The sequence below is a fragment of the Aythya ferina genome (assembly GCF_964211825.1).
Source record: "Aythya ferina genome assembly, chromosome: 2".
NCBI classification, from domain to species: domain Eukaryota; kingdom Metazoa; phylum Chordata; class Aves; order Anseriformes; family Anatidae; genus Aythya; species Aythya ferina.
The window spans coordinates 39,085,667-39,216,818 of record NC_140297.1 but is presented as its reverse complement, the minus strand read 5'-3'; the positions used below and the strand labels follow the sequence as shown (position 1 = coordinate 39,216,818).

At 37.6% G+C, this 131,152-nt stretch overlaps 6 protein-coding genes across 14 annotated transcripts; 3 read left to right on the top strand and 3 right to left on the bottom strand.

Annotated features, from left to right (window-relative positions):
- Positions 1–29,324: 29,324 nt before the first annotated feature.
- SGO1 (shugoshin 1) lies at positions 29,325–34,021 on the top strand. 2 transcript variants are annotated; one of them, XM_084509526.1, is made up of 9 exons: positions 29,325–29,429; positions 29,822–29,960; positions 30,052–30,248; positions 30,526–30,633; positions 30,864–30,928; positions 31,074–31,225; positions 31,758–32,597; positions 33,043–33,214; positions 33,445–34,021. In XM_084509526.1, exons 2-9 carry the CDS (start codon positions 29,825–29,827, stop codon positions 33,581–33,583), a joined length of 1,809 nt encoding a protein of 602 aa, XP_084365652.1. In that variant the 5' UTR covers positions 29,325–29,429; positions 29,822–29,824; the 3' UTR covers positions 33,584–34,021. The 2 variants fall into 2 exon arrangements, with proteins under 2 accessions (XP_084365652.1, XP_084365653.1); XM_084509527.1 differs by having other exon boundaries at positions 29,353–29,425; positions 29,818–29,960.
- On the bottom strand, positions 33,457–80,282 carry KAT2B (lysine acetyltransferase 2B). 5 transcript variants are annotated; one of them, XM_084509522.1, is made up of 19 exons: positions 79,959–80,282; positions 71,761–71,887; positions 66,957–67,102; positions 66,304–66,393; positions 64,405–64,586; positions 61,943–62,134; positions 59,133–59,239; positions 57,231–57,356; positions 54,489–54,625; positions 52,859–53,067; positions 49,742–49,868; positions 46,520–46,630; positions 44,621–44,764; positions 41,610–41,724; positions 40,808–40,844; positions 40,475–40,538; positions 40,297–40,381; positions 37,697–37,730; positions 33,457–36,292 (listed from the first exon to the last, which is right to left on the bottom strand). In XM_084509522.1, the coding sequence occupies exons 1-19, from the start codon at positions 80,208–80,210 to the stop codon at positions 36,289–36,291; spliced, it is 2,289 nt and encodes a 762-aa protein (XP_084365648.1). In that variant the 5' UTR covers positions 80,211–80,282; the 3' UTR covers positions 33,457–36,288. The 5 variants fall into 5 exon arrangements, with proteins under 5 accessions (XP_084365648.1, XP_084365646.1, XP_084365647.1 ...); XM_084509520.1 differs by having other exon boundaries at positions 33,457–37,730; XM_084509521.1 differs by lacking the exon at positions 37,697–37,730.
- A 327-nt stretch (positions 80,283–80,609) lies between these two features.
- Positions 80,610–85,595, bottom strand: LOC311431695 (uncharacterized protein). 2 transcript variants are annotated; one of them, XM_084509519.1, is made up of 4 exons: positions 85,470–85,595; positions 84,614–84,805; positions 81,611–81,774; positions 80,610–80,977 (listed from the first exon to the last, which is right to left on the bottom strand). In XM_084509519.1, exons 2-4 carry the CDS (start codon positions 84,698–84,700, stop codon positions 80,821–80,823), a joined length of 408 nt encoding a protein of 135 aa, XP_084365645.1. In that variant the 5' UTR covers positions 84,701–84,805; positions 85,470–85,595; the 3' UTR covers positions 80,610–80,820. The 2 variants fall into 2 exon arrangements, 1 of the variants encoding a protein (XP_084365645.1); XR_014689581.1 differs by having other exon boundaries at positions 80,610–81,774; positions 84,516–84,805.
- Positions 85,596–85,777: 182 nt separating this feature from the next.
- On the top strand, positions 85,778–94,300 carry PP2D1 (protein phosphatase 2C like domain containing 1). The gene is given in 3 exon segments (XM_084509517.1): positions 85,778–88,885; positions 88,887–89,796; positions 91,923–94,300. Coding segments are annotated over 3 exon segments (2,247 nt in total). The 5' UTR covers positions 85,778–88,786; the 3' UTR covers positions 93,161–94,300.
- Positions 93,345–108,357, bottom strand: RAB5A (RAB5A, member RAS oncogene family). Its single transcript, XM_084509518.1, has 6 exons — positions 108,077–108,357; positions 102,937–103,186; positions 99,595–99,746; positions 98,613–98,735; positions 96,306–96,399; positions 93,345–94,819 (listed from the first exon to the last, which is right to left on the bottom strand). Exons 2-6 carry the CDS (start codon positions 103,097–103,099, stop codon positions 94,704–94,706), a joined length of 648 nt encoding a protein of 215 aa, XP_084365644.1. The 5' UTR covers positions 103,100–103,186; positions 108,077–108,357; the 3' UTR covers positions 93,345–94,703.
- Positions 108,358–112,363: 4,006 nt separating this feature from the next.
- On the top strand, positions 112,364–129,001 carry EFHB (EF-hand domain family member B; the record flags this gene model as incomplete). Of its 3 annotated transcripts, none has more annotated exons than XM_084509516.1 (14): positions 112,364–112,517; positions 113,086–113,148; positions 114,056–114,199; positions 115,257–115,437; positions 115,921–116,031; positions 118,052–118,181; positions 118,613–118,696; positions 120,186–120,253; positions 121,612–121,766; positions 122,124–122,331; positions 122,724–122,927; positions 124,471–124,652; positions 126,798–126,893; positions 127,133–129,001. In XM_084509516.1, the coding sequence occupies 11 exons, from the start codon at positions 115,380–115,382 to the stop codon at positions 127,256–127,258; spliced, it is 1,422 nt and encodes a 473-aa protein (XP_084365642.1). In that variant the 3' UTR covers positions 127,259–129,001. The 3 variants fall into 3 exon arrangements, with proteins under 3 accessions (XP_084365642.1, XP_084365640.1, XP_084365641.1); XM_084509514.1 differs by lacking the exon at positions 112,364–112,517 and adding an exon at positions 112,742–112,807; XM_084509515.1 differs by lacking the exons at positions 112,364–112,517; positions 127,133–129,001 and adding an exon at positions 112,742–112,807 and having other exon boundaries at positions 126,798–127,060.
- Positions 129,002–131,152: the final 2,151 nt, after the last annotated feature.

The window sequence follows — 131,152 nt, the reverse complement described above, 5'->3', positions numbered from 1 at the left end:
ACGCTATGTTTTGACATAGGTAGCAATGTGAGATACAATTTAGTCAAGAATCACAGCTTCTGCTTTTTTGTCTGTCTCCACGATCACGTATGATTCATTAACAAGAGCTCAGGTAACTGAAAGAAATGAAAGTAAATCAGATCAATTCCTAGCTGCATTCTTCTAGCCTGCCAGTCATATAGCTAGACATAAATGCAAACTTGTTAAAATGACTTAAACTGAGATTAAAAAAAAATGTCAGAGATGACACTAGAATATTTTGAGCAAAACCTCAGGCTTGCATTTGTTCTGTTTTCTCATTTTCCTGCACTGAAAATTTATGTTTTGCTTCATGTATGGGAAATGTAATAAAAGCAGTTAACAACATGATGTTAAGCTTCATTTGAACTGTTCGAGAAAAATCAGGATCTGTCCAGCCCATTAGTAAAATGAAAATTGTACAGGCAGAATTCCAGCACTTTTGAATAATTGAATCTAGATTTGTTCATTACAGTAACCTTCAGGGAATTATAATGCAGATCCTTGACACTGGCAGCTTTAATAGGGACAAGAATATGAATTTGACAGATATTCTCAGATTTTTTCAACACTAAATTGCATTTTGCTTACAGACACTAAGTATATGCTCTTTATATCTCTTTACACAGAAAGTTATTATCTTTTTGTCATGCTGGAGACTGACAAATGTATATATTTATATATATATATATATATATACACATATATATATACATACATACATACATATCTATATATTAGCAGGCTGGGGTGGAAGACTTTTCTGTGCCCATCTCCAGGTTCTGAAGAGGTGACTGTGACAACAGAAAAAATAATTCAGATGCTGACCTATACCTACAAGTCACACTTTGCTACTGCAGGACAAATTTCTTCTCTTCTTGAGGCTACCTGCACCTCATGCCCAGTCCTATAGTTTTCTGTACTAATGATGTTTGTGTCAAGAAAAAATGAGTATCTGTTTACTACACTTGTATGCTTGCAACAGACTTTTAACATCTTGAAGAGTTGGAACTTGACAACATTTAAGCTGTTTCTAAAAATTCGGCATGAAATTGGATGGAAAAGGAGTTTCTACATGTAGAAATATTTGGATCTCATGTTGAATTATGCCTGAACCGAAGGACTGCTTATCTTAATCCCTCTCTATCTTGACTCCTTTCATACTTTCCTTCCAGTATAGAAAGAGACTTCTTTGAAATGGATAGTGCCATTTCCTTTGATGTGGGAGGAGGGTGGCAGGGGAAGAACACCACTGATATCACATCTCTTGCATCCTCTCTTGCTTTTCCTGTCCATTATTAGTATAGAATGACATTTGAGAAATGGCTGTGCCTATGCATTCTGTGGAAAAACTGCAAAAACTGCAGAATACCATCCTACGTTTGTGAAGCAAGTGACTTCACAGTTATGGATAAATTCTGTCTATTGATAGACTATACAATATTCCCCAATCAGAATAAAGCCTGAGTTCCAGCACTTTGAAACTATTATATAATAGAAATGACAGAGCAATCAAAACGCAAACAGTTTTTACTGGTTACAGTTTTTCATTATTTATAGCTTCATCTCCCTTTTGGGAAATGCCATCCCCAAATTAAACTTAATTTTAGTCTCCAAAATTAGGCAAGTCCTATGACTCAGTAGAGGAGAGAATGTTACACATGCAAACTTCTAAATGGGGCGGGCAGTTTAGTCTATTAGAATTCATTAGAGTCTGAGTCATGGTTGTGAAACTGAATTTACTTAGGACAATAACCTTCAAGTAAAAATAAGTATGACAGTGAGCCAGTTCTCATCTCAGCACAAAGTCAGGCAGCCTCCAAGGTTTAATAACTGGTAATTCCTTAAAGTTTCTGCCTGGCAGGATTTAGGCTGCCTCTTCTACTTTCATATATAAGAACTTTACCACACGTGATACCTGCAGAAATGTAACGTGAAATTGGTATTTGGCTGCCTGGCATGTTTAGTTTGTGTGATATCAGTACCAAGATGCGAAGAATTAATTCCCAATCTAGTTAAGGAGTAAATTTAGAAAGAGACCACATGCAAAAATATCATGAATAAGTAGAAACAGCTGAAGTAATTCCCTTTGCACACAGCAAATAAAGTCTAATAATAATTTATTAAAACAAAATGTTAAATGTCAGTTGAAGATCCAAGGCTAAAGTACATTGTGCTTAATCACAGGATTATTGACTGTTGCTGAAATAAAAAATAATCCTGAAGGAATTAAAGTGGTCTCTGTCAACAGCTTCTCAGTTTGGCAGGAGATAGCTATGCCCCACTATGAGAGGGCGTGATTTGAGTACTTGCTTCTCCTGGGCTGAGCACGACAGAGGTTGATTTTCTCAGTTCTGACTTTGGAAAGTACTGCGAGAAAAGAATAACTTTAATGGTAGAGGATTTACTTCAATTTGTATTCTGTTATGGGGTCATAGAAGTAATAATGCTGGAGACAGTTTAGTGCAGTTTCAGACTTTGATACTGATTGGAGAAATGCAAGTTCTTGGTTTTATTCTTTCCTGGTTGAGTGGTGTGCAGTATTCGTGTACACTCAGGTGGTTCCAAATTTAATTTTGTCCCTAATGTACATAATTAACAATTAATACTGATGCTTCACAATTCATTTAAGCATACAGCAGTCCTCTGTTTTCCACTGTGGCAGTTGTGTTCCAACTCAATTGGGACCCCCCTAAATCTATCCTTTAATAGCTTGGTTAATTTTATTTTTGTATTCCACAGTCCTTGATAACAGCAAACTAATTTCTATAACTCTGTTTGATGAAAATGTGCTGATGGAACTCATATTTCACTTCATTGACTGTAATGAGCTATTTCATCAAACTGTCCATGTGACACTATTATAGAGAAAATGATAAATTTACTAATTTATTCACTAGAAATTCCATTGGAAATTTAAAAAGGAAAAGAAAAGAGCCATGAAGTGAGTTACATTAGACTTCTACCAAATGATATGTCAGGGTCTACACGAAACAAAAGCACTGACTACTGCTACACTTAATGGAGTGTAAACATTAAGTATGTGTTGATTAATTACTAGGCTTGCTGAAAGTTGACAGAACAAAAATATGCTCCGTGATTCAGGTTTTCCCTTGTAAATATTTTCCCCACTCATCACATGTGGCACTGGTACCATAAGAAATCAGTTTCATTCATATATTTCCTCCCTGCCTGTGAGACCTCTTATCCACATTAAGGCACATGGATTTGGATAAAATCAGCAGCTGGCAAACAAGCTTTCTGAGGGTATTGAGTCTTCCTAATCAAGCTTTGCAGCATGCTAAGTGGCAAGGCAATGATTCCTCCAGAGATCATTTTTTTTCCAAAGATTATTTGTATTTACCTCTTTTAAAAAGGAGTTATCTGCAACTACGCTGTTGTGTAGGATGGCACAGTATTTTTGGAGGACAGTAGGGAGCATGTAATTAGACTATTCATCTAGTGTTAATAGTAGGCCTGAAAATAGAGACTATCACATGGCCTGCCTGGCTTATTTTAATTAGATGTCCTCCACCTGCTATTACAGTTATGATCCATATATTTGATTGTTCTGCCAGAGACTATACTGAAACCCAGACATCAGTTTAGAGAGTATACCAAGTGGAAAACCACAAAACCAAGCAGGGACAATGGCTTACATTCTTCTTTGTTTCCCATTTCATGCCTACTCAAACCTATAAGTACACACCCCCTACAAACTTCCTGCACTTGTTTACTGTGGAAAGAGATTTTGCAAGAGGTTTACAAAACAAACAAAAACAAACAAACAAACACCAATTTTAATTGCCTTCAAATAAGTCTAAAAGCAACAAAGATAGAAATAACATAATATTTTGTGTCATAGAAGATAAATTTGAACTTTCTGTTCTGCAAGTTTTAGAGGAAGCCATATTACATAGGGAGCTTTTGTTTTGTTTTAAGTCTACTTAGCTAAGATTATTGCTTTTAAAAGCTACTTTATTTGCTCTTCCAGTCTCCTTGAAGGAGAAGATGATCTGGAAGACTAAAATCCCAAACAAGACAATTGTACGAAGAGCCCAAACAACAATTTGTGTGGAATATCTTGTATTCTGTTCACATGTAAATTGAAGACTGATAACAAGTAGACAACAAAAGGACTTGTCTTTTTCTTCAGAACCTGAACAAATTGAGATACCCCACGGCAACAGCCTGCTGAAGGCAGTGAGTAAGGAACACCTTTCTCCCAGCTGCACAGTAGATGTCTTCTTAAGGTGAAACTGATCAATTTTCATGGTTTTAATCAAACCAGGAAGAAAGCAGTCCATTGATTTATTAATGGCTTAACATCTAACTAACATCTAAATAACAACTAAACATTCAAGATCAGCAATACAGCACATAAACCACAATATTAGACACTTCCAGAATATTAATACCAACAAGTTTCTAACCGTGTATCTATTAGTAATCTCAGATTTCCACCCCCCAACAACACCCTCACACACACACACTCACAGCTGCATACACCATCCTCTTACAGGGTTTGAGGGTTACAAGCCCTCACCACTCTCCTCTGGGAGTACAGATTCTCCTCCTTGCACACACATCTTGCTGGAAATGCAGGTGCTCCAACTTTTTGTGAACCCATGCTGCCATCTACAAATGCGCTTGTGGTTGAGAAACAATCCCATGAGTTCACATTCACGTCTTTACTTTTGTACCCTGTCCCGTGAGTCTGATGCACAGACCACAGGCTGTTCATGGCCTCTGACAGGGAGGATGCTCTGTTAGGCCTGGACAATGGTCATGATGCCAGTCAATGACTTGTGGCAGTATCAAACTAGGTTTTGTCTGCTGCTCTGCTCTCAGTACTCTCTTCTCACCCCTCTCATACTTTATTTTTCATGCTTCTTTTATACATCTTTCCAAGCTGATTCCTCCATTTATTTCAAGTTTCCTGGTTAGAGATGGGTCTGTGTGGATACCCTCACAAGGGTATACCAATTGGTCCGGGTGGAGAAGGATGATGAAGGCAGTGATGAAGCTCTTCTTTTGAGAAAGGATTTGACATGTTTCTACCTCATGCATTTAAACAGCATCTAGTCAGAGAGAGCTCAAACTCGATCTGTTCAAAGTATGCAGCAAGCTCAACACTGACAGTACCTGACTGAGGAGATGGTGGCTTGTATTGCTACCAAACTGTGCCTAATGGATTCCATTCTCCCTGCTTGGACTGGGCGTCTGGGAAAGTGCCATTTATCCTTCTGCTCTGGCTCTTGCTTTAATTACTCCTCAAACTGCCTCAATATTTAGACATACAAATTACAAGGATCTTGTTGTGCTAAGGCAGCTAGCCCTTAGGAATATAACCTCCATATATCCTCTAGAAGTACAAACTTTACTTTAGAAGTAGGTAAACACTGAGGAATGGAAGCTGCTCTCTTTTTGTGAGAGCAAGTATGCCACTCTCTAATTAAGATATAATTATATAAGTCCTGAGCACATCAAGTGCCATCAGAGGCCTCCTAAGAGATTTCTGTGTAATAGGCCAATTAGTAGTCCCTAGATCCTTATCCTAGAATTTGAAAAAAAGTGAGAGGATCCAAGAAAGATCGATTCTGACACTATTAGTAAAACAGACCACATACTCATCTTCATGCATGATCATCAGTAACCACTATGCTGATGATACTTGTACAATATCTGTCTGAGAAGTTCAATTTCAGCAGTCTTTTCATAAAGCATAATTAGATGAATTAAACTGTTCCTGGTAAGTCTGCAGGCTTCAGAATGCCACTGTATGGTTAATTTAAATGTCTTAGTTCTAGTTCCATTTTCATCATTTTTCTATTTTCTAATTCAATCTGTGTAATTGTCTATAAACATGAATATAGTCCTGGCATAATTGGGGGGGAAAAAAGCATCAAAAAAGAAAAAAGTTTCTGCTGTCACATCAAGGAACACCTTCATCTCAGGATGGTGTCTGACAGCAATTTGTCTGCAGAGGATGGAAGCAGCTAGGAGAACCAAGCAGCCTCTAAATGTTGCTTTTGTACTCCATACTATGGCCAGGGAGCAGAAGATGCAAATTAACACTTCAATCCTCTTCACCAAAGATTTAAATCTGGATACTTTTACTATAAAGTGCTACTGCAAGTTTTTTGTTTGTCTGGTTGTCCACCTACCCATCAGAGCCATGGTCCTCATAACAGTGAAACAGAGTGGGAACACAGCAAAGATCAAAAGCCTCACAGGTCAGTATAATTAATACTAAATATTTCATCAAGTCAATTAAAATGGACATTGTTGCAAATCATCAGGCATAAGAAGAGGAAAGTTCATTTAACAGAAGAGAATTGTAAAATAATTTTCAGAATCTGATTTTGTAAGCAGAGTAACCAAGCATCAGAGACTAGCCAACCCTTTGCTCCCCCCCCCACCCCCCCGTTCTCTTTAGGTATGTTTCTACTCACATTCAAGATTAGTACAAACCCACCCATACCAATATGAAATCACCTATTTGTCACCTTCTTGGACAACATTCTGCCCACAAACCCCACAAGCATTAACACACTACTTCTAATTTAAGTCCTGTTTCTTACAATAGCAAGTAGTGTGATCCAAGAATCACTTTGTGAAGTTACAGACTACTAATACTGGTAAAAACTAATTGAAGAAAAGCTTGCATTAAAAAATAAACTACCTAGCTAGACAATCAGCTATCTAAAACAAGTATTTACCATAACTAAAAGAACATAAGACTCTTGAAATTGAAGGACTATAAGTAGAAGCATAGAGAAGTGCAGAATTACTAACAAATCTCATGGAAAAAAAACTACATGCAGATTCTGAAATGCCCAGCTGTTGTCAGTGGAGCTGAAAGAGCCATTCCCTAATAAAAATAAATAAATAAATAAATAAATAATATACAGGGTATTTAAGAAAGAAGTGACCAGACAGAACAGAATGATGTTTAGGAATCACCTGAGTACATCTCAACCTCACAAAAATTATCAGCATTTAATTCTGTATCGAAATATCTTGTTTACACCAATTAAAACACAATTTACACAGTGCAGAAATTATTTTAAGTTACAAGTCATCATAAAACTCTTCCTTTCTGTGAGGTGATGAATTCTACAAACACTAAAATCTGCCTAGTTCTTCAAGCATGTGATTCAGCTGGAATTTCAAACTTAAGCTCCAGTTTCAAATATGTTGCCAAAAACTCCTGGCCAGCAACCTTGAAAATAAAACATGCTATGCACTGATTCAATTGCACTCTTACTGTGAGTTGGAACAAACCACTTGTTGGTAGTTCAGGCAGAGTTTGTGAGCCTAACCCAACAGGCTATTTCATCGGCTCAGAAGAAAGTGTTGTTAACATAGCAGTCCATGTGGCAGCATAACTTGTTTTGATCCTGTTTGCATAGACAAGATCAAAACACTCAGCTTGCTGTGGTGTTTGGAAGCCAACCAAAACTTGCATGTCTGATTACTGTGTGCAAAACATGAACAAATCATGTTTAAAAATGTTTCTGAAAATGCCAGATTTTCTTTCGGACCAGAGAGGGAAATACATAAACAATGTTGTGGACATCTAATCTGAGTAATATTAACCAGATAAGCAATTTATAGGGCTCAGAAGAATAAAAATTAATAGCATTTAATAAAAGCACGATTTCTATCTTACCAATATAATCTTAACATGTGGGTTTCTAACTACATTCAGGTGACACTTACTGAAAGAGAAGGCACTTTCTTGCACTCTGTCATTATTTAGTGATGGACACTTAACAACCTAGCTAATCTGATGTGCATTAATGAGACACTAAAATGTTTTAAGGAATAAAGTAGATTTTAAGATTTCTTTGATACATTGTATTAATTTAAAGATAATTCATTTAAAGTTTGCTGGTCCTCTTGATAGGCATATAAAAAGGTTTGCTATACAGAGATTTTACTCATTATTCATCTTCAGAGTTCATTTACCTTTGATTCATTTATTAACTCAAGCAGGCTTCGCTGTTCTCAGAAAAGGAAAAAAGGGTGTTTCATACAGCTTTGCACATTTATGGTGGATTAGCAAAGAAAAAGACAGGATATAGAAGAACAATTCATAACCCCAGAAGAACAATGTACTTTATCTATATTGCTCATTTTTCAGTTTCCTCTAATTTTTCTATCCCATAACAATGATGTATCTAAGGGCTGAATCCAGAATTCTTCAGAAAAGAGAGTTTCCACTCTATTCAGTGTCCAAGGTGATTTCTTAGAACTGGCCATATCTTTTCCAGTGATAACTTTGTTTCAGTGAATGGTGAACAGTTTTCAATGAATCAGTTCATTAACTGAAATTCAGCGAGATTTTTCTTTAGCACAAAATAACAAGAGGGTTGCTTTATTTCCTAAACAAACAAGCAGAAGTTATGAAACTGAATTAACTGCTCTTAAAGAAGATAAGAAAGAATTAAGTAAAACTCTGAACACTTATCAGCTAGAGAAAGAAAGAAGCATTAAGAGTTGGCAAGCAACAACAGCAAAAAAGTCTGAGTTGCAACTGCTTGCCTTACCTATATTTAGAGAAATATTACAAATGGAGGTACAAAGTTAGGGAGGTTTTCTGGAAGGGATCCTTAAAGTCTAGATGCTTAGGCTCATAGATAGTATCATACAGTTTCTTTTTTAACCTTGAGAGTTCCACTTCAAGGCCCCTATAGAGTTGTGCTTGCCTCACTGTCATAGGCATTTATAAGCTTCATCCCTCCTTTTCTTTCTGGGCAGATTTTATTCATGTGCCTTTATATTAATGTTAGCACTTATCACTCTTTTTCCTTTATTTTTTATTTTATTTTTCTATGATGTATCTAAACTCACAAATTTTATCTCCAGTCATTTTTTATTCTAGTGAACTACAATACAAGGTTTACTGAGATGCAGAAATCACTATCTTGGCAACAGCTGACCACAAACAATATAACTGCATCAAGATTGTATTGCTGCTGAGGCAATTAGCCCTGCTGAGAAACACTGCTCATTAGCCCAGGAATTCAGCTAACATACCCGTGCTGCCTCAAGACAAACTCTGATCCTTGGCAAAGTAGGCAGATATTGAGAGTTACAGAACAGGTGTAATACTATGCTTACTTTTTTATGTCAGGCATCTGGAAAACCAAGCTAATAACTTTTTCTGAGGGAAATATTGGAACATGTGGACTATTGGTTGGGCTAGTAAGTTAGATGAGTCTGGCTCTTCCTCTATTTTCCCCTCCTCTGGCCAGCCTTTCTGTAGTGACAGCAACTTAGCCATTTCATCTTAGCCTTCAGATGACAGAATTAAATTTAGCCCACAATGATGAGAACCCTTGAGCTAGCACTAACACTGCCTTTAAGATCAGTACTGTTCTGTCTGCACACCACTGTGACGGACTGTTGCATTCTGCTATTTCTGGGATCTGCTGACATATCCCTAGTTTCTTTTTGTATAACAAACTTTCCACAGAACATGCCAAAATCTGACTTGGCTAACTTATCCAACAGGAAAACCATCACACCTCTGTCAAACTATATAAAGGACAGAACAAGAGCAGACATTAAACATAGATAGGCCAAGAATATTCCTTTCTTTAAATATGAGTTATTGATGTATTGGGTTGTGTACTGTTTCAGGGTAGAATTGCATGACTGAATTCTGTCCAGAAATGAATCTCCTAATGTTTTACTTGCTTGACTTTTATTGGTTGCAATTTTCTATTTGTAGCTTACTACACTGGAACAAAAAGCAGAAGAGGGCATGGGCAGTGGTTACTTTTTCATCATTGTTACCTTTATTTGGTAGGGATTGTCAGAGGCTTTTTTTTCAAATAATAATTGTTGCTTTGAGAAGATAGTCAAATAATAATCCCCTGGTCATGTCATAAATCTTTTTTGTTAGGCTAAGTTCTACCATTAGCATTTGGCCTTCCTATGCAATTACAGTTTATCAGGCATTAAAAAAAAAAAAAAAAAAAAAAAAAAAAAAAAAAAAAAAAAACAAGCATTTGTTAGTCTATTAATTCTCTACTGGAATTCTCCATTATTGCTCACTTGAGTGTGGAGTGTGAGCTTCGTTGGGATCCAGCTGGTAGTGACCACTGACAGTAAAGAGAAATTCCAACCTTTGGTCAACCCTCCCCTTCTTCGGTGCCTCCTAACTTTCTCAGAAAAATCTATCAAGCCAAAAATGTCTGTGATTGTTTTCAGCCCAGTGCTGAATTATTTTGGAAAGCATGAGTAATACCAATGCAGTCACTTGAGTTAAACTAGCATGAAAAATAAACTGCACTTTCACCATATGTCCTGATTGAAATTTTCAAGCATGGAAATCTTAAAAATGGCTAATTCTCCACACATCGGTCCAGGTTGTTTTATAAATCCTCTTAGAGGAAGGAAAAATTATTCATGGCTAATGAAAAATGGTTCAGTAATTGTAAACTTATGAGCATTTAAAGTCACACATTTGTCTAAATTTTTCCTGAAATAAGGAGAGAGTTAAAAGTGTTTGAGTTTAGAACTAATCAATTACCAGTAATGCTTCCTTGGTGAAGTCTGTTTCAGCATACAATTAAAGTGTGGTTGCATCATATTTTTTAAATATTTTTCTTTAAAAAAATACAATAAATAACACTGACACAACGTTAATGAAGCAAGGTTTCCCCCAAAATATGGTTCTTGTTCCAGTATGAGCTCTGTTATTCAAAACATACAGTACTTACACTCATTTTCCTGCACTGTGTGAATCTCAAAGTACTACTTTTTTTTCCTGTTGTTTAAATTGTCAGCTTGCATACAATATACAGAAATAATACAGTGGCCAAAACAGAAAAATGACTTTACTTACGACATATCAGGGATGGTTATAGGCCCCATTTTCACAGGGAGAGAGGAAGAAGGTCTAAACATTCACACAAAAGGACCGACTTACCTACCAGTCAGGGTACACCAAGCTCAGGAGTCACTGATTAGGGAGGAAGGAGGAGAAAGCAGCTTTCGACCCCCCTCCCTTTCACAGTAAGTTGACATTTGCTTATACAATGCAGGAGCCAAAGTTTCCCTAGGACTCCATAGAAACAAATGGAAGAAAAGTCTTGCTTTGAGACCTTTTATCTTTGAAGATAACTGCAAGCAAGGGAAAAGGACTTATTGCATAAGTGGATTGTTCAGTGTGTGACAGTGCCCATCCTGTCCTCCTGGATGTGCTTTGTTTAAAGGCTGGAGGTAAAGTCAAGAGTTATGGCTGGTATTGTGTTAAAGCAGCCAAAGTATAAAAATAAAAGTATGTTAAAAAATAATTAGATGAAGCACATGAAAATACGTATAGTGGAGTATATAATAGGAGGTTAGAAAATCAACACTCTTTCAAGGAAATACCACTACATAAAATACAAATCAGTGGAGAGTATAGAGCTAAAGGTCATTTTTCTCTCCCAGTTTCCTAACCAATCTCTCTGATGAAAGCTTGATCCATCTAGGATCAAGGAGCACATGGAGCAAGAATTTTATAAAAATGAAGCATATATCTCTGGATTTGGCCTCTAGCATTTTCATCTGACCTATTTTTCACATTATCACTAGCAAGCTACAGCTTTAGGTTAGAAAGGTAAAGCATCTGGGTAGTAGTAGTCAATACTGTTCTCATTAAGTCTAATTAACGTTCTTAGAATTGCTTGAAACACTTTATTTGCCATACCAGCAAGGTCAAAGACTTGCAGAAGTAAATTAATTGTAGCAGTGTTTGTCCTACTTGAAAACACCTGCAGCTACTCTTGAGACCAGGTGGTCAATGCCACTAACCTAATCCAGAAAGCAAAGATATGAAAGTTAATGATCTTGATAGAGAAATGATCTTGTTGCTTTTAAAGTTGAAGATTAAAATGTGAAAATAAGACTCACAACCTCTACAATAATTTTTTAGCTTAAGTAGTAACACAGAAAAGTCTCTGTAGAATGAACATCATGGGATCTGTATGTCCAATGGTGCATTATCACCTACATTTATTCTTTTATGTTTCCTTTGTTTATTTGAGTTGCATGTGCTCAACTGCATTAAATATTCAAGTGTTCAACAGCTCTATATTCACATTACAAGCAGTGTTAGCTGAGCTTTCCATATAGGTCTGCTCACAGATCTATTGAACCTGACCACAGCATAGGTTGTTTCCGCATAACAGCATCCAAATGCTTTTGTAACCATTCATGTTATAGTTGAACTTGGTCATGATCTCAGTCTGTATGATATAGAGCTAATTGTTAGTCAATCATGAAACGTTTCTCAATGTGTATATATATGTGCTGCCTCAGACTATGTTTCAGACAATTTAAAATCAGGTACAATATTAGTTTTTTTATGACATTATATACATTCTTACTTTTTTTCCCTGAATGTTCTTATAGCCAATAAAAATAAATGATATATTTTTAACAGTTTTTATATTTTTGCCTAATTTAATGTCATCCTGACAAGTAACTACTTCCTGTGAAAGTCAACACATACACACACACAAAATCATCTTGTTAATAGTGTGAACAGATACTAACAGTAGTGAATGCTTCTATCTTTAGCAGAGCAAACATTGCTGAGCAGATCAGTCTGTCACATGAGAAACTTGGGGTAGGAAACTTGGCATATATCTTCCCTGTGTGACTTGCTTTAGCAGGGATTCACTGAGAGGTCTTACTGCACAGGATGTTGCATCAACACATAGCAGCTGCCTCTTTTCAGTTTAAGTGGTTTTATTATGGCCCTATTTTTCTTTCAGGGAGGAGGAGAGTGGGATGCAGTTTTCTTTTACCTTAGGGGATTAAGACTCGCATTGCCAGGAAATGTAGTCACTTGCCTACAGGTTACTCAAGGGGAAAGGAGATATTCTGCACTCTTGGTGTGGTTGCACCACTGTGCAGCAGAGAACAAAGATTCCTTGTGGCAATGTTTCAGCAAAACTCTTGCTAAGGGTTAAAGTTTCTCACTTAGGGATTACTTTGTCTATTTAATTAGCTGGATTGCCAGTTCTCCTACTGAGAATAGATTCACTTTTTTTAACTCACCTCATACTTTCCCAGTATGACCTTTACAGGATGGCAACCAAACAGCTTCTAGAACAGGTTGCACTCTGCTGCTGTGGTCCATCACCCAGCAGCATATGGCTACCAACAGTACTTTCTTAAAGACATATTCATCATATGTCCAAGTAGCACCCATGCCTGATAACCCTATGTATCAAATTTCCTGGAATGTGACATGACTGGTTTAGCTGAAATGCAATTAGTGAATCTAAATCTGGCTTTTAATTTGTGGAGCTATAAATATTGTTTAAATATCTAGATCCTCTGTATTGGGGACTTGAGAGTCTCACTCAACACAAGGATTCAAAATATCCTTGCTGTGGTGTCTTTTCAGAACTCTAAAGATGAAAACAGAAGAACACACGGGGATCTTTCAATTAATTGCACATATTTACTTAAATGTAAACATTCATTCTGTCATCCTTTCTGTTAATTCAACCCTTCAGCTCCAACACTGCAACTCAGTATCAGATCTAGAAATTATAAAGCACTGCTGCCATCTTACAAATACATTTGTATATCCTGAGAACAGACTATGCGCTGTTTATATCAGATACCTTATATTTAATAAATAACTTGTATTTAACATTAAACCTACTTGTGCTTCTGATGTAGTTGCCTAGTAGCAAATTCAATGTCAGGTATTTTTATCTTGTGCAAGCTATGCTTCCATGAGCAATTATAATCTAATTAAAGTCATTAATGTTTATGCCCTAGGGAAACATTCAGTTATTTGTAGGCATCTGAGTTTTTCCTGTCTTCCAATCCTTGTTGTAATTTATGCTCTGTTGAGCACTTCTAAATATCCACAAGTTATTTCACTGCCACCCCAAAGCAATGCCACCCTGTAGCCTATGGCATTGTTTTCAGTGCTCCTATTTAGGGTTAAATTGAATAAACATGAGTAATATAACTATTAAATTTTCAGGACTGGAGCTACGGCTTTGGAAGGCAGATTTTATAAAGTTTTCCTGTACACCAAAGGATGCTCAAGCTTTTCAGATCATAAATCATGCCTTAATCAGTGTTAAGAACTCTCTCTTTCAAATGCAAGCAGATATACAGGAGTGCCCAAAAGAATACACTGGTGATTTCAAAACCTAAAGCAAATACATGAGATGCTACAAGGCAATATAGGCATTATTTTGGAGCTAGGAGGAGCACCTAGCAAAGTATCAGTAAGGTAAAGATTTTAAGATAGTATTGGAATTTTTCCTGTAATTTCCCAATTATATGCCCAATCTTTTCATCACCAAATGAATAATGTTTTATAAAGCAATAAGGTTTTCTTTCCAGAGTTCTACAAGGACTTGGTCTATAGACATTAAAGACAATATAAAAAATCCCACTGATAGAAGTAATATGTGGAGCAAATTTCTGCGTCTCTTAAAGCCAGTACACTCAGATTATGAGACAGAAGAAGAAAAGGTGGCATCATTACCAAAGGGTAATGATAGCTTCCCAGGTTTGAACCTTTCCTTCTTGGAACTGAGAATGTTTGGGTGCTAGGTGAAACAGCTGGCGAAACAGCACATGATTTCATTTCAAGCAATCTAATTCAATTACTACCAAGGGTGAGGGAAGTGGTCTGTGCATATCATTGCTGTCAGCCAGAGGAAGGATCATTGCTGATGGCCTGTGACAAGCAGAACATTTTCTCAACTGTGTCTGTACTAGTCTACCATCAAAATGTTCCCTATCACTGCAGAGAACAATCTATTTCAACTACAGCAATGAAAAAGTATTTTTGCATCCAGTGTAATTCTAGTTTTCAAACATTTTTCACTCCTTGGTGGTGTGGAGTACCCTGAAAGTTTTCACAAAGAGAAAGCATGCTTTCCCTGGCATTCCCTGATCAGGTTCAGCACGTTCTACAACCTGGTCTAAACAAGGGATGTAAGACTAGGCCTTTTTCTAGTGTATCCATGTTAGGGTGGATTTTATTCTCCAACATTAAAGCTGTTACACATGTATGCTAGCTACAAACACTCAAACATTTCACTCCAGGTAGGACTTGATACCAGTAGAGTTTATGAATTATAATTGTTCTGGTTTGGGACTAGAACTATTTGTCCATCTTTATGGTTCTTCTGTGTGGGGCCAACATAACTGTCCCAAACTAAGCTCAATGTACTTCAGTTTGAAAACTAGTTGTTTTATGACTAAAGTAGTTTTAGTAATTCCCAATCAGTGGCAAAAATGCTTCTTTTGGAACAGTTTCTACACAGAATTCAGCATGTCAAACTGACCTTGTTTGGAATCTGCTAGGAAGAGTTTTAATTAACACAGTATTAGAAAGCCAGAAAACTACCAAATGTTTTCCCTCTTCTGACCAACTTTTGAAACATTTGAAAAAAAAATAAATGGGTAAAATTTGCAATAAAAGTTCTTTTTTTTTTTTTTTTCCTTTCCCTACCTGCTTCCAGAATGACTTAATTTAAAATTACTCATTAAGAAAAACAAACAAACAAACAAACAAACAAACAAAAAACCCCACAGATTTATGTAGTAAGAATTTCAACTATTCTGTGACAGGGTCAGTGGATGAAATACCTCTTCCCCCAAACTATTTACGACTCCCATTGAGTTTACTAGAATAAACTTCTTACATAATTTCAATTAGCTGTGCATAATCCGAAGTCATTCTGGAATCACACACACACTCTGCTTTATTCAAATAGAGGAATATTCAAGTCCCACAGACTTACATGGCCTGTATTCTCCACAGACAATTTTTTTAATCTGAAGTGCTTTTTAGTAGGGGTCTAATGCCCATAGCCCCATGATCAAAGCAGCCCTTAATTGTGTCTTTAACAAGAAATGAGTGGTACTTAAGCACATATTGTTACGTACCAGTTGTTCTAAGTATGGATAAAGACCTCAGTGTTTCTTGGGAGTTACTTTTAATATGAGTAGAATTCAGAAATGCAAACAGATGTTCCATGGGGCTTTAGTCCCAATAATGTATATATCAATTTATCTTCAATGTTTTAAAGCTGATTTGGGAACATGTATAGAAGTTACACTATTTTTGCATGCTGGTCCATTTCCCATCCTGGAGGAAAAAAACAAAAGCTAAAACTTGGTTGTTTTTTTTTTTATTATTTTTGTTTTTGTTTTTATATATATTTTCAAAATAGGAACATATCAAACAATTCTGAACAGCTGAATTGCTTATATTACTCAGTAGAAATGCTTGTCCACACTGAAATATGTAAAGAACACAGATTTTAGGTTCCTTCAGCCTACGTTGTTCAGTGTGCATGTCAGTAAGGACACCATAAGTTTAAGCGCTATGCTGAGAAGATTTAATTATCTGCTTTTTCCATTACATATCTCTAACCCACACTTTATTGTCCAAGCTATTAAATGAAAATTTGGAATACATCTAAAGATGAAAATGGATTTATTTGATTAATGTGTGTATACAAGTGCGGGTTCTCTTGTGAACTATTCAAGTGTTGAATTTAATTGAGCTACAGCTGGTGCTGACTATGTTGTCAGAGAGTAGGGATTTACTGACTGATTGACTGTCTCTCCCTTTTAACATGGAAGATGCATTCAGTAAGAAGTGAAATTTCCTGATGATACAAAACCACAGGGATAATAGTAAAAAAGAGAAGAACAATGCATTGAGCAGAAATAAGGGCACATAAAATCAGGTAGCTTATACAGAAAGAGAGAAACTAGGCATACCAGTTAGAAAGTACATTAAATTGGGGATTTTATCTGTAAATCTCCAACTTGAAAACAAACAAACAAACAACAACAACAACAAAACAACAACAAACAAGCAAGAGCTGCTGTTTTAATTATGACGCAAGTCTCCTTTGCAGAGGCAGAATTAATTAAATTAATAAACTTTTTAAACCCTTCAGCTAAGAACACCTCTCCATTGTTGTCAGAGTTGGATACAGTTGTTCAAATGGCATCACAGAAAAAAAGCTAAGGAAATCAGAATCATAAAAAGGAAGAGAGTAAATATTGGTGTCCCCTGTTCATGCAGGTCAAATGTCATATATGACCTGAGGTAACTAAAGTACTGCTTATCATGAGAAAAAGGGATGTAACCCAATGCAAATTTCCAGAGTGCCAATGAAAGTATAAAATAAAATAAAATAAAATAAAATAAAATAAAATAAAATAAAATAAAATAAAATAATAAAGCCATCTACATATCTACAATAAAAATAAAAAATAAAAAAAGCACTCAAGCAGCCTTCACTGTCTAGAATATAAATAATAGTATAATAAAATAATCCCACACTTAACCCTTATAATCATTTTGGCTGAACAACAGTAGTTCAGGACAATCATCCAGAAATAGGCCAACGCAGGGCCTCTTCCCAGCTATTCAGGGTATACAGAACCTATGCTTTATTTTCATCCTGCCCCTACTGTATTTTCCAACAATATTAAGAGAGTCCATAGTGTCTTTCTTCATGTGTGAAAATCATTTATTTATTTCATGTGGTCTCATCAAGATCTCTTTTTGTTCTTATTTACCAGTAATTCCTTTCATGTCTTTCTATAAACTGTGATCTGTTCTTTACATGCAGGTTTAATATATTCCTTTTTTTTTTTTTTTCCCTCTCTTGCAAGGGAATAATACTGTACTTTTAAATTCTAACTAATATACAAATCTTATTGCTGTACAAAGTAATAAATCAAGATGTTCTACAAATATAATTTGCTTTCATGATTTATGTTTTTATTCAGTTGGAAAGAATGGGTCCTACAGAGAAATAATTGGGGAAATGTAATTGTTTACGATATCTTAGTAGTTTTGAGCAATGTCCTTAATATGCTTTTATATGCAGAATCCCGGATGCACCAGAATTTCCTGTTCTTCCTCACTTTTTCCATATAACAGAAGAGGAACAGTTTCAAGTAGACTCTGTGTCAGGTTTGCCAGTACCTCGAGGGCATGAAAGATGCACTTCTCAATGGACATAAGAGAGTTGTGAATCAAGGCATTTGGAACTAGGATGCTATTATGCCACTGGGCATTTTGTCTTCTAAGCTGTTTTTTCAAGAACAAACCTCTCTACCTGGCAAATCCTAAGCTACACTCCCTTGATTTTCTGTCTCCTCCCTATTCTACAACCCTTATTAATAATCTGTCAACAGCTGTCTGATTGGGCCAACCAGCTTCTTCTGGCGCATGGGGTCACCAACCAGCAAAGAGCTTTCTCCACCGTGTATATACATTATATATAAAAATATATTAAGAATAAAAATATAAGGGTGGAGCCCATCTGACTGAATCCATTACCAATAAATTCTCATTTAGTATTAAGAATATATGCAAAGTATAAGACTTCATTCATGTGCTAATCCTTTCACCTCTTCAAAAATATCTATCCTTACCGCTCTGTCTTGAAGCAATTCAATGAAAAGAAATACTAAGCCACCGGAAAAAAAAAAAAATATATATATATATATATATTCTATTATTTGATCACTGAATATCAAGATGGCAGAAAGAGCCCTAAATTCTTTGATTCCTTTGTTGCAGTGTGCTCAACAATGCAGAATCAGTGGGAGCTTCTGCCACTGACATTTCTCTAAATAGTGTCTCTTATGTCTGGATAGAAAAGAAAAGAAACAAATTGTGAAGAATATTCTCAGCAGAATATAGAGAAGTTGTTTATAGTTTTGTGTCCTCCCCCTTTTTTTTCCTCTTAGGATGTTCTATACACTACACTAGAAATTAAATGTGTGTCCTTCCGGATTTTACATAGAATATTTAAAAGTTAGATACTAAAATGGCATGAATTAAAAATATTGGTAGCAAAAAAAACAAAAATAAAGAAAAAAAATCGTAAACTGTTAACAAGATTAGCATTAACAATCTGAATTTATTTAAATTGTACCAATAAAAGAATGACAGCTATCACCTGATCCTCACACATTTGCACATACATTACCAAATATATCTACTGTGCGTTTCCATTTTATTCCAACAAAAGGAGATACATGTAATCTTTGCTTCAGCCAGCAAGTCCTTTATTTCTCCTGTGCTAGAGTAATTAACAGCAAAGCTGTAAAACTTCTGATTCCTCCAAGGATTTATTGAAATCCTGCAATTTTTGATTATCTTTCTCCAATGCACTATTTATAAATCCTGCCTTTGAGACCTTTTATGCAAGCTATTTGTAAAGCATGTTCAATTTGTAGCGTGATCTGGCTCCACCAAGTGACAACTGCTGTTATTGCTAGTCTACAACTGGACCTAAAATTACACAACTGGGTGCTAAATATTAATCTGGTAATGTCAGGATTTTGTTGGAGAGCTTTCAACACTAGTAAAGTCTGCATTTTAAGCAGATTAGGTTGATGCACTATAGATGATAATTGAAAACACTGAAATAATGGAAAGAATTTATTTGCCCCATTTATACTGGATTATGTTGAAATCTGGTTTTACAAGTGTCCACACTATTAGTAACTGCAACACTAACACTTATGAGAATAATCATAGTAGGGTAGAAACAAGGCAGGAGAGCAAATTATCTCATTGAAATTCATTCATTCCACAGTCTTCTGGATGCTGGACAGGTAGATAAAAGAGAAAGGCTCCTGGAATATGAGGAATGTGTGTAAATGAGTTTACTATACAGACTTTAATATAAAGGTCTGAAAGGAGATGCTTTGGAAGGCTCAAAACAAAGTGCTGAAAATCACAGTTTTAAGGAAGGCTATTTGTGTATACTATTTTGAAATGACAGGATATTCTGAAAGGAAACATTTTTAAAGCACTCCAGAATGAGGAGGCTGAAGGCCAGGAACAAGCCACACACAGACAATGAAACTGAGATTGCTTCAGATGCTGTCTGCATCAGTTCTGCGTGCCCACACAGAGATCCTGGACTTAGCTTTTGCAAGCTCACAGGAACATGAAAAAGTAGAACTGCTTAAACCTGAAACTACCTAAGGTATTTGCTACATTTCAGATTTCCTTTATTATTATTACTACTCGCAGGTTTGTGTGTGTGTGTGATTTTGTTTTGTTTTGTTTTGCTGAGAGAGACTATTGAAAGACTGAACAAGTTTTCTTTTGCCTAGTTCAAAGTTCTACTTCAATCAATTATTGCCAGAAACACCAATAAAGTGAGTCAGCAGCTATTGGAAACTATCATGAACCCATGCACACAGATAGGCACATACCCAGAGAACATAAACTATTTGAAATAAAATTAGTATCTTTGGCATTATAGTTCTCTCTGCCACTGTTTCTCTCTATAGCGGAGTATACAGGATATGGGGTAACACAGATAGTATTTGTTTTACTTGTGTTCGTTTGAGAAGACCAGAGGAGGAGGAAGAACCCAGAAGCACTGTCACAGGCGAGAACATTAGAGAGATCACAGGAAGGAATAGACAGGAGATTCGCAACAAAGAACAAACAGCCTGTGTCCAGAAAGAATGGAAAGAAATTCCTAGATAGGACTACACTGAGATTGTGGCTACACAGCAGCAGAAATCCAGGAACAGCCTACAAAGTCATGGTGGGTGAGAAGGGAACAGTACACAGATCTTATTTCTGCCCTGTCATCTCAAATTGCCTTAAATTTTCTTAAGTAAAAATGCAACTTTTTATTTAAATTAAGCATGGCTTCTTTTTGGTTTAGATTTTTTTTTTTTGGTCTTTTGGGAGAGCTCATTATAAGATTAAAGTCTGAGGCATTTCCACATCAAAGCTGTACTAGACTCTGTATCTTGTCACAGGAGGGAACAGACAAACTTGCAGACCAATAGAAGCTGTTAGTGTCCTCAATCCTAGTATTATTCTGAAGGACAGCAGGCTGTGAATAAAATAACAGGGAAAATCACCTTTGGGTATGAACTGATTCCTTTTGAAGAACAGATTGAAGTACTTTTGTATATATTCTTTGTCATCTTGTGTTAATCTGTCATTGAATATAAATAAAAAGTAAAAAGAAAGAATGAATCTTACTCTCCTTGTTGAAGATCAGGAAATATATATATATATATATATATATATATATATATATATATAATTTGTTTACTTTTTTTCTCCAGAATTCTGTCCTTGGCTTTCTCAGATTTTATTCCTTTGGAGTTACATACTTAAGTACCATTTATATATGTGTATCAATGGCACATAAGAGAACACCAATTCCAGGGTTAAAATCCTGTTTATCCCAAACTATACGATGACTATTGAGCAAAGAGCAGCTTAATCAGGCAGCAGAAAGGAAGACAATAGGCAGGTAGAACACGGTACAAATAAAAAGAAAGTGTAAAGTACACCAGTAAAACCTGTCCTGAAAGTCACACTGAAAGAAAGAAATAGTGAGTTGAAATGTTTGGGGAATAACCAATACCAAAGCAGAGAAAACATCCTTAGCAAAGGACTGAGGCAAATGCAGTCTCTATCTCTACTTGCTCGATAATAAATACTTCCTGCTTATCTACAGAAGACAACTGAGTAAGACCTGAGCCTTTTTACTATCAAATAATGAATAATTTGATACATTAAATAAAAATAACATTAAAAATGGGTTGGCAGATGGGTAAAATATAGTAGTTCAACCTACAGGCAAGCATATAAAACATGATGTGCACATTAAGCTTCTATATTTTTTGTAAAAGTACCATTCTCCTACATCTGGGACTTCTGTATTTCACCTGTTTTGCCCAAAATGGCCCACTTTAGCCATCATTTCTCAGCTAGTGTAAGTTGACAAAAAGTGTGTGCATCTTTCTTTCCATTTCTGATTGGAGGAGCAGCAGCCAGCATATCTGATGCAAGAGAGACAGTATCCATAGGAATGAAACCAGGAAAGCCGGAAAGAAGTAGTTTTACCTAAATGAATATAATAAGAAACTAGACAGACTCTCCTGTGGCAGTTTGCACCTACTGTTTCGAAAACAAAAATGATAGTAGAGAAATGTAGGGAGGTGACAGAACACTGAGTGAACCCAGTCTCTGCATTTTCATTTTCTCTGCACCACAGACGCAGAAAACTGTCATCTTAGAAACTCAGTTTAAATAGTTTTGTGTTTGTTTCTCAGCAAACAATTATTCAATTCTAATTAATTTCACAATATTTCTATAACATTGCTTTGTATTGCAGCATTTTGAAAGTTTTCTAATAGATCTTCCAGCCTGTTTATACCAGAAATTGTTGGCTCACCTGCAGTAAAAAACTGTGAACATTCATTACATCCAAATTTGTGGCAAAATAGGTTAATTAACTTTTGTATTAATATTTAATTATTTGTATTCTTTTTAATTATTTTTAATTAATTATTTTAATTATTTAACTATTCTTTGTATTAATATTTAAATATTTCACAATGATTTTGTAATGTCAAATGCTATGCTCCATTCCAGTTGAATATTAAGATCAAATCAAATTTGGTCAAAATATCTAATTTTTCAAATGTTCCTAAATTTTAAAATACTTCTCAAGTCACACAAAATGAACCAAAAGAACCATGAAACAAACTTTAAAGCACACTCACTTTTTCAGTATGCTGCTTCTATGCTTCCTCTTTCTTAATGTAATCTCTAGTTCCTACTAGCGTATCTGCATATAAATATAAAATAACAATATTGATATTCATAGAATCATAGACGCATAGAATGGCTAAAGTGGGAAGGGACCTTAAAGATCAGCCAGTTCCAAACCCTCTGCCATGGGCAGGGATGACACCCACTAGGTCAGGTTACCCAGGGCCTCACCCAACCTGGCCCTGAACACCTCCAGGGATGGGGCATCCACAGCTTCTCTGGGCAACCTGTGCCAGTGCCTCACCACCAAGTGAATAATTTTCTCCTAACATCTCCTCTCTTTTAGTTGAGTGGAGAGAATATACTGAAAAAATAACAGCAACAGCAACAAAAGACATTGCAGGGAATTAAAAACTGTAATAATACAGTTCTACAGGTCTCTATAATACAGTTATACAGGTCTCTATAATACAGTTGCAAAGTAAGAGAATGATAGAGAAGTAGAGAGGTTAAAATTGGCAGAAGTAGAAAGAAGTGCAAAGATAAGAGAGCTTGGAGAATTCTGCCACTGTTCAGCTTTTCTGTCAGTCAAAAATCATGTCATGTTTGAAGTCCACATCAGCTGCAGTTCAGCTGCCTTTCCACATCTCTTTACCACTGCCATGCCACTTACAGCTTTCTCTGGTGACAGATTTGCTTTAACTTTTAAATAAAGATCAGAGTGTTACTGGCAGGCTAAGCTGCAGAACCAAAACAACCCCAACACTTATAAGCTATTTTAATGCAAAACTTTGTAAAGTCCTTTTGGCCATATAGTTATTACTCATGTTTATCCTCACAACCTCACAAGTGCTAGTCTTTCAAGTCCCTTATTTTTACAAAAAAAAAAAAAAAAAAAAAAAGTCTTAGCATGGGCTGAGATACATTATCAACAGAAGCTCCAAATGAAGGTTAGGGTATATTGCTTGTTTATAGCACTGACCATTAATTTTTCACCTCTACTTTTGGTTTTATATTACCCACAGCATTTCCTAGAAATTTGCTTAAGTAATTTAAACAAATAAATAAATAATAAATAAACAAACAAACCTTCTTATGTTAATATGGGCAGAGTACCTAGAGCAGGCCTGAATTGACTGGGTAACAACATTTGCTTCCTTGTATGTCCTTAGTTATAAACTATGCCTAATCTTTTCCCCATTATTCTCTGTGGTGGAGGGAAGACATTAAAAAGTGCTTGTGTGGGACCTGTTGTGAGAGAACAAAGTGTCAATCTATATCTATGTCTTCTACCTACGAACAATGATTTGCTCTTTGAAAACCGTTCACCCATGACCAAACCTCTGAGAGCTGACTGCAGCAACACAACCCCAGCAGGAAGGAAAATTGCTTTTCCACACTTCATAAAAATCTTCCTTAACTGAGTATTCTGATCTAGAAACAGAGCTGATTGTCCACACATTTTTCCCCGCCTGATGACAGTGTGCTGTAGTCAATGCACATGCAGTGATGTTTTTAATTATTTTTGTCCTTCATTTTGTTTTTCAGTGGCTTTAGGATTGTACAGTACCTATTGCTACAGACCTCAAAAAAATACTTGTATTTGATGTCTACTAGAGTAGTCATGTTTAAAGAGAAAGCTAAAATAGATCAATTTTAATCCGAGGTTTGCCCATATAAATCCAGATCCTTTCCACTGACATCACAGTCCAGGGAGGGGATAGAGGCATACAGCAGCAGGCTGCTGGTGGCACTCTGCTTCACCAGCACCCAGGGGTTCTGCACACATTACTCACCTCTGATTATGACAAGTGTGTTAGCATTAAAAAAGCTACACCAAGGTACTCTATTGTATCCAGGAATGAGTTTCTTTCCATTATGTTAGACAGCATCATCATAATCAAGATGCAAATTGCATATAAGAGCAAATTTTTGCCTTTGTCTTTTTGTGTCACCATTCTACTAGTGTATCTAAGCTATTTAATCATTCATCAGGTAAGGAAAAAAGGGTCATAATTAGTGGAAAGCAACATATTTATACAAACACTATAAGGAAAACCAGTTTTGTCAGTCAATATTCCATTCAACATATACCAAAAAAAAAAAAAAAAAAAAAAAAACACCACCTTTGAAAACATTTTTTAAAAGCTTACTTCCTGAAAAATACCTGGAAACTCAGAACCAGTGCTAAGTCTTGCTTCATTCATGTCAGGCAGATATTGGTACAAGTTTTGGGGGTAGAGAAATTGTGGTGGGAGTGGTTGTTTCTGACTGCATGCTCTGCAACTGCTGCATGCTAGAGAAAGTCAGGGTTCTAGTCAACTGACAGGTGGCAAAATGAAATTAAGACATATATTCAAAGGAAATATTGAGAAAATGTTAAATGTTGATGAACACCTTATCGCCTCGTAATTCCTCCTTTGCTCATTATATAATGTGTTTCAAGATTTCAGGCTGTTACTTACATTGTTGTAACAGGATTAAGACATCCATCTGGGAGTCTGGATTTTCCCTGGCACTGAAAGTAAAGATTTTGTGGCAAATCAGGCCAGTATATACTACAGTTTTTTTATACAAATTATGTCTGTAGTAAAAGGGACAGTTGTATCTGACCCATATAATAATCATTGCATATATTTTCATCTCTGGAATCTCTCTCATAAATGGGTTGAGATCCTTATTAAGCTTTCACATCCTCATTTATATTAAACTGATGAGTAATTGAAAACATTTTAGAATATATATGTACATCAAAAAGACATTGACATAATTAATACAGCTACGATGATTTATAGCTTCTTAATTTTAGCTTAATGAAACACATGTTGTCTCACTCTTCAGTTAACTCATGCTTGTTTTCCTCATCCTGTATGCTGTTTTAAATGTAAGTAGGGCAAAGTATTTTAGAGAAAGAAAAAGATACAAGAATTCTTACTAGGAAATGGTTAGGGATATTTTGGACAGAATCAGCAATATACTACTAACAACATATTCCAAAATAGAATTGGTTTGAATTTTAGCACCGTATGGGCCTAATTTGATAAATCCTTCTAAAATGTGAAAATAATAGAAGACTAGGACACATATTAAAAAAAAAAAAAAAAAAAAAAAAAAGATGACACCTGGATGACATTTAATTCTTTTCATTCTTGTTGAAGGATAAATATCAAATGGCTGGCCATCAAGATCATTTTGGCTCATTATTTCTATGGGATTTCCACCCAAACTTGGTCAAGTTAGTACAACTAACTTCTTAGTATAACAATTTTTGCTCATATATGTCTGTGCCAGCTTCTTCAAAAAATGTTTGCTGCTTATTCTGATTTGGGAAGCAGTGGGTGCGTGTAGCTCTCACGTACTAAATAGACTCCTTACACGACACTTTCAAGCTGATGATATCTACACATGTCCTACTCAAAACTGATTAGACCTGAACAGTGTGAAGGCGTTTCACAAAGAAGTCATCTGACAATCAAGGAAAAAAGCGCTGTGAAGAAGAATGGGTGGAGTGTGCCAGTCACAAGACTTGAGGACACAGCTGAGTCAGGAAGCCAGTGGTGCTAAAATGATCCTCCACAACCCCACCCCACGGGTAATGGAAAGCATGACAGTGCTGTGTGCCTCTGATCGGGTTCACCCTCCATCTGAAGGAGGGAAGTACTAACACTATGTGAGAGCCACTTCAAAGGTTGTCTTAACAGAGAACACTGCAGTGTTAATCAATTTTATGTTACACATAAAAACATACTGTATATATATTTTGTCTTCCCAGTCAGTACTGTGTTGCATACATTGTAGTTTCCATGCCAAAATCTCGCTGTCACTCAACAGAACATGGCTGCTGTTCAGTTCCAGTCATTCCCAACATGACCAATTAGAATGATGTTGAGTCATTTTTGAGTTAAAAATGACTCAAAAAGAGGAGTCTAATCATCTGTCCTTATAGAGGCATACATTTTATCTTGTTACTGAAATCAATAGGAGTTTTGAAGATGTTTTCCAGCAAGGGCTGGATAATCTATACCTCTCATAAGCACCCACTAACAATGTTAAGATTCCTTTTATTTGAAGACTTCGATGTAGGTAGCAATAAAAGCAACTAATTAACATTGTATAAGATATTTCATGTCCAATTGCTTGTTCAGATGGTAAAGACAACTATGTATGAGCCCTTTACATAGATCACTAACAAAAGTCTTGTATGACAGGATATAACACTACACTCAGAGTTGAGCTCTGACAACATGCATCAAGAACACTGCCAGAATCACAGCTCTGATTCCTTTAATTTGCTGTAAATATATGAGATAAGTCTTTCCTTTTAGTGTAAGTCAGTAAAGCTAAGATGAAAGAACATCTTTTAATTTTGCACCAACTTTAGTAACAGTAGCAGCTGTTTTGCCACATAAGTACATCCGCTAGAATTAAACTAATCTAGTGCATCGCTGACATCAATCATAGCATCAGTCTTCATAGAGGAAATTGTTTAGAGCAAGAAGAATCAGTTGAACAAGAAAATAATCTCTACTAGAGTGTCATAAATTCACTACTGATGCTATTAATACTATGAAATAAACATGGAGGGTGCAACCTGCCAATAATCTCATAAAAATAGACATTACTGGAGAATAATATAGAAATAAGTATACGTTGGCAGTAGTTAAAAGCAGATTATCAGGATATGTAATTTGGGCATTAAAATAAATAAATAAATAAAAATAAAAAGAGAGAACCTGGAGAAACATCTCTAAGTGTTTCTGAAATAAATGTAAAAAGCTTAAGTAACATTAAATACAATAGGAAAAAAAAAAAGTGATGAGAGGTTCTTTAATTTTGATACAGGCATACTCAAGGAAAAAAAAAATAAGTAATCAAGAGTAACAAACGTAGATAGCAATGAGGAAAGCATTCTTTTTCAATCAAAGTATGGTTCATTTAATCACAGTCAGTGTATTTGTGCCAAGCAGATGAATGACTAATGGTTAAAAGACCTTACCAGTATTGTTGGAAACCACTTTGCATTGCTGGTTGGGCAAATGCAAAACAGGTTTTAGCTATACATGAAGCAAAGCTTGTAGGAAAAGGAATTACTTTTGGTTAGACTAGTTGGTGCTGATATGAAAAACAAACAAATAACAACAAAAAAAAAAAATGGAAGCTGAGTTCAATTAGATAATTCCATCCAACACTTGGAGAGAGCTGCTTGCAAGGGTCCTGATAAGGCTGTTAGCCACTGTTGAGCAGGTATGCCTAATTATTGCCCATAAAACTGTGAGAGGCCTGTAGGAAATAGATGAGGGATTAATTGCACATTATCAGAAAACCAGTATTTCTATTATGTGATTTTCAATATTTGATACATTTCTCCCCCAAGCCTATGACAGTTTTTGTTTAATTTTGGGAGGTTTGCTTGGGGGCTGGAAGGACAGGTCGATAAGTATTTGGTAGACTAAGCAAGCAGAAAGAAAGGAGAAAAACATTGTAAAGAGAAGCTAAAATTGTATTGTTCTGACCTTGTGTGACCCCATGAACTCAAAAAGAGGGCCTAAGGCATTTAGCCTGCTAATAACTTCTCACGCTAACTCCTAAAGAAATTATGAGTCTTTTGTCTCAAAAGGGGGAACTTCTTTCCTGACAGGAAATGCGAACACAACTCTATTGGTATCTATTGATGAAATAAGAGAGGAAGGTGAGCAAAGTTTATTTACATTAATATAAAAACTACATAGATGAGGTGGGAGAAACAAAAAATATAAAATCTTCCAAGATGTAGGAAAGGCTATGTGTGTGCATCATGGACTATGGTTTGACATAATCTATGAGAATTTTTCCAGTTTGAAATCAGCTTGCCACACTACATCTAAACAGTAATGAATAAAATCAAGTAGGCAAGAATGGCTGTTTTTAAAAAGTGCAGGAGCTATGAAATGCTCATTTCTCAGATACAAGAACACCAATTATTTCACTGTTAATAAGCTGCAGCTTAGCTGATTTATTTTTCTCCTATAATAGAGTGAGTTTAATCAAAGTTCAGCAGTCCATGTTCAATGAGCTTAAGCGTATAATCTGCCAGTGCAGTCTATGCAAAATGACACAGCTGAGGAAAATGCTCCCCTGATCAGGTGGATCAGGAGAAGTGATATATCCCCATACCTGGCTTCAAGCCTGATGCTCCCTAGCGAAGGCTGCTATCCGGGTCAGGCTGCTAGCCTAGGGCAGACTTTGTGCTACGTTTAATGGCCTCTCCCCACATAAATCTCATGTTATGGTGGTTTCCATCTTATCGATGCTCTTTTTGAACAGTTCCTTTCATAAAACAAGTCTTTGAGAAGAGGTTTTCCTCAGCAGCCCGTACAGTACTTTCATTTCGAGCTGTGGTGTCCGGGATGGGGACCATGACCCAGAAAGCCTGGGAAGGGCTCACCTCAACAGCGAGCGCAAAATACGTGCAAGAGACAGTTTCTTTAGGTAAAACGCACAGCTCTAACGCTAGCTTTCCCCCCCAGCTTTGCTGTTTAGTAAACACCTCGCGTTCCGCCCCCGTTGAAGCCCAACCCCACGGCGCAGCGCCGCCGTCCGCCGCCTCAGCGCCGAGCGCCCCCCAGCGGCCACAGCGGGCGCGAGCCCCCACAGCGCCAACGGCCGCAACGGCTGCGCGAGCCGCGGGAGCCGCGGGAGGGAGGGGGCGGAGCTTCGAGCGGCCTCGTCGGCCAATGGGAGAGCGCGGCGCTGCAGTTTGAACGCCGAGGACGCGGCGTTAACGGTCGGGTCGCGCGCGGGGCTGCTCCCGTCACCCAGCGGGCGGGCGGCGGCGGCGGCGGCGGCTGGCGCCGGGCTCAGGCAAGTGGGGCGCGGCCTCCGCTGGGGGGAATGGGGGGAGCGTGTGGGGTCCCTGCCCGGCACCTCTGTGGGGGGAGGCGGCCCCTCGGCCCCCGTCCCGTCCCCCTGGGGCCGGTTCTGAGACGCTGAGGCTCCCCGCAGCTGGCCTCAGAGTGGGCATCGTGCGGCTCCCAGGCCGGAGGGGCGTCGTGGCGGTGGGCACGCAGCCCAAAGCGGGTGGCAAAGGGGCACTTCTGGGTGCCCTTCGCAACTGTGGGGCTCTTATGTGTCCGTGCTGATTAAAAACGCCTCAAGTTTTACTCGTATTTCTCTGTTCCTTTTCTGTTGGCGTTGGGGAGCGCTGCGGAGCACTGGCTTAATGAGCGAGCTCGTTGCCCTTTATGTTTTTAAAGGTAGAAGATGGCTGAACGCTTGAAAAAGCCATTCAAAGACAGCCTGAGCGACATAAAAGAACGAATGAAAGAGAAGAGAAATCAGAAATGGATAAGGTTGGGTAAAACTAGCCAGATCACGACTATAAAGTGCAAAAGACCAAGTAAGATGCTTGAATATCCTAATTCATAGTTTTTCTCTTTTATTTATTTATTTTTTTTAACCAAGTTGAAATACACACTGTTCCCTTGTAGCCAACAGCTCTGTGCAAATGAAGAGCATCCAAGCAAACAACAAAGCTCTGGCTCAGGCTTTGCAAGAGGAAAAGCTCAAACTGAGGGATGCCCAAACTACCATTCTTCATTTAAGGAAAGAGTATCAAGATCTGAAGTTTCAAATGTTTGCCTTGCAAAGAAATCTTTACTTCAAGCAAGCACAAGAACTTGTTGAGGTATTTTTAATAGTATTTTATAATTCTGTGAAACTGACCATTAGAATTTGCACCAGATATTCCAATGATATCTTTATGAACTTAAGTGTTTCATAAAAATTAACTTTTTTTTTTTTTTTTAATCAAAGCTGAAGATACCTAGTAGAAGTGTCTTCTGATACAGTTATCTATAGTTATTCATAATATTGGTGAGAGTATATTACGTTGGTAGTTAATACCTAAATTTAACAGCAACGATGTTGTGGGCTTTTTTGTTGTTGTTGTTGTTGTTCATTAGACTAAGCTGTCAGCCTTGAGTGAGATAATCTCAAAAGTTTCTAAGAACTTACTGGAGTCAGTTGATCTCCTTGGCCCAGCAAAGGACTTCTGTGCCATAGGTGGTGTAGTAAGTACCTCTTGCTCTCTATTTGTATGATTGGGGTAGTTATTACTGTTTTGATGGAGCTGAGCATGTGAGATTTCACCGCGTTTTGTGTTAGCCAGCCACTAAAAAAATAAAAGCAGCAAAGGGTCTCTCTGGCCCTTCTGTGTGTAACTGGTCTATTGTCTAAGATGCGGGTGTGGGTCAAGCTTGTTTCGGCTGTTTAGTTACAGTAAGACTTATTTTCTTGACAGAACCAGAGAGTGCTTTCTTCAGTGCTTGAAAATAATTCCAGTGTCATAAGAAAAATAAGTTCTGTGTAAGTATCTTTTGCAGATATGTATTTATATTTGAAAATCCTGTTACAGTAAACTTATTACAGAAATACAGTATAATAGAAGTAGTTCATATTGTTATAAAGTATATTGCTATTCAGTAAATACCACCTTTGGTATTTTCTTTAGAGAGCTTCCACAGTGTGCTGACGGAGATGATCAAGTACTTCCAAGTAGAATGATGGCTGATAGTGAAACAAACGAGCCGGCTCATTCTGTGACAGATACTCGTCAGTTACCTGACAATGCCATTTCTTCAGTCAAAATAACTCTAGACAAAGGTAATTAGATGAAAGCATCTGACGTTATTTTATTCAGAAAAAGGGGAAAATTGTGTAAACGTAAGTTTAAAGCAGAATTACTGCTTTTGAAGTAATTGTGAAATCATTTTCGTTTGTTGTAAAGCTTAGGTATTAATATTGGCAACTGGCAAATCTTTTGAATGAAGACTCATAACAATAGGGGAGCAATTTGAAAATGTAATGCAATCTAATTTCATTTATCTACCAAATTGTTAATCGGGGTAAATTAATCTTGAGTCATGCGTTATTTAAGAAATTAACAACTGTTAACAGATTAAAACATTTAAAATAAATGACCTGGGGATAACCTCTCCAAACAAAACAGTTTAAAGGAAAATCCTGGTGTAGTGTAGTATAACTGCTTTCTGTCTGGAGGCTGTAGTAAACATCACTTATCAAATCTCTGGAGAAAATTCTAAGATGGTCTTAATTTTTGGCACATTTAGAACTTGGAAAAATTCTACAAATTATTATTACTCGTTATTAATATGGTTTCCCTTTCAATTACAAGGGCAAACATCTGATTTTGATGTGGACAACATAGTGTCAGAGCTGGAAAGTGATTCTTCAAATGGAGATGGATTTAGTACCATGTTAACAAAAAATGTGTCCACCAGGCGTCGCTGTTCAAAGATGAGAAATCAAGATGAACTTCGCATGGGTGTCTTGGGCTGCTTGGAAGCACTTGATTCAACAAGAATGCCTTCTAAACAGGATGAAATTGGACTTGAAAGTCTGTATACATGTACTGTAGAAAACATAAATTCAGATATTTCTCACGTAAATGAGGTAGATTCTGAGCTGGTGTTAAGGCAGTTGGATTCTGAAACTGCAAAAGTCAATTCAGACAACGGTGCTGATCTTAAGCAACATAAATATAAAAGCAGAGAAGCCTCTCAACTAGTAAGAGAGAAGCATCAGAAGGTAAAAGTGGAAGGGAATAAAAATACTTCCAGACCAAGACAAAAGAAAAGACAGGGTAAAGAGAATTCCAAAGTAAAATTGGATTTCTTGGGTGGCTCCAATGATGCTTATGACTTCAATTTTGAAGAGAGTGTCCATGTTACACCTTTTCGACAAAATAAGGTCAATGACACAGATGATGTTGTGGATAACAAAGAAAATTCATCTGAAACTAATACCATCAAGTCAAGTGATAGTGAAGAAGATTTAGATGATAGCCTTTATGTACCTTATAAAAAATCCAAAAAAAGGAAAAGCTCAATGGACAAGACAGATATGTCACCAGTCCCTGTAAGGCCAAGGTCTAAAAGATGTTTGGTACAGCGTGATCAGAAACTCTACAATGAAAAAGAGACTGAAAGCAATAAATCAAGTGACAAGTCTGTTAGTAAGTATGGAAAGTGTTCTGTAATTATTTCATTTATATAAATCATTGTGGTGTCTTTTTTTTTTTTGGTAGGGGGGTAGGCTTTCTTCATTTTTCTTTTTGCAACATTATGCTGTTTCTATGTATTAAAAAATTTGTTTGGTTCATTCTACCTTTTTTTTCCTCACAACTGAAGCAGGAATTAAAGATTTATTTATTTTAAGAAACTGCTCAACAATTAGCCAATACTGTATTTCAGATGTGTTTCAAGATGTATTGAAGCTGGGGGAGGAAGCAAGATCAAAAGTATAATTTGAAAGAAATGAAAAGGATGGAGATAATTATAGCTGAGAGTTGCTTCATATCTAGTACATTCATTGACATTCCCTTTTAGGACATGTTTGTCTGAGTTGTCTTGAGCAACTATTGATATAGTATGCCTCACTTTTTTTTTTTTTTTTTCCAGAGCAATCTTCTGAGCTGTCTCGTGCTCATCTCTGTGATGTTACCAATACTGCTTCATCGCTCCCTAGCACTGGGAGTGCACCTATTATCCCTGAAGGTGAAAGACCACCATCTCCAAAACACAAGCGTAGCTGTACTCTTATTAGGAGCTATAAAGAACCAAGTATTTCAGGGTAGGTGTCTTACTTTCTAGTATGATATCAAGTTTATGATCAAATGAGGGGTTTGAAAGAATTACTTAAATATTGGAAGTAAGTTCTTATTAAAACGTTAAAAGAGAAGTCCTGATTAGTAATAGTGAAATAGTTTGTGTGACATTGAAACATTGAATTTACTACTTAGAAGATAATGTTTTTAATAAAGGAGGGAAGTTATGTGCTTTTTTTTTTTTTTTTTTTTACAGGAAACTTAGAAGAGGAGATCCATTTACAGATGTGTATTTCCTGAATTCTCCAATTTTCAAGCAGAAAAAAGATTCTAGAAGATGCTCTATTAGGAAGAGATCTCTATCAAAATACAATGAGAAATTTGTTGGTTGTTGAGATTTCTTGTCATGCTCACAGAATTATGAACAAAGGAAGTCTTTCATCCAAGAAACTATTATACTATGCAATTATGCCTAGTTATCTAGTGAGAGTATAGAACAAAGTGTTTTTTGGTTTTAATCCAATAACTTTGTTTTTAATGACATACGAGACATGACATTAAATGGAATCACCTCAGTTACCCCACGTAAACTCTTTGGGGAGGAAACATTCCTACATCCTAAATTTATGATTTTATCAGAAACATGACGGAAAAGATGGGTGAGTGAAATTTTATGACTTATAGGCTTCATCTGACTGGCTGGCACAGGTGAACTTCAGGCACTGAAGATCTAACTTTTTTTTTTAATAAGCGCGTTTGTACAGATCTTATTTATGTAATGGTTGTAGTTTCATATTGAAGCTCATAATAAATGCATTTCTATTGGAAAGTCAGAATTGGCTGTTCTTCTTGCAGGGTTTCCATAGTTGGTAGTAGAGTCAGCTTGGGCATGCTGTGAGCCAAGGTACTACTCATCTTACACAGTATAAGCATGATTAGAAGCAAGATTGTCAGTTGTAATCTGATTATGTAGCTAGGACTCTCAAAAGTATCAATTAGGGTTGGCTGGCATAGCTATGAGCATAAACTTAACTTGCTTTGCTCCTATCTAGTTAACTTATCTGTGAATGGTGTAAAGATTGCTCAGTTGTGGGGACTGAGGAAGTAAACTGCAAACAGTTCTTGACCTCTTTGCTGTTAGGGGCTTCATAATTCTGGACTTAATGCGCAAGTGCCTTTACAAGAGGAATACCTGCCACATCTGTACCACTTAGTACAAAACAGTTGGCAGTGAGCTAGAAAAAACACTATTAGAAACCCTCCAATAAGATTTCAAGGTTGCATAGCACTTAAACTGACACTTTGTATTTCACTTCAGAAACAGAAGTGTTAATGGATGCATAGAAAGAGGAAAACTGCATTCACAATAAATGGGGAAGTACAGAAACAGAGGTTGCTCATTTGTTTTGCAAGACTGCCTGTCTCACCTGTCCTACTTCAATAAGTGTAAGAGCTCTTTTCTATAATAAAAACGTAATGGTTTACTGGTAACTTTAGGTGACTGGTACAGTAGTTCTAAAAAAAAAAAAAAAAAAAAAAGCTGCATCTACTTCCACTTTGAGAACATCCAGTAAAAATCCAGTAATAAACAGCCTTTGGAGGCTAGAATTAAAATTTAACCTCCTACTGATACTCTAAAATTCTAGTTCTTGGCATTACCATTGACATTCTGAAATTGCCATTATCGAAACTTAAGCAGAATAATAATGTCAGGTGTTGTTTGTTTTTTTGTTTTATTTTTTAGCAAATGTCTGCAACAGCTGTTTATCAGGCATTAAAAAAGTGATAGGCTGAACAGCCCAAAGCAAACACATTTATTTTTGGGTAAGTTTGAGGAATCACAACTGTAGGAAGGATTTTGAGTCTAGCTCCAATCTGTTAACTAATACTCCTGGAAGTCCCTAAGAAAAAGATTATGCCTTTTTTGAATGCTACTTTCTGCCCTCTGGACCGTACACTTTTTGACATGGCACAGGACTAAATCTTACTGGATAGAAAAAAAATCATTTTCTAATTGTTTGTCAAATTGTAGACAGGTGCAGGTTTTAATTACAATATGCAAAATTATACCCTCTGATTAAACTAATGATCTCAGTAGGTAAGTACAAGTTCAAAACAGACTGTTTGCTTTTGTGTGTACTGTATGTTGGTAATAAAAGGCTCTAGTGGATAAAAACTAAGCAAAGGGCATTCAGACTTTGGGGGAAAAAAGTTTTTGAACAGATAAATCCCTGAATTGCTTGAGTTGTTAAGGAGACTGGAAAAACAGCACTGTAGCTCAATTAACATGAAGATGGGACTGCTTGCAATGTTTGGAATCTTCACAGCTTTCCCTACTTTGCCAGCTCAGTGTGGTACACCATAGTCAGTTAAATGCTCCCAATGAACTTATGGAATAATTTCAACGGTGTTTGGAAAATGCATTGATTGCAGTCTTACAGCTTGGTTGTGTTCCATTGTGAAATTATTTGAGTGTATAATGGAAGAACTAATGGGAAAAAAAAAAGAGACCAAAATAAGGTAGGGTTTTGTACATATATAATTTAAAACTATTCTGTACCAATACAATATATTAATTTTACAAATGTAAAATTCATCAGCTGTTAAAGCATTTGCAAAACCACATATCCTACTGTAACTTTATTGCACAGTATCTATGAAAATATTAATTCTTAAATTAGAAAACATGTTTCAATATAGAAGAGACAATCTGATTGAAAGACAATAAGAAAATCTACTCTGAAAATAACAAAATTTCACAGGATACCAAGCTTAACAGGTGCATCTGTAGGCCCAATCTACAAAAAAAGGATCATAGCATCTGGTACTGGCTATTAAAAAAGGAATAAACTCACTGTACCTTAGTTATAGATCCAAATGTAGGTCAGACTAATCTCATGTGAAACACTTGAAGTTCTAGTGTTAATATTTTTGAATACCTTATATACCACATTTACTACTTCCAGGTAGTTTCCGACATCTACTCACTGTATTGATTTATGACTTAACATTGCACAGGCCTTTTGCAGGAATAAATTCCTTGATGCAGCATAGGATGTTCTGTTTTTCAGCCTTATAACTATTGAGTTTTACCAGTGTATCATCTGTAAATATAAAACACCAAGAATGAGAATTGAATTTGTTTTTCACAAAAACAGTTATAGGTTATAGTTACAAACTCTAATTAGAAAACGTCAAGTGACAACTTTTTGGCCTATACTGATGATCTTCATTAGGAAGTTAGGTGTACCTCTTAAAATGTAGTGTAAGCAGCAAAATATATATATTACATATATATATATATATATATATATAATGTGCCCAATTTGAAGATATGCTAACATGAATTGTAAAATGTTAATATGCTCCTGGGTCTAAATAATCACAGTTAATAAGTATTTACAATAAAGCTTGGTAGAAAATCCAGTTTACCACAGAAGCAAGTATATAGGATAGAAGCTGTCATATGTTGACTTTTGTGTACAATAGTCTTATCTCTGTTGAATAACCTACAGAATTTCTCAGTGAAGAGTAGTAAATGGGGTGGATCATGAAGTGCATCAAAATCTAAATCTTATTAAACCAATTAAAATCAAATCTAGTATAATTAAATTGGAGTCTCTGAAGTTATTTTGCGTACTTATGTCCTGCATAAGCCAAGTCATTATGACATTACATATCTAGCCAGATATTTTTACTTTTTTAAATAGTGGTTATGAGATTACAATTTGCAGGTTATATATTTATCAAAAAAGAAAAAAAAAGAAATAGAAAAACTTGCATCTATCAAAGGTTATTTTTTTCAGAACTGGCTGCTTTTATCTCACAGCTTCTCAACCAGCTGAGTATTTTATTTTAAAAAATAATATATTATAAAAAGACTCTATAATGAAAAGAGTGTTTCAGATGCTCCCTCCCCTCCCCCCACTGTTGTTCTTTCTGACTGTTTTCTTTTTACTAGAAAAAAAAAATAAAACTTTTCAAATAGGTACTGCATTAGGTAGGCTATAACATTAATTGCCTGGAATTTTCTTCATATTTCCAAACGTGCAATTTCCCATACTTTGGGTTTTTTTTCTGAGGCTGTGGCTGGTAAACATATGAACATATGATAATGGGAACACAAAAAAAAATCAAAAATTAAATACATTAAAAAGCATTTTAATAAAATAATTTTTGTAACTTCAGTATAATACATGTTTGCAAAACTGAAAGGGTTTTTAAAAGTGCTAATTATTGAACAGAAGTTTTTTGAAACGTTATAGTCCCACAACTGACATATAATGGTTTCCTCTGCCCATGATGTAGGCACACTGATTAGTTGTAAAAAAAAAAAAAAAAAACAGTGTCACTTGTCAATTAATCCAGCTTCTTTAATTTTTGTATAGAAGAATTTCTCCAGTATATTGGCACATTTGTAGTATTCACTCTCGGGGGGGTTGTACTCTCTGCAATTTGTAAAGACTCGCTGCAAGTCTGCCATGAATAATTTCTTAGACACGTAGTACCTATTCTTGAGTCGCTCACTCATTGTTTTGAGATCTGTACAGGAAAAAAATAGATTAACAATGTTTGATTCAAATACTCTTGTATGCAATATCCCTTTATATTGATTTGTCATTTGACATAAAATGGCAAAGCCATGGTTTAGAATTTCTAATTGCTTTAATGCTTTAGTCACTGGTTTAGCTTCAAAAACATCAGTTGGGCCCCTGGAACTAAGTAATATTTTACTGTAAAAATGATTTTGTGTAGAGCTCATTTTTCCTTCTTTAAAAGATGAAAAGACTCATTCTTTTCTGTTCTCATATTTGTCTTGAGTTTCCTGTGGGTATCAGGTGTCCCTAACTCTCCTCTAACTGCTTTGTGAGGCAAAGCTGCTGTGAACTCTGCTGGAGGAGGCCTGAAGAATATATGAGCTAAGAATTTAGACATCACAAAACATGTGTTAACTTAAAACTCTTATTTCTGTGTGAACATAGGAGAGAACAGACATCTGTCTGTACTACAAGCAGTACAGAAACAGCTGAAACAGAGAATTTCTGCCAACGAGTACTGCTAAGAAGCAGAGACTAAAGACCTCCAGTGCAAAGGACCTTACAACTTACTACAGTTACAAAAGCGGTCTATTGAGTTATTGTGACATCCTGTTTATTTCCCGTGAGGTGTGGTTTTGTTTTTTTTAAAAAGAGATTTCACTTTGGTAAAATAGAGAAAACCCTGTCATACTGACAAAAGAGCTTGCTGGATGCTCTCCAATACCTCTGACAAAAGAGTTTTTATAAAAAAGTTTGCTGAATGCTTTCAGATAGCTCTTTAAATGATATGTAACTTGCCACTTACTAGTGATGCAAAAGCAAGGGTTTTTTTTTTTTTGCAAAAGCAAGGGTTTAATCAGCTGCCATTAAGTCTGAAATGTAGGTGCCTACATCTAAACTGTATGCCCATAGTCTTGAACCAAAAAGGCTGGTCAGTCCACCCTAAAGCAGACATTGCCTGGCTGATCAGTTACACCACTCTCCTCTACAGTAAAAGTATGGCTCCTCCTCTTAAATCAATCATACAACTTTGGTATTGCAGATGTGCAGATGGACAAGTAAAAACAAAAAAAAAAAAACAAAAAAAAAAAAAAAAAAAAAAAAACAAAAAACAGTACTTATTGAAAATAAGCAGTCAAAAGAACACTTAAATACAGTGTGTTTTTTGTTTGTTTGTTTTTGTATTTGAAATTATGTCTGTGATTTTTACATAATATCTGTATGCTGGCAGTGAGAGCAAAAAGAAAGCAGAAGTTGATCATCAATCAAAATGCAGGTTGTGCTGGGTTCCTTTGCTGGAAAAGAAACAAAGGAAAACTAAACCCAAAGACCTCAACTTAATTCTAAAATGAGACCTGCTTCCTCACAGGCAATGTAATAAATTTGAGCCAGAATAGGATCGATAGCATTCCTACTTCAAATTTATCAACCCAGGCAGCAATTTTTTTGTATTTTTTCCAGTGGTTACTGAAAGATACATTCAGATTAAATTGCCATCTAGATCTAGTCTCTGCTCAGGAAAGCAGAGAAAGAAAACTCTGCCAAGGGATGGTAATCAACATTCTTTTTCTTCATTGCTAGAAAATACGTTTGTGTCAGGGATACAGGAAGCCAACTGCTATTTTATGAAGTACATAAATTGGCATATGCAAGGTAGGAGTCTATACAAAGCAACGTGAACACTCCTTCACAAAATAGGTTGACAGAAGTCAGCAATGAACTTGTGTTTCCTTCTTTAATAACATTTAAAGCAATCAGAAAGATGGAGGTATTTTATAAACAATGCAGGTGCACCAGGATTCAGTTTTAAATCTGCTGCAATACCAATTAAAACAAGTATCTGTTCAGAACAGCACTGAATTGTTATAGAAATTACATGACAGACATCAAAAGCAAAGAAAAACGCTATCAGCATTTGTGTACCTCCCTTAGCAAGTAACCTTGCATAAAAAAATAGCTGTATGAAAAAAAAAAAAGAAAAAAAAAGAATACAGACAACTTTGGCATATCTAAAATACAAAGATAAAAGTTACAAGAAATGATTCATATAATCTGTTGAATAAAATATTCTTCCTAAAGTTAAATTGAAGCAAGACCTTTGTTAAGGGTTAAATAGAAAATCCTGGTACTTTTGAAAAGGTCTCCTTTATGTGATTTAGAAAGTTTTAATCTATTTTTCAAAGCAATTCAAACACTCAGATGTTCCTGAAAGTTTGCCAAGAGACTTTTTAACATACCAGTAGTTAATGCAATCACCAGTTACCACACATATTCATACAACTCATAAACCAGCTAAATACCAGAGGGTTTGAGCTGACCACATCATTTAAGAGCTCACTTCCTAGGGTATACTGAGATTTCACATGTATACACCAAGAACGCTTCACAAAGGTCACTAGTCATAAATTTTCAAATGACAGCATTGTACTCTTGGCACTTCAGAGCTGCAAGCTACCCAGCTGCAAGTAATATATCTTTTAACATAAAACTATGAGACTATAATTTGACTACTATGTCTCTAGTTATAAAGATTTTTAAACTCTATACTTAAAAAACGTTAATGCAATTACCCATGGGAAACCTTATAACTTCATAATATCCAGGAGCTTCTGTTCTCTTCACGGGTTCCATGAAGGGCCAAGCGCTTTGATGGCTCTTTGGTAAAGAAAAAAGTAAGGTATCTAATATGGAAACTCTATATTAGAAATCATTTTAAAATCTTTACAGAAGATAAACCAGAACACTCACCTTCACTTGTTGCAGGATAGTTTTTAATGTGCTGTAAAGTTGGTCAGGATCCTTGGGCTCTTTACTTGAAAGAAAATATTAATACAAAAAGATTAGCTTGAACCCCTCATCTTCATTCCTGTGAAATACATCTTAACTAAAAGCAATTCCATAACTCAAGCATTTCATGGAAAAAAAAAAAATGAAATAAACAAAACACTTAAGAACACATCCATGGCAGACTGTATATCTATTTTCCAACAGATGGAAGGAAATTTCATATGACTTTGTTTAACAACTTTTCTCAAAAGAATCTCAAGTCCGCTTCACCATTTTTCACTGTCCAGCACTTACCCTCTTTCTTTTCCACTTGGTTTCCAGCCAGTCTCTCCTGTATACCAACAGCATGAGAGATTACATGAGAACTACAGTAGGCCAAAACACTAACTGAGTTATAGCAGCTCTAAAAATACAAGCCATTTCAGCATTGACAAAGTAAAATGGGTTTGTTTTCATAAAAGCTATTTCTAATAAAAAACACTACAATCTAGCTTACAGCCCCATTCAATTTCCTGAATGACCCTCCCTCCAGACTGCAGAAAAGTTTCTAAAATATTATTATATGAAACACCCATTTTTAAAAGTAATTCAACATGTATTGTACCACAACCTCTATAAAGAATAAAGATGGCAAAGTTATTCTGTTATTCTATTTGATTCCCTAGGGACACAGAATAAACTGCAGAAAAACACAGCTGAGGGGAAAAAAAAAAAAAAAAAAAGATACTTAGATGTTCTAATTCTGTTTTGTCCTGTTCTACGTCCATGTTTAGCACATCCTTGTACAGGAGTGCTGCACATCAGTGGTGACAGAGGGAAATTGATGACTATATTGTGATACAAATCAAAGAGGGATCTGATGTAAATAAAATTCAACACATGTACATAAAGAATCATCACCCTGGGATGCCTAGAGGAGTACTGAAGACAGTACTTGTGATGGAAATGCAACAATCTTCATAAGTATCAAATTAACAGACTAAAAAACAACTACATATTAATCAAAAATAAATGAATGACTATATTAGTATTTCTATTTTTAACCTTTCTTGGATTGTTCTGCTTCTGTTCTACATTAGAAGAGGTTGATACATACTTATTCCAGGAATGCTTTCTATAGGAATCTGTCGTACTCCATCTTTGAAGCAAGAAAGGCCAGGATAAACTTTTCGAATCTGAGCTTGTTTCCTTTCTATGAGCTTTTTAATGATCTGTAATAAAGCAGCAGAGAAAACACAAAGGAGTTGATTTGTTCAGAAGCAACTCAGAGGATTAAAACAAAACTGTAATGGAAAACATTCGCATCCCAAACTTATGGTCCCTTATAAATACCAAGCTGGTAACAGGGGCAAACCACCTGGCCAAACACCGATTCTGTAGGTGAGGTTAGCAAGTCTCCCTAGGTAGGCACAGATCAGGAAGAAAAGGAGTCATGGCTTGCTGTACTGATCACAAGCTGCAGGTGCCAGCACATGTAGGGAAGGAAATTTCCTGAAAGCAATTTGGGGAACTGGCTTTAATTGCAACAGCTGATACTTTTGGACTGCTTCTGCACCTCCTGGTCAGAAGTTTCAAGGTACATACTAAATGCACATATTTCAATAAATGTATGCTCATATTGTGAAGTTTTAGAAATACCTGTTGGTTTCAAAGCCTCCATATAATTGTAGGAGCTGTTTAGATATCGGTGAGAGATGCTCTTACTGAAGATTTTATCTTTAGAAAGTCAAAACTGATGCCACTCTTTGTAACCAATATTCTACTCTAGTTGTAAATGACAGAAAAGGCTTCCCCAGTCCTGAGGTAAACTCTGTTCGGCTCTGCAATCTCTTTACCTCAATTTTAAGCAATTTGAGGTGGTGCTTTTGATATACACTTAGACATCTACCTAAGTTTTGTGTATCCTGAATATGTCATTTTCAATATTGCTTACTTTAAAACTGGGTAAACAAATGCAAAATTGTCTAGACCACCATAGAGTCTAAGAGAATTCTTTCTTTGAAAATAGTAAAGATGGATGTATTTTTTATTGTTAAGCACCTTTACCTGTATACACATAGTATATTCTCTCAAAGAAGATGAAAAGAAAAAATCAGACTTTCAATAGAAGTACCAGATTAAGGGCCTACAGTATACAGCAGCACCATGGCCACATTCTAGCATAACACAAAAATACCTTCAAACTAGTTCTGAAATGCACCTTAAACTCATAATTTAAGAACTCCTGGCTCTTCCTGATTAAAATGAGCTGTTCAGTCAGTAACATTAATTATTTAAAAGTCAGCAGGTCACAAAGCTTTGTGTAAAGGGATTTTTCATATTTTTCAGAATGAATGTAAATTAGCTACAAATCAGACAGGGCAAACTTACCAATGGCAGCCATAGCAGCCATAGGCATATACTCTAATTCTTTAAATAAAAGCTTAGAACCCATTAAAAGTTTGATTTTTAAAATAGATGTGACTAATAAAGTCCAATGTCCAGTACTGGCCAATACCAGCAACCAAACAAATCAATCTATAATCCAGATTGGGAACATTAAAAACTTTACGTATGTCCACAAACCATCTTCATTGCTTTTGATATGACCAGAAAGGCGAACATTGAGAAAACTGCAGACTACGAGGGCTATTTCTAAGTTTCCTTGGAACAGAAAGAATAATAAAGCCTCATCCGTATTTTGAGTATCAAACAAGCAATTCTAAAATACAATTCACAGGACTGTATATTTATTCTCAAAGAAGATACAATGGCAGTAATAGACCACTGTATAATAACAGCTTGCTTTCTGATAATGGTAGACATGGGATGTCCAGAGGTTCAAGGCACTTCATCTCCAAGGAGAATGTCTCCAACTGATTGGGACAACATGGAATGCACACCAAATAAGAGAGTGAAGAATGTGTTGTAACTTCAAAACTAACTTTTGGAAGCTACATGCTTCCACTGCCACTAGGTGTGCCTCAGACAAGCCACTTTAGAAGACTAATAGTCCACTACATGCCCACCCCAACAGCATCCTATCCCTGAAGGAAAGGTGATAGATCTGTAAGATGACTGGGATCTGAAGAGTAACCCAACCAAGCAGAAATGAGAGGTAAAAATTGGCTAAAATCATGATCTGTGCTATATGGGCTTTAGTTTTAAAGCCTTCCTAATAAGTGGAGTTTAAAAAAAAAAACCACTTGCAAACTAAAATCATTGAACATCCTGAGTTGAAAGGGACACATCAGGATCATCAAGTCCAACTCCTGGCTCAACACAGGACAACCTTAACATTAAACCATATTTCTAAGAGCACTGTCCAAACACTGTTTGAACTCTGGCAAGCTCAGTGCCATGATCACTTCCCTAGAAAGCCTGTTCCAATGCCTGACCACCTTCTCAATGAAGGATCTTGTCCTAATATCCAGTGTGAACTTCCACAGATACAGCTTCATGCCATTCCATTGGGTCCTAGCCCTCAGATACTTTTTTTGTGCTAGCATGGGTTGAGTAGTTCTACTGGACCATGACTAAAATAAGCATTTTAACAGGAAAGAAAAAAAAATATGAATTTTAATAACCTTTGAAAGAATAAAGTTAAACTTGTAATTTCAAATTTCTTTAAATATCCAAGAAGGTATCTAAATAGGAAGGTATCTAAACACAACTGGAAATGTCTTAATTATTTTGCTAGAAAAAACTGTGTTATTATATGAAAAATTATGATAGAATAACTAAAAGACAGCCCACATTAGCTGTGATTCAGAGGGTCAGTGGACAGGAAGAAGTCAACAATATCAGAAAGCTGCAAAACAAATTAAGTCTCAGAAAAAATCTGTTATCTGTAACTAATAAAATTAGCTATTAAATACTACTCAAAATATCATTACTTTTCAACATTTCTTACCCCAAGCTAGTAAGGTAGAATTTAATTCCTAAACTACAAGATTATGGCACTGAGACTTGATTAAAAGTATTTCTCAAATTTAAAATATGCACTCCAATATTTAAAGCACCTAAGAGAAGAACAGAGAAAACTTGATGCTAGCTAAACTGTTTCTAAACAATAGTTCTAAACATCTAAACAGATTATTATGTTCAGTGCTTCATTTCAGCCTTTACCTCCTTTTGCTTTTTAATAATAACAGAAAATTCTGTGTAGGGGATCCTTGGATTTAGTTCACATCCCATTAATGTGGCACCTTCATAATCCTTGATGTAGCCAACATATTTTGCTTTTGGTACTTTAATATCTTTGGAGAAACCCTAAAGAAGAAATAAACTTAAGTTATTATTATGCCATTTTCTTTTTTTTCTTTCTTTCTTTTTTTTTTTTTAATTAGAAAGCTATGATGATTTAGAACTAAATTCATCATAACGTTAAAATAAAATACAGATAATACAATGGAAAGAGTTACAGGTCAAGGCTCACAGTGCTGCAAACACCTTCTTATGGAAGTTACTTTATACAAGAACAGTTAATTGCTTATATATATACACATATATATAAGAAGAAGAGGGAGGTATGGGAGATAAAGAGATGGAGGAAAAGATTTTTACTGCAGACACATTTTCAAAAGTTTGGCATTTTAATATTAAAGTATGACAGTCCTGTAAGTCATTAAGCAAGAAAAGTCAGTGTTGAAGTCAATGAAACCTTTGTCCAAAGATTACAGTAACTTCAGAGTGTCAGACAAAAATATAAAAAAGTATATAATGTGTATATATATATATATATATAATTTTAACTTTTCACTTTCACCATTTCAAATGGAAAAAAACAACATATCCTATTAAAAATTCCAAAGTTACATTATAGTCTTCATACAATTCTAAGTTGAAAGGATAAGAAACTGACAAGTGTTAATCAAGACACTAAAATACAGGGTAAGACTCACTTTTATTCTTCTGTTGCAGTGATATCTATGAAACCTTCATTCATAATAATAATAACAATAATGATAATATAACAATAATGATAATAATATAACAATCATAATAATAAACAGGAACACAAACAGGATTTCTGCCTCACCATTTATAATCAGAGGCTTCTGACTTACTCAGAGACTATGCAACTTCAAATTTCTGAAGGTACATTTCAGAAGTGAAAAGGAGTCTGTCTGCACAGGTATGATAATAGAATTACAAACTCAACCTTTAATTTATGTTGAATGTGTAAAGAATGAATTGTACCAGTTTTGTGAATAGAATCATAGAATTGCTCAGACTGGAAGGGACTTGTGGAGGTCATCTAGCCCCGTTCCTGGTCAGAGCAGGTCTCATCAGATTTGCTCGCTCAGGTCTGTGTTCAGTTTTGAAAACTTCCCAAGAATGGAAGTTCCACAACCTCTCTAGGCAGCATTTTCCATTTCACCATCCTCATGGTATAAAAGGTAAGGATAAAAATCCTTATTTCTAGTTGGAATTTCCCACGATCCATCTTGTGTCTGTTGCCTCTAGTCCTATTGCTGTAAGATTTTCTCTCTGAGAAAAATCTTACTCCAACTTTGCTTTATCCTCTGACTAGATAGTTGATGCTTAGTTATCTATCAAAACTATTTGACAGATTAGACATCACAATCTTTCTTGCACATCATGAACATCTTGAACATCATGCTTCGTTTCAGCAGAAGCAGCTATGAGCATGAGTTCAGGTAAATCCTAGTTTGTTGAGAGTATGTATGGTCCTTCTTTATACTTCTAGAATCAGTGAAGAAAGTGAATGAAGTCCAGAAGCAGCTAATCTGTATCTGACTGTTTTTAAGACTTGACAAATGGTAGGCTACATCATGTAGTGATATAATACTCTTATATTCGGATGATTCCTTCAAATTAAAGTGCATTAAATACCAATATCATTATAAAAAATGAACACAAAGTACATTTTACAGATTTAAAATATACATTTAAAACCACACTATGCATTTTTAATCAACTACTTTACTATATCTATTTGTTCAGTTCAATCACTGATAGATGTTGACTTCTTGTGCCAAGTAATTTCTTAGATCGACTTACTTGTTTTTTGAAGTAGCCAATAGCATATTCATCTGCATATGTGAGGAAGTTGAGGATGTTATGTTTGATGTGGTACTCCTTCAGATGGTTCATTAAGTGAGTTCCATAACCCTATGTGAAACATATGAGCAAAAAGCCATTATGAAACCTTTGAAGACTGCACATATTAGAAAGCGTGGACCAAGAGTTATTACAGACTGGTTTTCAAAATGCAGTACTTCCTCTAGATCCTGTTTTAAAGATTTCATCATAAGTAACATGGTAAGCTATACTCAAGATCAAACTGTTTTCAGTCTTGTAAACGTATCTTTGTGACCCAACAAGGAACAAAATATCACAGCTTCTACTGCCTGATTCACTTTTAATATAAGAGAGACCAAAACCTAGACGCTCTCTAGGGGTAAAGTGTGCATCTAAAGCAATACGTTGTCCTGGGAGGTACAACTCAAGGTGCATAATTTTTTTCTTAGTTAGTTATCATCTACTAATAGACGTATTTCACCAATAACAAGACTGTGTATGTTGTAATAACAAGGCATTCTTTCTTTGCCACATCACTTCAAATTTGCAAAGCAGTGGGACTGTCAGAATGGCTCCTTTTAGGGGAACCCATTCTGACATGAGGCCTCTATTTTTCTGAGTTCTGTGCACCTGCAGAAAAAGCTTCTGCCTCAAAGATTTCATCATCTGATTGGATCATAGGGTATAAAATGAAATTGTGAAAAAGTTATTACCATAATAAGCAGCAGAAAATTACTGAGTCCCCAATCAAATAAATAGCTATGCCTTCTGACTGTACACAAGAATAACTTCCGTTTTCATTCAACCCAAAGTAAACAAAAGGTTCCTTTTATTCACAGTTCCAAGTAAGCTATAGTCTTGCCCTTCTGTTGTGTGTTAAGAAATGTAAAACAGACAGGAAAATGCATAAAAATGTGTTGTTCTTGCATATATTCAAATTTTAACATCATGGAGAATGACTGGATATTTATACAAATATACATGGAATGTTTTGGTGTACTCCGTTCTTGAAGAAATTTTTATTTCTGTATGTAAAACAGGAAAAATAAATTAGAAAATACATGCTTCCAAATAATAATTTAATAGCCTCAAACATGGAAACCGCCAGATAAAAGCAAGTTAGTTAAATGCTGAAGATCAGTACAAAAATTTCATAATGACATGTTCTTGAAAAGCTTAACTCTTGGTACAAAATTAGTGCGTTAATCCAGGTAGTGTCTGGAAGGTGTGGTATTCAGACCTCATATTCAAAATGAAGCCTCGTGTGTGTAAAAATAAGTTCTTCTGAATTTGAGGAAGTTCTTACAGTCATATGCTCATTTGTTAAAGTGGCAGACATCATGCATCAAATACAAAGAGGTGTTTTGATGACTGACGACATGTTAAATGGCATAGCATTTCTTAGAACTCAGAAGTGCTCAAGACAATGAAGAGGCTTTCTAATTGCAAATTTGAGAACTCAAAGAGGACGAAGTCTGAATGAAAAAAATTAATGAAAAATGTTTTCCTTAAATGCAAGTACCTGAACCATCCAAGCATTTCACTTCCCTTCTCATCAACAGTATGAAAGGAACAGTGTATGAGACTGACATTTTATTTACACCTGAGCCATTGCAATTTATTTCAATAATTCTAAGACAGCTAAGCTCTAACAGCAAACGTCATATTTTTACCTCTAAGAAATTCCAGCAATTACAATGACAATTAACTCAAATATTTTCAGCTGATCTATTATTTCCACAGCCTTCCCAGGATTTATTCATTCTCACAAATGCTTGCCAAAAATCTAAGAATTCTAAAGGGAAACTAAGTCAGGTACAGTAAAATTTAAAACAATTTTATAACATAATATCAGACTTTCTCAAAACCAATTTGACTTTTAATGATCACATATAAAGCAAAACTTTATCTGTATTTCTTGCTCCAGACTCAAAATAAATTGAGTTTATTTTTCCCAAGAGTTTGCAGTGACACCCATGGATGAACACTTTTATTTGTTTTGTTGTTCTTTCCTGTTTTCTGCTGGTGGGGGTTGTCTTGCTCAGGAAGGAATGTAGGAAGGCCAATTCAGAAGTAATCAACTGAACTTCACAAACGATGAGGCACCCAAAAGGTAACAGAAGAAATTGTGCATTATGTGTGCATCTGCAACCTAGTCAGGCGCTCTGAGGATTCAGAATATAATGGAACAAAAAATCTGATAAGTTAGCCCTTGAGAATCAAAATATAGCTTTGGCAGCTTAACTTGTGTAGCATGTTTAGTTGTTTAAATTTAATGAAAATACCTTTTACAAATTATTTAAGCATTGAATAAACACACCTAAAGCAAGATCTGTTATTGTTCATATTTGCTAAAACACTTCAAATATTTTTATGACAGGTGACTGCTATGTACATGGGAATGTTCCTTTCTAACACTAGGGTTGTATAAAATCATATATAACCCAAGAACTAAAAGTTGTCACAGGCTTGCACAGTTTCCCCCTTTTCAAGTGCTACAAACTAAATTAATCCACATCTCAGCTGTAACAGTTTCAACTGAAAAACATGTAGCTACAGCACCATCTAAAGGCAAAATCCTCAATTAGATACTTACAGTAGATCTACCTGTAGCCCTAGGGAAAGGGAGTTTAATCTCTTATATATTTATAGTGTTCTACATTCTTTCAACGTAACAGCAAATGCTCAGCTCTGAGAATATTTTGTAAAATTGACTCAAAAAAGGGCCTACAGAATAGTGTGGTTTTATTTTGAGATGCATAACTATACCTAATTTCTTTGATATATCACATTTTCATTGAAGTTGTGTAACAGAACAAAGTGACTGAACATAAATTACAACCACATACAAACCGTACTTATTTCAGCCAACCATAAGTGTTATTCTACACTGAGAGACAATTGCTGAAGACAAAGGAGTGAATAATTTTTCTCCCATTCTTGGACTAACACTATTTCTGTTTTGAGGAAGATTTTATTTGTATTATTTCTTAGCAAATAATCCTACTATTATTGTAATGATTCTAAATCTGCGTGTTGGTTTAGGTTTTCCATAGTATATTCAAAATCACTATATCTTTCAAATCCTACTTCTGTTTGGTAGCTCAGTATATCCAATGTGACTAGCAAAATTCAGAGAATATGCAGTGGTGAATGGAACTCAAATGTATTTAATAAACTGTAGTGGAGAGTTATTATTACCTTAACTTGTTCATTGGAAGTCACAGCACAGAAAACGATCTCTGTAAATCCTTGGGAGGGGAACATTCGGAAGCAGATACCACCAATAACACGACCATCTTTTATTAATGCAAGGGTCTTGTGTTTCCTGAGCAGACAAAAATAACAGTCTCTTTAATTCATGTCCATAGTACATCATGTGCCATTACACTCCTTTTTTTTCAGACACTTGATTCACTTCTTTCCATGATGATACTGTAATTGTATATGCCACCTTTAGGTTAGCTGTTTGTATCTAAAAAAGAATTTCTATTTTAATATCACACTTTGAATTTACCATAAAATTAATCATTCATGTAGCAAGGTCCCCTAGCCTTGCCAAGTACTGCTAGGTACTAGGATAATGCCAATAAATATGAGTTGCATTGCTTTCATTGACTCTATTCCTGACAGTTGTGCCATTGAGCTGTTCTCAGGATGATTTTTAGCCTGACTAAATTAGAAATTAATGGAGTTACAGGACAGTAAGTCCTTTCTAAGGGATTCTTGTTTCCTTGCATGAAGTCTGTATAGCCAAGCTATCAGTTTCTAACACAGCTAATCAAGCAAGAAATTATATTTCATTTTTCTAATCACCCATTCCTAGTGGAATCAAGACCAGAATAAATATCCATTTCTGTTGCACTTACACTTACTACCAGGAAAGATACAACATGCAATCTGAACTCTTATGTCAAGGGTCAAGAATTTTAGTGTCATCTTTAAGGTCTGGAAAGATTTACATGGCACCTGTTATCTAGCTTATTCAAGACACAGTACATGGTATCATATAAATTATATAATCAATACAGCAAATTTAGAGAAGACATCTTGGGGGGGGGGGATGTTGGCAGCAAAAAACGGTAGTCTAAAAAGTAGTTATATTTTCAACATTATGCCACTGTTGAAGTAGATTCTATACACTGTAGACATTCTTTTTGTACTTATTTAGTGCTTTTTATCTGTGGAATGAAAGCAGCAATATAGTGGCTTGTGCTTTTAATTTAGTTTCTTCCTGTTTTAATTTTTATGTAGTAAGATTCAGTAAGGATGGCCACTTTAGAAATAAGAACAAAGGCAATAGTAAGTACACTAACAACTGATAATAAAATATAATTATTATAATATATAATAGTATAATAGTATGTAACAAAATATATAATAAGTAATAAATAAGAAGATACAGTAATAAATGCAGTAATTAAGTAATTAGAAGTAACTAATAAATAATAGGTAATAAATAATAAGCACATTAAATTGGGAAGAGAACTGCTGGACTCCACTACCTCCTACCTGATGCAGGTTTGTGTGTACCCACTATTTAGTGTAGGTCTCCAACATGTGTCCCTGAACATCTTGGAAGATAATGGGTTTCCAAGGTGTCCAGGCTATGTGCTTTGCTTCCTTTGGGTCAACTGTTCAGCAAAGGCACATATGGATATTGCTAAAGCAAGAAAATGCCCTCTTTCTCAAGCACAGACTGCTCTCCAGACATATCTGTACTGAAGAGCACTTTAATTGCCAGTAGTTCATCTCAGCCTATGGAAAGAGTCTTTCCCAATAAAAGAGATAGAGAAACATGGGGGAAGGTCATGGCTCAACAACACTACTTCACAATTTGTCTTGATATTTAGTTATTGGGAAACCTGTCATCTTCGACCAGTTGTCTCTGCTCAAGATCCCAGTGCTAATAAGATTCCTAAACTAAGATCCCAGTGCTGTCTCTGCCTCACAGCTGAGCAACACTTACCCCAACATAGGAGAGGGGAAAAGATTGGTGCTGGCCCTCACAAGGACTATGCTGTTTCTGTCTGAAGAGCCCAGAAGGCCCTTCTGTGCTTGGAGACTGAAGTCCTGGCCAACAGTCCCCAGCACTAGGCTTCAAGGACTGCATGGAGCCTGCAGCAGCATTTTGTTGGCATTGAGAGAGTAATGCAGAGGGAAATGCTATCAAGCCTAAAAGTAGAGAAAATGGTTCCAGAAATGTTTTCATAACTGCTGCAGCTACAATATTGGGCACAGAGAGAGCAGCTGATATCACTGGTGGCTGGCTCTACCACCAACCAGGCTGGGCAGCTGGCTGAGATCAGCTCAGGCAGAGCTCCTCTTGAGGTGTCTGCCGACATACAACAATGAGCCTACAGGCATGCTCCGGTGCAAAGTGCTGCAGTCAGCACAGCAGGCACTTTAGCTATTGTTGGACATGGATAACTCACACTCAGAAATCTTGAGAAAACAAACTGGCTGGGAGTAAGTAGTCGTAGGCTCTCCAAGAAACACAATAGTGAAAAAGTGGATACTTGTGAAGAGAAGATGAAGTAAACAGCAGGGCAAGAAAGATCCTCAGTGTGTTGAGCAAAAAGAAGAGGATTGATACCTGACAGTCCTGAGACTACAAACGGTTAAAATCAATAGCAAAAGGATGTTGTAAACAGCAGAAAGAAAAAAAAAAAAAAAAAAAACACGAGGCAAATCTTCCCATTCCTGCTTGAGCACAATTCATCAGGACACTGGGGTGGGTGAAGGACCACATGCAACCTGTGGATACTGCTACAGCCAATGCATCTCTTTTCAAGTGCCTGTGGTGTAGAGCTGTACCCAAAGCAAGACGGGAAGCTTGCACTAATAGAAAAGCAAACCACTTTTGTGAGAAGTGATTCTAATCTTTCTCCCATGTTGACATAAATGATGTTTTTCATAAATCCCTTAAATTCTTCTCATTGAAAAGCCTTCAATCTCTCTGTCATTTGGTTCACAATCTCGAAAGACAGAGGATGGAGAGTCTGGCAAATTAGTATGGACTCAGAAACCACTAATGAACACCATAATTATTTTCTGACTTTCAGTTCTAACGTTCATAAGCACAACACATGTAGGAGTCCACTTTCCATGACACACCGCTTGTCATTAATACAGCCACCAAAATGGTATTTAGGGATCAACTAGATTGGCCATTTATGGTGGCTTGAAGAGGTGGGAAAAATGTAATAGGGCAAGAGATCCACATCACCTAGACTGGCCTGTTCCTACATTGCTGCCTGCAACAAACACTGTGCTCTCTCCATCTCACCCACAAAACTCCTCTCCAGTGCTACTCACGGATCAAAGACCAAGCGCGTGATGTACTCCTTCGGCATTCGAGGCAGCTGATGGGAAAATACATTCTGCAAACCAACCAGCCACATCATGATCTTCTTGTTTGGCTTCTGGTTCAGGGAGTTCCCAACCACGTGGAACTCTATCACTCCCCTGCGCTCCTCCAGTCTCGCTGCCTCATCCCGGGCCGAATGTGCTGAGAGGAAGTTGGTCTATACGACATGAAAGAGGAACACAATCACATTTTGTAGATTTCACATCCTCTCGTGGACCAGCCTTAAGGAACAAACAAAGCCCCTCTTTTCCCAAGCCATCTTTTTACAAAAATAGAGCTGCCAACGAGTACTTTTTCTTTTCCTTTTTTTTTAGCAGCAGAAGTAACACCACCAAATAAGTGTGATATAAAGTCTTCACTACAGTATACAAAGGCTTATTTAAGCTTCTTTTCAAGATTATGTAGCAAAAGTGATGGTTATATCTCAACAAGTTCCAAAACTTGATGGGGGAGAGAACTCATCTAGTTGAAGCCTATGCTACTATGTCTTCACATTTTCTTTAGCCTAGTTAGCTTGGACAGAAGTAGTAATGGACTTGCCTACACATATTGCAAATCACAGATTTTAACAGCAGTGCAGGCACAGTATTACCTTTTCATTTTAGCAGAGCTTTCCACTACCTACACCACTGTCATAAGAACAACAACAACAAAAAGGAACATTTTCATTCCTACTGATCTTGTTGTAACATATTTGGCAATTACATATGTATATTTGCATGGAGATTAGATTCATACAGACAATTTATTTAACATTTTTTTCAAGATCCTTTTAGAATGCCAAAACATCTCCGCATGCACATACTGTTTACTTTTTAGAGCAAAGTTTGTCTGCTGGGTTTCTAGTCACTGCCAGTCTCAACATCCAGACTGGCATAGCACTTGTAAATATGCAGAGCCATAAGTCACGGTATATAGTTTGAGCAAGAAATGTAGGTGGATCCAAATCTTCATCACACTCTAGCTAAACCTTGGCAAATAAGAGCTGCTGGCAAAACAGTCTGGCGAAGGGAACAGAAGGAGGAAAAGCCTGCCAAAAAAAAAAAAAAAAAAAAAAAAAAGCAAGCAATTCTGTACATGGCGCAATTCTGTTTTTCTCTTCCAGCAGAAAAAAAGAGCAACTGTGGAAGAAAGAGCAAAGAACTGTTTCACTTGGCTCTCCCACACTAAACAGCAGATTTAAATTGGTGTCTTTCATTCTTCTGCAAGATTTGAACCTAACTTACCTTGTCTGATGAGCTACATCTATGATTAACAACAAAAAGCATATTCTAGAATTGTCCTGCAACAAAAATACCTTACAGAATAAACTGGGATCAGCTTGCTCATTATCACTAGTTTCCAAGTCTCTTTAAAAACAGTGACAAAGCATTACAAAAATGTAGAATTATTCTTCATGTTAACGATACATTTCATCAATACTTCTTTCTTACCTAAACATATCCTCTCAAAGTCTGTATTTTTCTTACTGACACCATGGTAAGTTTTGTGGACTTTTAGCTTTTCATGTTTTATTCACATTGAACGTTTATTAAAGAAAGACCATTTACAGACAGACCAGATCTCTGCATTCCTCACCTCTGGCCCAAGCATTGCTGCTGGATCTGTAATTGTTGACATGACTTCATTGATTAACTCAATAGGAATATCTCCTACAATTCTTGGTCTTTTTGAATCCTCCAGAGAATAAGGTTCATTATTTTTTCTTTTTTCCCCTATAAAACAAAACCAGGACAAATTAGAAATGACCAAACTGTCACAGACAGCTTAATCATTGTGTTCGTGAAACCAGCAATGAGAAAGCAGAGCACAACTGTGGACCAGTTTAGATGTTCTCAGATATAAGTAGAAGGTTAATTGCTTTCCTAATTAATTGTTTTCTGATAAGGAGCTAGGATTTACAGTTCTTTTTTATGGGTAGGAGAGAAATTTGCATCTTAAATACTAATATGCCAGGAAGTCTGCTAGTACGTATCTGCAGAACACCTGAACAGCATCGGGTGTTCAAAGTCTTAAACAAGGCAAGCATCATGGGTGAAGAAGTACTGGGCTAAGCAATACATAAGTTATTTCAGACTCCATTTCTTTGTTGTGATGAATGCTGGCACAAGATCAATGTTACTGCTGCACACACAATACAGAAAGCCTTTGCCTTTCCATCAAACTGCCCTATATTAATAAAGTGTCATCCTTCTACTGTTACCTTGAGCGTTATAATATATAACTAGCTACTGATAACACTTTGAACTCCACACATGCATAACATAGTCTATCAGGCAAAATTAGCATTGGAAGATCATGGATCAATACATAATACAGCACGTACTTTCAGATAATACAAAATCCCATTTTGTGATTCACTGGAATTAAATATCCATTATAAGGGTTTTTTTCATCATTTTTGTAAAACAAGCAGCATATACAGTCTGACATGTCATACATGTTTGACTTAGAAAATCCATATGAAGTTTCCAAATCAAAATATACTGTGTTAATTATTAACTGCACTACAAACTGCAAACCAACATGTAATATAGCAAAAGCAACTAACTAAACAAATTTGTGAAAAAACATCCACCAAGGAATAATTAATACAATAATACTGAAAAAGACATCTACTAGCTCAAGATTTACCCAAGCAGCAGACCATCAAGTATTAGAAAAGCAAGCAAACAGGAGTATCACTTTACAAGGTTACCTTTTTCCTCATTTTTTTCCCCTAAAGATCTGCTACTGGTCCTTGTCAGAGCCAGAACACATAATTTTGAGTTTGTGAACAGCACTTCATGAGCTATTTTGTAGTTTTCTCCTAAGCAAAATCCAAAATAATGTTGAGATCTCCTTTCTGAAACAGCCAGATAATTTAGGGCCCACTATTTTTCAGATATTGTACAGACTGTTTTGCAACAGGTATAGTGCTTTAAGTCCATGAGGATCAGGTTTTTCACTCCCCTTTTCACTTTCAAGCAGTATTTTCTTAGTGATATAATTTTATCGTTAACCGCCTTTCATTGTGGAAACTTTAATTCCTATAATTTCCTACTTTTTAAACAATTATTCCTTTGAATGAACTTCTCTTAATTTTCCTAACAGATTAATTTATTGTCTCAAATCAGATTATCAGATTTATTTATTTTAAGTAATTCATCAAAAGCTTTCTGGAAATCCAGGTACACAGGGTCATTCAAAACACTTTCCAAATGCTCACCAATTCCTTCACAGATACGTACAATTCGTGAGTTCTGCAAAATGCATACTGAATTTCCACATCATATTACTCACATATTATCATCTCTTCTATCTGTTTGAAATAGGAGTTTTACAATTTACAGTTTCCTGCATTCTCTTGGAAGGTCTTTAGAAAAACAATTTTGCATCTGTGGTGTTTCAATTCTGTAGTACTGAGGGCAAATCAAATGACCGTTCAGCTGCACAATTTAATTAGTTTGCTAATTGCATATTTCATTTCACAAAATGAAAATTATATGTATATATAAATATATTATTCTTTTTCAGGTGACTACTTACTGCTCATTTTACTGATCTGTAATAGAAAAATCTTCTCATTCCCACTTTTAAGGCCATTTCCCAACTTGTCCTTCAGAAAGGAAGCTGCAGTTCAGGAGCCTCTTTAAGTTCCTCTGTAGCAAACACGGAGGCTAACAATTCATTTAGCTTCTTCAGCTTCCTTAAGGACTTACTTTACATGAGCTCACGATCATCCCTCTGACCTACAAACTCTTGACAGGCTCATTAATCCTGAGGTGTTTGAAAAAGGAGAATTTATGCATTCATCATCTTTTATTTTTTTTCCCCCCTCAGAAAAATTTTTCTAATCTGACCTCATTCAGGTCTTGTGTTTAACCTTGTGTGTGTGTGTTCTTTATTTTAGCACTCATTTGCTATTTCAGTACCTTGAAAGATCAAAGAAAAGAAAGAAACAAACAAATAAATAAATAATGAAAAAGCAGTGGCCCCTTCTACTCTGCTTTTTCTGTTTAAATAAAACCTTTCTTAATGGGTTGTAATACACGTACTCCAAGTAAAGCCAAGTATTTTCAACAACCTCCGTCACCTATAGAACTCTTCTAATTTTGAATAGAATTTAAACATACAGATTGTTGTTGTTGTTTGTTTTCCAAATACAATTGCAATTTCTACTAGTTAAACATTACCATAGTGGAGAAAAACTTTGTGTGTCTGCATGTATGTGTCTTTTAGTAATAACACCTCAAGTTCACTATTGCAGGATGGTCATCATCTACTACAACTATTGATAACATCAGTGAAAGAAAAAAAGCGAGTCTCCCTCTTCATTACCTAGGTTTGGGTCAAGGACAGAAGAAACTTTGCAAGCAGGACTCATGTTTCCACTGTTGGGTTGCTCCAGAGATGAAGGACTTGCACTGTACGAAACAGATCTTGCAACAGGAGGAGGATTAATAACTGCAATGGTATAAAAGACACAAACATATGCACACACAAATAAAAAAATAAATCAGGACATCAGGACATAAATTCATTATGGTGCTGACCAAATGACTGTCATGATGCCAGACCCAGCTTCACAGTGACCTACCTGCAAAATAACACTAGCAACATGCAACAGACCAATGACACTGGTGGGCAAGCAGAGGCATTAGAACTTTACCTCAACATATTTTTCTAAACTTCTCCTTAATGAGGAACTGTATCAATGCTGGATGACAGCATTAGTTTTACTTCACTGCAAATATCAGGCTTTATTATTCCGCAGTGCTGAGCACGAGTTAAGAAAACAAGCTTCCTTCACATACCTGCCAAGGCTGCTGGCATTCAGCCTCATGAAAAGGCTTTTTGTAGGGGTCTATTGAAAAGTAAAAACTCATCATTCAACTTCAGCTGTCCACTCTAACAGCATTCAAAGGCTGGTTGGACAAATCAAACTCAGTGAAGGGAGAACTTGTTGCACCAGTTTAGAGAATGAAACCACTCTTTCAGAAAGCCACAGACTAACCTCTCTCTAAATGAAATATAAAAATAAAAAATACCACAGCCAACAACAAAAAAAAAGCATCCGTGTCAAATCACTCAACGTTCATCTGTGTCAGGATTTTTGGCAGAAAAGCCAACAAGGGAGGGGGAAGGGGGAATGAGGTGCCAGCTCATAGTCTGGACACCTGCAGTCTCTCTCTCTGCATGCCTTTATCCTGGTGTCATCACCAGCAACAGCTCTTTTGTGCCATATTCATGCCAAGAATCCAGTGCTTAAGAGGTGCAAATTAAAACGAAGCACTGTAGAAATGTACATGACAGAATGAACTCTGAGAGCAAGACGGTTTTAGGTTTGTAATGAACTTGTGCCTAAGGCATAATTCTCCAGTTCATGAAGCAAACTAGGAATTTCTGACCAGAAAAAAATAAAAATAAAAATCTGCCTCTGTCACAGTGGAATTTTCCCTATTACTCTCAGAAATTCATTATCAGATTCTGATAACACGATGGTCTCATCAACTGATAATCAGCAATGGTTACAAAATACTTACTGAATTAAATAACTCCAGTCTTCACTTCCTAAAAAAACTGAAAATTCAAATCAACCCCTAAACTGCATAAACAGATTTTAAATAGTGTTGAGCAGAAAGGAGTGGGAGAAGGGGAAAGGGAAAGAAAACTGTCTATGTCTTCCTGCAATTTTAAGGGACCTCTGAGGCACCCTAACAGAAAATAAGTGCATAAAGCTGCAGAACAGCTGATTGGCCACATTAAAATAAAACAAAGCAAGGAAAAGCTATACAAAACCCTGAAAATCATGGGTATATGTGCAAAGGCAATGGGACATCTGATGCAGAAGGTAAGATATTGCTAAGGAGCCAGAGGACTGGTGCAGGGTCCTCATGCAAGCGGACAGCTGTCCTGCAGCCATTTACCCACAGACCATTCATACTCACTCATCATGAGAGCACTTCTGCCACTTGCATACCCAGGAGATAATGCCTCAGCAGCCAGCCTGCTCCACAGGCACCTTGGACTAGCCAGATTCCATCATCAGGATGGGATATTTATATGAAGAAGCACGAGAGAGTCAAACACCTGTGCTTACTTGAGGCAGACTGATTTTGGTATAGCCTGCTATTGATAAAACTGCATATCTAATTATGACTCTTTAGAATTCATCGCTTGCACGAGTATATTGTACTTTATACCAGGTGCTGCCTGATCCCATCACTAAATGCATCTTACCTGTCTGGATTCCCAGTTGGCCAGTTCTAGAAGTAGACACAATGAAATCCTGATCCCAAATAGGCGAATTTGGGCTATATACTTCTTCTTCCAGCATTGACAGAAACCTAGGCACAAAAACAGACAAAATATTAAGTTAATAGGAGCATTCAAAACACGTTACTTTTCAGAATAAGCATTTGCAACTTTTTAAAATTAAAAGTATTTAATGATTCTGTAAGAAAATATTGGCCAACTCCTTTAAACCACACACACAGTCACAAACCATAACAGACATTAAGTATCTTAATCCATCAGAGAGATTTTACCTATGAAAATTTATGTTTAATTATAAACAATATGCATATAATTTGAAAATGCAGAATGAAACAGGAGGAAACTATTTTTCCAGAACAAAATTAAGCACTAATAAAAAAATAAGTAGATAGATTCTAAGATACTGATGTTATACAGTGATGACAAACTATGCCTAGCTTGATAAACTGGTGTTTCGCAGAAGCACTTACCTCCTGCCTCATACAGATTTATAAAAATCCCAGTGTTAATTACTAACAATGCTTTTAGGAAGACATTTCCATTTCTCTAAGTGTGTTACTGAAACATTTAATTGCACGTTTGTGCTTTCATAACAGTATTTTTGATCTTAATTCAGTATGCTTATAGAAATGATGCAACTTCAAACCTCTCTCAGTACTACTGCAAGAGAAAAAATTCCACAGAGCAGAGTACCCAGCAATCCTGCCTTCACGTAGCTGATACATCAATTCCCTTTCTGAAGCACGATAGCCACTTATCCTATCTTGCACAAAATGGTTTTCAAACCAGAAGTTTACCTGACACTTTTTTACTCTCTGCATATAAAGAAACTGTCCAGCTGAAAGCAACAGAACTGCTGAGTAAGGCTTTCTTGAACAGAGTGAGGATTTTCAGGTTCAAATCCTGCTGATGTGTCTTATATGTAGCACATTTATATCTAAGCACAGCAATATATGGTGCTAGCTGCTATCTATACAGCTGATAATGGCTAAAAAGCTACTTGACCATCCGTGACAGAGCAGAAGCACAAATTACACTTCAGCAAAGGTTGCATTTACAAGGAGCACAGCAACTCTGCACTCAGCCCCTGTGTTGACTGTTTCCTAGGCTCATACAGACACAGCCTGCGTGTGCTCACATCAGCATTGTGCCAAAGGGACTCAGAAAACTGCAGTCCTGGAAAGCCTCCTCAGTTAACATTTCTCATTCTTATTTATTGGCTGCTGGTTACCTGCACACTTACAGCTGTGTCATAACACAAGTTCCTAAAAATATTTATTTTGAACCCCAGCTGCTCAACTTTCCAGCAAGCAAGGAAGACACTTTGGAGGTGCTCCATGCTGCATAACATCAGCCATCGGAGAGACAAATGCTTGAGATAAGTACAGCCTGTAAAAAATTTAAAACACTATTTGTGTTTCACACAGGCCATCAGTAAACAGTGTTTTTCTTCCTTCTTTTTCAGAGCTGAATATTAAGAGGAAATAAAGTGAATAATAATGCTGTCCAAATTACTTTTCTAGGCTGCAGAAGGCAGTAGAAATGTAGGGCTGTAAGCACAGCATTCTTCTCCATATATCTTCTCCTTGTACCAATGTGGTGTTAAATCCTTTTTACACCTATTTCAGGGCCAGATCATGAGCTTATTCTCAAATGTACCCAAGCACTCCTGTAACAGTCTAACCCAGAGACAATTTACACTCTTCAGAGCGGTAAAAGGCACTACTAAAAATAGTAGGGGCCAAAAAAAAAAAATGGATCTACCCAGGTTTGGAAAGCTCATGTTGTTTTTCATTCCCCTGAGCACTAAACTTCTTAAGCCCCAGACAGTAGCCTGCACACCATCAGTGTCACCAGCCTGTTGGTATATTCAGCTTCTTTCTTGTAAAAGGAAGGACAGGATTTTCAAATATGGGATGCAGATCCAAGCCAACCTTGGTAGAATAAGGATGATTTTAAAGTGATACATTATTTTATCAGGAAGCATACAATGAATGATCCAGAAACCACCACCCTTAACCACCAGTAAAACTTCTCAAATGGACTAAAAAGCTCATTTGAAACGGACCAAAAAAGGACTAGCAAAGTTGAGCGTGCTTCAGGAAAACTCATTCTCCCACATACACCTAAATCCAATTGTTGTTTAATTATAAGAGATTATCATCAATACTCCAGTACAGGAACAAGTGATCAAGTGATCAATATTAAATTTATGAGTTTAAGATTCACTGATGCAGCTTCACATTGACTACCATCTGCTTTTTTTTTTTTTTTCTTTTAATATTTCATCATTTATCTTTTCATCTCTTCTGAAGGTGGGGTGACTACTTTCTTCCCTGCTACTATCTTGCATTAAACCGAAATGCTTAACTGTAAATAAACTCCAGTGCCACACCCCATTTTTTTTCTGCTCCATCACAAAAACAGAGGCAAGCATGTGTTTTTGGAGAGCTTGACCTATGTTGTTTCCAAGGTCTACAGAAAATAAGGTAAGTGACCAATAATAAATTCTAATACAGTTCAGTCCCCTGGCTAGATGAATAATCCTACTTAAAAAGAAAAGCCCTAGAACAAACTAAAGCAAATTGTTGTGTAAATAAAATACACTAGTTTGAGCTATGGCAGAAAAAAAGCTGCAGTATCTATTTGTTACTGAAAAAAAGAATGAATGATTTTAAGCTGCAGATAAGAAACCTATTCACACTTTTCCATTTCCATGTCAAAGTTGCATGCTAGCAGTTAGCCTTGAACACAGTTAAATTATGACCCCTTACTTTGGGAAATGGGTGAGGATTAGTGTTCGTTTCTCTTGAGGAAGCTTGTCTTTTTCTTGCCTGGCCTGCTCCAGCAGCTGCCGTCTCATTACAGTAAAAACGGAGCGAAGCAACGTCCTACCGAAAACCTGTGTGGTTTCATACCGAGGTAGACTGTCACAGAACTGAGGGACATTGCAATAACAAAGCCACCTGTGAGGGGGAAAAAGACAGATAATTACCACCATCTAACATATGAATTAATAACTTAATGCAATAAAAGCACTACCTACATCATTTATAATGCATCTGAGAGCTATATGAAAGTATCAATCAGTTCCAAATCAAGTCTGGACAGAGTTAAGTGGCATTTATATTGCCTTTTCTTTTTCTTTTTTCTTTTTTTCCTTTTTTATTTAAGAAAAATGACAAGCAAGTCCTTTTAAGTCTCCATATATTCTTTTTGTCTGTGTCCCAGTTTCCACAAAGTGCTTGCGCCAGACAATACACGTATATCACATAAAATTTGTGTTGATGTCAGGGATTCTCTCCATGAGTCATTAATGAAACCTCTTGCATCTCTTGCCTGTGAGTCCAAAGATTTCACCGCTACCCTGTCCCATTTTCCCTTCTTTAAACTTCTACATTTCCCTACATATACACAAAAGAAGTGACATTTCTAACCAGTTCCACCCCAAACCAACTGCACTTGCATCCTGGTCTCCCACCAGCTGGCTTCTTTGCACTAGCCCTGACTCAATGCTCTCATTTACCAGTAACTCTCTCCATAAAGAGTTTTGTATTAAGAAGTACGTATTAAAATATAGCTTGTCATGTTACTGTTCTTGGAAAAAGGGATTATGGTACTGAAAAGGTAATTCAGGAGCACATCCACTATGTAGGTCATGATTTTATAATTTTAATTTTATGATTAAGGTTTCAGTATCCGCGTGTAAGTGAGCAGAGCCAGTTGTATCTGTACCTTTAAGAGAATCAGACCACAACCATTATGAAAACTCCAACAACAAAACCAGAAAAGTCAAGAACTGGATATATGGACATAAATACATTGCGCTGGCTTCTACACTGCTTGTCTCATTCTCTAAAGTACAGCTTCTTGCAAAACCCTCCGCCAAGATCTCATATCTTAGTCAGACTGAGAATAAGTTTGCAAACGTAAGAGATGCAAAAGCGTTGTTAGATAGAGTTGTCCACACGCCTCTGCTCTATGCCCATGGCTGATAAAGCACTCTACTCAAAGCACAAGGACGTGTAAAACTTATAAAGGTACACTAAAATCATCCAGGTTTCAATTCAGTGCAGGAATTCACACTGTGTGCCTTTGGTGTACAGGTTCTACTTGCTCAGCACCCATAGCACTGTCTCTAGTAACAGGGCAGGGAGTGAGCCGAGAGGAAGGAAGAAGCTTAATCTGAGAAGTTGGAACTAGATGGAAAGAGGCATCACTTTTGGTCTGAGAAAGCCTTAGGGACTGTGGACAGGAAGGGTTGAGAAACTGCAGTTAACAAAACGATTAACAACACAAGTCACCAACCAGAGCCAATGCTAGATATTGATTCCTGAAAATGTTGACTCCAGCCAACCATGGTTACTACATCTTTATCAGACACAAACTGAGGGTGAAGATGTGCCAAATGAAGAGCCCTATGGATCATCAGCTCCTCTGCTTTATGACTTTAGGTAGTCATTCAAGGAGACAAGTCTGTAAATTGCCAAGTCTCCCAGTGGCACAGGTGCGATCTGGGCAAAATAATGTCTCAGTCAAACCAACCAGGATGCTGTGCTACTAAATGGAAGGCAACTTCATGTTGCAGTGCATGGACAAATCTTGACGAGATAACTCTTTATGGACAGGCTTTATGTCAGGTTAGGGTCTACCAGTTGTGACATAACACCTGCTAGTAAACAATTAAAACCCTTCCATTTTTGTGGAAGAGGTGTGAACTGGCAGAGGGACAGCATATGGATCAGTGCCCTGCCTCACACGATCTCAGGATTTGTCATGTGAAAGCATCACAGTAAGACACGGAGCAGCATCACCAGCCACAGTCTGAACTTACATGGGTTTTTACTCTTCTCTTTTATGGAGCTGAGGTTTTTCAGGGAAAAAAAAAAAAAAAAAAAAAAAGCTGAATAGCAACTTGCCTGAATTTTTAGTACACAAAATAAGGAACTTATAGAAGACTCTTATCTTAATCAGACTGAGAGCAACTTTGCAAATACAAGAGTTGTAAAAGGGTTGTTAGATATAGCTGCTCAGAGGTCACTAATCCCTGTTCTTGGCTGATAAAGCACTCCTTTCTAAACACAATGATGTGTATGCAACTCTGATATATTTTCTCTAAAGTGATCATGTTTTCAATAAGCTTAGACTGCAGGAATGGTGCACCTACGATGTACATATGCTGTGTGTACATGATGTTTTTGTAAGCAAGTCATTAAACAAACAAAAGCACAATTACCTGGTGTAATTCACTTTATATCCTGCAATATCATCATTGGGTGATCGTAGTCTCCGCTGAGAAGGCGTCTCCAGGTGCCAGTAGTTAATGCGGTTCAGAAACATTTTAGCCAGTTCCACTATTGTCTGCCTTTCCTTTGAAGGTAAGTGGCTAAATTTGTACTGCACAAAATTATTCACACCCTTGAAACAGGAGAAGAATGTTTAATTATTTACCCTTTTTTGTTTTTTTTTTTTTGTAGAATTGTCCTGGAACACTTATCACTTCAAGTTTGTTAACCATGGACAAGAGAAAAGATACAGGAAAGAAAACAAATACCAGAGACCATGAACTCCTTGCAAGTCACATGTCACAAACTGATTCTCCTGTGCAAAGAATCAGGAACATCCAAGTATTTTTATTCTATTGCTCTACAGCAGCTGACTTGTTGACTTAGAAGAAGACAAGGAAATTTATTTTTTCCTTGTTTTTCAAAGTTAAAAAAAAAAAAAAAAAGTCAGGGAACAGAGAAAGATCAAGAGAGCTTTCTTCTATTTCTTAATACATGCACAATTTTGCTGATAACCATATTGCATGATTTATGTATTTCCTCTATAAAAAAGTATGTATTTCTTCATCACCTAAAATAGTAAAATTGGGCTTGAGGACTTCTATTCAAGTTTTTGTCTACATGGCATATTATTTCTTCAAGAAATGTCAGCATTTCACATGTATGTCACTTCAGTGCACTTTGTATACCTGTCTACTTTTTAAAAAATATATTGAGAATAGTCAAAATGTGTGACTATAACTGCTGGAATACATATATACTAAAAATCAATTATAATACTGTTGTTTAGCAAATAATTGTGTGATTGAGCTGAACTGCTAGGAACAAATCGTGTGATTGAGCTGCACTGCTAGGAACAAAAAGGTGAAATTATTGGTCTATTTTAAGGGAAAGTTCTTTCAAAATAAGCTGGAAAAAGAGTTACTGTGCTTTACCTTCTTAAGCAAATTGAATAGTACGAAGAATGCAAAAAAAATACATTGTACAAAACCTTTTTAGTAGCTTACTTAAAGGTCTAGTAGTGTATGCATCTTATATATGCTTATTCTTGTTTATATTCAAACTAAAGGAGAACCTAAGGTGAAGTCTTCCAAGAAATTCAACAATAAAGAACTCTGACTTTACTAAACTGTAAAAAGCAAGAGTTGTAAGGAAGTACTTACTTCACATAATGCTCTTCACATTTAAAATGTCCTGTTTAACAATAGAGCAGCCATTCATCCACCAGTGGGAACACATTCAGCTCCTGATTGAGTGAGGTATGTAAGCTTCTGCATAGTCTCACTGGAGTTAATGGGCCCACTTTTGTGCCAAAAGTTCATTCTGAGGAGCTTGCTAAACCAAAATCTGAATTTGTCATATGTTCTTTATCCACTAAGAATTACAAAAGCCTCAGTTATTCTTTGTTTTGGGCTGTTTTTTGTTGTGTGCCCTTTGAAAGAGAAGACTATGATCTCACTGAATTGGATCGTAACATTTTCATTGATTTACTGAAGACAAAAGTCATTTTAATATTGGATTTCAAAACTTTGACAGTATTTTTCATCACTCAAGACAGAGAAAGATTAGAACAGCCACACATAAAAGTAGTATTTTAAGTTTCATTCTCTAAACCCACAAAAAAACCTGTCAGTTTCAGTAAAGCATAAGATGAATGATGAGAGAAGTTAAATAATGTAGCTATTATACCAATGCTAAAGGAGAAGAAGCTGCAGAAGTCTCCTACAGATTCAGCCCTTCTCCTAAAGTAATACACAGAAGCATTTGTAAACTGCCTGAAATGCCAGAGTTTCAAAGAAGTCTCTGTGTTTACAAAAGAAATAAAATAAAATAAAAAGTTGATTGTTTACCTGTTCAATGCTAGGTTTCTCAAATGGGGGACTTTCCAAAGATCCTTCTACTACAGGTTTTCCCATCTGTAATATGCACTTCCTCAAAAGCTGTTAAAACATAAATTTAAGAAAATTAATAAATTTGCATATTTACATAGTGTCAATGGAACTCACTGGAACACAAAACGGCACAAGCAGTGTTGAAAATCCCCTGGCTGTGTATGTGCTTACTCAGTCATCTAAATTTATAGCTACTTAACTTCACTGTGAATTGCTTCGTATCTTCTTTGAAACACAAATAAAAAGCTTCTCTGACTATGTGTAGGCAGAGAACTATGTGTAGTTAGCATTTATGTCAGCTGCCTTTTCCCAATGTGTAAGTGAAGACTGTTAGAATTGCAGGTGGAAGCAGTTTATAGATGGGAGTTGGGGTCAGCTCCTGAATCATCTAGATGACTTTTGGAATAAGACATGATACACTGTAAGCACTGCAGATTCTAGCACAGTTGGCCTGTAATGCATCATGCCAAAAAAAAAAAAAAAAAAACAGAAAACTTCTCACCAGGTAAAGTCAATACATGCGTGAGTAGCATTTTAAACAATGAAACTGGCTTGTGTGAGAGTGAAGAAAAAAAAAAAAAAAGACAAAATCCTACATAAATTCAGCTTACTTTGAACAAGTAGAAATAAACTTGCTTGGTGTCTGCATCTTCTTCTTTGTGGACACAGGTGAACAGATACTCCACATCCAGTACAATCCCCAGTAGCCTATTCATTTCTTCTTCAGACACATTCTCCAGGTGAGAAACATGAGCAGCTAAATGAAATAAAAATCCAAACCTGTGAAAAGCCTATCGAGAGACAGCAAAAGTACTCCCCAAGATGTCTCAAACTACGCTTTGCTTGTGAAGGCAAAGATCCTGCAATAACCTTATTTAAACAGAACCTCTTATCAGAGCTTACTGAAATATAGGCCACATCGGAGCCCCCCACTGGCAATTCCCACAAGCAAAGGGAAGACAGCTGTGTGGAATCAGTCTGTGTTAGTACTTAAAACAGACCACACAAGTCCTGTCTGTCTGTATTAATATGTTGCAATATAGAAGTATTACATACATTTTTGTCCAAGAACTGTACTTTTGAGAAAGTTTCATGAGAAAATATCCTTAAATTAGCTAATCAGTGTTGATACAGATAGCACCTTATTTTGTGAAGATAAAAAGGTATCGGCTCCATAAATAGGTTTTTTTGTTTGTTTGTTTTAAACTGCATATTACTGGTCAAGTCTCATAACTTTATATCAAGTAAATTCAAGCTGTTTTGTGTGCACTGTATTAACAAAGCTTTTGCAGATTGTACATGCTCATTTGTTCAGAAGTGTACAAAAAGACACCTTTCAACATCATAATCTTCAAGTGACAAAATTCCTTTATCAGCTCCAAAGGTAAATATAGTTCCACATTTGTAATTTTCAAAAGCTGGAGGTTTGTATGTGTAAAGTGAGACAATCATGTAAAGCAGGTTTAAACAACTGGCTCCAGGAAGAGAGAAGGCAATTTAAAACAAAAAGTCGATTCCCCAAAAAGAAGGTATTTGCATTACAAAAAGCAACAATCTTAGCTGACTCCAGGCCAATGTACCTGAAAGGTATGCATATCCTTTACTCTGAAAGGACAAGAAGACATCTTTCAAAAGAAAAAGAAAACCATTTGAAATGTTGAGCATATTTTTTAGCCTTTTAGTAACTTTTGTCAATATTTACTTATCGGACTGGTAGGAAATTGTGAACGTAAATCCAATACCTTAAGGAGAGAGGAAGTGGGCAGAAATAACACTTGACTCAAAACCGATCATATTTATTGGCCAACAAGCAAAGTTGTAGTTCAGTATGACAGCTGTCAAAACATTTAAATTCAACAAATTTGTTCAGCTTCAAGTAAAAAGGACACCTTGGCTCAGAACATTTAAAAGATGCCAGCATTCATTTCCACTTAAATGAACATTTATAATAGAGTGTCTTAAGTTCTGAGCAAAGTCTAACTAAAGGTGAGGTGGCCACCACAGGCTTTCTCCAAGGAACAACATTCAGCAACCTAGGTAGAATAAAGGGATTTCATTTCTGTCCTTGAGCCAGATGCAATAGTATGGTATTCGCAGATGTCTGTTCTGATCTTGTAAAAGAAACAAGTTCTCTCCTAGATGAGCACTGTATTAGAAATTGATAACTGAATAAAGAAACTTCAGGCTCAACTACTAAACAGAATAAAGAAAATCAGCATAAGAAGCCATTTCAGGGACAGTACCAAAAGTCTTATTGACTACTTAGGATTTGAAAATGTTATTATATTACAGAACTATTACCCATACATTGAACTTAAAAAGGAACTTCGGATTGTATTTACTGTAGTATATCATTTACTACAGAATCATCCAATGTTTGTACATCAATCCAGCCAACAGTCTGGATGTTCAACAGCCTGTTCACAAATTCTTGTGGCCAATAGTAAAAATAGTTTTAAAATAGTTTAAAAATCAAAGCTTTAGTACACTGACACCAAATTCTGTGTTTCTCCTGACTAGAGTTTTATAGTCCCATTCATTTGCATTACCCTACTGGTACCTCAGTTGCTATTATGCTTACAAAAAAAAAGAAAAAACATCATGACTATATGATGCTACAGCACATGAGAAGAAAGCAAACAGAAAGAACAAGGCCAATGTAATGATTTCAATGATTTGAAGATGTGAAAAATAACAAGTTAATTAAATTAGTTGTGCAAATTCATTAAGAAAATACACAAGTGTATGAATTAGAAGCTGTCAGAAAACAGACTAAGGAGGAATATGTTTAAAGTCTATCTCAAAATCAATGTTTATCTAAAAACACAAGTGATGTATATAAGACAGGCAAACCAAGAAATATCCAAATACATTACGGTAAATAGAAGGAACTAAAGACAAGACTGGGAAAAAAGGGTTCCTGATTGTGTATATAGTGTACTAACACATTATTTAATCAGTTTTAAAAGTGCATTACTCTCAAGACACAAAATGTTTATCAACAGGAAAATACACTGTTACATGGGAGAAACCAATTAAGTTTAAAAGAGAAGAGAGGATCTGACTACATAACACCTGCTCTTGAAGCTGGTGGACAGTGAAGTCTCCTGGCACACAATTCAGTCACGAGTTCACAGTTTTACATCAGTGACCCAACACATTGCCCAAACAAAAGAAATATTCATTAAAAATCCAGGCATGAGCCAAGCTGAGTGGCTGAGCCAGTTCCAACCCTGAATAAAGGGAAATGAGAAGCAGAGTGGCTGGTGGCAAACCATGGCACACCAAAGCAAAAAGTGTAGATGAGGGTCAGGGTGAGTCAGACAAGGTGAAGAACAACAGCACAATGGCAAATCAGCAGCCAAAATATTTTGATGCCATGACAAATTTGAAGCCCTAAGTCAGAAGTAGGACTGGTACTTGTGGACAATGCAACAGGAGATGTACATCTAAACCATTTTAGCTGCTTTGGTGAAAACAAAAAAAAATACATGCTGTAGGTAAATAGATAGAAATAACCATAAATTAAACCACTTACTGTCAAACAGATTGTGCACCAAAATCTGCACTGGTTTAAAGACTGAATACCCTCCCCCCCACACACACACTTCACCCCACCCCTCCAAAAAAAAAAAAAAAAAGCCTGAAACATAGAAGATTATCCTAATGCCTGGGATAATCTTCTGAAAGAAAGAAAATGGAAAAAAAAAAAAAAAAAAAAAACACATAATAAATAAAAAATGCATCTTAGATCAGGTATGGCTTTAACCAACAGAGTAATTTATACATTGCTATTTCAACAGCTCCCTGAGGAAAAGAAAATGCAAGGCAGATGATAATCTGAAGCCTGCACATCTTGTGGTCAGTCTGGTTTTAAAGGCATTCAGCAAGAACACGCTAATTTAGAGGAGATGAATAGGAAAATTATCTTGGAAAACACCATTGAAAGACAGATTTTGACTAGTGGTCTGAGGAAGCAGACAGCAACTCATTTCAGTTATTTCAAATGAAACATTGTCCTCATTAGCTGCAGCTAGCAGAAAAAAAAAAAAAAAAAAAAAAAAGAAAAAAAAAAACTTTACCTTTTCTAAAAACAGTAATAAATAAAAATATACTTCATTTCATAAAGTACCTGTCACTGGTACTGGTTTTACAGTTTTCCCTGGCTCCCTAGTTAATGAGCAATTTAAGATTTTTAAAAGACCAAAATCAAGCTCAGCCTTTGGAAGAGCTGAGTTTTTCTACAAAATACATAGCTTCCACAAATTCCAGTGAAGAATAGGGAACTGACAGGCACAACATCTCAAAAGATTCAAAAAAAATTTTAAAAAATGAAAAGCCTCTTTCTTCAGGTGGAATGAAAGGGATGGGTAACATAAGCTACCCTGGCTGCATAACCAAAGTTGGCACAAATAAGCAGGATGATGAAAGGTTGAAACTAACTTGGCTAAGGAGACCAAAAGTTCTGTGATACCATGCTAAACTTCTCCTGCAAATAAAACCAGAGATTGGGGGTATCAGGAAAGGAATATGTTGGAAAGCCTAGAAATAGATCAGAGTAACGAAGATATAAAAGGGGAGCAGAAAAAAAAAATATGCCGCCGCCACCCCCCACCCCCCCAAAAAAAAAAAGTGTTCCATACAAAGTACTATATTATTCCCAAAAATAAATAAATGATTAATTGTGAAGGTTTTAGATTTCCTTTTTCATATTACAATTTTCTCTGTTATGCATCACACCAACCAAAATTTAAAAACAACTGCTTTTTTTTAGTTTGTTCTGAACTTTATTATAGATCATTTTTTATTATCCGGCTTTCAGTTTGGATAAGCATAATTTTTTAAATAAAAGTTAGTGCTTCATGCCTTTTTTCAGGAGGTATGTGTAAAAAATAATTATCTATTTGCAGAAAAAAAATATTTAACATTGGATTTTTTATATATATATATATATACACATGAGCTATATATCAGATGTACAGCTCCAGTATTTTGTGTGTCAGAAGGCAAGGTTATTTTTGTAGGAAAGATTTTCCACTTTAACAATGTTCAAGAATACTTTACAGCTTATTTAATTGTAAGAAAGTCTCATTCATGTTGTAGCTAAGGCTGCTGAAAGATAAAACAATGTGATATTAATTCATATGTTATATAAAGTATTAAAATTATTATGGGTAGTTTAAAAATGCTTTTGTATTTTAACAAAATAAAATGTCTAGATTATTAGAAGTCGTGCCTCATTCAATTCCTTTGAAATTCATTTTGGGGAACTTCTAACATATTTTCATCCAAGTTAACTGACATTTATGTCTGACTGTAACACCATTTCTAGCATAGCATCTTGAATTTCATCTTGCAAGAGTGCAGACTTCTGGGTATAAGCACGTGGATTCTAGGAGAAAGCTAAAATCTTACCTAGTGTATGGCTGCAGCTGCGGCATGGTTCAGTAAGGCTGACAACTGTCTGCTGCAGATCTGCCCGAGGGGGAGTGGGAGGTGGGTTGGGGTTCTTCCAGCCATTGCATTTACAAGATTCCTCAGCCTGAAACCAAAGTAAAAGAATATCAATCAGTAGCGTGAACAACAACCAACAAAGCCACAGCAATTTACTGAATCTGCCATATTTCAAAGGCAATAAGAAGTAGTATTATTAACAAGCGGTTGATTTTTATTTGTTTATTTTTAAATCTACCACACTGCTAGAGCTTATTTTCTAGATATAATCAGAAATAGAATAATACTGCAAATAGAAAGATTATCCTGGTTCTGGTATGCAAGCTGTGCTCAGAAAAAAATAAATACACAAAGTCTGGCTAATTCTTTTACAGAAAGCTGTAGGTCCTGTATGAAAGAAGCATTCAGACATTTATATCAAGACATACAGGTCCTATCAACACGTACAGATCCACCAAGACAGTTTTAATGATTTAAACACAAACAGGCCATCTAATGGGCAATGTGTTTATCACTACCTTATCAGCTACACTTGCAACAAGAAATCACGCAACTAAAAATAAGCACACGTCCAGCCAAGCGGGGTTAACCAAACACTGAAATAAGCAAACAGTAACTGCATTGGTCAAGAAAGTTGTCCAATGCAAGGCTTGGCCACATCACCAACAGCAGTGAATGCCAAAGACAACGACCCTGCCAACAGAAACCTGTCACATAGCATGGAAAATGTAGTTATAGTCACTGACAGAGAAACAAACCAATGGTTTACAGCTAACAGGGATGACCATGAAGGGGGAGGTGGTGACCCAGGTAATCCAATTTCAAATCATTTAGAAGTTCAAAGTACCAGTTCCAGTTATCCAAAGAACAGCTTTATAGGAGGGAGATTTTTTTCTGCACATCCATAAGTTCTGTTATTTTGATGGCAAAGTTCTGATTAGATTTTCAAATGAGAATATTAATGCTGTTAGAAGAAAAGCGTACTTTTCTGCTATTCAGAGATATCTGTGCACTGGGCGGTAATGAGATACTCATGAATTTGCAGTGCCAAGACCTCTGTGAGGAAAGTATGCCAACTGCTGCATAATATTTACGACAGAAACAACCTTAGTAGGAAAAATGTGGTGTTAATATATCCAGCACTAATGTGTCATTTTTTCAAACTGATTCTGAATATATTTAATGCAATCTATTTCAGGAACCTATTTCATTTTCCTTTTATGTTTCCAAATCTCATCTCACCTACGGAAGAAGCACCCAAGAGAGGCAGAAAAGATCACAGCTTGACAGTGCCTATGATTGACAGCTTCGTAGATTGATGGTAAATTGTTCTTCCACTCTAATTTCAATATTCAGCAACCTGAGCAATGTGACAACTGCTGCCTGCATTTTGCTGAGCGCCACATGATGCTTTTACCATCTCTTCTGCTGAAGTGTTTATCCAGCTGGACTCCCGGCCATGGGGTCAGGCGGCATTCGGGGCAGTCTGGCATGCTGGAAGGGGCAAGTGGTGTTTTCAGCAGCCAAAACCACCAGGATGACTCAGAAACCCACCTGCAAGCTCCCAGCAAAACCACTTCCATGTGCACTTCCCTTGGGAAGGGGGCCAGCTGCATCCCCTGGGCCCACTGGGTCTCCACGCACCGTGTGGGTGTAGGCCGCTGTGCTGGGGGTGTCTACCACAACATGTGTCTGTAGGGTAGCACCAGGGAGATTTCTATATGAAACATGGGAAATCTGGGGAAGATTTATATATATACAGTCTCAGAAAATGCAACCTGGAGGGACTTACAGTGAATTTCATCTTTCTATCTACATTTTTCTATCATGTTTTCTATGAGTAATATGACTGGCAGAGATGTCAAGCAGGCCCGATGTTATTTTGCAGTAGAAACTGTCTCTTACAATTTCACAGGCATGGAGCCAGTTTTATTTTTGTTTGTTATCCAAACCTACAGGACCTACTAAGGTTTGTTGACTAGAAAGAGAAGCCAGTGATTAGTGGCACCTACAAACCAAGGACTGCCCTGTTGTGAAGACTGCGGACATCTGCAAGACAATTTGACCTCAAGCTAGACAAAAACAATGCCAAATAAGCTATTCACAATTGCTTCATAGAAGAGAGAATGTTGCCATGAAAGTTTTTGCAGTTAAAACAAGAAGAGACTGTCAGAAAATGAGATTATTGCCAAAGAAAATTCAAGACAGAATCGTAAAGAAGTTCTTGAACAGCAACAGCAAGAAAATAACTGACTATAAGGTTAGGGAATCAGGGTCTGATTCTTCCCACTCAGTCGTCTGGACAAATGTTCAAATTTATAAATTACTGACATAACATAATGCTTCTTATTAATTGCCTTAAATCATACCACAGTGGAAAATGACCAAAAAAAATAAAATAAAATAAACTAGGCCAAAAGCATTTAGAGAATATTTTTCTCTGAGTGGAACCAGCATTTCACAGAAGCTCACCACACAATGTTTACGATCAAGCCTAAAAAGCTATAAACAGTGAGTAACTACACAAACTTTCATGTCACACAATAATTAACAGCAAAGATGCAAACAAACAGATGTATGAATTGTGATAACAGCTCGGTTCAACTGCCAAAAATAAATATCAACCCACCCACTGCAGAATAAAAACAGTGTGTTCAGTGGCAGATTTTTGTCAGCCCTCGGTAGTACTTGCTTGCCAGATCTTTTTGAAACAGATGTTAATTTGTATTGTTCGTAATATTCTAGAGACCTTTCTCAAGCAACTATCAAGGGTGGGCCTTTTTTTTTTTTTTTTTTTTAATTCTTTCTATAAAACACCAGAATCAGCACAAAAGTTCTGTTAACCAAGGGGAAACACAGCCCGAAAAGGTCCTCTTCAAAACTAAGCTTTCATTGTCGATGTTGATAGTGCAAGTATTTTGTGCTGAATGTGCAATGTGCATTACTCAGTGGCTTAAATTGCCTACTTGTTACAAGTCTTCCACTGTCTTTGTTTTGTTCAGTCAGTCCTTTCCTTGGCCATCTTCAGCTTTTTCCTTTCTTTCTTTCTTTCCTTTTCTTTTTTTTTTTTTTTTTTTTTTTTTAAATGTCAGTCATCTGCTTTTCATTAGAAAATAAAATATGACTTCACCTCCACAAAAACTTAGTTTAAGTTCAAAACAGTTTGGAGGGGAGGAAGGAAAAGAAGCATTTAAACTAGCACATCCAGTCCTTGGGGTCTTGTTTTCTGGGACATCTGCGGAGGTTTGATAAAGCCACTGCAGAAAGCTGGGGACTTCTGCTTTATTGAACCCTGCAAAGCCACAAATGCCATCTTTCCAGGCCCAAGGATCACAGACATTGTATCTTAAAGGATGTTTTTTTTTAATAAAACTGATGAGTGTAATGTAATCAAACAACAATTACACACCAAAGCCTAGTCTCCCCTCAAAAACAATGCAAAAATTACATACAATCTGCACCGCATGATATATTTTTGATCAAATTTTTGGCACCTTCCATGTATTACATGTAGGGTACTACCGTGTAATAACAGCACATTTTAACATACATTTTTATTTATATTTATGCCACTTAAGTGGGTTTCAGGTCTAAATTATAATGGCTAAGTAAATATTGTTACAATGTTATACTGCCTAAACCATTCCTTCCCCTTTCTGGTGGTGAAATAGGCATAGGAACAGGTAAGTTTCAACCCAACTTGATTACAAAGCAAAAGACCAAAACAAACTTAAAGCTGAGTTTCAGAACAGCTGCTGTACTGGGCTCTTTTCAACTCAAAGCCATACAGTCTGCCCTGTCTCATAACTGCAATGCCAAGCAGACTCAACAGATTATAGACACACAGCACCACAGGTCTTGTTTCCAACAAGTGTAATTACTCCAGAAAAATTACTTTCCCTCCCAACAGAAAAGCCAAGTAAAATACCCTACTGTAAAGCTTTCTCCTGCAAGCAATAATCTCAAAATGATGCTTTTAACAAAGAACATCAAACAAAGCATAACAAAAACATTGATGAATTTAAAATGCGTGTTTTTCCTACTCAAACACCCAGTACCCAGCAACCAGGCAGTCAGATGCTGCTTGGAGATCTACTCATATGTACCAGGAAGGGATCATTTGTCTTTAACAATATGAAATCAATTTAATGTTCAGCTCAAAGGACATGTTCTTCCTTTGTTAGTCAACCCAAGTATTGTATTTCCCCTACCCCACCCCACCCCCAGGTTTCTCTCAACTACAGAATAGATGTAGGCTACCGTATAATATTTGTTATTAAAAGCAGGGATCGCATTCCCACCTTGTGAGGTTAATGGTAGATTTCTTATTAAATTTAAAGAAAGATGACTTAATTAGACCTGCAATACATAGCATAACAGATTCACCCCACTATGAAAATGATCATAAGAAAGGTTTAATGTCCTGTATGACTCCTATATACCTCCTCAATTTCTCCAGAAAACATTCATACATTTTCAGTGGAGCTTCAAGGAGCTGTAATCCTACAATACAGAATTTAGACAAGTAATGCAGTCAAATCTGCCTCATCTTAATCTGCCTTATAAAAGTCAGGGGGGAAAAAAAAAGTAATTATGAAAACCACAGTACATAATCTTACCACAAACTATTTTTAATGTGTGGGAGCAGGAAAACACTACAGGGTTCACTGCTGGATCAGATGTGGGGGAAAATGCCTGTACCAAGGGTCAGCAGCTGCTCTGCAGCCTGGGAGACCCAGATTTTACTTCAGACTCTGCCACTCACCTGCCGCGGGGTCTCAGCCAAACCTTCTCATCTAGCCCTGCTCACGATGTTTGTTTTGGTTATTTAAAGCATGGGGTCTTCGAGGAGGTGTTATTCTCCACTACTTGTGCAAATGCCTTAAGCTACAGGGCTCAAATTACATTTACAGGCATCCAGGCATTACTGTAACACATACAGTTAGAAACAAGCAATTTTATGGAAAAATTAGTGTACTAAAATAGTACACATTTCAACATAATTTTTAAGAAGAACTCCCAATGGGCTGGAGAGAGAGTTGTATTTTCACATACTGTAAATCAGTGGGGAGAAAAAAAAAAAGCCTAGAAGACTTACACACATAAATGTATTTAATGAAGATGGAGGATGAAGTCACACAGTGCTGCTTTTATATTGAAGTGTGGCACGCTCATGTGCCTAATGCTCAATTTCACACTGGACAAAACCAAAACGATGTATGCAGCCATTCATACACACACAACTGTAAGTGCCAAAAACAAAACACTACACAAATACAGCATTACTGTGTACTTCTGAAAATCGTGAAAACTGCGCCAGCTCCTAATATATATCTTATTGTTCAGAACGTGCATTCGCCACACACAAACCCAGGAGTTTAAAAGGCTGTTTTAAGCAGAAGAGCCTGCTCTTGCCCTTCCACCCCTTTTCTATTTAATAGGAGAAATAGCCAAGTGTTGTAGGTCCAGAGTGACAAGTCTTCTGCCTCAATTCTCTACCAGAAAAACAAAACAAAACCATTAAAAAACACAAGTACATGTATTTCTTTAGTCCCAGGCCAGGGCAAGAGCTCCCTAAACTCAGCTCTCATCCTGCTTACAATATGTGCACACTGAAGACATCTTTGCCTGTATTTCCCAAGGGGTGAAGCAGAGGGAGGGCTGAAAAAGGACCAGAGTGTTCCCTCTTGGGGACTGGGTGTCCTACCGCAGAGCAGTGCCTCACACCCCTTTCTGCTCAGCAGTGTCCTCTCCAGCACAGCATATTTTTGCTGTCACCAGATGGACCTGCAGTCTACACAGCCTCTGACTTCTGCTCTTCAGCCCTAGCAAACCCCTGTTCTCTGCCTCTACTACTCCCAGCATCTCTGAGGTTAAGTTTCCAATAAGGTCTGTGTGCTGAAGCAGTAGGATTTTGCGGTGAATTTTATATGGGAAAAAGTTATCAGCACTGCAGGATGTCGTCACGTATTTTCTGCACTCCAACTTGTACAGCTCTATGTGGATCTACACAAGATTAACATATGGCTGCCACTTGAATGAAAACAGAAGCCCCCTTCGGAGACGGTGCAAGTGTTTGAGCTCTCACACTCACACACACAAAACAAATGGCACAGAAGTTGCAACCCAGAGTAAGAAAAAGTTCAAAGTTCTCTGCACTGCTACAGCTCCTTGCACACTGCTAATGTTCCGACCCAAGCAGCGTAGTTTTGGAGCTCCTGCCAGGTGCTCAGGAAGAAGTATAGCACATCCTTCCACCCAGCTGCATCCTTCCGCCGTACCCCACAGGAGACAGCACTTGATTAGCTTACAAGGATGTCCACTTGGTGATGTTTTGAGACCTGAAAGAATGCTGCCTGCCACTGAATTACTTAAGAAAAATCAGGTAAAAAAGGTTAGTTTTGCATTGTAATCTGCACATGGAGCAGCACTGAGTGCGGTGGCTGCGTCTTGCTCCCAGCGGGGAAGGAGGATGAAGCCCCGCGGTGCCCCCAGCCATATGTCTGACTCCATCAGACTGGAGTGCCAAAAGGGACACAGCCAGCTGGGACTCCCTGCAGAAGAGCAGGACCTCGAGGGCCGACAAGGACACCCCAGCAGGGCACAGGCAGCACGAGCTGTCACCACACTGCGCCCCACCACCGGAGTCCTGCGGGAGGGACAGAAGGGCTAGCGGCAGGCTGCCTCCCCTCCCTCACGGCTCTCACCTCCCTGCCACCAAGCACCCATGCCAGTGCATGTCTGGGACTGCCAAGTCCCCAAAAAAGCAGAGTGGTTCTGTAGAGACAAGGCTGCCTGTGCTCCTTCGTGGTGCGGCCACCTCTGCAGGGCAAAGCACCTGAAGAAAAGGCTTCAACCCTCGTGAAGATCAGCTGGAGGTACGTCAAGGGAAGGAAAAAGAACTAAACAGGGAAGAAAAAAGTGATTCATACACACAGGCACATCCGTGAAGACTTCACACGCCCCACATCCAGCATCATTTAACAGCATGTCTTAGTAGCAATAAAATATTGGGGATGCAAAGTGGAATCAGCACTAGGAAAGCTTAAAACCTCATCACGCAGCCTTCAACAAGAGCCACCAGCTTCATGTGCACTAGCTGCTCTTTTATCTTCCTGACACTTGTGTAAGCTTGCACATCCCACAAGTGCAACAAAGCTGAAACAGAGATGCCTGCACATTTGTAAACAGCAAGGAAACTGAAGCGTGCAGCTTCCTTAACTTGCCCTCACATGACGGCATTGCGACATGCCTTCAGCAGACGGTTCAAGCTCCTCACATCACCAGAAAGGGCTACGGACCCAAACTAGGATGCCTCCTCACGTGTGTGAGCTTTTAGTTCCAACTTGGACCCAACGTGTGCCTTTTTGGGGGTTCCAAAGCAAGGGAACAGAGGGAATAAAAACCACTTTTCTCACAAACAGCCCAGTTATTTCCAACGCCGAGAGCGTTGCCAGAGGGTTTTACTCAGCGCTGCCAGCCTGAACCTGTCGGCCTCCCCGTGCATCCAGGAGTCACCCAGGCAGCAGCAGGAGCGCATCCCGAGCTCTGACCACACGCACCCTGCCCCGCACGTGGACACGCACGGACGACACCAGCGCCTGTCACCAGCCCCCGAGGGCAGGAGCAGCCGCCCTGACCGCGCTCCCTCCACCTCCAAATCCACCGGGGGTGAGCCCTGAGCATCCCACCCGGCGGCGAGCTGCAGGTGGAGGGCAGGAGCGTGGATAAGGAGGGATGCCCGGGGCAGGAGCGTGCAGAGGGAGGGATGCCCGGGGCAGGGCGAGGCAGGCAGTCACAGCTACGTGACCGGCGAGGCCGGGGCTTGCCGGAGCCCGGAGGCCGCGCCCCGCCGGGGCGGCTGCTGCCAGCCGGGGCTGCCGCCGTGCCGCGGGCACCGCAGGGGGCGACACCGGGGGTGGGGGCGCCCCGTCCATCGGCAGGCTTAGGGTTTATCCCCGCGACCCGCGGCTGGAGAGCCCTGGGGAGGGGGGAAAGGAGCCGCCACTTCCGCGGGGAGCACCGGGCCGCCCTCCCTTCCCTTTTCCCTTCCCCTCCCGGCCCGGCCCGGCTCGGCTCGGTTCGCCCCGGCACGGCCCTTCCCCTCGCCGCCGTCAATCCCCACCCTCCGTGGGCGGGTGGGCGCCGCGGCCGGGTACCTTGCAGGCGGAGTAGACGCCCAGCTTCTCCAGCTTCTTGGCCCGCGGCGCGGCGCGCAGCTGCGCCTTCTTCCCGGCCGTGCGCGCCGAGCCGGGCCCCGCGGGGCTGTCGGCGGCGGTACGGGCCGGACCCGCGGCGGCCGCCACCCCCCCGGCGGCCGGGGAGCCCTGCTGCGGGCCGCCCCCCGCCGCCCCGGGCCCGGCCCCGGCTCCGGCTCCGGGTCCGGCGCCGCCGCCGCCAGGCTCCGCCATGCCCGCGGCGCGGCGGCAGCCGCCCGTCCGGCCGGCCGGCGCCCTGCGCCCGGCCCTAGGCCCTCCCCTCCGCCGCGCCGCCGCCGCCGCCGCCGGCTGCTCCCCGGGGGGGGAGGCGGGAGGAGGGCCCCGGCGCTCCGCGGGCGGCTCCGGCCCCGCCGGCAGGGGGGGAGCCGGCACCCGCCTCCCTCCCGCCCGCCCGCCCGCCCGCCCGCGCCGGGTGAGGGGGGCGAAGCGGTGCGGGCGGCGCCCTGAGCGCCCGCGGGTGGCAGCCGGGCTGTGAGGGGGACAGGGGGTGCCAGAACGGCTCGGGGTTTTTTAGGTGGTTTCTGGTGGAGGCAGTGTAAAAATGTCAGATTTAAATACGGGGTAACTCGTGGGGAGGCTGCTCGATCCTTCACCTCGTCCCGGAGCGAGTGGTGGCAGCAGTCGGTTTGTGTCTCGCAGGGGTCGCCTTCTAGCCCAGGGCACAAATTGAAGCCAATGGTCCCAGCGCAGCAGCCCGGTGGATGTGCGGCTCGGGGGAAGCTGCGCTCTGCTGCACACATGTAAAAATGCGGCCGAGCTGTGAGAAACCACAAATGGCAGTTCTATAGGAGGGCACCACGCTTTAAGAGGTTGGGCGTTCGTGTGGGATCCGCAGCTCTTTGATGTGTAAAGCCGAGGCAGCAATATGAAGAGTGAGGGGAATCCCAGGGCATGAGGAGCTCCTGCAGCGGCAAGGCCTCGGCGCCTTGCACAGGGCAGCCAAAAATGACTCCGGACTTCTGCAAAGTTAAGAGAGATATATATGGGGGTACATAAGGGAGAGGAGGAGTGAGAAAACGCTTTCTCTGTGTTCTCCTTCTTCCCTTGCCCCCATTTCCCCAGCTACTGGTGATATTCTCATGCATTAGGTTATATGGTGAGGTGACGTTTTTGTTAAATGCGGGAAGACAAAAAAATAAAACAAACAACAAAACCTGGAGAACACACCAAGCTCCCTTTCAGAATGAAACACTGGGATATTTATTGTGGGAAAGGGGGATTCTTAAATCATCATTATTATTGGCTGAGCTTTTAAAATCAACAAAAGATTGATGGGGGCCATCCCGTTCCCTCATCTGCTTTAGGAAAACGTGAAGGGTGGGGGCACAGCACCTGTCCCCGCCCCATCCCCGGCCTCCCCGTAGGGACCCCGGCTCTAGGGAGGCTGTGGCGGAGGCTGGGGCCGGTGCAGGGCTCCCGAGCAGCTGTGACAGTGACCCATAAGATGGCTGCTGCCATCCCCGTGCCTTAAGACGGACTGTTAAGGTGGAGGAGCCGCTGCCCTGGGAGGCGGCGGGGAGCACAACCCTGCCTCAGCCGCCGGCTGTGCGAGAATTAACGGCATGGGGATAGGATAATCGAGTTTCCTTTACATTTGCTTAGCGATCTCTTTGGTATTATTCGTGGAAGTGGCAGGATGACGCTTTGGAACAGCAGATAGCCGCCGTGTGGTAACCACCACCGTGTAAGAATAATGCGCTGCACCTCTGCGCTTGCAGTGCTTTGTGCCGGGGAGGCTTCCACTTTCCTGCCGGACCTGAAAACGAAACTGTAATCACTTGGTTTCACTTTCAGCTTTCCCACCGCACCGCTTCGGCAGCGAATGTTACCAGCGAATAGCTCTACTGCAACAGTGTATGGGCTCCTAGGGTGTCCCATCTCGGGCACAGGCTCCTGGCTTTGCTGGCAGCTCCTGTAGCCATTCTGTTCTCCTATTGTGTCGATTTTCTTTCTCTCTCTTTATATATATATATAAAGAAAATCGACACAATATATATATATATATATATAAAATCACCAGCCCCAAATAGGTAAATTATTTAAAGGTAAATAATTACCTCTAAATGGTAGGCTAATGCTAATTAACCACACATCACTTACACACCTATATACAAACGAATTACAAGTTTCAGTGCTGAAAACACTTATTATTTTTACACGGCTAAGTAACCCCACTGATGTTTATTAGGGCCACTCTGTGCTCTTTTATGTCTGCAACTGCACAGGTAGAGTTCACAGGATTGTGCTCTAGGCAAACAACCTTATTCTTCCACCTTATTCTTCCAGGTCCTTAAGAGCCTGAAAAGTTTTTACTTCCACTAAAATAAAACATTTCATGGTGTGTTTATGAGGGTCTAATGTGAAAACCACTGCCATTGCACAAAGCAGCACGCTGGTTACTGTAAAGGCAAAAAACACTTCTCCAACACTTCCCTCTAGAAGCCTCAAGATCGTGGCTGTCTTACAATCCTCTCTCTTCTCTTTGCTTTTTACCTTGCTGCTCACTAGGTAGCCAGAACAGTAACTCTGCCAGCCTGTGGCTACGGATACAGTTACTATAGTAACATTTATAAACACTAATTTCACTCCAAATGCAGTACTGCCTGCTATCACGGAGGAACAACTTAAAAAGAAATCACTCAACCTGAAGATAGGTAAGACTTTCTCTTTTTTATTTTATTTTATTTTTTTTATGTTTATGTTCTTAGCATGTTTAAAATCATTGTTCTTGTTTCAACTTGTATTATTTTATCATTTAAAACAAAACAAATCCCAAGGATTTACTTTGTCTGAAACCACTCCAGTGACAGCTAAAATATCACATTTGCACTTTTGGCAAGAATAAACAAGGAATAGTTCATTTGCTGGCCAGAAACTCACGACTATAACTTGGGTTGTGTTGACTTGTGGTAGCTTCAGTGAATTTAATTTGGCCATTACAGGTTGTACTACATTAGGAAAGCAGAAAAATATGACTCTGTAGATGACATTCTCAGCTTCATATAGTTAAACAGAGTTTTTCTTTTGGCTGAATTTACAAGCTAGCTTGTATTCATTTTCTCATTGTAATGTATGCATAACTCAATTTGAGCACAACAGAATCACTCCAGTGCTCATTTTCCATCATTAAGTATGCATTATGAAGATGTTAAATTAGAATCAAACTCAACGCATTGTCTGAAAAGCCCTCACCACATCTTTCAGTTTCTGTCCTTCGGGGCATGTCACTGGGTTTGCACAAGAACTGAGTCTGAAAGTGGTGCTTAGTGAGCACTGAGGGTGAATCCAGCTGCCTCCTGCCCTGCTGCTTGGCTCCTGAGCTCAGGTGAGCAGCCTCTGATCCCAGGAAGGCTTCTCATTTGCCTCACAGTCAGCCAGGAGCTCATGAGACATCGTGCCAGCTCCTGTGCTTCTCAGGTCTCTCTCAGGCTGCTGGTGGCCTCGATGAGGCTGCTGTTTGCAGCTGGTGCTCCCAGAAGCCACCACGTCCAGGTTTGCTGCCATCGCCTGAATTCACCCCAAACACCAGGCAAGCTTAAATGCAAAAACCTGCACATTATTCCAGCAAAGGAGGCAGTTGCACTTGATGCAACAAAGGAGGAAAATTAAAATGCAATTTAGGGTGTGTCTGGTGTCTGCTTATTACCCAGTTGTCATCTGGAGCTCTTGGGGCCTATCTCGGCCACACAATGAGTGACTCAGCTAATAACAGCCTGACGCTGAACAACGCTGCCTCTCCGAGAGCAGCCTCCCTGCCTGGTGCCCAGCTCCACAAGCCCATCCGACCCCATCTCTCAACCCAGGCAGGGCTCTGTGTCCGACCCCACGCCTCTCTCCCTCTCCTTTTGTTCAAGACAGGACTCTTCCTGCTCTCCCACCTGTTTTTATTCATGCCATTCAATGCAAATGGAGAAAGCAGAGCTCTTCCCCCCTCTGGGGAATTTCTCCAAGTATAAAATCCCATTGTGTTCTTTCATTAGCACATTCCTTGTGGGTTAAGTGGCCTCCCTTTTGGCCACCAGGCATTCAGAGCTGCTATCAATATTTTATGAACCACTGGAAGTATTAAGAGCGCAAAAGTTTTGTTCCTTATGCTCTCTCTAGCACCTTGTTAGTTTCCCATGCTGCTTACATGGAATATTAATAATGTAGATGGCAAACCTTACCAGGAGGCCTTTGTTACAGAGAATCTCACACTCCAGTCACCCCATTTTTAAAGGAAAAAAAAAAAAAAAAAAAAAGAGAAAATGTCATTGCAACACTCAAGAGTGTTGTAGCAACACAAGTGTCTTGCAAGTGCCAAAGCAATTTGCCATTTTTTTCATTTCTTACCCCGAGCATGCTCATTATGACTGCAGTCACAGTTTTGGGGGACCAAAACCCAGTGAGAAGCTGGTGGCCGGACTCAGGCAGCAGAGGCGTTTTACTGCCTTCACCAATACAACACAAAGCACGTGAAATAAGTTCAGAAGCTGCTTGCTGATGTTGTTTACTCACCCGCAGTCACCGTGCAGCCTTACACTGTAGTTTCGAGGTGGTGAGAGCTCTCCATTGCTTCATGTAGACATAGCACATATCACCTATTTCTCACTTACCTCCTCTTCCTTGTGCCTCCCCAGTGTTTCTGTACTCCATCCTCTGACATCTGCATCCCCACAGTTCTCTGGGACCCCACTCGGCATACTTCAATCATACAGGGAGGGTTTTTCACAGCCCCAGCGGCAGCAGGTGGGTGCCCAGCAGCCTCACACCTCCTAGCTGTGCTCAAGCCATCGGCAACCCACACGCTTGATACCACATCGATTTAGAAAATAAAGCCACAGGAAAAAAAAAAAAAAACAAAAAAAAAACACCCAAACTTTTATTTCTGTAAGATGATCACCCCACGCAGGCCCTCGATGGGCTCCAAACCAGTGCCTCTGCCCCACCACACAGACTCAGCAACCAGCACCAGGTGCAAAATAGTTATGATGTAGGAAGACTTATTTTGCCCTTTTTTTTTTTTTTGGCTGCCGTATCCCAGTTCAAGTGCTTCTTCTTGGTTAAGGAGCTGTGCCTCTTTTCAGGTGGACAGTGTCACAAATTACAGTTCTGATTAAGACGACCTAATGACAGAGACGATTTCAAGATGACATGAAACCAATGGGCCAGGAATCTCATGATTCCAGTTTTGAACAACGCTTAGGAAGATAAATGAGAAGGCTAATTACCTTAAATTATTCTGTAATTATTTTAATTATTAATCAGTTCCTCCTTCCTTGCCTATTATCAGGCCAGTGCTGGGAGTGTTCCTAAGTCCTGGAGGCAGGCGCTGCCCCCGGCACAGCTCGTGACTCACCGGGTTCACCTGTATCTCTTCCCACACCTTTCGCAACAGGACTTCCTTGCAGCTGTGTTGTTGCTGCTGGGAATACAGTAAGTCAGGTGCTATGCTGACCTAGGCTGACTCACCTGGGAGAAGATGTCAAGCTCCTTCTGCAACATCCTCTCTGCAGGTGGGTTGGGAGGCCCAGCACTCCTAGAAAACAGTAGAAGGCACTGGCCACCCATGCCTGCTGCTTGGCAGGGACCTGCAGCACGAGGCACATCACACTAAGGGAAGGGCAATGCCAGCAACGCTGAGTCCCTGTCACCTCTTCTGTATACAGGTATGACGCATTTGCTTGTTCAGCAAGAATTTGCAGTAGTGCAGCCTGTTCATGCCTATTAACTGATAATATTGTGATGGGAAGATCAGTGAGACTGTGACCTCCATTTTACATCACTCAGGCCTTCTCTGCCTCCTCCTGTCACCCTCAGGCAGGTGGGCACCTTTCCTGGTGCTGCTCTCAGCATTTCAAACAGTGAGTTTTCTGAGACCACTAACATGTAGCAGATACTGATAATACAAAGCTCAAGGAGGAAGGTATTCTGGACTTGAGATTGTACAATTTAATTGCTGACTGACAAAGGTAAGAGAGGAAGAAGCAAGCTCTGGGTGGAGACAGGAATGGCATGTGTCAGAGGGAGAAGAAGGCATGTGGGACATCTGTTTTGCCACAAATCAAATCCTGGATCATTAAAACTCCATGAGTGGCATCTTCACTACTTAAAAAACAAAACAAAAACATATTGTAAAGACAAACTGCAGAAACAGAAAATAACCCCTCCTTGCTATATGAACAGCAAGCAGTACCAAGTGCCAGAGATACAAGATTTACTGAGATAATGGTATTCTCAGCCACACCAGCCCCTGGCCCACAGCCCTGTGGTCTGCCTCTGTTGTGCTGCTCTCACAAGTAGGGCAGCGGGTGGGCACAGCAGAACAGCAGGGCAGCCTCCCTTCCAGGCAGCCTCTCTTCCATAGGAGCAAGGTTGAGAGGTGACCAAACAGCTCTTTGCTGGGATACAAGGAGTAAATAAGATTCTTTACCCTTGAAAACACACGTAATCTCAAATGGTGGTTCCCTCCCCATTCTTCTCCAACTTTTTTTTTCTCCTCACTGCACCTCTATTTTTAACTCAGAACATTAAACAGTGCCAGGTTTAGGCTCCCTAAATAGGCACAAGGAAATTGCAGTGAGCTAGAAAGCTGCATTTTCTCTTTCCCTTTCTGAGAGCTTTGGCTTCTTATATTGTGATGGCAATATCTCACTGTTATCCTTAAACCCTACAGCAAAACACTTGCAAGTCTTTACTTGTTCCTGATGAGGGAGATGCAAGGAGAGAAGGAAATACAAACTAATCTTTCAATTCATAAAAAATTAACAAAGGGATTTTTTTTTAATTTCATTTTTACCATGTTTTCAGCTTGTAAAATATATGAAGTATGCACAAATAATGAATGCATACTATACACAAATCTAACATCAAGGCTGTCCTTTTAACAATTATGAGCAAAACGATTTCAACTGAAGAGTTGTAGCATATCTTGTTATTCTACATGAATTATTATATACATCATCCTGGTTATTTACAAGTTGTAATAAACTAGGACCATTTTTGTCCTCCAAAATAGTGATTTATTAACACTTACACCCACTTACAAATATATATACATCTACAGAGTGTGCAAGTGTTAAGAATTAAGTTTCCTGAGGCCAAATTAACATTTTGTTGAAAACTTTCAACTTCCTGGCTGTAATTCTAAGGGCTTTTATACACACCACATGTAAAATGGGTTTATATTTAAAAGGCTGACTGAAAACAGCTTGCCAGATTTTCTGTATATATTAGCCCTAACTCTTCTCAGACATGAATGTGTCATTACGAAGACAGCAGTGAAAAGGCTTGTGCTCAGATTCAGACTGCAAAATAAAGGAAGAGAGACAAGCTGTGCAAGCTTGTCTTCTGCTGATAGTTCAACCATACACCTACTTATTTTGCGCCACTGAATGGTGCAGCACATCTGGAGGATTTCTGATGCTCGCCTCTAGTTGAGAGAAGGACTTTCCTCTAAACTGGCCCTACATCAGATTGAGAGCTGTAGCTGCTTGCAAGTCCACCTCAGTAAGGACAATGTATAGGATGGCATCAAAAGTTGTGTTTTTTGTTGTTTTTAAATAGCTCTACTAATACTTCAGCAGGTATCACTCTCTACAGAAGAGATTTTCCTCTTTATAATTTTATATTGTTCTACCTCAGCTGCTCACAGGTATTTGGATTCTTTAAGATTCTGAAAGCCCACAGGTAATGGACAGAAGGAGTGAGAAAGAAGGAAGCATCCTTCCTAGCTGAAGTCCTTGAAGAGGCAACAGTTGCAGAGGAACTGCTTTAAGGTGTGTCTGTATCAAGTTTAAAGACAGAGTCTCAGAAAATGGACAAGGTCAAAGCAGGATGGACTTGCCACATTTCAATGCAGCTGTCAGAAATCACCACCACTAAACTACCACTGTTCGTCCTGGTGGTGGATTAGCAGGAGTTTACAAAGCCTAACGAAGTCAGAAATCTATAAAGAGATTATGATAAACCCTATAACAAGTACATTTTTTCCTATTGTTTTTCATCTGTAAATACTGAACTAAATAACCAAACTCCAGGAGCAGGTGTGTTACCCAGAGATCTAAAATCTCAAACACTGCTTGGCCCACTTGATATTTTTGCTCTTCCTTATGCTTTCTTAATGTAGAAACTGACACTTTCAAAGAGCATCCCACATTAAAAGAACATTAACATTGCTAAGCCTTGCTCTTGTGAGAAAAACAAATTACATATATGTGGACAATATTTTATTGTCTTATAAAATCTTTCTTTTTCCAGTTGACTTCTAAATTCATCACAACCAAAACTGCTGCCAATAAGTGTGATTGATTAAAGAGATATACCAATGCTACAGACCCATGCAAAATCTGAAGTTTTTTAATACTAATCTCAAATATATATATATACATATATATATATATATTAAATACAGAGCCACTACACTGCTGTGTCTGGAAAGTGATGAATAGATACAGAAAAGCTGATGAAGTACTACTTCATACTTGCAGTTTTTAACAGTGCGAAGGCACAGGGCTATGCATCAAGTCATAAGGAGGAAACAAAGAACTGACCTAGACCTGAGCAAGTATAAATCTAAATTGTTACTCATTTTATATTTCAAAACTTTTCAGTTCTTGCATTTGTTGTATTACTAATTTTTAAACATAGTTCTTACATGTTTTATGTAATTTCATATATAAACAGGGGTCCCAGTATACAGTGATGTAGTTTAGAGCTTATAAAAAAGTGAAAAGAAGACCTAATATCAGAGTGTAAATTCATTGCATATTGAACTCTTATAGAATGACATGGAAGAAAAATCACAAGACAAATCAAACCCATCTCATTTTGAACTTTGCACAGATGAGGAAGATCATCTGGAGGAGGTCACAATTGCACCTGAGAATGAGGTGTGCCGAGTGCATTTCAGTATTTTGCTCAGCATGTCAACAAGCAGTATATCCGAACCATCTTTTTTACCATAATAAAAAACACAAAGCCCTAACTTCGCTGGGCTACAATAGCTCACAAACAGAGATGGACAATGAAACACTTTTAGCTCAGAGACAGAAGCTAATTTCAAAATTGACCAAGCTTCCTAAATATTCTGAAAGACATAGGCAGAAGATTGATTATTCATTTGAGTTCTTTATCGATGATCACACTCCTACATCATATTGTGATCTCAACACCAGTCCTGGTATTCTTAAAAAAATAAAAAATCCTTCAATAAAAGCATTATCAGTTTGCCAAGATAAAAATTCCACGTGGCAGGGAGACATGGAAGACAGATTTTTTGTAGTGGACAACTATGGAAATAGGTCAGATACGTGTTTTCTGGGGCTAGTCGATGGCTATCATGGTGTGACAGCTGCAGAAATGGTTGCAGCAGAGCTTCCACTTTTATTTCTTGATCAGCTTGCTCAAACAGATTCTTCCTACAAAAAGACTGAGGAGGAACAGCAAATTCTGAATTCTTTTGCCACAGTAATTGAGGCAGACTACAAGAAAAAGGAGATGGCTTTTTCTGATAAACAGGACAACGATGAGACCAACAAGACCAATAATTACGAATGGATTCACAAAGCATACGCCAAGTCCTTCTGGAGAATGGACAGACTTTTACGACTAGGAAGGAATGAAGTTTCCAAAGTTCGCTGGAGCGGCTGCTCAGCTGTTACCTGTTTGATAGAAAGACTCAACAGCAAAAATACAGATGGTAATGAAGAAGAAAGAACACACTTTGAAACCAGAGCACATACTCCATTAACCAGGACAGCTGAGGATGTTGCTGGGTTACTGCACATTGCTAACATAGGTATGTACATCTCACATTGGATTTTTTTTCTCCACCCAATAAAGAGAGAAAAAACAAGCTAATTCAGAGGCTTACTGGCAGTAAAGATTTGGAAATACAAAGCTGCAATTGCTTTAACTTGACAGTGTGAAGGAGGCACAATAAATTCCCTTGTAATTGATACCAGCATCAGACAATAAGTACCAACCTTATTGGATGAGAACCCTCACAACGATATTTCAGTTAAGGTGGTAAATTTACTAACAGGAAAGACAATTAGGAAACACTGCATATTATGCAAGTAATCTGTGTAAAAGTAGTAACTTTTATTTATTTAAAGTCAATAGGAGGCTAAGATGTCATCATTTTAAGGGCAGGCAATCATAAACTTTATTCTAGATCTGATAAATTCCTCATGTCACTGGAACATGCTTAAAATGTTTTCTGTTCTTTTCAGTCAGACTTAAGCACCACTATATTTTGCCACAAAGATTAACAGGAAAGTGACAATGTTTTGAGATGCGTCTCTTCTTCAGGAGGCAAAAAAATCCACGTTTGGATAAAACTGATCCCATATTTTAAAAATATAGCAAATATACGCGATTCTCCACAAATCTATGGAATGCTATAAAACAACTTGAACCTGCACTGACACTGAAATATGTAACTGCAGTTGACCCCCCTTTCCTCTCCTCATTTCTCCCACTTGTTGCTATATCCATACTTTTTCTACCTTCAACAAGCATTTTTTGCTGTCACCTGCATTTCACTGTTACTTGTAATAAAACTGTAATCTAGTGCCAGATCACATTCTTGCAGGAGATGCAATCCTACCTTTAACCAAGTACAGCAGCAACTCAGATAAAAGTTGTAATGTTTTCAGATTTAACAAACGCATGTTTTCATACCAAGGAAGACACTTCCCTGCCCCCCCCCCCGCCTTTTTCTTTCAATAAGCTTGAGACATAGGATGAACGTTAAGAAAAAATATTAGAGAATTTTCCCAACTTAAGTTTTCTAGCTGTAATTACCTGCCTGCATCCTGCCCTCCCAGGTGAAATTTTATGCTGGCCTCATTTAAAGATGCTGTAAGCTCAAGCCCTGTAAATGAGGTAAGGCATGAAATTGATCAGAGATGCTTCAAGCCTTTTTGAACCACTTCTAAATGTATATTCATTTAAACTAATACATTAATTTCCCACCTGATTCATTACATTGAAGAAAAAAAGATTTGCATAAGCTTCATTTTTCACCCCAGGTATGTGTTCTTACAGCAGCATAAACATGTTCCTTCAGAAACAGATGAGGAACTGAAGAGAACGATCAGATATGCAGAGCAGGAGATGGCAGCATTGCTTTATTTCATACCATATAAATAGGTCAGCTGGTTCTTGTTGACTTTTCTGCCCTGTCTCTGGTTTGCAGATGAACTTGCATCATCCAAAAGCAAACTAGATTTTACTCTTCCTTGCAAACTGTTTCACTTATCACACCCTTTGTTAGGGTTTCAGCTGGGGGTCTTATTCTGAGGGATCAAAGGAAGTTTTAGACAATCAACTCGCTCTCCATGGAAATCATAGTAAGGGGGAGGGAACAAGAATACATTCACGCTGCAGATAACTTAAGATATTTACATTATATAATCAATAAAAAAGATATTCTTCAGTTCAATGCTGTGAGTCACCTTCTAGAGAATCTGCCTTCACATGAACTATACTTGGAGCTGTCCCCTACACTAGATAACACCAATACTTCCCAAAGAATGCAACTGTTTAAGCACTGCCTACTTACAAACACTTTTCGAAGTAGATCTGTGCCCTACTCTAGTCAGAAAATATTAATTACACCATATAAATGAACACACTGTAGCCAGCCTAGCATCTGCAAAGCAACCATCCCACTCAAGCTCTCTTTATACAAGGATCTGGTATAGTCTTATGGATACTGGGAGAAAGATACCATAGAAAACTTTGCTGTAAAATGGAACTGGATTGATAGTCATATTGCTACCTATGATTGTAGAAATAGAACAATCTCAGCTTTTTTTTTTTCCTCCCTCCCCTAGTCCTTAGCAAAATACTAATCATTGATGTAACAGCATCAAAAAAACAGTGTGCTATAACTCAAAGTATTTATTTCACTTTTAGGGAATGTGCATGCAGTTTTATGTAAAAATGGCAAGAGTTATTGCCTCTCAGAAGATCACAGCACATCTAATGTACGTGAGAGAAAACGCATACTTCGGAATGGTGGAAACATCAGCACTAATGAACTAGATGGATTAGTAGAGGGTCACCTTAAAACTACAAGGGGTCTTGGACACCATGGAGATCCAGTACTGAAAAAATCTGTTATACCTGTACCTCACAGCATCTCTGTCCCTATTGATAATACTTGCCAATTTCTTGTTTTAGCTTCTAATGGGCTTTGGGAGGTTTTGGATTACAGTCAAGTATGTGCAGTAACATTAACAACATTCACTCATTATTTGAGAATGTATGAAAACGTTCACCAAAACGGGGCCTCTCTGTATAAATGTCAGTATTTGATGACCCTCTCTGAAGAGGACTTAAGCGACTCAGAGGCTACTAATGGTCTGCAAGATGGAATAGAGATGCTGTACTCCAATATTTTTCCTAGTGGCTCAAAAGGCAACTTCACACAAAGCAAGCCAAAATGTTCTAGGAGTAGCTATTTGCAAAGTGAAGACAAAGTTCGTAAGGAAACAAATGACCACAAAAACCAAGCTGATCCAGAGCTGTCTCTCTTCAGTAATGATGAAAAAGGTCAACTGAACAGAGGGATAAAACAGTCTGATATTACACAAGGTGACTCTGAAGAACTGACACAGTCAGAGGACAGAAGAATTTGTCAATATAAGAGTTTTCAGCCACGTTCACAGAACGCAGCTCAAGAAGAAACAGACACTGACACTTTTTGTGCAACCAGTTCAAGCCACATCCATGAACAGCTGCAAAAGAATGCACTGACAATAGGATCTACAGACATGGAACAGCCTCAGAAAGATACAGAAGCACACCTATCTGACTCATGCCCACACCTGGCAGAAAAAATGGACTCCAAGATACTCTGTGACGAACCTGCAAGTTATACCAGCCAGCAACTGTTCAAGACCACGTTGCCAGTGGATTGTAAAGCCCCAACAGATTTTGAACAGGACACAAAAATGTATCTGTCTGATTGTGAATCACAAGCTGCCGGAAGAGGCTGGGTCGCCTCTGAGAGGCTCTATGAGAAAGCAGCAAGCTACATCAGTGAACAACTGGTAAAGACTGCATTAGCTGCAGGTTCAAGAGATAATATTACTATTCTGATTGTACTTCTAAGTGGATGTGATAAGATCCCTAACTACCTCAACATCTGAAAATTTATCATACGGTAAGTGGAGTTCCACAGTACATACAGCACAAGCTTACATTTAGCTGAGCCACGAAGTTACACAAAATCATTTTAACTGCTGACCAGGGAAGTTAATCATACATCTTCTCTTAAACTCTACTAATGCAATAAAAGCTTCTGAAATTCACGGTAAAAGAGAGTAATCACAATTTCTTTTTTAACCACTTTATTCAAACCTGAGCACCTCAATATAAAACTAAACACTGGTGAACTGTCATTTTCCTTGCTAAACCCAGATTACTGCAAATTTAAAATCTGCACAGGTAAGTTTCTGCTATCAGTTCAACATTTAAATAGACTAATTCATCTCTTCTGACACACTTGGTAGATTTCATATAATGAAAATAACTAAAAGAATTAGTGCAATATACTGGACAGATCAAAATAAAATGTACTTTGGAAAACAAAGTTGCAAAGTTCATTACTGACAGACAGCAGTACTTATGTTACAGATACAGGAGCATCATTTATTACTGTTCTAGCCGTAAAGGAAGAACTTAGAACCCCCTTTGATTAGAGAGGAAAAAAGTTAGCTTTAAGTAACTGTACATTCTGTATACCTTTAAGCAACTCTTAAATATTACAGAAAGTATTAAACAAATGTAGACTACAATGCAGAGTACCTATTTACAGTACATTAATATCCAAATTCAAAATCAAGTTGAATGTCCATAATTGTTAGTGCACTATTTTTTCCTTAGGGGAAAAAACAAACTGTAATGGCCAGCAATGATCAAAACAAGAAAGAAGTCACAGACACCAAGTTTGTTGTGGTTTTACTTGAAGAGCTCTTTACAGTTTGCAAAGGAAAAAAAATCCTATGTTGCAAAGTTGAATTTACTGGTTTGTACCTTCTGAACAGATTAGAAATGAAGTTAAACTTGATTTATCACTATTCGCTTTAGACAACTAACTGGGTTGATATAATTTACATACAGTGTACCAACTAAAACTCCACTTTCCTGCAAGCATAGGGTTCTTAAAATTGTTAATGCAAGTATTTGTAATTAAATTATTAAACTATGGAATGTATAACTAAACAGTAGATACCTGCAGAAACAACTGGTTGCATCAATACTGTGAATAAGTTTAATTTTTAGACCCTGTTTCTAAAACTGTTTTAAAGCACAATTGAGAATTATGAAAAGATCAAATTCTATTCATTTTAACAGTAATCAGTATTGAAGCTACAGGAACTGGCCAATTAGGTCCATCGAAAGTAGTTCTTCTATATCCCTACTGGTGAGTGATTTTTAAAACCTTTCAACTGAAGGAAGTTTATTCCGCTTCCATCACTCCTCTACTGCTGAAACATTACAGACAGTGGCAGATACATGCATGTTAAAATTTTAGGTCAAAAGGAAATTCTGTATCATAAACTTGACTATTATTGTAAGTCTCTTCGCTGTTTGGAAGCTGTATTGGGCCAGGTTAAGCACTCCAATTCCATGGTTATTAACAGTTAGGAAGCAGAAGAATATTCAGAACAGTTTAAAGCAATTGATGTTTTAGTTACTACAACATTGACTCTTGGGTTGTTGTGTGGGTTCAGTAAGGTCTACTCCTCTTCCTCGGGCAGAGTTGGCTCCTGTACTCTGTGGTTCATTCTTTGGCAATTTTTTTGCTATAAAATCAACAAGAAATAATAGGTAAAACTGAGATTGTTCTGATGTTAAATCACTTGAGTACACAAATAATCAGCACTTTATTACTCTATAAGCATATCAATATAATCACTATAAAATCTGATTTGATTCAGCATTTTGGTAATAAAAGAAGTTAAGACACTTAACTTCTTAATGATTAACTACCTTATCTGAGATTTAGAAGTGAAATGCTTTAGTACCTTGAGCAGTAAAAAGTATTTGCCCAGGTATTCAATGCCAGTAAACAATGACTCTTGCTTTAAGATCAGGATGTTAGGGCTAAAAGATACAGAAAGACTGAAAAGTGATAAAACAGACAGAAATTGGTCAACCTACTGCCCAGATAACTAGACAGAGTAAGTATTGCTTACAACGTAAGAAGTAATCCTCAGCACTAGACCAAGTTATGTTCCCTCTTCTCCTGATACACCCACCCCCAAGCTGTACCCTATCTTCTGTTCTTAGGAGTCAGCTGACTGTGCCAACTTCTTTTCTGTCCTTGTAGCTCAAGTGCACCTTCCCAATTAGTCATGAAAAGTATCACTGACAAGCACTACCCTTATGAGCAGCAGGTCTTTCTAGCTTTCTGTCAGAAAATTGCTAAGTTTTACTTGGGAGGACTTAAATGGGGCTGTTTTGCCCATGTTATCAGGACCCAATCACCATCCCTGTTCTATAATTTGGCTGTGGCCAGCTTTTTAAAGAACAACTTTTTCCTAAAAGTAATGAAATACAACTACAAGAACGGGCAGCAAGAATAAAGTTAGCACATCAAGTGAGATAAACTCAGTTGACAGAACGCAAAAGTTCATGTGATATTAAGCTGCAGAGACAGTATGCAGACATGGCATCAGTAGAAAAATGCCTTCACAACACAGCAGCATTAGATTCCAGCTTCCAGATTCAATTATCACTGTCTCATAAGAGATATGTTACTCTAAGTTCCACACCTTCCCAAGGCATCTGCACAAACTGTAACATTACAAGGCACATTTATATATTCGCTCTTACATTCCTATACTAATTTGTTAAACAAATCCTAGGTACATTTTATGATTAAGATGAAGTATTTGAAACTTTCAGTGGTTAAGTATACCACGAGAAAGGCATACTTGGCTTCCTTTTTTGTCTGCAGTTGCAACTACATCTACATTTTGCTCAAATTTGAAGCAGTACCATCAATTGCGGAGTCAAGACAGTTATATGAATCTTGCTGACAGAATTAAAGTTATTGTAACATTGCTTAGCTATTACAAGTTAATCCAAATGTTTAGATGCTTGACAGAAGACCTCTGCAAACATGCTTCAAGTAAATTGTTCTGACATATCAGCAGGAGCTGAAGGGGACTAAGGAAACTTCAGTAACACAAAAAAATTATTTACATGGATAACTGAAGGAGCTTGTGAGTATACAAATCTCAAGAAAACAATTCCCTTAAATTCTCAGTATGTTCATAAACTCACCAATTGCCATAAATATTTCATTTACATTCATAGATGTTTTGGCAGATGTCTCCATGAACAATAAACTGTTGTCATCTGCATAAGCCTGTGCTTCCTGAAAGATAAAATAAGAATCATAGAATAATTAAGTTTGGAAAAGACCTCCAAGATCCTGGTCCAACTGTCCCCCTGCCACCAATATTACCCACTAAACCATAAACCACGTCCCTTTCTTTAAACACCCCAAGGGACGGTGACACCACCATCTCCCTGGGAAACCTGTTCCAACCTCTCTCTGAGAAGAAATTTATCCTAATCTCCAGCCTGCACACCCCTCCCCTCCCCCCAGTGCAGCTTGAATACATTCCCTCTTGTCCTAACACTAGTTATTTGCGAGAAAAGGCTGACCCCCAACTCGCCACAACTTCCTTATCAGTGGATGTAGAAAGAATGCATTAGTTAATTTTAAAAACGAAAAACTAAACTCAGTTATTACACTGTACTTTTACTTCTAATAAGGGACAATTTCTATTCCGTTTTGAAAGAAGGTTTGTTGAAACACGACAAATTTATTCATTAGCTACGAAGAAGTTATGACTCCATCAAGCAGTTAAGCATTTAGAAATGCAATCTTAAAAAACCCTACTTGTCTTAAAAATATCCCAGACTAAACCTACCACAAAACATAATACTAGAAGTATTTATTAAAAAGACAGCCCTCATTCAAGAAACTAGCTGTGATAGCAAGAATGAATAAGCTCTTCACATTTGATGGCCCATCTTAGAAGTCTCTTACCACCCCTAGAAAAAAACGTAGTTTCTGAAGCATCTTGAATCTTTCAGCTGAGGCAGATTGATCAGAACAGTTTCATTAACCTGACAGAAATTCACTATAATAAAACAAGTTTGAAATGTCAAGTGTCTTGCCACGTTATCTCTTTCTCTAGTCTGATTTTCATCTACTCACTCTGTACTTCAGTTCCCTATTTTTGCCACTTCCTGTTAGCCAGTTCAACTATGAATCCCTAGCGTCTTTTCATTATGTAATTGCCTTTGAATTCATCATGATATCTGTAAAAAGCCAAACTAGAATGCCTATGAAGAAAAAAGAAAAAAAACATCTGCAGGCTTCTATATTCAACTAAGTAAAATCTGTTAAGACGCAAGTAGCTGTATCTGAAGTAACACATTGACCAATACCTAGAAATCTGCATTGTGTCATGCAGTTAGAAAAGGCTATCAAGCCCATGAGAAGACGACGAATCCATGTTAACAAAAAAACCCTAACATTCAAAAAATATTAAGAATGCAACTGTAAGAACAAAAAACAGTAAAGGTAGTTCTACGTTGGTAACTAAATTTGATTAGTTTTTTTTTTTTTTTTGACAGTACACATATATGATTTGTTACATACCACAATTTTTCACTGATTTTTTTTCATGATTTAGTCTTATGGTACAATTGACATGGAAGCATAAAATTAGAAAACCTAAATGTTAAACTCTGGCCAAAAAAAACAAAACTAAAATTGCTGCTAATCTTCATTAATAATAATTCTAAAGTTACGAAACAATTCATTACTGTACACAGCAGTATCTCACACAATGACACCAAATAAGGATTAAAACAGTAAGAGAATTAATGACTAATAAATATGATCTTAAGAAAATTGGTTCAAATTCAACCAGCCATGAATAAAACAGAACATCTCTAGTGAGTTTTTATTTGCTTTGGAAGCCATTTTCTGATGGCTTAGTTAAACTTTTTAGAAAACAAATATGGAAGAGAGCACAGCTATAACAAAAAAGAATACCATGGAAAGCACAATTAGAAGTTGAAACACTGCTTCAATGATATGCCTTAAACAAGTTAAGTGTGTCAATCACCTTTATATCATACAATAATCAAAATTCCCCCGCTGACAAGCCACAGAGAATTGTTTTGCACATAGAGTTTGTTCCTAATCTCATCCATTGACACTCTATTTACTGGTGATTTTAGACAGAAGGCAGGAGAATAGAAATTCAACTACCCCTTAAAGATATGTAGATAAATTAGTTATTCCTCAAAAATTAAACTTTACTTATTCAGAAGAATAAGTAATAAAAATAAATAAGTAAATAAGAATAAGAATTGGTACATATCACTCGTACAGAAATAAGACTTTCCAATAGCATGTAGAATTCAATTAGTCTCAGCTGATGCTTATATTTAACAGCATGACCTCCGTAACAACTAGCTAGCCTATGCAAATAAGCTTCTCAGTAGACTTATTTACTTTCCACTCCAACAAAATGCTATTTCTATAAACAGAAGTTACATACATACCTGAAAATCCACAGCTCTTTTGTTAGCTAGATCAGCTTTGTTTCCTGCTAAAGCTATTACAATGTTAGGACTTGCTTGTCGCTGAAGTTCCTTGACCCAATTTTTCGCTCTGGCAAAGGACTCCTGTAAATGATTGCAAAATGATGTAACTTGAGTATTATCATCCTTTTGTACTCACCCATTATCCTAATCTGTTATCTCTACTTCCAGTGAAATGCCAATTGATGCAAGGCTACCACCTTTGTCCAAATTGGCAAACTCCAATCTGCCAACAGTCTAACACTTTTTTTTTTTTTTTTTTTTAAAAAAGATACATTCCTAGCTTAGTTCTAAAATATGCTTAGATGGGACAATGCTGAAAAAGTAAGTAAAGATAGGAAGATTTATGTAGCCCAAGTAAGGAAAGCCAGAAAATAGGAATTTTAATTCCTCCTCTGAAAGAATCAAGTTTATGAATATATTTGAAGAGTCTCAAATATTTTCTAACTAACAAGCACTGGCTAATACAACATAAGGATGCCAGGTTTTTGAGGGTTTCATTTTTTTAAGTCTCTTTTTACCAAAAGCAAATGAAGCTTATCTGATCTAAGTCCAGATAAAAAGAAATCAAATAATGTGAGGTTATGGTCTCAATGGTTTGTGCTGCCTTTCCAATCCTTACATATTACTTGCCAGAATAATACATTAAAACTTTTTCCACCATCACAAATAAATTGTCACTAGCATTGTGGTGAGTGTAACAGTTCGAGTCAGATGAAGTGAAGTAAAAGTGGGTTTAAAAAACCTCTGCAAGTGATTTTTTTTTAATTTAAAAATGCTAGAAATGGTCTTTTGGCAAGAAAAATTTCCAGACACAATTTAACATTACATAGCCCAACATTACATGATCAACTGATACAGACAAGTCAGTTAAAAAAACAAAGACAAACTCAAGACCACTGAACTTCCAGATCCCTCTCATACCTCTTTATATTGTACTTACCTCATTTGTAATGTCGTATACAACTATAGCTGCTTGTGCTCCTCTGTAGTACATGGGTGCTAAACTGTGATACCGCTCTTGCCCAGCTGTATCCCAAATTTCAAATTTTACCGTTGTATCATCAAGACACACAGTCTGTGTTAGAAAAGCAGCTACAAAAAAGATAGAGGTGCTGAAACCAGAAACCTGCTTCTATCTACATATTCATATAAAATTATATTACTCACAGAGATGCATCAGGCATGATTTCCTTGACAGTTCAAGCCTATTATTAAAATATAACAGGTCTGAAGCTGGTAGATTGGAACTGATCAACAGAGAACAGTTCCTTAAACAACCAGTCTTTCTTCACACTAAAGACATAAGAAAGCAATAATTGGAAATTTTTTTTTTTCTAATAGCAAATCTGAGTAACCATGACTTCTCTCACATCTACTAGTAATATTTCATCTTGATACAACAGACAGCACTCCTTCATGATATACTCCAACAGCTCAGATATTTACAGTTCTACACTCCATTTACATTATTTGAATAGCATGTTAAAGCCTTGATTTGCAGCTCCTGGCAACTCCACCTTTGCTAATGATTGTGGAAACAAATCACTTCTCAGAAGTCCTTGTTCGTAAAGCAGCCATACAGGTGCATTTTTCACCAAGCCACCTCAAGAACTGCTTTCAAAGCACAATTTTCACAGCCTTCAGTTTTAGGGAAACTTATATCCATTGCCACTACAGCTGAATATATCTGCATACCTAAAAGCTGGATCTATCATTGCCCCTAAATAATGATCTTCTATTTACAGAAAACACTATGTAATTGATAGCAACTCTTCAAGCAGTTACTCCTAGCAGTATTTTCCATTCAGATTACAGTTACATATTACAAATACAAGGGTGAATACACATATGCTACAGAAACCACATTAACAAAATTAAGCTCAACAAAACACTAAGGGAAGCCCCCTAGTTGGCAGGAACAGTGGACTCATCAGTGACCAAACTCAGTTTAAACCAAACACCTGAAGTGGCACAGACCAACAGATGTTAGCCTGTCCCAATTACTCCAAGACATTGTAGCCTATGAACCACTCCTGAACTGCTGCAACTTTTGACTAACTTATTACAGTAAAACAAAAGCAAGTCAACCTTGCTCCACAAAGGACACAGTAACTACCATAGCAAAGCTGACCTGTCAGTGGTCAGATGTTCCTGCTTCAGGGGTATTAGCATCCACTGGAGATGAGCAAGCAGGTTGGAGAAGGGAAGGTTTTGATGTTCCAATGTTAAATCACTAAGTTTCTAAGGGCTAAATATCCAAGCACTGGTAAAACAGGCTCCGCTTGGTAGCTCCCCAAGCAGCCTAGAACCAGAAGACAGACCAAAAAAACCACAAAACACTCTGCACCATACTAAGGGTTTCCTCCTCAACCAGCTTAAGGTTATATTTCTCCAAGACAGAGACAGGAATACTAAATGAGTGAAATTTGACATTCTTACAGATATTCTCTTCAACATAAGAATGTACTTACACTCCATAAATGAAGGGATATATTCAGGAAGAGAATTAAAACAATGGTTTTATTCTGGGCCACCCTCTTGCTTTTGTTGAAAGGAAGCTTTCAACCACAACAAAAAAAATTAATTTCAGCAAACAAGGTACCTTTCTTCTGTATTGCAAGGCCATACATAATTGATAATCAACCGTGTTAAGGATGATAGACTTTCAAGATAATTAACATCAATACTTTTATCTTAAGCAACTAACAGGCACTGCTGCACTAGTCTGAAGTAGAGAAGTCCAGTTATCAAACATGACCACCGTCCAACATGTCTGCCTTGAACTGCACTCTTTCAGAAGTTCTTATTCAGACTCTCAATGCACATAATCCTCCCTTTGTTAGAAGCCCCTTCTGTATACAAAGAAAACTACGCCTAAAGCAAATACAGGCTACAGTTGCACAGCTTTCTCTACAGAAAACTTTCAGAATCCCAATGCTGATGCACTTAATATTTCTCAGCTGTATTATACAGCATTTCCTTGCTTCTGTTTAGCGCAGAAGAGGAGTAAGTTAATATAAAATTACATTAACGTGCACATATTTCAGCTTGGAGTTAAGTCTTCTTTAACCTTTGTATAGCTTTTAAACAGTTAAATAGAATTTGAGTTCTCTCTAATTCTACCAAGACTCTGAAAGAAGAGAAAACAAAAAAGAGGTTAAATGAATTAAACATTACTGAACTTTAACAATGAATTTCACTGAATTTAGTGTTGTTTATTTTTTCATTTTAAAAAAGCAGATATAGTGAATTAGCTTGTCAATGTATCACTGGGAATGTTCTCTATATTATCACATAACATATATAATAATGCATAAATCTTCGACACTAACACCTATCCCAAAACCATTATAATAAGTACAAAGACAAAAATGAGCATTAGTAAGGTGTTAAAGGAGAAAAAAGTGGTTCTCCATTTATGCTGACAGATATACAAAATAAATACATCTAACACCTAGAAACAGGGTAAAAAGGTGATGTAGTGAGATTTAGCTTATCTTCACTTTTGTAAGCTTAGTAGATTTTTAAGTTTTGTCAACTGTTCATATGTAAAGACATGGATGACTAGAAGGGCTTGCCATAAATATAGTGAAACAACCTGATTCATGCAAGCAGCAGAAGGGGCTACAGGACAATACTAATCAATCCATATCTTGTTTTAGTCCGTATGCCATTATACTGTTTTAAGAATGTGTTTAAGTTTATTCAAGGAAGCTCAGTAAGCACAAACAATTTCAATACGCAAGCTAGCAGAAGAAAATGGGGGGAAAAATGAAAACGTGTCATAGTTAAACTGAATTTTTTTTTTTGACTTCTTACAGTCAACACAAAATTTTTCTCATGTCACAAAACGTAAAAATAGTATATTAAATCTCATGATTAATGACAAAGGAAGTGCATGCAGACATAGCAAGTTCTCCCAATTCAAAAGCAGAGCCAGGCTGCATAAATACCACCACAACCCTGTGAAAAAAATGCATACAGCATGATTAAAAGAGACACACACACACCTACAAACAAAATTCAACATGAAGTCCACTTCTCAGAACTATGCAGTTCAAGCATGTTTACTTTCTCCACTTTGACATACATGTTTCCTACAGCCCCGTGCCAACTACAGTTTTCATCTTACTAAGTTACAGTTCTCAAATAGAGAGATGTAGGGCTCAGATTTGATCCTTGCTGTCAATGACCCATTCTCAAAGTGCCATCACATTCAAGGTTATCAATGCCAAGAACATAAATTCAATGTGAAATAAATAAAAAAGGTAAATTTTCTCACCTCCAATTGTACTTTCTTGAAACTCATGAAACTGTCCTTTTACAAAACGAAGCACCAAACTTGATTTACCAACTGCAGACTCTCCTAGAAGTACTAATTTGAATTGGCAAATTTTATTTCCAGCATTTGGCCCATTGGGTCTTGTTGCTCCTCGATTAGCCATGCCCAAACTAGAAAGAAGTCCTTTGTTTCAAGTTCTTGAAAGCAAGTCCAGGATTCAGAACTCAGGGGTGCTTCTGCTGGTAACAGCCTGGTTATGAAAAGACAGTGGGTGGTGTTAGCAAACAAGAAAAATCTAATTCACCAATGCACCATGGATTACATATGATTTATTTTACTAATTCTAAGTAATACTCAGAAGTCAGTAACAATAAAGAATGCAAAAAAAAAAAATTGAGGAGACTTATGGAAATCCCAATCACCGCATCAAGTTCTCTGCAAGTACACTTTATCAATTCATATTTATAATTTATAACAAATGCAGTTTCCTTATATAATGCTTTGTACATCAAGATCTGTACTTTTTAATGCCTTTCCTAGTTAAAAATGTACTTTTAGAAATAAAACCACAAAGCCTTGCACATGTAGAAAAATTTAGTCTTTTGACCACTAAGAAATCCAGATCACTTTGTGCAAGCCAGAGAATTACCAAATGGTAATAAACTGAAATTTCCAGATCTAATTTCTACATCCTAGCCAATCGATACATATAAGAGACCTTTGTTAAGAAGATGTGTTAACAGTGTATTCCTTGGTATATCTACTCTTCTTGTAAGCTTCTTCAAAAAAAAAAAAAAAAAAATCACAATGTTTATTCATATGGACAGAGAAGCCTTTAGTCTCTGTTATTCTCACTTCCAAGCCAAACACACACGGTTTTACACACTTAATAGTGGAGATTAGCGTCTACATGTGAAAAGATTTAACGTATGAAAGACTGGAATAATATTTTCTATATTCCCTTTCTTCTTACTTCCCAAAACAAAATTCCAAGCAAGTCTGCAGGAAGAATACCCAAGTGATGGTTACTCAACTCTCAGGAAAAAAAAAGAAAAAGCTTGGCCTACAAGCCTAAAAACCCCCTTGGCCTACAACTTTGTCCTACTGCAGATGGTTACATATTTGAATTAGATACACATGTTGAAGATACAGTTTTTCTAGCATCTAGGATACAAACAAGTTAGTTTAGAGAATATTCTCCAAGTGAAGAGAATGGTTTTAATACTGCAAAATGAAGCAAATTTACTACCTTCAAAAAAAGTCTTGCTCTTTCTTTGTTATGGTAAAGCTACTACAATTTGAACCAAGTAGTAGCCTTAGCTATCTTCCCATTTCAAAACATCAAGGACAGCTAAAATAATCATATAGCAGGCAGCTGAGGATTCCAGTTTGCTATACACCTGCCTCAGACAATAAGCCTTCATTCTCCTTCCTAACTCTCCTTCTGTAAACTCAGGACAATTTCTGAACAGACTGCTTCACAGCTCTAGCAGAACCCCATCCTCCACTAAATACTCCCTTATACTCAAGTTTCACAAGCATTATGTAAGAAATCAAAGCATTGGATAAAAGTGGATCAGTAACAAGGAGTTAATCTCTCCCAAATTACGTACAAGAGGAAGCAGCAAGGCATGGCCAACAAATAGGTAGCCCAGAATCCTGTTAGTGATTTGTTTATCTTTTCCTTTGGAAAAGTGATGAAAACAATTAAGTATTTTCTGTTTTAAAAATGCAACAACTGTTTGCACTGTAGCATTCTAGTATGTTTAGGTAACTATGAAATAATTTTAAATCTTTACTCTTAATTTATGTTTTCTAGACTCTGGAGCATTAAGACATAAGGGCTAAATCCAGTGACCAACTATTTATCTTTTAACTATTTATCTAATTTAACTATTTATCTTACACTTACAAAGCAGTTTTTACTACCCCTTGCAAAACTCTTTCAGGACCTAGAGATGAAAGAAGTTGTCAAGGCAAATACTGAATTTTTATGAATGTTCAACCAGAAATCTTCAAAGTTCACACACCTCTCCCTCCTTTATCAGAAATCATTCTGGACACTCAGGTATTGTGCAAAAATAACCACTTGTCAAGCTGACAGACATCACACTACTTCCAAGGCCATTGAGTCCTGAAAACATACTGCAAACATTCTTCATTCAATAGGTGCATCCATATGTCTAGTAACTTAACCATAAAACCTACCTACCACAGTTGTACCACACAGTTCTTACGAACTTAGGATAAAAAAAAAAAAAAAGACTAAAAATCTGACAGAGAATACCCAACTGCCTTCAATATATAAGAGTCACTATCATCTTCTATAGGAATGCATGGAAGTCATCATCTTTTAAAGTTTCAAATTATATTGAAATTGTTCAGTAAATTCAAAATCATCATACAAACGTGAAAAATGAGGAATACTTCCTTAATCTGAAGAGACATGGCCCACGTATGACATAGCCATTACAGAATGATGTTGAACTTTCTTTTTAGACTGGTGTGCTGAATGTACTAGGAAATAGGATGTAAAAGTAGACTTCAATACTACAGACCCCACATATGCTCCAAGCCTCAGGCCACACTTATTTTCCAGTTCTTTAAGTCGTCTGTAAAATACTGGCTTTGAGAACCAAAAAAAAGCACCACACAGAAGACAGGAACACTACTTTCAGTACCCTACAAACACAAGTTTAATTCTTTTTTGACAAATTGCTTTCAAGGCAACTCTGAACACTTTCTTCAAGAGCTCGGCAGCTGTACCTATTTCTTACTCTTAGCTTGAGTCAAAGTCTCCAAGAACAGATCCCACCAAACTGCCCCCATTCAACCCTGCCCCTGCTAGCTTTGTGTACCGAGTAAATTTTGTCATCTACTGATGTGTTTGGAATACCTGAAAAAAGACAACCTTAAGACATTTTCATTCATCTACACAAAAAGAAGTATACAACAGTTTCACTTAAACCAACTTCTTAAACTGGTACATATGGATGTGAAGTTACTTTTATGTAAGAATCTGCTGAGGAAAATACTATGAAAATTTTTAAGTGTGTACATCCTCATATGAATAGAAATGGAACAGATTGTCCTACTTGTATGGAGTTTAATGCGAGAACTCCATCATATACTATCAGGCAAGGACCATTTTGCAGTCATGGGTACTACAAATATATAGCTCCTTCTGGGGAGTAGGAACTTCCACTCTTCTCCTGAATATCCCCAGTGGGATAGCATCTCCGTGATGAAATGTCAGAATAACAAAGTTTACAGCATACAGTTAGGAACGTACTTCTGTTACCAAGTATTCCTACTAAGCAATTTACCAGATGCTGTGTACTCCCATCCCTTCAGAAATTTCTATTCTGCTAGGTAATCCTTCCTTGTTAATGATTTTTATTTATTGGAAGGAGAGAAGAATCATAATTATATTCATAGAACTTCCCATAAAATTTCTTATGTTTGAGTCTGTGAGCAGAATTCCATCAGTCCTAACCAATATCTACAAACTCACAACTTAATGGAATAATTCACAGCTATTTAAGTGTTCATACCAGTGCCTATTTTAAACAACAAGAAAGCTGATAGAGACTAATAGAGAAGTATCAAAATAACACTTGTGTCAAAAGCCAACCTACTAAAGGGATTAAGACAGCTAACACCGTTCCTACAATGAATGCGATTAAGTGCATAATCAAACACAAAGACCACAAGAAAAAAAATGATAGATTTAAAACTGGAACATTCAACCACTTGAAAAGACATCGCATTTCAAAGCAAATAACATTTCTTATCATAAGTAATATTGTAGTAATTTCTAATTCATGAACAGAGGAAGACTGGTGTAACAGGGAGTTTGCAGACATTATCTAATTTCTTTATAATGACTACCTTCACTGTTTTAAAAAAAACAGTATGTAGATCAAGTTATTTATTAAGCACTCACACTAATAAAGTTTTCTATTATTCCCTTCCAGGGTTGACAGAATTAACATGGCATCTTACTGCAACATTCAAGATAGCCGTGCATGTCACTATCTAAATATTTGTTGTATTTAAAACAGTTTATACTGAAACATAGCGAGACAGTAAAGTTACAGAACTGAACCAACAGTGGCTGCAAGAAGATCATGGCTTTCCAATTAAATGTAATAGCCATCTCATCAGCTCATATGAATGAAGTATAGTACTGATTGCTTTGTGATAAACTGGTTTATCATACAGGAAACATAAGCAATGATGACTGTACTATCATTGTTTCTAGTCACCTTACTTTAGCTAGTATTTACCTTTTACTGACATCTCTTATTACAGGATAAAAATACCATCTAGGTAGGCCATCTATCCTGCCTGCAACGCTGAGAAATCACCACCAAATTAGAAAAAAAAAAATGAAGATGCCATGCTTTTTATTCAGTCTTAATAGTGTGTGGAAGGAGCTCTGTAATTTCAGTTTAGCTAGCAGTTCAGCCTGGGGATGGAAGACAGACCATGAAAGAGACAAAGGTAGGGAAAAAAAAACATGGAAAACGTTGAGAGAATAATGGCCTTTTACGGGCCTATTGTTTGGAGCAACATTTTGATAGTCCTTAAACAATTCAGCTCTCCTGGAAAACGCATAAGGACAGAGGCACGATGCCTTCATCCCCAGCTAAGCCGCAGGCAGCGCACACGCCGTACACCAGGCCCGCCGGTGTCCCCGGGATGGCGACGCGCTGTCTTCGCCTTCCCACCTCACCCATCGCCCCCTTCTCCATGCACAAGCGAAAGGGAAAGCGGGGGCCCTACCACCCCACCTCCCGCCGCACACCGCCCGAGGGCCTGGCGGGACACGACCCTGCCCTGGCAGGCAGCCCGCGGCCGAGGAGCCCCCTCCCCGCCCCTCGGGGCCCTGCCGCCGCCTCCCCTCCCCCGCGGCTCCCTTCCAGGCACGGGAATAAGGGGAAGTGGGAGAACCGGGGGCGCCATTTTGAGGCGGCGAGGCGCCTCCGACACAGCGGCCTCCGCAGGCCCGCACCTCAGCGGCCCGGCCGCCCCGCGGCTCCTCACGGCGGCGGGGGGGGGGGGGGGGGGGCGCCCTCGGAGTCCAGCCCAGCCCAGCCCAGCCCAGCCCAGCCCAGCCCGGCCTGCCCCACCTCACCCGGCCACACACGGCGTCTGTCCGCCCGTCCCTCTGTCCCTCTGTCCGTCCGGCCGGGCTGCAGGAGGAGGAGGGCGCGAGGAGGGCAGGGGGAGGCGGCCCCGCGGTGGGGGCGAGGGGCGGGGGCGCAGCCGGGCCTCACCCAGAGGCCGCCGCCGACTTCCGCCGCCTCCTGCGCCCCGACCCAAACACCCGCACGCACACACACACGCACACGTATTTCCGCCGCCGCCTCCACGTCACGGCCCGCACGCCGCGTGCGCTTCCGGCTCGCGGCGCGTGCCGTGGCCCCGCCCTCCCCTCTCTCCCCCCCTCCCCCTTCCTCCATTTTCTCGCCCCCTCCCCGCTCAGGGGCTGGGCACGCCCCGGCCCTGCCTCCCCGCCAGCGGGGGCGTCCCTCAGCCCAACGGGGAATTCAGCTCCTCTAAACTGAGCCCTCCGCAGTAAAGCCTCACGAATCGCCTCAGTATCGAGTGCCAACGCAGCACGTCTCCCCTGCTAGTAGCAGGCACGCCCTGCTCTACAAGGCACTGGGCACAGTCATCCACGTTCCGTGCCACTGGGGCGTCGTGGCAGCCCCACGTGCCTGTCCAGTGTCTAGCCCAAGAGGAATGTGGAAAGGTTAGGAGGTGATGCCTGTAGGAATGGCAAAAATGACTGGAAGACCTGCCTCACAGCAGAAGAGGCGAAGACCTGCTGACCCCGTAAAAAAAGAAGGGTGTGGGTGGCGTGGTGCCACGTGTGGGACCGAGAAGTGGTCCGTGTTAGAAGCAAAACAGCAGCAAGAAATATTCCTCAATCAACTATATTCAACGAAAGCCAACCGTGAGATCTTGAAGGAAATTCAAAGCAGAATCCATAAGATGTTTAACATCAAAAATTGTACCCATGATTAAGTATCATTAAACGAAAGTTGCCTAGATAATCCATCGCTGGAATATTGAATCAAAATTTGATACTGTTGTCCTCTTAAAATACACTTCAGTTCAACAACATGAGAAAAGGTTATTTCCATCCTAGCCAGATCCAGCTTGCACAAAAACATCTTTAGATGAAAACAAATTAAAATATTACACAGTAAATCTTTAGAATGACGTGAACTTAAATAGAATTTAGAGAGCAAATACTTATGTGGCTGCAGGTGCCTGCTGGATAACCCTATGACTGTAACACAGAGCTACAGTCTCCCTCCTGCTCTATGAAACTCCAAATCACTCACAGCTGGTTGAAACTGACAGCAGGAATTGCTGTCAACCAGCTGGTCAGAAAACAGCAGAGGTTCACTGTGAATGTATGAAATAGAGGCAGGAGAGCATGCAGCAGTAATTAAATGAGTAAGTTTCATTTACCATATTTCAGGCTCAGTGAGTCCGTGAATGTTAGCAGTGAAGATGAGTTTCTTCTGTTGTAGTCTGGATTAATAGCCATGTAACAAAAGGCCTGAAATCACCAGGATAGCCATTCCAGTGATCATGTTTTCATATTTTTTGACATCTAGGGTCATATGTCATTGTTAAACTAAAGTGAAACTTTGGGAGATGTTAAAAAATATGTAAGTAGATCATGATTTCACCAGATGGAGTTCTGTATTTTTCAGCATTTCTCATAGAATTTAATAATATGTTCTGTTCGATCTCTTTGTATTTAAATCTAAATATAGATGTGTAATAATAAATGAGGCTGTCTTTAGAAGATGTGCATAATCTCTTTATTCTGTTTGAATTTTCTTCTTGGTTTCACTTCTCCATTTTTTTTTCCCTTCATGCATCCATCTGTTCCAATATCCTCCTTTTTGTCTTTCCTCTATCGCTATTTGTGTGCATTTTCTTTAATCATATCATCCATTGGTTTGGCCATATCATAGCATATAGAATGTGTGCAGCACACAAACAGCCATATTTTTCTATCTGTAAATGAGTTGAATAAAAGCAAATAAACTGAAAGTAACCATGCACTAACAACAGTGAGGGATATCAGCACAGTTAGTGTCCATCAAGAGTTTCACAAAACTTAAAGCATTTTACATCAAATTCTCTGGTCTTCAGAGACTTCAAAGAATTTACAAACTTAGAGTACTGTGATGGCCATCTCCGTCAGGAGCACAGAATGAGAACTGTGTTGCAGAACTTTGGCTCTTTGTGCTTCATAAAGAAAGTGAAATACACATTTTATGTGGTTTCCATTCCTTTGTTTCAGCCAGTGCAAGATGGCACTGTACTGCGGGTATTGGATGTCAGCAAACGTCCAAACATCCATAGCAGTAACGTTCAGATGACAAACACTATTTATCAAGAAGTACTTCTGTAGAAAGGAATATTTTTCAACTTTCTTTTAAAACAGTTCCCTGGAGATCAGATTTTTTTTTTTTTTCCTTAACACAGGAGATGACAACTTCACACTGAAGCTAATTTGACTCAAGAAAGATTTAATCTTTTTTCCCTAAAAAGGAGTATATTTTTTTTTGTTAATTTGTTAGCTTGTCTTTAAAAATTATAGATCTTTCCTACCCTGCAAGTGTTCTTCCTACACACCAATTAACTTTCAATCTATGAAAGTATGAATGTGACACTGATTCCTAAAATAAGCAGAATTACAGGGAGAAGGGGCACCCCTTTTATTGGATACATCTGAATAAATTTTGAGTTCACGGTTTGTATCTGCATAATGAATGAAAATACAGGTTAAAAAACAAACGAAACACACTTTAAAAAAATATCTTTCTCCTATTGTGTATCTACTCATAATTTACAGCATATTATGCAGAGAATGCGCTCAAACTGGCTTCTACCAGGATGAATCTTGAGTTAATTTCATATGAAAGCAAACTGTCTCCATATTCATCTAGTACTATTTTGGTTACCTCAAGGTTCACATTTTAAAGAACCTTGAATACGTTTCCTAACAGGGAATGAAAATATCTATGCACTTATTTCAACTTAATAGTTGGAGTTTCTTTTAGTGGTAGGAGGTGAAAGGGATGTACTCATCTCTACCTTTTTAGAAGCAAGTTTTCTATAGTATTGACTCTTCTATAATAATTTATGATAGAAGCAGCTCCTGCAGATAAAAACGTTTTCCTGCTTTCATTGGCAACTGGTTGTATCTCTATGGAAAACAGTCAGTGAGGCATCATCCTCTTCCACAAATTGGCTAGGAAGAGCATTTTTAAGATCAGGTAAGATAGCTCAGCGAAGCATGTGTATTGCTAGTAGGTTTCAAATTGATTCATAGAAACCCTCATCTCTGTTGAAAAACACAGGGGAACAAAACAGAAAAAGCTCTACTTGTTACTGCTTTCATATTGCCAGGTGCTGTTTTTCTGACTTTGATACAACCCACTCCAGCAGGGCTGAGTGGATTCTTTCAATTAGCAAGTGTGGCCACCTACTGGGGAAAAACACTAAAATAAAGTCACAAATAACAACGTACAAAGTGGTATACCTTGAGTACAGGAAAATAGCTAGGTAGAAATGCAACAAACAAGACAATAAAAGTTTAAGTCCTGGCTTCAGCTTTATTTGATTCCCTCCCCTTGCCATATATTTTTTGTAATATTACACTGCTCTTCCTCTGAAGTAGTTTACTGGCAGCTTTGCCTATGCCAAATTAGTCCTTTCAATCGTATCAAATTTGTGCCTGGTTTCTATCACCTGCAGTTTTGTTCACCTAACAATTTAGCCTTTCCAAGACAGAATTGTACCTGACAGAATAACAGGTCACAAGCAAAGACATAGCCAATCGCGTTCTTTCACTTAATGGATTACAAATAATTACTATATTATTTGGCAGAAGCACACTAAATTTAAAGGTAGCAACAAAAATGATTGAAGGAAGTATAAATGAATGAAATGTTTTAAGAATTTTCTAAAGCTTATTCCCCAAATGGTTGCGTATGTTCTATGTTAGTGGTTTCTATTCATGAAAAAGGGCACCGGCAATGGTCGGAGCTAAATAAGAGCCAAAGATAATGTATGTTACCTGGTGAAGATAACACTATTCTCACATGTGCAAGCTGATCACACTGCGGGCATGTAATGCTGATGTCCCTGACCATCGGAGCAGGTTGTCAACTGTCCCTGATGTCTGGCTGGGGGCTCACCAGAGAGCAGTCATTGCTGGTCTCTAATCTTGAGCTTGTAGGGCAGGCTCCAGAGAGCCCAGCAGTCATTGAGCCACCTTCCTGTAAAATCCTTGTCAAACAAATGTTAGAGCTGGGACTAAAATAGCAACAGCTGGCAATGTTTGTTAATTAATTATGGGTAAGGTCTGTATGTTTACCGAAAAATCAGCTTTGCCATCAAAGGAGGATGGAGAATGGAACATGGATGGATGGAGAATGGAACAGGATGCGATTAAATTTAGATGTCTCGCTGGGAGGAAAGCGAGCGTTCACTAAGCGTCACCTGAGAGCGAGCTAGGCTTACTGAAAGGAGCTGGGCTTGTAAGCAGCAGTGAAAGTTGGTCGGGTTTACCAAAGCTGCTTTTCTGAGCTAATCCCTGCCCGTTTCCACAAGGCAAATTAACGCCCGCATTAGTGTTCCTCCCGAGGGGCTGCGGCCAGGAGGCCGCCGGCGGGCGCTGGCCGTGAGGGAGGCTCGGCAGGAGCCGGCGGTGCCGCCCGGGGCGCGGCCGTTACCAGGCCAGCGGTGAGGGCCCCGCGCCGCCATGGCGGGGCCGCTGCGGCCGGTGTACGAGGAGCGGTTCACAGACAGGTTCCCACACATCTCGGCCGTGAGTGCCAGCGCTGGGCTGGGGGGGACCCTAGGTGCTGCCCGCCCGCTTTCTGCACCTTCCCAGCACCGCGGTCTGGCTGTGGGCTGAGGGAAAAGGCTGCAGCGGGGGCAGCCGGTGGGCTGCACTCACTGCGATCCCGCCTTGCCCCCAAAATAAAGCTGTGGGCTCCGTTGTGTCATCGTGTGGACGGTTCGACAACACCTCGCGTGAGGTGTCACAACCCAGTTTGACCAGTTTGACTTGGTTACACCTTATTTTTCGGTTGTGTTGCATAGGCTGGGAAGTTGCTTTCTACCGGCGATACGGCTGCGCGTTGCCTCACTGAGATTGTACCCAGGGTGAGTTCACGTTTCAGATGCTCCTTGTTAAGCTTCTGTGATAATTTCATATGACTGATTGTGCCTATATGATAGACAGGCCCAAAATATGTTACTTCTGTTCATGCCGTTTTTATAAATAATTGGTGAAACCTTGGCAATTTTTTCCCATCTATTTAGAAACTGCTAACTTCATTTTTTTAGATATTAATAGTTTTTATTTAAAGGAAAGAAGCTACTAGCTAAAGAAGCTACTAGGATTCTAAGATGTTTCTGATAGTTATTTTTCCATCTGCGTGTTTTACAAAATTCAACATGCCTCCTTAGGCAGGATTAAAGAGAATTATTTTACTGTTTTTTTGCTGTTGATACAATTATAGTGATCATTATGACTTCTGATGGAGGACCTTCTACTTTATTGAGGCTGCCCTGTTTGAGTTGTGATCCCTGCTGGCCCTTCCTGGTGTTCCTGAAGAGGCAGAGGCCTTTGAAACGCAAGAATCCCCTCAGTGTCGTCTATCCTTTTAAATGTGCTTAATAAACAAAATGGTGGTTAAAGCCATTTCTGAAACTGACACACTGATGAGGGACTTGTTGTGAATTATGCTGAATGTTTCTGAAGCTTGTAACATAACACACGTAAAGAAGCTGTAGTTCATCTTAAAGCCTAAACCAGAAATGTGAAATCTAGGCATTCTCTCGTGACTTCTGTTGGTGGTGTGATTAAATTTAAGCTGGGCTGTGTAGGCCTTGCGTTCAGAATGTTAAGATCTGCAGGAATGCAGGCATGTTTTATTGTCTTAAAATGTCTTTCTATTTTGCTCTTACATTTGTGGAGTCACACTGAATTGGCTGTGGTATGTTTTCTTTTCATTAATATTTTATGGAAAAATGCTGTAAAACTGTTTTTTCTTTGCCTTATATATAGCCTGTTACTCCAACTATTGTGCGAAAGTTTCGAAATACGACAAATCCAGCTCCTGGTGCTGAAAGAATATTCTATGGCAGAGCAGATGATCCTGACATTGCAGCTCACTTGACACATGGCATACAGTCACGTTCTTCACTTGGTGTAAGGATGTGTTTTGTTTCCTTTTGTTTAAGAATGAGCTGCTTAAGAATGTACTTAGTAAAAGCAACTGATTTCTTCGTGATCAGGGATAAAAGTTTGTAGCTGAATGATAGCTTTGTGGCATTTCACTGCTGCTGTGAATTATGTGAAGTCTGAGGTCAATTCATAAGATTTAGTTAGTATAATTGAAATTGGAAAGTAGTTGAAGTTCAATCACTTCTGTTGAATAACTTTTGCAATGACTACTGAATTATTCATTTCATTTCAACATTTAACTGTCTTCTACCCACAAATTCTGCTTTTCTCTTTCCTAACAACAGAGGTAAAATCTGTTGAGCTCTTAACAAGAGAACTATAATCTGAGAATATACTCATATTCTCAGCATAATTTTTCTGTATTCTCTAACTTTTGAGTTGAAAATGATTTTATTAGATAAAAAATGCTATTTTGGATATGGCAGCCTGTTTTGTGTGTAGTCCTCACAACTTATTTTTCTAAGATGTAATCAAACAACCAAAGAGCTCATTGATGACTATTGTTCATAACTATTGTTCAAATAATTCATCTCTAAAAATAACAATTGTGTTAGTAAATACAGTTTGCTCATTCATTTTGGCAGCAGGTCAATAATAAGCCCTCTTTTGGATTACCTTGATGGGTAGTCTAAAAAATAAAATGACTTGAGAAGATCAAAGTTCCCTGTTTTGACATTTTTAAACATTTTTTTTTTTTTTTCTGAGAGGCTGCAGTCTGGAATTTTGTTTATCAACAAGTGGAAAAAACTTGCATAAAATTAAAAAGTTCTGTTTTATAATATGTATTTTATTTCTGGAGATTTAACATACCATTGATTATTAGCGACCTTATCTCACAATGCAGTTGTGTTTTGCAACTTGGTAGATAAACTTAGGTCACTCTGATCATCTAAGATCTCATTGCAACTCATACCATCAAACTGCTGTTCTTGTGTGTGTTTGAGGAGGTAGCCGTATTGATGTGTGAATGATTAAAATTTGTTTGTTTTTCTGCCTTTTGTGTTGTTTGTGACCTCTTTAGGCAGCTTCATTGATAAATCCACTTCCTAAAACTAATTTTCAACAAAAAATACAAGATAGAAAAGAAGCAATCTACTTTAGTAACCGTGAAGCACCCTTGGGCAAATCACATGATCAATCTCCTATGTTACCTCAGGGCTTAGATGTAACTAATACTACATTTGGAACAAAAATCATCCAAGGTAGGAAAACTTAGTGTTAAAAATGGTTCTCCTACGTATGAGATAACCTGTAACTTAACATTTAGCATATATTGTATGCTTCCAACAGTTCTGGTTTAATAGAAAACTTATTATAATGGGTATTGAAATGGATAAAAATATATTAGTATCTTTCAGTAATGATGAAAAAACAGGCTCCTGAAACGTTTTGTAGCTACTAGGGCTTTTTTTAAGGGTCTAATAAAAGATATTACCTTGACCTGTGAATCTATCCTCCACAGATAGGAGCTAGTAACATATGTGTTGACAATGTAATCTACTTGCAACAATTAGGCTCATCTCAGTTTCTCTGACTTAGTCCCATATTATCATGCTGTGAGATTCATACTGCTTTTCTAGTTTGGTGGAAGCATCGTACTTCCACATTATTAGCATCTTCTCTAACAGGATATTGTTTAAAATTTAAAAACAAGCAAACCCATATGTATGTTCCTTGCTTTTCAGATGCACCAGCTGGAGAGCTTATAAATCCACCAAAAACATTTGAGGAAGTAGATGAAGAAACCAGAAAAGGACATGATCTGTATGTTGTGTCGCACAATGATTATTATGCAGGTATGTTCAAGGCTAGTAAGAAGTCCTATAAAAAGACCTAATGTGAATAATGTTAATTGAACCTCTTTGTGTCTTCAAAACTTATTGGGAATTACTTTTTTTTTTTTTTAGATATAAGCTATTACTTTTTACTTTTACTTCTTTTTACATCTTTACTATTACTATATTACTCTTATTTACTTCATTACTAATATTATTTTAAAAAGTAAAGATGTGAAAAAAATCAGATATACAGCTGAAAGAACACTTATTATAACACCTATAATGGTAGGTCACTTCGTTATGGGTGTAGTAGGTAGTGTAAGAGATTATTAATGGAATTGAAAGACTGATTTCTTTTGGATGCAATTTGAAAAGCAGGCTACTTTCAAAAAGGAAAAAACTCTATGCTCTAGTTGGTTAGTGAGTTTGCCATTGGCTATGCCTTTGAGAGCAATCAGGTTTAGATCACACACTGTAAGCCTAACTCATCCTATTACTTTATACCTTTGTGTTTTATTAGGATCTAAACAAAATTTCAGGTCACCTAGACTTGTTGACAGGAAGCTCAACATCAAGCTCTGTTTACATCAAGGAATTTCAGGCTGCTGCCTGTCTCTCTGGAATGCAAGTTCCTCAGCTTGCAGTGCCTGCACGTCTGTCCTGCAGTCTTGGTCTCTGCCCTTCCAGTGGGCTTTACAAAGTCTGAAGAATTGCTTCAGACTTTGGAGGCTATACTTACTTAAAGTGGTCTGCTCACTGTAGGTTACCCTTTATCTCGTACATGGTAACAGAGTGACAAATATGCAGGACGTGTTACTTTTGCTGCCCCTTCTATTTTTTCCACTTACACTGTGAGACTTACGTTGCTGGTCTATAAAATTAGCATTACAATAAAATTACCCATTGTGCTATTACCAATAATTTTGAAGGTGGAGGCCCAACCTGTAAGGAACTGTGATACAAATATTTCAGTTGTAATAATGTAAACTTCATACGGATGCTCTTATGGAGAAGTGAAATTATGGTACATTGTTCTCTCACTGAGAAACTCTGCTTGTGCAGAATATGGTGCTATTGCTCTAAATTGGTGAAACTTGTAATGTTATTTCCCCTCCTCCCTAACTTTATTAGGTGTTCTAGTGGAATTATCTGTTTCTGTCTCTTTCATAACTTCTATGCACAAGATCATGGAGAGGTCAAGCCAACTGAGCAGCTAGAAGACTGTTTATGTAGAAGGAATAAAAAAACTCAACTATGTGTTCCAGTTTTGAACAATAACACAAAAATTGCATGCTGAAATACAGACAGAAGAAGCCTTTCTTAAAAAGCGTGCATGAACAATGTTTTTTGAAAGTTTTAATTGCAATTCTTTTCCAAAGGTGATTGAAAGTGCAGGAAAAATAAATACTTTGTGTAAGCAAACTACAAGCATGTGACGTTCTAGTATGTGAAACTTCATTTTACAGGCAAAGCTGTATTAATAGCTGTAATAAAAAGTAGGGCAACATCTTTTTTACTGTGAAGTCAGTGGAAATATTCCTATTGAAATCAATATAGCAAGAGTATATCTAAAAGTGCAGCAGATCAAAATATTTTTTACTTATAGTATTTTTTTTAACAATAAATTTGATGGTATTTGATGTATGTTTTTGCCTGAGTACAGACATAAGGTGTTTTTGTTTGCATGATTAAGCAATCTGGTGTTTTTTCATTAATTCTGTTGGACTTGTCTTTACCCCTTCTTTTACTTCTGAATAAAGGGTAATGGATATCCAGCTATTTTATAACTTGGATAGTTTGAGGCTTTTTTGTTGCCTTTTGTGCTCTCTTTTGACAATGAAATTAATCTTAATTACTTAATAAGTAGTGCATGTGTTACACAAATTTTATGTCTTTGAAAAGAATTGTTAATTAGTTATTTGCTTTTATTTACTGTTTTATGAATGAAGGTACCTATTTTAGTGTGTTAGTATATTTCTCTTGCTGAAGTATTTTAAACAAATCAAAATGTTTCCCTTCCCACCTCCCCTCACTGCAGGAGAAGCAATAAATAGAAAGTATGACTCACCAAACTTCAACAAGTCTTTTGCATATGGAATAGAAACCCCTCACTTCAAAGATGGACGAAATGTATCCAAATCCTTAAATTGGCTCTGTGATCTGCAATGGTAAGTTGCCATGAGTTAACTAATTAAAGGCATGAGTTTTAAAGAATAGTCTTCATATTTGAATATAATTTTACATCTTGCAATCCTGTCCTTTGGCTCGTTAGACTTATTGAACTGAATAGAAAATGCAAGAAGTATTTTTCAGAATAATGTATCCAAATCAGTTCTATCATAGTATGGCAGCACAATGCTTAGCATTTCTTCAACATTACTTTTAAGTTGGGCCTCTTTATTAATTTTTTAACTTTTTTTTTTTTTTTTTAAAGGTAAGGCCTCTGATTTTTGAAATAGCAAAACTTTTCAATTACTCAATTTGCTTTTCATGTGAAAGAGTGTCTGTTTTCTTCTAGCATATAGTATTTTTGAATGTTATTGAGCAGTTATTGAATACTATTAAACAACTGTTTGAGAATTATATTCAAATTTTATAGGAAAAAAGCAGCAAAAATTGTATCTAAAAGAAGTGATGATTTCAAGGAAAAATTTCAACCTCAAGTTGGAAAAGTCCTTGATCCGTAAGTAAGCAAAGATACCTGCCAAGAACAAAATTTCACTCCCGTATGCCAAGTCTCCAATGTCTTGTTTTAGATCACCTGTATTCATATAGAAAAGGACATGACACTAAATTGTAACATTATCTAGCAGCATGTCTTAATCTCAGTTGAGGCATTACAATGCTTCATGAACTGGTGATCTGTAACAGTTTTTTAAGTTCACAAAACAATGTTTATGGAGCATTGCAGTTGTCTTAAGGCAAATAGTGGTCAGGATCCAGCAATGCTGTAAGTCTGAGGTTCCTGAATGTATACTGTCTGTCTATATCCATACTGCTGAATATATACTGAATGTATACAAAGGCTGTCTTTGCAGTTGTATTTCTGTATAGTTGGAGACCCACAAACAACATTATTGACTTTGGTAGCCAAATTTAATTTTAAGCTCAAAATCACAGGCTTAAGTGACTCTGGAGACTATGCCCTTGGTACCTATGTACCTTGGTGAATGTTTCTCCTTTCTGTAGGGAGAGTCACTTTCTCCTGTGTCCTTCATGGTGTGCTTACTGTCAAGGAGATCTGGATTGTGAGCAACATGAGGCAGTGTAATTAGTCAGGGAATCTAGGTTGCAGTGCAAGCTCAAATTCAGCACTAATATTACCAGTTAGAAACAAAGCTCAGTTTCTTTTGTGAATTTTACATCATCCCAATCCTGTTTGTTATAGGAAAATGATTAGAGAAAATTGCACCTAGTAGTATTTAGATTACTGTGCTTCCATCTCTCAGTAGGATTTTTCTTTTCTTGCTTAGAAAAAAAAAAAAACAACAAAAAACTCTTTTCAAATTCGATGGTGTTTTCTGATTCATGTAACAAAGCTTTAATTATTAAACATGCAGAAAAATTAATGTTGAATCTTTTTCAAATTAAGGAATAAATTTTTAATGTTAACAACATCATCTTAATTTTCTGTTTAAAAAAATGGGGCCAAATTTTCTAGAGGAAATTGGCTTGGTTACTATTCTTTGTAGATACAGCCTTGCTTATGAAAAAGCAGAGATGTGATTAAACCTTCACACTGTAGCCAAAAGTAGTTTATTCAGAGGCATTGCTTCAGTTGGAGATCTGGTTTGTCCAAAAATTAAACATCATTAATATCTGACAGGTGCGCTGTAAGGGTTTTTGCTCACTTATTTCTGTCATTTTCATAGAGAAACTATTTTAGCAGTAGAATGTTTTTTTGTTTGTTTTTGCTTTTTACCTTTTTAAACATTTCTAATTAATAACGTTTACATTTGGTTGTGTTTAGCAGCAAATGTTCTAAGCAGGTTTATAAAGGGATGCTTTTCTGCCATTGCAACTTCAAGTAGTGATGAAAAATTTCAGGTTAACTATATGTGTCATTCCTAATTATATGACAGATGATCACATTTCTTTACTAATAGCTTAAGGTTTATTTTTACTGTTAATAAACTACTTTACAATTAACAAAGAAATGTGCATATTGGCAGTATAGCAGAAACTATGAATGTTCCCCCAGGCCATACGTTTGGAATGTTACTCCGTCCAGATGAATGTGGTAAGTCTTGTAGCAGCAGAATAAAATCCTATCTTGTTGATGAAATGAATTTGAAGTAGTTACTGTTAATTGTGTAGTGAATAATTTTCTTATAATCTTAGAGATAATACTAAATTTTTGAGGGGCAATTTGAGAAAGAATAAAGAAAATTTGGTTTGGCAATTTTTGCTTTTTAAGCCCCTGTATCTGAATGGAAATGAAATAGGAAGCAAAGAAGAAGGCAGGAAGCTCATATTGACATTTAAGTGACAAAGTTAAATTGTGTCTTTCCTCATAATGATTTTTCTAGTATTTCTAGAAAAAGAGTAAAAATAACAAGCAATAGATGATTAAAATAAGAATTTATTGAAGGTGGTAGACAAAACAATAAAAACTTTTCATTATGGTGAAATTTTGAAAGCTACCCCACTCAAATAGCAGTTGTTGGAATTGATGATATTTTAATGTAACTACTAATGGTTTGGAAATGCAGTGAATAATTAAGAAGCAAACTATGTAAGTGGCTCAAAATTATTTAATTGGTCAAGACCAGAGAACTTTGTTTAAATTCTACATAAGCCCGTGATATAAAGCATTCTACATGCTTTACTATGCAAGGTAATAAAGTTAAATATATTGAATGTGTAGGTATGGTTGTCCTATAAGAAACTTCAGAAGAACTGGTCAAACAAAGTTAAAAGAAGGCAGAATGACAGATAAATCATTCTTAACAAGTAGAGAATTATGCATGCATGCTTCTGTTTGCATGGGATTAGATGAACTACTACTGTATAATAACTGGACTCTGAATTAACTTCTTGTGCTCCAGAAAGTGACTTCAATGTAATGGTGAGGACTTGAATGAAAACTGTAGATCAGTGTATCAAAGTGTTTGAAACCTACCTAACAGTGTTAGTATACATAAGAAATGGTAAGAATAACACAAAAATAGTACTTTGTCTTTTTAGAAATCACTGATATAAAGGTACTTGAAATATTTACATTGAATATTCCATTGATTCCTGCAAGTATCTTGTAACATGACAGATTTGAAATGATAGATTAATAATATATATATTTTTTTGCTCTCAACTACCTGGACATAGAATAACTCTTATTTCTCTCAGAAACTTTTGGAAGCAATGAATAGATTTGTGAAGCTATATTAAAATGTTTCAAAATGTTCAATGTTAACTGCATGTGAGTAGTGAAATCATCAAGTGGACCATTTAATCTTTGGATGGCTATATCAAACGTTCAGTAGTGCTGAAAATCAGCATCTTGAAACTGAAGTTCTTCTCAGGTCTCTAAGCCATTTTTTAAAATGTCCATTTTCTGTATGTGTGCAACTAATTGATGAAGTATTTATTTTTTTATAGGAGTTGGTGATCTTCTTCACTGTAGGGCTCCAAGTGAGTTCCTCCGTGGTAAAGACAGAGAAAGAGCTGTGCTAGCTGCAGTTCGGCAAAGTTTGAAGAAAGCTAACTATGAAAATTTTGATATGTTGCTAGAAGCATTTAGGCATTATGATAAGGTTAGTGCTTTAAAAAAAAAAGTTTGATGTTAGCTCTTCTGTGTCATGGAGATACAGACATGAAGAAACATAATAATAATGGAATGGTTGATGCATGACTTTCAAAAGGAATCTTGGTTTTGCCTCAAGATGTATGATTAGATTGCTGAGCACAAAAAGAAACCATGAGTAAATTTAAATTCAAAATCTGAACACAAGAATAGTTAATAATTTTCAATGGAAATAGTGATTTGAGATTTAAAAAAAAGTGTGTCAATATAAAAAAAACAACGTTATTCTTCTAAATTAATATAGCTGAATATACATGTTGGTACATTTTTATAATAGCTGTTGTAACAACTGTTTTATTTATAATAGAATGGTGATGGAATGATAGACAAAGATGACCTGCGGAAGTCCTGTTTTCAGCTTAATCTGAACCTAGATGATGAGCTCTTGGATTCCTTATTTGACTATTGTGATTTGGATAAAGATGGTCTGATCAGTTATCTGGAGTTTGCAAACTTTCTTAACTGGAAAGACAAAATGGCTGTTAAAGAATTTGAAGAAAAAATAATTACAGAAGGTAGGTGAGTTAATACTGGAAAACTGTGTGGATGATCTTGTTCCTACAACAGCTATTGAAAGGACCCTGCTGAAGCAGAGTAGGTGCTTCTTTAGAAGAACAGGATGTTGAGAGTCCTTTCCTGCCAGCCAGTGGTAGCAGGAGATGGGAGAACCTTAGATATAAATGTATTTCAGAACCCAGGAGTTTTGTTCCATTTGGAGAAAGTAAAAATTTCGAAGAATCATTATAAAATATGCAGATTAATTATTCTATGTCATCTACCTTATAGTTTCTCAAGGATTCAAACAATGATGTTTTTTTTTATTATTATTATTATTTGTTTGTTTTTACCTCTTGCTTTATAATGTGGTGATAATAAATCCTGGTTGTTCCATAATTTTTGCTTACAGGGAAAAAAATGAATGTTCCTGCTCTGTCTGGCACAAATACAGATGATGAACCACTGCTGAAGCAGGAAGATCTTGTATTAAAAGAACCAGGAAGCTCAGAAAAGACACCAAAAACACTTACGAGACCAACAGACAGTGTATTTGCAGATTATCAAACAACTTCTTCTCAGTATAATGCTGTAGTAGGTGGTCTCCCAACAACCTGTAAGTACAGTGGACTGTACCACTCACTTCTAAGCATTATTTAAGTCAAAATCAGAAACAGGTTTGAAGAATACACTGGTGCTGATACTACTAATGCACAATAGTGAAATAATTTATCTAATCTAGGTTTGTTTATGATAGTGGCTTGGAAGTTGCCATGGCCTGTATGTTTGGCATGGATAATCCATTCAAAATTTGAAATTTAGTCTAGATATGCAAAACCTTTGACATTGTCCCACATGACATCTTTGTCTCTACATGTATGTTGGAGAGACATGGGTTTCGTGGATAGAAGGCTCAGTGGATAAAAAATTGCTGAGGTGGTCACATTCAAAGAGATGCAGTCGACAACTCTGTCCAGGTGGAGACCAGAGACACGTAGTGTTCCTAAAGGATCAGTACTGGGACCAGTATTATTTAACATCTTTGTTGGTGACAAGGACAGTGGGATTTAGAGCTTTGACAGGCTTGAGAAGTGGGCCCATATGAACCTTATGCAGGACATTTTACTTGGCCTTCTTGAACTTCACCTGGGTCAGGGCAATCCCTAGCACAAGAACAGGCGTGGCAATGAGTGAGTTGAGAGCAGCCTGGCAGAAAAGGACTTAAGGGTGTTGACGATTGAAAAACTGAATGTGAGCTGGTAATGTATGCTTGCAGCCAACTGTATATTGGGCCGCATCAGAAGTGTGGCCATTAGGTCATGGGAAGTGATTCTTCCCTTCTACTCTGCTCTTATAAGACCTCACCTGGAGTATTGTGTTCGGTTCTGGGGCCCCCAATGTAAGAAAGACAAAGACCTGTACGAGCAAGTCCAGAGGACGGTCACAAAGATAGGAGAGGTGCTCCAGCCCTCTGATCATGAAGACAGGCTGAAGGAGCTGGGGGTGTTCAGCCTAGAGAAGAGAAGGCTCTGGGGAGATCTTATAGCAGCCTTCCACTACCCAAAGCTAGCCTATAAGAAAGATGGGGAGAGTAGTGATAGGACAATGGGTAATGGCTTTAAACTAAAAGCGGGTAGATTTAGATTAGACATTAGGAAGAAACTCTCTACTATGAGGGTGGTGAAGTATTGGAACAGGCTGCCTGGAGACATTGTGGATGCCCCATCCCTGGAGGTGTTCAAGGCCAGGTTGGATGAAGTTTTGAGCAGCCTGATTTAGGAGATTGTGCCTCTGCCCATGGTGTGTATGTGTGGAATTAGATGATCTTTAAACTCCTTTCCAACTCAAACCATTCCATGGTTCTGTGCTCTTGAGAAATTAAGGTGGTAATTTTAGGATAAGATCATCTTGGAATCATCTAAAAATGTTTCTCACTGAAGTACTCCGATATTATTGCAGTATTTCCTGTTCTCAAGCTACATGATGTAGTTTGGGATAGGAATTCTAAAAATAAGAAAAAAAGAGAAGGGGAGGAAACTCTTGAAGCTGTGTAGACAAAAAATCAAATTTGCTCTCATCTAATGCAAAATGTTATATCCTCCCTGGCAGTATTTTTACAGATAGGCTTTTCCATATTAGCTATTGATTGATTTCCACAGATTATCCAGTGTGTGGCATTCCAACTATTCGTTCAGATATTCCTGCTCCTCGAATTCACCGCATCAGTGACAGAACTAACTATGGTGATGAGGCCAATGCTTATGCATTATTGTTCCCTTCTGTCTTCAGTCAAAAGGGAGTGTATGAAAATGACTTTTTTAAAACAAGACCAAAGGCAGAGGTATGGTACTTTTCTTCGGAACATTCTTCCAAGACAAATGTAATATGTGGGAGTGGAAAACTGTATTATTTAGTTAGTTGTAAAATTCGTTGTTCCAACATTGCCATCTTTCTTTATACCCATTCAGACACTTGAAAAGTATATAGTCTTCACATTCAAAGTTCTTCATAAAGATGGTTGATCTTCATTTTATTGAGATCTGACTTCCTTAAGTAATAGAAGGAAGTATGTTGAGTTGTTACTCACATGCTCACATGCTGTATTGAATGAGGGCTGGTAATTAATCTAGGGCTTTGCAGCCTGTCTTCCTAGTTTCTGCAATGTGAGAAGAACAGAGCAGCTGTGATATTTCCATCCTTGAATATATTCAAATTTCTGAGCAATGACCTAGGTAATATAGTTTAATGGTGAAGTTAGTCCTGCTTTGATAATATGGTTAGACAGATTTAACTCCAGAAATCTCTTTCAACAGACTTTATTGTATGGTTCTATAAGTAGATAGAATACATAGTCTTAAAAAACAAAACAAAAAAGCCCCAAAGGAAGAATTTTACACCTGTATAAAACTAGTTTCTATCACACAGGAATGTTCAATGGAAAATTTTACCCAGGCTGTCTTCCCTCAAACTCCCACATTTTGTTAATGGCAAATTACTAAAATTTTTTATGTCTGATATCTCTGTGGGTTGCTACCACTCTTATCTCACAGCTCAGAGTTCTTCAATCATAAGTGAAAGGTGTTTTTCTCCTTATTCAGTATTGTTTACTGTTTGGCTTCTTTATTTCTATGCTTTTTTAATGAAAAAAACCTAATAGATCATTATTTGAAGAGATATTAGATTTATAAGATTCATCATTTGAAATATGACTTATGAGACAATGCTAAAAAAAAATAAATAAATTCCAATCTAAAATGAAAAAAGAAGCTGTGACAACCTCTCCATCTCTATTAGTCACTTTATTAGATAAAGATTCAGTCAAAAAAAAATGGGTCTGAAACTTGTGTGTATGTTTTACAGAAAAAGGTGTTGCTAATTAGTGGCTGGAGAAGTAAAAGTGCTAAGTATAAAAGTCTATTGTCATGTTCTATAAATATCCGTAAAATGGCTTGTCAGAATGTCGTGAACATGAACACTTACCATTTTATAACCCAGCTCTGAAGCAGGAAATCCATGCATGCAGAATATAGCTAACAGTAAATAGAATTCATGCTTCATTGAGAAGCCCATTATACCTGTCAAGCATTAGATAGAGCTCTTCTCTGAAGTTATAATGTGGCCTGAGATGTCATACTCTATTGTAGGCTATATAGGCTATACAGCGTGCAGCACTGAACCATCTTTGAGTGTGTTAAATCATCCAATACTTGTGAAATAGATTAAATCAAGAGACTATCACTGACACTGCAGTATTTTGATATGGAATATTAATATTTTCAAAAGTGTAGTAGCTAACCTAATGTTTTCAAATGTGTAATAGCTAACTAAAGTATTTGAAAACCCGGAGTCATGTCATACTATTAGTTTTTGAAATGACCTGTAGAAATGAATGAGAACTCTCTTTTGTGTTATGAAGAGATGCTCTATAGTCAGAGTGCTTAAAGAGTGCTTTATAGTCAGGTGTCTGTAGGGCCTTCTATTTTCTTCAGTGGAATTCATCATTTAAGAGAATAGAAGTTATTTAACTTAGTAGTAGCGTGTAATTTATATTCAACATGATCATGTTGAATATAAATTCAACAGGTAAGGGCCAGATTAACCTGTCTGTGAACTCAATCGTCAGTGATTATTTTACAGCTGTTGATGAGCTAAGACAGAATACTATTTTAATATGATGAGTTACAAGAACATGCAGTTCTTTATGGTCCCTACGGTGTCAGCTATATTTGATTTTTCAATGTTGAAGTTGTTTCAATGTTATTAAGTGAAGTCAGTTTTGTATATAGTACAGCTTTCATCCCAATAAGATTGTTTCACTTAAATTGGGGGAACTTCTTTTTTTTAAGGATGCAGGATGTGGTCTGTAGTTTTAATTAAAAGAGGAAAAATATTCTTTGGCAAATAGATTGCCAACATATGTAAGAGCTGGACTCTATAGTTTAAAGAAAATGCAAACCAGAATTACTTGAGTTGTATTATTTTGTAGGTTGCACAAATTCTCCGCAACAGTGGTATGAACATTTCAGATGAAAGATTTGAAGAGATATGGAAGCAAGCCTGTATGAAACAACAGGAAGAAGAGGTTTGTGTACAAAATGTCAGGAATATACTGGATGAGATAAACGCAACGCCCGAAGACTAGAATTAGCAATTGTTTTGTGTGCATGTGATGCATATATTTAAATTGACATCAGTCATCATTCTGGTGCTGAATACAATAAAGATTTAAAATAAGATGTTTTTATATAACTAGAGTTCACTGTTTATTGTCTTTCTGAATACTGTATTTACCACAAATTTATATAAATGTTTCTGCCCTAGTTGCAGTTACTAGGAACCGATGTCCATATGAAGAAAAGAGGATACATGTACAACGTTTGTGAAAGGAATTCAAATTTTTATCTTACGTTCTTTATTCTATCATTTTTTTTTTACATAATACTTTAGAAATGGACACTTGTGCATTTAGGATTTTTTTTCTCTCTGCAAGACCTCTTAAAGATAATTATCATAGAAAAATATCTAGCCTTGTTTCTAATGTTCTATAACTCCTTGTTAGTAAAATGGTAGCAAACAGAGAACTGACTAGGGTGCTATTTGATGCTTTTAAAAATCTATGCGACAAAGTGCTTTACAGTAAGATACTTAGTCGTGTGTGTGGGGTCTAATGCATTCTCATGAAGCAGACATCATAGTAATCAATCTATTAAGTGCAAAAATAAATGCCCAATTGTGTGGCAGAGGGCTCATATTCTATATCCCAGCTTATGGCTATTAGGTACTAGCTTTGAATTTTCACAATAAAAAAGAATGGGCTTTTAGAAGAATATGTGCATGTTACATAAAAATACAGACTAAGTAGTCAGAGAAGTTTGGGAGGTCTTTCAGAGTGCTAACTGTTCACCTTTGGCTAGTGCAATTTCTTGGGAATAGTGATCATAGACAAACCCTTGTGAATCACTGTGGAAATCTCAATGAATATATTATGAAGTAAAGTAAGAATAAACAATGGAAAGTAAATAATAGTAAAATCTGCAACTGTGAATTGAATTGTTCAGTCTTTACCTACTTTACCGAGTTTGGTATGAAACAAATGGAAAGTGTTTGGTATTGGCAGTGAGAATAATTGCTTTTAGAATTTTTTTATTTTTAATTGAAAAAAAATTGAAAAGAAAAATCCTTGCCCAATATGATAGTAGAATACAGGATTTCAGGAATGATATTGCTTTCTCACCTATCAGTGTGTATAAAGTGTATCAATATGTTACAATAGCAAGATTTAAAGGATTATTGAATGTTGGTGGCCAAAATTGTTACCAAGTTCTAAAATGTAAGCAAAAGTTCTATTTATTTTAAATACTAACAATGAATGTCTAATGTCAGTTTAAAGTTTAGTTGTGTTGCTTTGTTTCACGTGGCACTTGTGATTGTTGAGCTTACTCCTTCACAGACTTTCTAGGAGCTTGTAATTTATTGGTTTGTACAAAAACATCTCCCTTCTGGATCACGTAACAACAGAAAATGCTGAGTCAAGTAATTCGGAGGTTTTAGCAACAAAGGGTTCAGTGACTCATCTTTTTAATCATCATTGCAGCATTTTAATAGTAGCTGTCTTGCATCAAGTAGAAAGAATGTGCTTTCTGCACCAGGGAGCAGTTGGTGGAAATCTTTCCTGCTGTGAATGAAAGTTGTTCTGTGCTTTTGTTGCCTTGCCTTCTGGATCTCCCTGCATGCACCGGGAAGTGTGCAGAAAGCAGACTGACGGTATGAAGTGAAATCATGACAGAAAGATGAATGTACTGCTAATTTAAAATTGCATTTATTGTGTCAGGATTTAACCACCTCAGTGCAATTCCCTAAAGCTCCTCTGCTCATACAAGGTGGGAGGAAAGAAACTTTTACCTTCATGTGGTCCAATTCCAAAAGCATCAAACAGAATTACTGTTAAAGAACATATTGCTGTTCTTGTTCAACAGAAAATTTTGGGTGAAAAGTTTAAGCTTACTTCAGAGAAAAATGGGGAAAAAAATCAGATGTGAATATTCATAGAAGAGATTTGTGTTTGTTCAGCAGCTAAAAACTGTATACCATATTTTTGAATCTACTGTAAAAATACCCACTTTCATTTTTTTACTTTCAGTAGAATATTTTCCTTTGTCAGTGAAACAGATTTAACATTGTTCTTGGGCAGTCAGCTAAATAAATGTATAATAATAAAAAAAAGACCAGTTTGGGCTTTTTTTGCAACTACGTTTCTAACTGCATGCTAAAGGTTTCCTTTTGAGTTTGTGTTTTATATGAACTTGAAGTGCTGTTCCCTTAAACTTGACTCTTTTGAAGAATAAAGGCTTAATCACTGCACAGAGCTGTAAATTCTACTTAACGGGTTCTTGTTTTCCATTACGTGCTTATGAGACCTCTGAAATATTTAATTTCTGTGATACAGCCAGTTAATTCTGTGGAGTTCCTGAATCCTTTTGTTTTCTTTTGTTAAATGCTTTATGCACAGAGACTTGGTGAAGATTCTTATATTTCATTTTTGTCTTTACAATGTGTATGAATTCAAAGATACATTTATAAGCTTTTAAAGCACCAAGTTGTGTTCATGACTTTGTGGTTACTGTGGGCCGTATCCAAGGCAAGGTTTTCTGGAAATGGTCAGCAAAACAACCTTCACTATGACTTAAAAACCACACATTCTAAGAACAAACACACGAATTTAGCACTCAGGTTGATTTATTTTGTTAACAGCTACATTACAAAATCACAGGGATTATATGTATGTTGACTTTGTAGACATAACAAGTAAACAGAAAATCCTGATAAAGATATATGTTTGGATAAAAAAATCTGTGTGACCAAATTTTGTTCATAGAAGAGTGCCTACTTAAAAGTAGGCACTGGCTAAAATACACAGCACATTCAGATGTTAATATGCTCTTTCCCCTTTCATTTTACCTATGTGTCAACCCCAAAGAGTAGTTCAAAGAACAGCAGATTTAATAAATAATGCATTTTTAATTGGTTTTGTCAAGTGAATTCTTATTTTAGAGCAAATGTGTTGTTTTCCAGTGACAGAGAGTTTTTCCTTCTATAGAGCAATTTCTTTCCCTAAAAACCCATGCCAGAAATACTGACTTTCAATAGTGGAAAATACTAACCTGTAAAAGATAAGGCTGAAGATTTGCATGTGCCAAAAATATTTGTTATTTTTATATTTCTGACTTTTAATCTCTAAGTGTGAATATTAGCATAGATAAGCCTACAGTTAATGTGGCATTTGGCAGTGACTTCTGCTATCTAAAGCAGCTGCTGGACTCAATTATTCTCTTTATTGTTGTCTACTGGAAAAAATCCTACTGTGCAATGGCTCATGTTTGGTATGCTGGAAAATCCAATCCACTGTTTCACAGAAATCTACAAGTAAGTGTAGTTCTTGCCTCAATACCATTACTATGTAACATATGTCTTACAAGGATTAAAAACTTCAAAGTTTTTTTTTCCTCCCATAAGTAAAATTACTGAGGATTGCCAGTTTCAGTGATATACCTGACTTAAGTAAATTTCCTAGTCCTGGAACTCATTTTCATGAGTGAAAGGCCTTTTTTTTTTTTTTTTTTTTTTTTTTTTTTTTTTTTTCGTTAGTTTTAAAACAACTCTGTTTAATTATTTAGGTAGTAAATGAAATGCTAATAATACTTCTTCCTTTTTTTTTTTTTTTTTTTTTTTTTTTTTTTTTTTTTTCTCTGAATACTTTAAAGTATTCTCTAAGCAGAAAATTGGTTATCAGGGCAAAGTGCTCAGAAATACAATTTAAGTCTTCGTCTTGCTAACAAATGTGAATAGGTAGGATGTTTTTGTAATGACTTGTATGGCTTAATTAGTTGGTGTTTTGCATTAGGAGGTGTTTCTTTAGAAAGTGGTTATTTATGTTTGACAGTGTATTCTTGGGTACCATCTGCCCGTGTGGTTTTACCTTGCTGAATGGCCAGAATGCTTCTCTAACAGATGGGTAGGATTTGGAGCATGGCAAAGAACCACTAAATGCAATGTGGTAGGGATAGGATGTGCATTTCTTTATTACTGTTTAAAATTGTATTAATTTTTGAAAATGCCAACACAGATTATGCAAACCTGCAGGAAAGATTTTGGCTTCTTTGACCAGTGTTAATCTGCACAGGGAAAGGTTAAAACAGTCTTCTTTGTTTTCCAGTTTGCTAAGAGACGTTCTTGTTGACTTCTGCCAAATGCATGTGGTATCTCTGAGCATCTTGGAGTAGCTAGAAAACTTGTATATTCTAGGTCCAGGTTCCTGTGATTTCCAAATAGCTTGTCACATGC

What these genes read in the sequence shown, in the direction of transcription:
- RAB5A (XM_084509518.1), bottom strand. Translation starts at nt 103,099, where the DNA reads ATGGCTAATCGAGGAGCAACAAGACCCAATGGGCCAAATGCTGGAAAT. An exon ending in TATACGACATTACAAATGAG is followed by an intron (nt 98,736 to 99,594) that starts GTAAGTACAATA and finishes AATCATTTACAG; the next exon opens with GAGTCCTTTGCCAGAGCGAA. An exon ending in TGAAATATTTATGGCAATTG is followed by an intron (nt 94,820 to 96,305) that starts GTGAGTTTATGA and finishes TTGATTTTATAG; the next exon opens with CAAAAAAATTGCCAAAGAAT.
- LOC311431695 (XM_084509519.1), bottom strand. Translation starts at nt 84,700, where the DNA reads ATGCCGAGTGGGGTCCCAGAGAACTGTGGGGATGCAGATGTCAGAGGA. An exon ending in GGAGGCACAAGGAAGAGGAG is followed by an intron (nt 81,775 to 84,613) that starts GTAAGTGAGAAA and finishes TTTCGTTTTCAG; the next exon opens with GTCCGGCAGGAAAGTGGAAG. An exon ending in AAAGAGATCGCTAAGCAAAT is followed by an intron (nt 80,978 to 81,610) that starts GTAAAGGAAACT and finishes TTAACTTTGCAG; the next exon opens with AAGTCCGGAGTCATTTTTGG.
- KAT2B (XM_084509520.1), bottom strand. Translation starts at nt 80,210, where the DNA reads ATGGCGGAGCCTGGCGGCGGCGGCGCCGGACCCGGAGCCGGAGCCGGG. An exon ending in ACGCGCTTGGTCTTTGATCC is followed by an intron (nt 49,869 to 52,858) that starts GTGAGTAGCACT and finishes TTGTCTGCTCAG; the next exon opens with GAAACACAAGACCCTTGCAT. An exon ending in AGAAAGCATTCCTGGAATAA is followed by an intron (nt 40,845 to 41,609) that starts GTATGTATCAAC and finishes GTTGGTATACAG; the next exon opens with GAGAGACTGGCTGGAAACCA.
- SGO1 (XM_084509526.1), top strand. Translation starts at nt 29,825, where the DNA reads ATGGCTGAACGCTTGAAAAAGCCATTCAAAGACAGCCTGAGCGACATA. An exon ending in CAAAATAACTCTAGACAAAG is followed by an intron (nt 31,226 to 31,757) that starts GTAATTAGATGA and finishes TTCAATTACAAG; the next exon opens with GGCAAACATCTGATTTTGAT. An exon ending in AAAGAACCAAGTATTTCAGG is followed by an intron (nt 33,215 to 33,444) that starts GTAGGTGTCTTA and finishes TTTTTTTTACAG; the next exon opens with GAAACTTAGAAGAGGAGATC.